This window comes from Sminthopsis crassicaudata, chromosome 1 (assembly GCF_048593235.1).
Source record: "Sminthopsis crassicaudata isolate SCR6 chromosome 1, ASM4859323v1, whole genome shotgun sequence".
Taxonomy (NCBI): Eukaryota; Metazoa; Chordata; class Mammalia; order Dasyuromorphia; family Dasyuridae; genus Sminthopsis; species Sminthopsis crassicaudata.
The window spans coordinates 109,656,816-109,800,994 of NC_133617.1; the positions used below are offsets into that span (position 1 = coordinate 109,656,816).

General features: G+C 36.3%; 2 protein-coding genes across 3 annotated transcripts; both read left to right on the plus strand.

Moving 5' to 3' along the window:
- The first annotated feature begins 4,187 nt into the window (after positions 1 to 4,187).
- ANXA13 (annexin A13) lies at positions 4,188 to 78,187 on the plus strand. Of its 2 annotated transcripts, XM_074266033.1 has the most exons (12): positions 4,194 to 4,275; positions 5,748 to 5,882; positions 35,653 to 35,728; positions 47,440 to 47,534; positions 49,255 to 49,425; positions 56,026 to 56,059; positions 56,164 to 56,243; positions 58,601 to 58,669; positions 59,055 to 59,156; positions 66,731 to 66,806; positions 71,702 to 71,814; positions 77,712 to 78,187. In XM_074266033.1, the coding sequence occupies exons 1-12, from the start codon at positions 4,261 to 4,263 to the stop codon at positions 77,829 to 77,831; spliced, it is 1,086 nt and encodes a 361-aa protein (XP_074122134.1). In that variant the 5' UTR covers positions 4,194 to 4,260; the 3' UTR covers positions 77,832 to 78,187. The 2 variants fall into 2 exon arrangements, with proteins under 2 accessions (XP_074122142.1, XP_074122134.1); XM_074266041.1 differs by lacking the exon at positions 5,748 to 5,882 and having other exon boundaries at positions 4,188 to 4,275.
- Positions 78,188 to 103,731: 25,544 nt separating this feature from the next.
- KLHL38 (kelch like family member 38) lies at positions 103,732 to 123,883 on the plus strand. The gene is made up of 4 exons (XM_074266055.1): positions 103,732 to 103,962; positions 104,604 to 106,234; positions 120,150 to 120,255; positions 122,253 to 123,883. The coding sequence occupies exons 2-4, from the start codon at positions 104,885 to 104,887 to the stop codon at positions 122,540 to 122,542; spliced, it is 1,746 nt and encodes a 581-aa protein (XP_074122156.1). The 5' UTR covers positions 103,732 to 103,962; positions 104,604 to 104,884; the 3' UTR covers positions 122,543 to 123,883.
- Positions 123,884 to 144,179: the final 20,296 nt, after the last annotated feature.

Here is a 144,179-nt window from a genome sequence, read left to right on the forward strand (position 1 = left end):
AAGAATTAAGAGAGCTGATTTTACCAGAATGATCATAGGCAAATAACAACCTTTGTAGGTATACATTTTCCTTTTCTGTAAATTAAAAGGGATTAAGAATGTCCTGGAGAAATTATATGAAGCATACTTCACAGGAACTTTAAGGGAAAATGTTGCATACATTAACTGATAACATCACTTTAGCCTCCTTTGACTTTAGTTTCCTGATCTGTAAAATGGATTCAATAATAGCACTTATCTTTCAGGATTGTTGTAAGGATCAAATTAGATAATATTTATAAAGTGCTTGACACAGCAAACACTATAAAAATGTTTTCTTATTGTTGTTAAGTCATGTATGACTCCTTGTGACATTTTTCTTAGAAAAACGTTTGAGGTTTTCTTGGAAAAATACTAGAATGGTTTGCTATTTCCTTCTCAAACCCATTTTACAGATGAGGAAATTGAGGCAAACAAAGATAAGTGATTTGTCCAGGGTCACACAGATAGAAAAATTTCTGAGGTTGGTTTTGAATTCAAGTCTTCCTGACTCCAGACATTGTATCATCTAGTTGCCCCTATATAATAACATAAAATATTATTTACTATTATTATCATTATTATTAGTACCACCACACTGATTCTTTTTGCTTATTTGGCTTTTCTTTGTTATGCAAGGTTCATTATATGCAGGGAAAAGAGAAGAGTAAGACTTTACAGAAAGAACTGGGATGTCAAAAATAAAAGACATTAATAAAACTTATTTTAAAAATAAAATATTATGATAAATTTTATAAATTGTGAATACTATTAATACTTTTCCAGTCTTTTTAATAATACATTTTAAAATAAAAAATAAAAAGTCCCAGATGCTTTCTAAAGTCTCTTCCAGTTCTAAATCTAAATTCCCATAAGCCTCTGACACTATAGTGATCTTATTCATGATGATAAATGGGTAACTGAATCACAGAATTTTGGAACTGGAGATGTCAGAGAACATTTAGCTCTACTAGAAAAGAATCTTCACTGGCACTTTTTTGACACATACAGATACTCTCATTTTTTCCATTTCCTTTCCTTTCATTGGTTCTTAAACCATGTGAAATCTGGCTTCTGTTTCTATGGTTCAGTTTGTTCTTTCTAAATTCATCAGTGATCTCTTACTGGCCACATTTAAAGACTCCCCCCCCCCAATGGCATTGAACAGTGGCATTCAACATTGTAGATCCCCTTTTTCTCTAGTATATTTTCTCATGTCATGATGACTACTCTTTTCCAGTTCTCTTATCTAAGCAATCCTTTTTTCTGTCTTTTTAAAAAATGCTTTTTCATCCATGTCTCACCTGTTTATTGGAGGTGTCTTCTAAGGTTCTGTCCCATACTCTCTTCTCTTTCTGTTTTACACTATCTCACTCTGTGCTCTTACTGGCTCCCATCTCTGTGCAAATGAGTCCCAAATCTCTTCTTCTAGTCTAGATCTCTCTCCTGAGTTCCAATTCTACATCATCAAGTGACTTTTGGAAATCCCAAGTGTCCCATAGCATCCAATATATCTGTGAAGAGAGACGAGAGAGAGAGAGAGAAATGCACACATATGTATGTGTGTATATGTATTCATCTACAGCTACTAATACACACATGCATAAATATATATATACATAAACATATATATATACACATATACATATACACATATACATATACATATATATACATATATATATATATATATATATATATATATATATATACATATGAAAAATGTTTTCCAAAAACCAAAAATGCTTCATTTATCCATTTTTAGCTTGGAACTAAAATTCAATTGATTGATTCCCAAAGAAGTTTTTGTGAATCTAGAACTGTGTATTAGTATGTATAGTATGGAGAAAGTTCTCCACAAGTTTGCATTGGGTATTTTATTTTTCTCTTAAATTTTTTGTGAAATCATTTGTGATTGGCTCCAACTCATTCCCAGAAATAAATTACAACTATGGCAACTGAAATCCAATTTCCATTCTTTTATGAGCAAATTTGCAAATTGATTAGTTTGTTTATTTGTTTTTTGATCTAAGAATAAAGTACCCAGTGGAGATAATCACTTTATTCATCAGATAAATTCAAAGCCCATCCATACCTCAAATTCAATACCAACAAAAAAATCCTCATTATCTCTCTTCCTCCTGTCTTCCAAACTTCTCCATTATGATCAAAGACACTATTTTAAGCTTCCCAAGCTCACCACCTCATCTTTCACCCTACCTCCCAAATTCATTGTGAAGTCTTGTGGTTTCAACTTTTAAAATATCCTTTAAAATATCCTTCTCTCTGAGGAAAACACCTTCCATCTACACATTATCTTGCATGTTCATAGTTATTGGCATATTATTCTCCCCAAAATATGAATCTTTTGAAGAGAGAGTATTCTAAAACCCATTAATTGCCATCTTTTGCTTTTTGTGTCTCCCCCAACCTCTAGATATTTCTTGGAGTAGGGAAGATTTGAGTTCAAATTCTGTCTCTGACAACTTAATACCTTTATGAGGCTAGACAAATCACTTAACTTGTCTGACTCAGTTTATTCATATGTGAAATAAAGATAATAACAGCCCTTAGCTCTCAAGGTAGCTGTGAGATTAAAATGAGATCTTTATAAGGAGCTTTATAAACCTTAAAACACTTTATGAATGCTAGCTATTATTGTTACATAATAAATGCTATTTTGGAAAGAAAAAGAAAAAAAGATCAACCTAACTGATCAGTACATCAAAAAAGGCTAAAAATAAGTGCACTGTATGTAGCACTTTGTACTGTGATAATAGTTGGAGATGCAAAGAAAGACAATCCCTCTCCTCAAGGGACCTACATTCTAATGAGTGACACCACATGTGAACAAGATATAGACAACATAAATTTAAGATAATTGTAAAGTAATGTCCTACCCTAAGAATTAGAAAATTATTTCTCAAAGAAGCAGAACAAGTAGGTAGCATAGTTAATAGAGCATTGGGCTTGGAATGAAAAAAATCTCAGTTTTGTGAATTCAATTCTGGCCTCAGGCAATCATTTTTTGCCTCAATTTCTTCATCTGCAAAATGAGCCGCATCTTTGCCAAGAAAACCCTAAATGAGGTTATGAAGAGTCACATGTGATTGAAAAAACTCAACAACAACAGAGGAGAGTATTTTAGCTAAAAAAACTGAAACTGAACCTGAAGGAAGCCAGGGAAGACAGGAAGCAGATGAGGAAGGGGATTCCAGGCATGGAAGATGGCCAAAGAAAATGTCATGGGATTTGGAAGACTAGTATCTCATGTAAGGATCAGCAAGGAAGCCATTGGGACTGGATCACAGAGTAGGCAAACTCTTAATAAATGCATTTGATTAACTGTAAATAAACCAGAAATTCAAGTGCATAAAAAGGAACACTACAATGTCAGGAAAAACAACATGGGGACAGATTGTAAGAGGCTTTCATTGCCAAAGAAGTTTTGTTGTTTTGTGGTTTAGTGGGCACATAAGGGGTGCAATGGATAGAGCATGGTGCCTGGAGTCAGAAAGTCCTGAGTTCAAATCCAGCCACAGACACACAGTATCACTGTGTGATACTGGGCAAGTCACTTAACCCTGTTTGCCTCAATTTTCTCTTCTGTAAAATGAGCTAGAAAAGGCAATGGCAAATCACTCCAGAATCTTTGCTGAGAAGACCCCAATAAGAGTCAGACATGACCAAAAATTACTAAACAACAACAAAACCTTTCTACTTGACAGGCTAATGCTGATCCTTGCTTAATATCATAGATTTAGAGTTCAGAGAGACCTTAGAAGTCACCTGATCTAACTCCTTTCTTTATAAATGAAAAAAACTGAGACCCTACTAGACCAAATGAAAAAAAGAAAAAAAAAACATTTCAGTAAGTCGGAGGAGGATTTCATTTGATTCACCAAAGCCTAATAATTAATTAGTTATTCACCTTCATAAACCTTTATATTTTATCAATTAATACAATGTTTAATTTGAATGAGATCACTTGACCATTCTAAGTTCTCAAATAATTATTATTGAAATGCCATTGCTATGCATCAGAATAAAAAACAGTATATTCTGAAAGAAAAAAAAAACCTCCAACAATTTATTCAAATTAAATTCCATAAGTTACTTATTAACCTGAGAGAAACTGCTCCAAGCCCTTAGAGAAGTGTTATAAACCTTTAGCACTCCTAGCACTATTATCTTAGCAACCTACTCGCCACTTCTGTCTTGGTCATCCAAGAAATTTACAAAATGGGCAACCGCCATGTAAGTAGTCTTTTTACTGGGGTAGCTAGCCAATATAGAAATCAAGCCTTAATTTTATCGTGTGTAGAATGAGAAGTCATGAATTTAGTAAATGAATGTGATGATACAAATTTATAATATGAAATCTGGATTGATTTATACAAAGTTTTTTCTCCTGGGGCAATGCAATTTCTTATTCACTTCAACTATGCAGCACCAAAATTCTAATATATTTTGGGCATCAATTTGTGTAGAATCCAGTTAATTAGCTCAGAAGTAATGTGTTCTAAGCAAGCAAAAAGATAGAAATGTGTTTTAAGAAAGCAACAAAATAAACCACTGTGCCTTACCTATAATAGGTATGCAATCAATATTTGATAAATGAATAAATGAAAGCTTTTTTGCTACATCTCAGAGAATTGCACAAATCATTAATTTCACAATTGTCTTGGTTGAGGAGAAGTTCAGCTCCTTTTACAAATGTGCCAATCAGATAGCAGAAGAGATGTGTTGGCTATGGTTCTGTCTAAACAAAGCATCATGCAATGTGGATGTAAAGGGAAAAATTCAGTCATCCAGGGATTTCATCCAGCTAGCATCAAATATATATGAAAATACTGAGGTAATAGACTAAATGTTTTACTTTGGGCTTAGATGTCCATTAATAACATTAACATTTGGCATTCCTTGATATCATATGGATATTATAAAAAGTTGCTGATGAATACAGGATCTCCTTATTTTGATGAATTGTACATTTAAGGACAAAAAATTCCCTGAGGTCAATTGTGTTTGCCTATCATTACAAGTGATGTTTAAGAGGGTTTATAAAATGTAGTAAGATTTGTGTGTATAAATGTGTATATGTATGTAGATACGTATGTATATCTGTGCTAAGTAGAGCATTGCTTACAAGGTTTTTCTGTTTTTGCCTAGTTAATAAGTAAGAAATAGGGAAAGAAAGTGAATAAGCATTTATATAGCACTACTATGCTCCAAGCACTTTACAAATATATCTTTTGATCCTTTCAAAAACTCTATAAGGTAGGCACTGTTACCATCCCTAGAAAACTAAGACAGACAGGGATTAAGTAATTTATCAGTCACACAGCTAGTAATTGTCTGAGGCTGGATTTAAAGTAAGATCTTGCTGACTTCAAGCCTGGCACTCTGTCCACTATATATCCTAGTTGTCCCGTATTTGCTCAGACATTTTCAATATTCTATCCCTAAAGACATTATCTTCAAAGAGGCTTTATTTGATAAGATAAAAGAAGTCACATATTTTCCCTCGAAGATCATGAACAATAGTTTTGTAGGTTATCTTTGAGAAATACTAAGACACACTAATACTCTTCAAAGTTATGAGGCCTTGGGGAAAATTTCATTTATTTATTAGCATAGTCAGCCTTATTGTGAGTTGTTTTCAATTTTTCAAAAGTCACAGTTTGGCTAGTCTTTGAACAATTTTTTCCCTTTATTTGGATCTTCAGAGTCAGTCTTACCAACTTTCAAAGGACAGTCAGCAGATAACCAAAGGGAAAACCCCACCTTCACCAGTTCGGCCCCTGAACCAGCAGCCAGGGAGCCAACAACCAGGGAGCCAACAACCAGGGAACCAACAACCAGTAAGCATTCTTCCCATTTATTCCCCAACGGAAGAGCCTCACTGGCTTTTATAGCTCAGCATCTTCATGTGATATAATCTGGGCTATTGAGTAAGAGTTTCCAACCTCTTTCAGTCTCAACTGATTCCTTGGCCTTTCAGTAAACTTTCATCTGTCCTTTATTTCTTATAAATGGAAATAAATTTTACAATTTATTATATATATATTCATATAAGAAAAACCTTCCCATATCTCTCTATTTGATATGAAAGGAAATAAATATGTACATAAGAAATAAAATAGATTGATTTCAATCAGATAATATTGTAATTGACTAAATATTCATTCTATCCCTTTGGGATAGATATGCACCAGTTTGGAAACCATATCCCCAGAGACTATCTTTGCTTGCACATATTGCAGTACCATTAACTATCTTACTTCAATAATTTTAATTATGTTACATCATTAACAGATCCTTTCCTCCAGGAGTTGGGATTGTTTGTTTTTTAATGGATACTGGACTATGATTTTCTAAGAACAAATGCTTTCCAATTCTGATATCTATGATGCTAAGATCTCTATAATAATTAATATCAAACAAATCAAGTTCTATTGAGTTACTGGAGTGTATTATAAAAAATAATCAAGGAAGTGAGAAATGGATAAAAAGTCAATTGGTGGGAACATGAAGGAAGCAAACTTTAAAGGCAATGGAATATTGCCAACTTTTTTAAAGATCTGTGGTCCCAGAAGTGTGTGATCTCCCATCACCTGAAGCATCACTAGCCTTCTATAACCAAGTAGATAAGTCATCTCAGACAAGCCAAGTGACTTACTCATGGTCACACTAATTATGAAGAGACAAGATGTCATTCACTTGAATATCATATTTTATAAAGTCCTATATTCTTTAAATAGGTTAATTTCAATCAGATAACATGGCTATTTATCAAATAATCACTCTATTTCCTTGGGATGGATGTAACACTAGTTTGGGAACCATAGCCCCAGAGAATAGCCCTGCTTGCATGTATTGTGATACCATAAATTATCTTTTATAGAACAACAGCTGAGGCAATAAACAAACTTTAAAATTACTTCCAAGTCTTAAATATTTTAGTTTTAATGTTTTTCCATCACTAATAATTTCTAAAGATATAATTTGATGATATATACATATATATTTCTATATATGTATAGGTATACATACACATGTTTATATATAATTACATATTTATTATATATGACAGCATATATGACAAAAAGCAAAATATGTAATAATGCGTTATGCGATGTTTAATATATTCTATTATAATTTTATTATATAATTTGTGTAGTCATATGCTTTGTAGATTTCAATTTTTCACTCATTATCTTTTCTTATTCTCAAGAAAACCCTAAAGTTGATAGTAGGACTTAGCACAGTGCCTGCAACATAGTAGGTGCTTAATAAATGCTTGTTGACTAACTAAGCTCAGGGATCATTTGGTTCAGTTCTCTCCTTTTATAGAGGGTGCTTTGCACAAAAATACTCATAAATCCAACTGAATTGTCCTTGGGAATTTTATTTAATAATAATTCGGTAGCCTTGACATCCATGGTGTTCTTGTGTTTGCTTTATCTATTTATCACCTAGATATTTCCCTGGGGAATAATAGTGAATCAGTCTCTACTGTATGAAGGACTGACCTCTTAACTTACACAGAAAGCTCTTGTTCCAGTCTTGCTAAAACCTGGATTTTGTTTGTCTATTTGGTTTCATTTCAGTAATGATTGAGAGTGCTGGACTTTGAGTTAGAAGTTTCCCTTCCCATTTCAGACACTTTCTAGCCATGGGCAAACCCTTGATTTCTCCATCTGTAAAATGATTATAATCACAACTAGTGCTGAGACTTTAAAGGACATCTAGTCAAATTCCCTCATTTTACAGATGAGGAAGCTAATAAATAGATATGTTGGTCTCCAGGTGGAGATCACTGCTAATTCACCATTAACAAATGGATAAAGTACTGGGGAAAGTCAGGAAGATCTGAATTCACATCTGGCCTCTTACATTTACTAGCTATGTGATCCTGAGCAAACCACTTAACTTTTTGCCTCAGTTTCCTTAATTGAAATAGTAATAATAACCATACTTATCTCTCAGAGTTACTTTGAGAATCAAATATAATAATATTTGTAAAATACCTATCTTGGTGCCTGGCCCATAGTAAGTGCTATATGAATGGTAGTTATTATTATCATTATCCTTGTTATTAATCAGATATGTAGAGAATATATGAAGGTCATCTGAAAGGGGAAGGCATTCAGAACTAGAGGGGAATAAGGGAAGGAAAAGAGAGAAACAGAAAAGGCCTCCTTAAGAAAGTGAGATTTAAGCTAAGTATTGAAGGACACCAGGGAAATTCTTTGTATTACATCCATTGTATAAATTCATACATTTATAGGACATCAGAGCTGGAAGAAATTCTTTCCCTGTATAGGTTATTTACTACCTTCTCCACTTCCTTCTTGAGAGGAGGGGCTATTTTTTGCCATTTATATACTCATTAGGTCTATGATCACGAACAAGTTGCTTGACCTCTATACACTTTATCTTTTTCCTCCATAAAATGGAGATAAAAATTTGCCTGTTCTACCTCATGGGATCAAGAGGAAGAGTCAAAGAGCTTTTGTTTGTAAAACTTTGGCACTACAGAATGATGGATTACTATTAATCTAGATTTGCTCTGGAAATACGCTTGCGTAGTTACCTTGACCAAATAACTTCTGTCTCCAGGCCTTGGTGTTCTTAATTATTTTTTAAAATGGGGGAGGTGGGGAGGATAGCCTAGATCATCTCTAAGAATCCTTCTTTATCATTTTTTGATTCACTGTACAGTGTATGCAAATTCTGTGGTTAGGTGTAGGACATGTGAATTGACAGATGTCAGAGTGATAGGTGGAGGTGATAGAGGAAACTGATATAGTCCAAAAAAAGTCCATGGGCTAAAAAAAGCAGAGGGAAGAGGAGAGAAGCATTAATGGGTTGTCATGTTTCCTTCTACAGAACAGAGGTGTCAAATATATAATCTGAACACAGTACTCCCCAGTGCTGCCCCATCCAAATTAAAACGTAACTGGGAAATACTTAACAAGATAAATAAAAATACAATTGGATACTGATAATATATTAAGGTGTACAATTTTCTAAGTCAATATGCAGCAGGCAGAGATCCTTATGTATAATTTAGTGGCCCCATCTCTATTTGAGCACTGGTATAGAGCATAGTTCTATATTACTTCTTGTAATCATGTTAATCTGGTGGTAAACACCAGATACAGGAAGTTCTCTCTCATACCACTACAGTATAGTGAGCTATTTTCCAAACTTTTCATTTAATTCTTTCTTCTCTTAGGTTGTCTGTAATAGCCCTCCACAATAATTCTCTTTTTCCATTTTTTTTATTGATCTCACTCAAGTATATTCTGCTATGCTTCCCCTCTCAAATCCTGGATTTCCCCATGAATGTATTTTCTTAATGTACAGGTTAGTTAACCACTCCTTTTGAAGTTATAATCTTCCAGAGTCTTATTTGAATTTTGGGTCCCATCTCATCACATTTTCATCAAAGCTAGGTGAGTTGTTGCTGTTGTTAAGTGATTTCAGTCATGTCTGACTCTTTGTTGACTCCATCTAGGGTTTTCTTGGCAAAGATACTAAAGTGATTTGCCATTTTCTTCTCCAGATCATTTTAAAGATGGGCAAACTAAGTAAATAGGGATAAGTTACTTGAACAGGGTCATATATATGGACCAGGGTTACATATAGTCATATATAGTCATATAACTAATACACAGATTAGTAAGTGTTTTGGATTTAAATTCATGAAAATGAGTCTACCTGACTCCAGGTCCACATCCTATATACTTCACCACCTAGCTGCCTAGTGCAGTGGGTCAGAAGATCTAATTTGAAATCCTATCTCACATATATATTACCTATATAAGCCTTAACCTCTTTCAATTTTCTCATCTATAAAATTAGAATAATAGTAGCACTTGCATCACAAGGTAATTGTTAGGTTCAAATAATGTAATATATACAAAAGGTTTAAACAAGTGCTTACTATTATTATTTCACCAAGTCTCAGGGATGCCTATTAAGATTAAATATGCTTCCTTGCTTCAGGATAGCTGCTTGATCCTATTTATTACTCATACTTTGTGTCCTTGTATATAGCTATCTGAGGGCATTCATTTTATTGCTGGGTCTTTTCTTGGATTTGCCTGCCATCAAATTTTGGTCTTCCTTTTTGTTATTTGGCCTTTGTTATTCTTGCTACTGTCCACAGTGTTGAATCCATGGGAACTATATGGGCAGTTTACTCCTCTTTCTTTCTTTTTTATAGGCCTCTTGGTTAGATTCACAAGACTTCTAACAAATACCTCTGTTCTCTAACAAAATGACAGTAGAATATCAATTCTTTCAGGTGGTTGAATTATAAAAAATAACCAATGTACAAACTAAAGATAAGCCATTTGTAACATTTCTTTTAAGTGGTGTGGGATAATTACTTAAGTAGAGTAGCTGGCACTCAGGTATTATAGGTAGTAGGAGTCTCACATCAAGTCAAGTTCAGGTCTAGGCAGCCAGATGGCCCAGTGGGTAGACTACTAAACTTGAATTTAGGAAGATCTAGCTTCAGATCTAACCTCAGATACTTACTAGTAATGGGACACTGGGTCACTTAACCACTTTTTGCTTCTGTTTCCTCATCTGTAAAATAAGTCTACCTTGATAGAATTATTATGAAGACCAAATGAGATAATATTTGTAAAGGAATAGAAAACTTTAAGGCACTATATATCATATAAATACTATGTATTTATAGTAGTATTGCAGTACTAATAGTAGTGCCTAGATCATTATCATTCAGTCCTATCTCACATATAGTCAAGCTAGTCACTAAGGTAAATTCTGGGATAGGTACAAATAAAATTAAGATACAATAAGTTCATAGGATTTGAAGCTGGAAGGGACCTTGGAAATCAACTAGTACAAATCCCTCACTTTTCAGACGAAATGGCAAAGACTCAGGAATGAATTGTTATCGGAGACCAGACTCTAAGTGATTCTGTGAGTTGTGTTAACTCTTTGAGTGTACTAAACCATTATTCATTATGTTTTCCAATGAACCAAATAGTGCCTTAATGGTCTAGAAGAGTTATAATTCTCTTTTAAATGTGGCAATCAAATCTCAGGATACTGCTTACATATTGATTATCTAGCTGACCAAGAAATATAATTATATTCAACCTAGAAAAACTACAAGCACTCAGTTTGTAATGAGCAGGGGATGTAATGAAAATAATTGACATTTAGTGGATTTTCAAAACCTGTAATGAAGGAAGCTCATTCCCTAGTGAGCGGCACACCTCTCTTAGCTAAAAATGCTATTTAGTCATTAGAATCCCATTAAAACATACTGCAAAATATACAAGTCAATAGAAGCCAACAAGAATCATAGGAAGATCAATCCTCCTAAGGATTATAAAGAAAATGTCCTTAGTAGAAAATATGATTATAATTTATGCTTTTTCAAGATGGTATAATCTAGTGTCCTTAAAATTCAAGATGCCTATTAAGATTAAATATGCTTCCTTGCTTCAGGATAGCTACTTGATCCTATTTGTTACTCATACTTCATGTCCTTGTTTCTAGATATCTGAGGGCATTCATTTTATTGCTGGCTCCATATCATCTTGTATTCCTCAAGAATGAAGGATGAATAAGAACAAAGAAGCACCAGATATTGGGCCAGACACTGTGCTAAATGCTGAGATTAAGAATGAAAAGACAGGGGCAGCTAAGTGGAACTGTGAGTATAGTACAGGGCCTGGAATCAGAAGGACTTAAAATTTAAATCCAGCCTCAAACACTTACTACTTATGTGATCCTGAACATCTGAGCATGTCACTTAACCTTGATTGTCTTCAGAAAGAGAGAGAGAGAGAGAGAGAGAGAGAGAGAGAGAGAGAGAGAGAGAGAGAGAGAGAGAGAGAGAGAGAGAGAGAGAGAAAGAGAGAGAGAAAAAGAGAGAGAGAGAAGGAGAGAGAGAAAAGAGAGAGAGAAAAAGAGAGAGAGAGAAGGAGAGAGAGAGAGAAGGAGAAAGAGAGAAGGAGAGAGAGAGGGAGAGAGAGAGAGAAGGGGGGAGAGAGAGAGAGAGAGAGAGAGAGAGAGAGAGAGAGAGAGAGAGAGAGAGAGAGAGAGAGAAGGAAGGAGGGAAGGAGGGAGGGAGGGAGGGAGGAAGGAAGGAAGGAAGGAAGGAAGGAAGGAAGGAAGGAAGGAAGAAAGAAAGAAAGAAAGAAAGAAAGAAAGAAAGAAAGAAAGAAAGAAAGAAAGAAAGAAAGAAAGAAAGAAAGAAAGAAAGAAAGAAAGAAAGAAAGAAAGAAAGAAAGAAAGAAAGAAAGAAAGGGAGGAGAGATGAAAAACAAGACAGTTCAGATAGTCCAGACAGTTTCTACTTTCAAGGATCTTGCAGTCTAATTAGAGATTAGAATTAACTCCAGATAACCAATAAAAATTAAGAGGGGCCTGGAAGATTTCTTACAGAACATGGAATTTTAGACTTAGAGGAAGCCAAGGAAACTAAAAGGCAAAGATGAGGATAAGCCAATGAAAATGCCCAGAGTTGAGAAATGAAATATCTTGTTCAAGGAACAGCAAGGAAGTTAGTATCACTTAATCACAGAATACGTGGGATAGAATTAGGTGTAAGAAGTTTAGAAAGGAAGGCAGTAGTCAAGTTAGGAAGGACTCTTGAATGCCAAGCATAAGGTGTTATATTTGTTTAGGGTTGGAGGGAAACGTTGGAGTTTAAGGTGACATGGTCAGATACAAACTCTAGGAAGATTAATTTGACAAACAGATGGAGGACAGAGTAGAGTGAGGAGTTGGAAGTGATACCTATGTTTCAAGCTCTTTGACAGTAATACCAAGGAGAAAGTTTGGAGTGAAATATAATGAGTTCAATTTTATATGTTGAACTTAAGATGTTTTTGGGATTACTTGTTCAAGATATCCAATATTCAGATGGAAATTTGATAATGGAGAGCAGGATAATGCTTGGGGATGAATAGATGTGAGAATCATCTGCAAAGAAATGACTGTTGACTCTATGGGAGCTAAGGAGAACATAAAGTGAAATAGCATAAAAGGAAAAGAGAAGAGGATTTTATGACAATCTTGTGAAATACCCAGTTGGCAGGTGTGGGGATTAATTGTCTCACCTACACCTGAGTCAGAGCTCTGAGTCAATAGCAATTATTAAAGGGTCCATGGCTCCCTCTAATGAAGTGGACCTCAGATCTTCTTCATGATCTTTCAGGACTCTATTTTTATAGAGCTAGATAGCCAGATTTTTAAAAACAACCATACCAAATACAAAATAATTCCACTGGTTGATATGTGATACCTATGTTAAAAATAAGCAAAATACTATGTCAGCAGAGGCATGAATTGGATGAAACAAGGGTTATCTCCGCTAACTAAATTAACATAAAATGAGGGAGTTTCTCCTTAGGATAGGCAGGAGGAGATGATACCGACTATCATTTGTTGAGTAAAGAATGGGGCATAAGATTGTCAAAAAATGACAATTTTCTCCTGTTGAATGAGAGAGAATGGTCCAGAGGTACAAAATATATTGGGAAACTTTTCATACAGTTCAGCCACTTCTATCATACAGAATTTGACTTCTAGTTAACTTCCTATAATTAAGCAAATGAACTTAGAATCTGCATCTCACAATTCTGGGACCTAATATACAAAACTTTGTCATGATTCTATCAAATTGATTATTATTTATTGAATATATTTAGAATAGAACTATTTCTCACACAAATGAGATCTGAATGAAGATCCAATGAATAAGACTGACAAGAAGAGATCAGAAAAGTAGGAGGAGAACCAGGAGAGACTGGAGTCATGAAAACCTAAAGGGAAACAAGTGTCAAGGAGAAGACGATGATTGACAATGTCAAAATTATGGAGTTAGAAATTATAGAATTTGACAACTGATTGGATACAGGGATGAAGGAGAGGCAGCAGTTAAAAATTATATCAAGGTGACAAATCTGGAAGAACCATAATCAGATATAGAGAAGTTAAAGAAAGGGAGTCAGGTTACATGGAAAAGATTCAATTCTGCACATAATAATTTTGAGATACCAACAGGAAATCTGAATATAGATGTCTAGCAGACATTAAGAAATGTTGGTCTGGAGTTCAGGGGAAAGGATAAGAATGAAGGAGTAATTTTACTAGTCTTCTATATAGTTTTTAATCAGAAGGCTTATAAGTGTGAAGAGAGTATAAGAAGATAAGATTTGAGAATCTTGTACATATATATGCATATAAATCTTACATGTATATATATATACACACATATATGGTATATATATCCATATGTAGTATTATATGTGTACATATATACACACACATGTATATGTTATTCAGTCATTTCAGTCATGTCTGACTTTCCCTGACTCTATTTTGGGATTTTCTTGGCAAAGATACTGTAGTGGTTTTTCATTTCCTTCTCCAGCTCATTTTACAGATGTGGAACTGAGGCAAAAAGGAATAAGTGACTTATTGTTATACAGTAAGTATCTGAGGCTGGATTTTAACTCAGGAAGATTATTGCAGGTCCAACTCTCTCTCTACTATGACACCTAGCTACTTCAATAAAGCTTAGCAGTATAGTTAACATACTGAATGACAGCATCCCTCTACTCCTAAAAAACAAAGCCAAAAAAACTTCACAAGTACAAAATAGTAGAAGTATAGATAATACTTATAATTAGCTTTTCTGTAAATCTATAAAGTTTGCAAAATATTTCACATACATTATTTCATTTGATCAACACAATAATCTTGTGAAATTGGTTTCCCAATAGGAAGTTTCCTATACTGACAAAATCACTAGATTTTTTTTTTAAGTGGAATAGATTGGGTGTGGTTAGATTATGGAAGTCTTCAACATCAGGTTAAGGAGTTTGGACTTTATCTTGTTTGCTAATGCAAAACATGAGAGGCTTTTGATAAGGAAGTAACAGAATAAAAGTGCCCTTTTAGAAAGGCAGATTTCTGATGGCAACATGGTACAGTAAAAATAATGAGGGACTTGGAAAACCTGGATTAAATCCTTCCCTTAAAACTTTCTAGGTATGCAACCTAGGGCAAATGTCTTAATTTCTCTGCTCTCAATTTCTTGATCTGTAAAAATGGGAAGAAATAATACATCACAGGATTGTTGTGCAATTCCATGAGATGAATTATGTAAAATGTTTTGCAAAACTTTAAAGCTCTATATAAAAGTCAGCAATTTTACCTAGAACTGGAAAGGATTTCCAAAAGATAAACTAGAATAGAATAGAAAAGAATCTTGTTCAATCCTTATTTTATAAATAAGAAAACTAAGTCAAAGAGAAGTAAATTGGCTTGTCTAATTTGTATGGGTGGTAAATGAGAAGTTGGAATTTAGGATCAAGTTATCTATGACTTTGAACCTGATATTCTACTTCTAGAAGACCATCAGAATAATGTAATTCTAAGATGTTTGTGATCTTAATTAAGGTTATAAGAAGGGAAAGGAGAAAAATGATGTGAGAGAAAAGACTTGGAAAGAACCCTTAGCACTCTAGATGCAGTACAAGTTAATACAGGTCTAAGCTATCCTAACAAAGGGGAGAAATGAAGCTCATTGTTTTTTATCCTGATTGAGTCATTAATTGGCCCACAGTAAATTAAGCACTGTTATTTCTCTTCAGTAAATTGATACCTGCTCCTCTGCTCTCATCAGCTCTCTTTGACCACATAGCACTATTTAATGCTATTTATCAGTCCACCTCCATCTCCCAGGCTTCCTCTGTTCAATACCCTCTGCCCACTCACCCTCAACTCTTGGGAATACTAGAGCACATTAGCCACTTCCTTTCACTTGTAATTAGTCCCATGTTTATACTCATGCTAAGTTGCCAAAAGACTTACTTTGGCAACATCAGAAAGAAATGGATCATTATTTTCTAAGCTAAGTAATACTTCCTTCTTCATAACACTAATGGATACAGCTACTTTCACTGCTAAAGGGAAAAAAAAAAAGAACTCCTTTCTCATTCTCTACCTCCATCCAAAATCCAATTTTGCTGATGAGAAGAAGCAGTGATTGGTTACTTGAGTATAAAACACTCTTCTGGGGTCTTTAAACTCCCAATTCAATCTGAGGTACCTAGTGAAGCAGACATTCATTTGTCATGGGCTGTGGAATCTTGTTTCTTGGCAATTAATGTTTCTTTTTTGCAATTAAGCACTCAAAAAAAAAAAAAACCCAACTCTCTCAGAACACAATATTTAAATACCTCTAGGAATGAGGAAATTGAGAAATAGTATAGAAATTGATTTGGGTCATACCGGATACCCTTCATGAGCCATATTCCAAACAAAGAAGAAGGTGATTATATTTCTTACTGCCTTGTACTGATCTCATGTCATTCTCTTTCTCCTACTTGCTTTCTTCCTTTTACATTTCAAACCTGAATTCCAACCGTTTTGTTAAATTAATTAGGGGGAAACTGTATGGTCTCCCAATGGTCTTCTCATGGGTAATGATAGCAATTCATACATTCTAGGTTCTGATGAGTTTGTCTTGTAGCTCTTACTCATGGACTATATATTGCAAGGTGACTTACTTTCTTCACTATTGTCAGGAAGAAAGAATGAAGGGAAGCTGAGGCTATTTCCTTTTCATATTACCTGCTTGACATAAATCTGACGGTATAAAGTGGCATAATTAGAGGGATAGCTAGAAATATTAACTTAACTATAATTTGAAGAAAATATTGTTTTAGCCTTAAAATCTTGATCTACTAGATTCTACTAGAATACAACTTCTGTATCCCATCTTGGTGTTGAGATGGCTCTGGGTATTTGAAGATTGCCAATAAGTGCACAACCTAGCAGGTTCAACCACATTAGAAATGCTTGGAAGTACCTATCCAGTGATGGATTCCATCTCTCCTATCCAAGGATCTATCTTGCTACATTCGGAGAATTGTCATATTACCACAAGTTTGGGCAGTGATAATTTTTATTTTTGGTCACAAAGAACCTTAAAGAATATCTAATAAAATGTAGATGCATCATAGTCTTCATCAGTGGAGGCAGCAGCATCCTCAAAGAATGCTTGACACACTTATATATAAAATGTTAGCATGTATTTGACCGTGCATAATAAAATGAATAAGTTCCAATTTAGTCATTGGGTCACAATGACTTTTGACTTTGATCCATTATTTATTATTATTTATTGAATTATTTATTTTATTGAATGACTAAAATAAAGCCATAATTTTGGAATAGATGAACAAAATAAAATTCTATTGGAAACAAAGCAAACTTAAAATTTAATCTCAGTAATGATGAGATTAAGACCCCTTATTCTATGGGAGAAATGAAATGTATCAGTAATTGCAGGATAATAAACAGGTGCTAATAAGGAAGGTAGTAGGGCAGCTATGGTTCAACTTGAGATTCCAAAGAAATTCTGCTTATAAAGGTCAGTTTGGGATTTTTTTTAGTAGTCTTAATTTTTGAGGCAACATGGTAAAGAAAGAGGATTGGGTTGCTGAACTTGGGAGCTACAGATTCATAGCTAGCCTTGTTACTTACTACCTGAACAAGTCACTTAACCTCTCTTTGGGCCTCATTTTTTTTATCTGTTAAGTACTCAATTTGCCGTTGAAGGTTAGAATTGATGACCAAACCATGTCAAAATGTAATGATGAAATATTGAACAAAACAGAACATAGACCATGTTAATATGTGGTTTTCTAAATCACTATTTAGTCAGTAGAGGATTGTTATTTTAATGATCCCTATTTCTATGTGTTTGACACAACTTCATTAAGATTGTCATTAGCTCTTATTTAGTTACTGTATAATCCAATGATACAAATATAGTGTAAGCCCCCACCCAGCTCATTCTCTACCAAAAGACCAGCCTGGAAATATAAATCAAATAGCAAATCATTTAAATGGAATAAAATTAAAAGGTAAATAACACATGTAAAATGTATGGGATTACCTGCCATCAGGGGGAGGGAGTGGAGGGAGGGAGGGGATAATTTGGAAAAATGAATAAAAAAAAAATAAAAAAATAAAAAAAATAAAAAAGGTAAATAACAGAGATGAGTCATTCTCAGCTTCCTTACATCAAAGTGTATAATATTCTATAAACTTCCCTAAGAGGTGGTTCTAAAGGACACTCCCTAAAAGAGGAAAAAGGGTACATTATAATTGTGGAGAGAGAGAGAGAGGCCTCTCATAGTTCTGGCTTCAAGAAAAAGGCTGTGTTACTGCTTTAGGAATCCATCTTTCTCAAATATCTTGTCATGGTCTGAAATTCAACTTTCTGCAGCTACTCTCATTCCACTCTGTTTTCACACTATTGTCTCATGGTAACTCTCCTCTTTACCATTACTCTGCCTCTGGAGCCATTTGCTGATTCTTTGATGAGTTGTTGCTGCCATGTGCAAGAACAGTAACCCACTCATGCAATTTGTTATAGCTTTTTTTTTTTTTTAATGAGATTGCTCCGGTACAACATGTATCAGAATCAATCAGCATTTATCCATTTCATTAGAAAGGTCCACTTCATGTTCAACAGACACATAAGCATCATCCCACTGATTATACAGATATTGCATTTCCCAGCTCTCATTCCTACTTAGCGTCAGGGCAAGTAAATTCTTTTACCTCTTTTCCATATAGAGCCAATGTGTACCCTAAAAGATGACTTCTTCTTCCTCCTTTTCCTCTTCTTCCTCCTCCTCCTCATATTTCTTCTTTTTCTGTTATGTCATCATGAACTCCATAGATCACAGCACTCCAGGTCCTTCTTCCCTTTACTACCTTGTGATATCTGTTCAAGTTGATGTTTGTTTTTCTACAACATTGGCTATCCATCTCATTCACTACCATATCCTAATCCTTTTGCCTTCAATATTTTCTAATATTAGAGGCATTTCCAATGACTCCCATCTTCACAAAGAGTGGCCAAATTATTTAAGTTTCAGTATTTGACCTTTCAATGAATAGCCAGAATTAATTTTTAAAATATTGCTTAACTTGATTTCTTTACTGTCCAAGGGACTCTCAAAAGCTTTCTTTAGTATCACAATTCATAACTGTTGTTCTGCAGGGCTCAGCTTCCCTTAGAGTTCAGCTTTCACAGCTATACATTGCTCCTGGAAATACCATAGGTTTGACTATATGAATCTTTGTTAGCAAGGTTATGTCTCTAATTATTAGTATGCTATCTAGATTTGCCATAGCTTTCCATCTAATTTCATGGCTGCAGTCACCATCTGCACTGATTTTTGAGTCCAAGAATATAAAATCTCTCTATTTACTAGATAGTGATGGGAGCAATTGAGAAGATTTGTAAATCTTAATTATTTCTATCAGAAGCTGGAGATAAGTACATGAGTTGATCTTTATTTACCCATTCAGCAATCATTTTGCTCATCCTCAACTGTCCCCAGCAGCTAGCTTAGAAACAGGCAAATTGCTTCTAAAATTCAAAAAGCCTCAAAAAATTTCTATTCCCTTTTATGGTTTTCCAGATTCACCTTCCAGGAATATGTAAAGTCAAAAACTTCCCAATACAGTAACTAATCACTCTACCTATCTATTTCAAGTGCCACTTAAATAAATGAATAAATGAACAATCTTTGAAAATTCACCCCTCTTTCTGTCTAAGGTACCATTGTGCTTCTAGGCATTCACATTTTCAATCTTGAAATTATCCTGTGTTCCTCAATGCCCTTACCCCACATATTCAATCTGTTAACAATCCTTTTCAATTCTATCTCTCTCCACATCATCTCTCCTATCTGTCTACTGCCCTAGCTTAGGTACTCATCACTTCTCTCTTAGATTATTGTTATAACTGGTTCGGGTATTTCCACTTTCTAGTAGGCAGTTCACAGAGCTACCGGAGTGATATTCTTAAAGCCCTAGTCTGACCTTGCTCAATAAACTTCAATGCTTCTCTAGTGCCTCTAAGATCAAATGTAAATTCCTTGAATTTAGCATTGAAAGTCTTTTATAATTTAACTCCAACCTATCTTTCCAGCCTTATGTTATATTCAGCATTCCCATTCATGGACTCCTAGGTTCAACCAATTGACCTTTTTGGTTATTCTACACCCAACATCCTATTTCTTAGATCTATCTTTTGAAAACTGTCCTTCATGCCTACAAAGTACCTTCTCCTCCTTTCTGCCATTTAGAACTATTTCTCTTAAAAATCCAATTAAAATCCTTCCTGCTACATAATGTCTTTCATGATTTTGCTTCTTTGGGCATAATTATAGATTACTCTCCAAAAGATCTCATCACAGTTCCAACAAATGCATGTAAGTGTCCCAATTTTTCTACATTTCCTTCAATATTTATTATTTTCCCCTTCTATTATTTTAACCAAGCTGATAGGTTTTATGAATTTATTGCATTTATTAAGTTCATTCTATGTACCAGGCATTGTGCTAAGTGCTAAGGATAGGAAGACACAAATCCCTGCCTTTAGGAAAATTGCATTCTAATGAGAAGGATAACATGTTCATATATAAATAAATTCAGAACATATATTCTTCTCTAGTCATTTTTACAAATGAGGAAACTGAGACAAACAAAATTAAGGGACTTTCCTAGGCTTATCCTGTTGAGAAGTGTCTGAGGCTGGATTTGAACTTTCAAAGATAAGATTTCTTGAATCTAGGTTTGGTACTCTATCCATTGTGTCATCCAGCACTACATTTATACTATAGAACAGAAACAGTGACTTATGGGATGTTACAGGGTCCCAGAGAGCATCTTCTCAAAGGATAGGCCAGGCAAAGTCTCAAGATACTAGATCAATAGAGAGACTTTTCAGACAGACAACTAGGTTATACACTCTAGCCCTGTATCACCTCTCCTGTAAAAAATACAGAAAGTATACAAAAGGCTGGTTTGTAATCTTTTGGTTTTCTAGGGAGGTTCAACTCAAACAAAACCCATGAAGATACTCAGCTCTCAGAACAGAGTCAGTATGGTGCAGAAGGAAGTCAGAAGACTTGAGATAGAATTGTACTGATTTTTTTAAACTTCAATTTATTTTATTTTTATATTTATTGATAGCCTTTGGTTTTAAATGAATATATCGTTTCTTTAAAACCTCTCTAGCAAGCCTTTCTATTAAAAAAACTTTTAAAAGGGAAAAATCACCAAAAATGAATCAATACATTAAATAGTTTGGAGTTGTATATTCAGAGTCCTTCCAACAAGCATTTATTATGCACATATTATGTGCCAGGTACTATGCTAAGAGCTGGGGTTACAAATAAAGGTAAAAATCAGTTGCTAAGTTCAAAGAGCTCACAGTCTAGTGGAGGAGACCATGAGTACATCAGGGATTTTTAAACGTTTTTCACTTGCAACCCCTTTTTGCTTGAGAAATTTTTACATGATTGTGGGTATATGAGGTTTATAAAATAGGTATACAAATGAAACATTTACTGATAATAAATAATAAAGAAATTTATTTTAAAATAATTCTTTGGTATATATATAATTTTATTCTTTATTAAAGTTGAAAGCAAATTTGCATATTAATGAGATTTATGTATTTGTTTATTTTTACATAAAAAAACTTAATGAAATATTTGATACCTTTTACTATTGCCAAGCTTTTTGTGACCCTCACCTTCAGTTATGTGACCCACAGTATAAGAAGCTTTGGTGAAAATACCATGTACAAACGAGATTATCTTGGAAAACAGTAGTATTCCACAGCTACCATGTCCCATTTTTATAAGGAAAATTAATTTTCATATCTCCTTTTCAGGGTTTAGGAATGACCATTATAATTATACAGTTGTTCAGTCATTTTTCAGACATATCCTACCTTTTGTGACACCACTGGGGATTTCTCAGCAAAGATTCTGGAATGGTTGGTGATTTCCTTTTCCAGCTCATTTTACACATGAGGAAACAGACAAACAAGGTGATGTTACTTCCCCAGGATCACAAGGTGGTCAATGACTATGGACAGATTTGAACTCAGTCTTGATGACTCTAAAACCAGTGTTCTACCTAATGAACCACCTAGCTGCCCTATAATTACACAATGGGTTGTTTGGTTGTTTTGTGGGTATGTTTTGTTTTGCTCCTATTCTTTCTACTTGGTTAATTGGTTAATGTTTAGCTGGTGCCACTTGACTCTGCAACAATTTATGTGATTTCCCACACTTTTTACAATGCTTCATATTCATTGTTGCACATTCATGCACCATAATATGTTAATCGCTGCCTGAAACACAGGATCTACTTTGTTTCTGATTCTTTTGTTTAAAAAAACAAAACAAAACAAAACAAAAAAAATTTACTTTCCAAGGTGGTTGAGGATCAAAGGAGATAATCATTGTAAAGTGTTTAATACTTTGTAGATAACATTTATAATGTTAGCCATTAGTTATTTTAAAATCAGATCCATGATTTATCTATGTAGGGAGCTTCTGGGTGAGGAGCTTCCGCCAACAAAACAATCAGCAACTTCTCTGGACTCAAGTCTTATAGAAGTTGTCTGGGGCATGGAGAGGCTGTGACTTGCCCAGGATGTTTCAGAAGCAGAATTGCCCTCAGTCTTCTGGACTCCAAGGCCAGCCCTCTATCCTCTGTGCCACGATGTATCTTTCCTATCAAAAAAAAAGGTTGTACTTATGATTATTTTGGTGTGAATAGGACCTTTCTATCTTTGACTTCTTTTGGAGTTATTCCAGCTCTGATATTTACTATTTGTGTGATCATGGGGAAGATAATGAATCTCAGAATCTTATTCTAGAAAAGGATGTTTTGGGCAAACTGGATTCTGAGGTTTCCATCAGGCTGTGATCTAGCACCTTCCACACTTAGTTCAAGGCATCCAAAATAACTGTGGAACAGTTTAATTTGCACATTGGATTTCCCAATTTTCATTTGCTCAGAAATGATTCATGAATTAGCATTGTCTTACTGTCTAGCCCTGCCACATCTTTCACCTGACTTTCATGCAACTCTATTCCCCAGACAAGTTTATAGTATTAGACAGAAGGGATCTTCCTGTAACCCTCTGAGAGATTTCCCAGAACCTTCCTGGGACTGATTGATTTGGCTAATACCTCTGCTACATAATGAGCCAACCATTGGAAATAGGACATGGGTGTTCATTACATTGATGCTGAGTTTTTCCTCCACTGCTGATATGGTAGATTACATGATAGTTCCAGAGGCAGTCCTTTCATTTAAATGATGCCTTCCCTGCTTCACAGAAATCCACTTCAATCTCATTCTCTTCCAGTCCACAAACTCAATTCAACAAATATCCATAAAGTCTTTCCAATGCTAGGAATTAAAAAAAAAAAAACAAGATTGGAAATCTCTGCCCTCCAGAATTCAACTGAAGAAGATTCAACCTGTATACCAATGAGCAGTACAGATGACGTACAAAATGAATCAAAGTAATTTTTAAAAAGAAAAAAAAAGCAGTGATTCAGTGAAGTGAATCATGAAGGACTTGTGGAGGAGTGGTATGCAAACTGTGCTTGGAAGGAAACTAGAAATTCTATGAGGCAGAGGGGCACGTTCATTCCAAACATGGGGGACCATATGTGCAAAGACCTGGAGACATAAAATAAAACTGATTTAACTGGAATAGAGATAAACAAGATTACTTGGAAAAAAGATTGTAAAGGTAATTCAGACCCCTACCTCGAGAGTTAATTAAGTGGCACAGAGGATGAAGCATTAGACCTGGAGTCAGAGAGATCTGAATTCAAATCTAGGATCAGAAACTACAAGTTACATATCAATGGGCAAGTCAGATTCTGTTTCCTCAATTTCTCCATTGATAAAATGGGGGTAATAATAGCACCTATCTCCCAAGGTTGCTGTGATGACTAAATGAGATAAAATTTGTAAAGTGCTTTGTAAATCTTAAAACTAAATGCTAGTTTTCATTGTTAATTATTATTCATTGCTAACTAATTATTATTGCTAATAAAATACCAATAAAATTTCTAATGGAATTATTGCTAATAAATGGCAGGCAAATGATTTTATCTTTTATTATAGAAGAAATTGGAAGCCACTGATTATTTCTGAGTGAAATGACATGGTCAAATTCATATTTTAGACATATCAAATTTGACAGCAAAGCCAACAACAATTTTATTATTCATATGACATGAGAAATAATGGAATCTGGTAAAGTGACCTGTTGCAAGAAATGAAAATCATGATTTGAAATTGCCCATAGTAATTCCATCCAGAATGAACTGGAAAAAAGGCATAATGAAGCAGGAGCTGATCTTGAAATTAGGAAAACTCACGTTTAAGATCTACCACTGACACGTGTTGATACTATGACCCTGAACAGATTATAATTACAGATTTAGATCTGAGAGGGGCCTTAGAGCTCATCAAATCCAGCCACCTTATTTTATAGATGAGACAACTGAGGCCATAAGGGTTTAATGACTTTTTCAGGTCCCATAGCAAATAAGTATCTAAGACAGGATTTAAACCCAAGTGTTCTTGCTTCTAAGTCCAGCACTCTATTCACTATTTTTCATAGGTACCTCAATATCCCCTAAGGCACATTTCTAAACTATGGAAGTATTTCTAAGCATATAAAGTGCCTCCTCAAAAAAAATTCCAGAAGTACATATTGTCTATTTTAATTTATACCTTGTAAAATATTGCTTATAATAAAATTTTGCTTGTCTCTAAAGAGGAATTGCAAGAAATTTTACTGTCAATATGTACTATCAGTGTACACACACACACACACACACACACACACACACACACATATATATATATATACAGATACACACACATATATATAATATGTATATATGTATGTATCTATACAAAACATTTATTGCAGTATATTTGCAAATATAGAAAAATTCAAAACTGAATTTGTATATACATACTTCTCTGGTGCTATAATTAATACTAGATGCTTGCTCATATTGTACCTGGCTCTATAAAGCCATATTGCTTGACATTTCAGCTCAGAGATTTTGTGGGGCAAAGGGACTGAGTATTGATTGGCAAACAGAAGGGCTGAAGTCCCAAAGTCAGCTGCCTGTCCTTTCTACACAATGAACAATGAGTATGGAATGTTGATTCTGTATAAATTCCAAAGAAGTTCGTTACAAAGCTCATCAGAACAAGCTATTAGACCCTCCTTGCACAAACACGATGTATCATTAGTGAATACATCCATTGTAGATACAATGCTAGTCATACAAAGAGGAAAATTCCAAATGAATTTCTTCTCTTCTTTTTCTTGCCCTTTTGTCAAATCGACCTGAAAGCCAACATCTTGTTGTTATAAAAGAGAATAAATTATGTTCTGGAAATATTATAATTCTTTTACAAGAGAAAAAATCAATATGGCATTACCTAGTTTTTGTTAAACAAAAAAAGGGAGGGGGGGAAGGATATGATTCCAAACTTCTCTGATAATTGATGGTAAAGCTTCTAATAAGTATTCTAATTAAAGAGGATAAAAGGAATGCAAATTATCAGTATCATACCTAAGAAATTATCATCTTTTAAGACTAACCTATTCTCTCAATCTAAATAAAGAGTTCTTACCTTGGTACTTGTGGATATTTTTGTATTTTTAAACATATTTTGATAATTATATTTCAATATCATTAGTTTTCTTTGTAATCCCATATATATTATTTTGTATATTTAAAATATTATTCTGAGAAGTCATTGCCAGATTGTCAGAGGGGTTCAAAAAATTAAGAATACTAAGTAAACTATTGATATACTGGTCACTTGAGAGACAACATGGTTTAAAGGAAAGAGGACTGGGTTTAAAACCCAAAGTCTTGGATTTGAATCCTGAATTCTTCACTTTGGCCATGTCATAAAGACCAATCTCGGTTTCCTCATTTGTAAAATGGTAATAAGAATATTTGTCGGTAATAAGAACATTTGTTTTACTTACTTCACAGAAATTTTGTGAGGAAAATGTTTATATACATTGATCCAAGATAATTCTAAAGAACTTGGGTTTTTTTTTTGTTTTTGTTTTTGTTTTCTTTTCTTTTTTTTCTGAGACAATTGGGATTAAGTGACTTGTCCAGGGTCACACAGCTAGAAAGTATTAAGAAGGACTTGTAATGAGAAATGCTATTCACTTTAGAGAGTGAATAGAGTTGAAGTATTTTTTAAACTTTTCTTTATTTTTCTTGGATTATTTGGGGGGATATATTTTCTTTTGCAACAGGGTGAATTTGAAAATATATTTTGCATGACTTCACATCTATATCACATTGCTTGCCTTCTAAGGGGGGAAGAGGATGAAAGAAGGGAAAGAATTTGAAACTTTTTTTTCTCTGCTGAGGCAATTAAGTCTTGCCCTGGGTCACACAGTTGGGAAGTAGTAAGTGTCTAATGCTAAATTAGAACTCAGGTCCACCTAAATCCAGGGCCAGTGCTCTATCCACTGCACCATCTAGCTGCCCCTTAGAACTCAAAAAAAGTTTTTTTTAATATTAAAAAAAATCTTAAAATAAATTAAATGCCTATGAACAGATTTTTAAAAATTATTATGAATAGGAGAATGTTGAATAAACATAAATTAATTTAAATAGAATTACCAGTGAAAAATTTGACCTTAGGAAGATAAACTGGATATATTCAATGATTTTATCTCAAACATACTTAGGTGAAATAAGAGAATTGTTTCAAATATTTGAAAGGCTATCAGATGGAAGAAAGATTAAACTGAGTATTGTCCCAAAACAGAAAACAAGGGCCAATGGGTAGAAGTCACAGTAGGATAGATTATGACTCAATATTAGGAAGAACTTCATGATATTTAATTATTCAAAAATGGAAGAAGCTGCATAGGTAATGAGTTCCTCATATATTTTTTAAAATTCCCTGGCTGTTCTATCTGCTCTCTCCTGTTTGTACTCTTGTCAATGTCTCTCTTAAAAGTGTAGAATCCTGAACTGAACATAGTACAGAGATGGCATGACCACAGCAGAATCAAGCTCCTTTTTTCTGGATATTATATCAGTAAACTTTTTTGGTGACTGCTTTATCATCACTGAAATATCACTTCTCATATAGTCTTCTATGATTCTAGCTTCTATTTTTCTCTCCATCAATAACAAATCTTCTCTGCCCTGAAATTCACCCAGAACTTTGATTTGCCCATAACAATATAATAGGTCTGACCTCTATAGGTAGCTTTCAAGCTTCCAGTCTCAAGGGTTGGCTTGGTCCAGGAACTACCGTTCTAAAGCTAGTGCCAGTTATAGATTGGGAGGAACTAATTATCCAAAGACTCTCAGGCTAAAATAGCAGCTTTCCCCCCCTCTATTCTATCATAGTAGGTTTAGAGGTTCCGGATATACATATTGGTGTTAGGTATCTCTGAATTCACATGTACCCCACAAGGTTTATGGTGAAATACACAGTTTCTCTTTTGCTCTTTCTGTATCTCTCCCTCTCCTTCCTTTCCTCCCTCCCTCATTGTCTCTCTCTCTTGTCTCTGTCTCTCTATCTCTGTCTCTCTGTCTCTGTTTCTGTCTCTCTCTGTCTCTCTCTCCCCCTTCTCTCTTTCTCTCTGTCTCCTCCCACCCAACTTCTAGTTTGCATTAAAAGAATAATAGTTTCTTACCTCTTTAAGAAAAAAATTTGCCTTCTCTTTCTCAAATTGAACATACAATAACCAGGTTGAGCTAGAGTTAATGATCATAAATATTAAGGCTTATGTAAGCATTTTAGATGACATAGACAGGAAAATGAAATATTTAGAGAAATCAAAGTATCTTCTTATCCCTTACCTCATTCCCCATCTGTTTTACACTGTAGCAGCCAAAGAAGATAAGGGGAAAAAACAGAAAGTTAAGGGTGTTGAGTGACTATAGGCAAAAACTATTTTACCATGGCTGGACAAAGAAGGGGTAGAAAGGAGTTTGGTTGTCAAATTTATATTACTTAATACTCCAGAGGCCATAGATCACCATTTCCTCTCCTATCAAACTGAATAAGGTGAACAATGAAGGTCTACCTCTATCCTGAACTTATGATATGCACACTTCCACAATCTCTTATTCCTAGTCATCATTCCATTCCACATCAAACCTGGGCCTCTGAAAGTATTACATGTTGCCTTCCATGATCTGTTCATTATGGCCTCTTCCTCCTCTTCAGAACATCATTTGAGATCTGGCACAAAGTCACAAAAACCTTAGATACTCTAGGTAGTCTATATTGCTATGAAAGCTCATTTACTACATTGAGTTTTCATAAAAATTCCAGGGGCATAGTAAAGGCAAATTATATGGGCATTATAGTTATCTGTGTTTGTGTCCTCTCACTATAAGCACTATGAGAGCAGAAATTAATTCAGGTCTAAAGAATAAATAGGATTTCATGTGGTGAAGAGAAAGTGAAATCATTTCACAAACAGAAAGAGCATGAACTAAAGCATAAATGAGGAAAAGCATAGAATGCGTTCAAGACTTTACTTGCCTTTTTAATTCTGAAGTTAACAAACATTAATAAAATAACAATCCCATATACAAAGTAGAGGAGAAAAAAAAGATAGTACATGGAACTATAAATTTCTACTATATGTGGCTTTCTTTTCAAGTAAATAATGAATGTGCTATGTAACTTTCTTTTCTTTTCTTTTCTTTTCTTTTCTTTTTTTTTTTTTTTTTTTTTTTTGAGGCTGGGATTAAGTGACTTGCGCAGGGTCACACAGCTGGGAAGTGTTAAGTGTCTGAGATCAGATGCTAGGTAACTTTCAAAGTTGCCCTGCTTGAAACTAAATTTTGAGATTACTCCACTTAGAAACCAAGGTAACATAGGGATAAGTATGCCCCTGACTGGTTGTGATGAAATGTCTGTTCCTTGTTAAAGTAAATTTCCCTTTGTAAAAGCTTACATAAATAAAATAAATTTTTTTAAAAAGTTGCCCTGATAGTTTATATTTCTCCCTGTTCTTCTTTCTATTCACTTTTATGCATATTTTAATGCAACATTGATTTTTTTCCTTTTTTTTTTCATGAGCTTCCTTTTCTCTCCTAACTCCAGATTCTAAATTGACAAAAAGCAAAACAAAATCTTCATAAAAATTATACACAATACTGGGGCTATCAAGATGGATTTGTCCCTTTTGAAATAAATTTAACTTTTTTGATAAATTTAAATTTACTACTAAAAATAGGCTTTCTAACAATTAGAACTGGGTAGAATGGTCATCTTTAAGAGATCATGAGTTTCCTTCCATTGAGAAGAAGAAAAGATTGCATAATCATTATTTAGATACATTAAGGAGAGGATTCTTTTGGGGGTATGTAGTCCCCTTCAAGTCTGACATTCTGTAATTTTTAAGAACTCAAACTTTCATGTAGATCATTTTAACAATGAGCTTTCAAGTATCAGAAAGATGGAATGAAGCATATGGATGTGGTCATAGCAACTCACATTTCTGTAGTACCTTGGAATTTATTATCTTTTTTTTTCTTTTCAATGATAATAACCTTGCAAGGAAGAGATTCAGTGACTTGTTCATAATCATAATTTTAATCACAGAAGGTGGTTAAGTACTGAGGACTACTTGACTGACATATTTAACAATCAGGACCAAGCAATGGCAATTCTACCCTCACTGCAGCATCATGAGGGCCATCCAATACCAGAAAGTGCTCAAAGAACAGTCAGGATCTTTGTAATTCTCAGAAAAATGACTCCCTGTATAACTTAACTCCTTACTTTTTGTATGCATTACTCATTTTGTGTGTAGATTTGCTCATCTTGTTAGTCTAAGGGTCCAATCTGAATTAATTTATTCAGTTAAATTTTTCTTCCTTATCTCCTTCCCCAATAAAAATCTTCTATTTCTGTTGAATTTCTATTTAGTCAGTAGCATAGCTTAATGGTATCAATTACTAAACCCTGACTGAGTGTTGAATTCTTTACTCATACTCAGAGAAACATATGGAATAAAAGCAAATATATTAAAATAGCTAACTGCCTCCAGAATGTAATTATAGTACATAAATAATACATGAATTTTTGTATTCTAAACCTAAGCAGCCCAACATTAATCTGTAGGAACACCATAAGCCAGGGGGTTGTGCTAGAGTCATCTCAAATTGATCCTGGAGAGATGCTTGTTAAATTTTTAGTATGAGCATTGGATGTTTAATCCTTTCCAAACCTTGGTGATCCCATTTGGGATTTCCTTTTTCCTGTAGTGGTTTGCCATTTCCTTTTCAAGGCAATCCATCTTCTTGGAGGTTAAGTGACTTGCCCAGGATCACAGATAGGAAATATCTGAGATTGGATTTGAACTCAGGTCTTCCTGACTCCAGAACTTGGTGCTCTATCCACTAAGCTACTGGCTGCTTCTACTGTGAGCATTTATACCCCTGAAGGTACAAAGATTACAAATCAAGGGATATTTTATTGTATCATTGATATTTATAGCTTAGAAAGTTATGGACAAAATGTTAATAATGCATATTAAACTTACAAATTTGTCCTGTGAACATTTTCCCCCCAGAAAGTTGATAGTTGAATATTTATCAACACAACTCTATCCTAAATCCCCCAGTAAACAAACATAGATCAGAAACCAAGACTGAGACTTTCCCCATTGATCTAATAAGCACTCTCAATGGCTTAGTTTTACTTCCTGCTCTATCTCCAAAGAGTTAATATACAATCAGTTAATGAACTCATCATTTGATATACAGGTTCTTCCTTAAGTTTCTTTCCCAATATCCCCACTGCTGGCTATACTGCTGTATCTGGATCTGATCTCTCAAGCTGCTCCCTGACTCAGCAGCCTCATTGGCTGAACTGTATAGGATCTAGCTTTTTGCAGCTGGAGAGACTTTACTTATGCCCACCATTCTTCCCTCTTGTCTTTGTTTTCATTATGTCTGGATGCAAATCTAATTTTACTTCTAACCCTCTGGGCACAATCCTTCCATTCTCCCCTATCCCAAATATCTTCTTATATTCAGGGCTCAGACTTCAAGTCTAGTTTTAGCCCCCAAACAAGAAAGGGCATCAGTATTGTCAGAGGAAAGAGTTCCATTACACTAGTGAGTATTGCAATATAGACTTAACTCTAAGTGTCCTGATTCTAAGTCTACTGATTGTTTTAAACTAAATAAACCCTGCTATTTCCTCTTACTGGGGCCATCCAAAGAAGTTCATAAAGCACAACCCACAAGCACTTGCTTTTTTTACCTCTACATTAAGGCAAGCCCACTGTAGTCCAGAATCCACGTGTAATCTGATTTTTCTGACTCTTCATTTTCTTATCTGCAAAATGAAGATAGCAACAATAATCATAAAGATCTCTTTCCAAAATAGCTAATAATAATCACTGATTTTTTTATTTTTCATTATTATTTTCCCTAGTTACATGTAAAAACTTTTTTTGTTATACACATATTTACTTTTTTACATAATTCCATATGAATCATGTTGGGAGAAAAAAATCAGAACAAAATCGAAACCATGAGGAAGAAAAAAAGGTAAAAATAGTATGTAGTGATCTACATTCAGTCTCCATAGTTCTCTTTCTGAATGCAGATGGCATTTTTCCATCCAAAGTTTTTATTCTCAGCGGGAACTAAACCTGCTGAAATGAATTTTGTTATTATTTTTTCTAGTTCTATAAAATAATTTTTGACAGTTTAATTGGTATGGCATTGAGAAAAAAATCAAGTTTATTATAGTTGATCGTTGCACTGTTGCTAAGTACAGTTATTTTCCTCGGCATCAGTTCATGTAAATCTAGGCTTTTCTAAAATCAAACTGTTCATTTTTTTATAGAACAATAATATTCCATTGCTTTCATATACTATAACTTATTCAGCTATTCTCCAACTGATGGACATTTATTCATTTTCCAATTCCTTGACACCACGAAAAAGAGTTATTACAAACATTTTTAACATGGTCCTTTTTCCTCTTTTATCATTTCTTTGGGCTACAGACCCAGCAATGCCACTGCCAGATCAAATAATATACTCAGTTTGATCGCCCTTTGGGCATAGTTTCAAATTGCTCTACAGGATGGTTGGATCATTTCACAATTCCACCAACAATGCATTAGTGTCCCAGTTTTCTCACATTCCCTGCAACATTTATCTTTTTTTTTTTTTTCTGTCACTTTAGCCAATGTGATAGGTGAAGAGTGGGTAACTCAAAGTTGTTTTAATTTGCATTTCTCTAACAAGTAGTGATCTGGAGCATTTTTTTATGATTATATATGGTTTAATTTCTTCATCTGTCTGTTCATATCCTCTGACCATTTATCAGTTGGGGAATGGCTTGTATTTATATAATTTGAGTCAATTCTCTATATATTTTAGAAATGAAGCCTTTGTCAGAAACACTGGCTGTAACTCCCCCCATCTCCCACCCCCGCTTTCTGTTTTCCTTCTAATCTTAACTGCATTGGCTTTATTTGTGCAAAACTTTTTAAATTTAATGTAATCAAAACTATCCATTTTGCATTTCATTATGTTCTCTAGTTCTTCTTTGGCCATAAATTCCTCCTTTCTCCAAAAATCTGATAGATAAACTATCCCTTGGTCTCCTAACTTGCTAATGGTATCATCTTTTATGCCTAAATCAGGTACCCATTTTGACCATATTTTGGTATGGAGTGTGAAATGTAGGTCTATGCTGAGTTTCTAACATATTATTTTCCAGTGTTCCTAGCAATTTTTGTCAAATACTGAATTCTTATTCCAAGAGTCTTTGGGCTTATCAAACAGAAGATTAATATAGTCTTTGATTATTATGTCATTTGTATCTAATCTATTTCACTGATCCACCATTCTATTTCTTAGTAGTATTAGATGGGTTTGATGACTGCTGCTTTATAATAGAGTTTGGGTCTGATACTGCTAGACCACTATTATTTACATTTTTTCATTAATTACTTTTATATTCTTGACCTTTTCTTTTTCCAGATGAATTTTGTTATTATTTTTTCAAGCTCTATAAAATAATTTTTGGCAATTTAATTGGTATGGCACTGAATAAGTAGACTAATTTAGGTAGAATTTCCATTTTTATTATATTAGCTTGTCCTAATATTTTTCCAATTGTTTAGATCTGCTTTATTTGAGTGAAAAGCATTTTGTGATTGTGTTCATATATTTGCTGTATTTATCTTGGCAGATAGAAACCCAAATATTTTATTTTATCTACAGTTATTTAAAATAGAATTTCTCTTTCTATCTTTTGCCACTGAGCTTTGTTGATAACATATAGAAATGCTAATGATTTGTGTGGGTTTATTTTATATTCTGAAGTTTTGCTAAAGTTGCTAATTGTTTCAAATAGATTTTTGTTTGATCTGCTAGCATTCTCTAAGTATACCACCATATCATCTGCAAAGAGTGATAGTCTTATTTACTCATTGCCTACTCTTATTCCTTTTTTCTTATTGCTAGAACCACCATATCTAATATTTTGAATAAAATGTTGGTCATACTGGGCATCCTTAATAGCTGACATTTGCATAGGACTTCCGTGGTGCCAGATAATATATGTACTTTCTCTACAAAATGCTATGTGTTAGGAAGAGCTGGTATTATTTTACAGATGAGGAGACTGAGGCTTTAATACCTTGAAAAATACAAATAGTGAAAGATATTATATAAATAGTTCTTCCCTCCTATTAGTGTGGGGGCACTTGAAAAACAAGTAACAGTCTTGATTTTTAATGGCAAAATTCAGGTTCTAGGTCAGCAAATAACTGATCTAATAAGAAGATTGTCCCCCTTTTTTCATCCTGCCCCTTTGCTCCTTTCATCCTCTGAACAATGCTGTTTCTTATGACCAAGACTAAAGCATGTATTAGCCAAACAACGATTCAGAACTCCAGGACACTGATCCATTGTCCCCTCTGACTGATGAAGAGAAAATGCCTATTGGTAGTGGTGGTGATGCAGCAGTCATTCACCTCCCTCCCTCTCCCCGCTACTTCCCAATGGCCAGACTGAAATAAAAGAACATCGAGTCTCCATTCTGTGACAACAACTGACCTGAAGGAATAGGGATGAACCTGAAATAAAGTTTATTCCACTAAGGTCTCAGTGTTACCAACATTTTACCTGAATCTTCTCTATAGCCACTTTTAGTCAGTCAGTCACTAAGTATTTGTTATGCATCTACTATGTTCCAACATTGTCCTAATATCTAGAGATTCAAAGAAAGGCAAAAAAATCCCTGTCCTTAAGAAGCTTAAAGGGGACACAACACTACATGCAAACAACTATGTACATGTTACCAGAGGGAAAACATGGGCATTAGGAGGAATCAGGAAAGGATTTTTGAAGAGGGTGCAATGTTAGCTGGGATTTGGAGGAAACAAGAGAAGTCAGAAGATGGATATGAAGAGGATGAGCATTTCAGACATTGTGAGGATAGCAGTGAAAATGTCCAGAGATGGGAGATGGACTATCTTATTGGAGGAATATTAAGGAAGTCAATGTCACCAGATTACTGAGTTCAAGGCACAGGAGACAAAGATGATAAGTTTTTGGACACTTTCCAAAGTCCATTATGATTGAGAGACTTCAGATATGAAGCAGTGGACCAAGATGGAAAACAATCTGAAGTCTTAGTATACTGTAAGCTCAATCAGTATTAATCAACTGAGACAAAACAGGCAACAAACAAAAAACACATATAGTGCTTGGCTTTGCTAAGAGAGGTACAACTTCCAGGAAGAAGGAAATGATGGTCCCATTATACTCTGTCCTGATCAGAGCACACCCAGAGAATCATGTTCAATTCTGGGCACCACAGTTTAATTGATTAGTATTCAGGGAAGAGCAAGCAAAATAGTGAAAGGTCTTGAGTTTTTGTCATATGTGGCCCAGCTGAAAGAAGTAAAGATGTTTACCATGGAGAAGAAAAGAGAATGGAGAATGGGGAGGGAGACATGGTAGCTCTCTTTGAGTATATAAAGGATTCTCTTATGGAAGACTTGTTCTTTGGAGCCTTAAAAGAAGACCCAGGGTGGAAGATGCAAAAAAGAAAATTGAGTTAGTAATTTCTAATAAATAGAGCTAGGTCAGTGTGTCAAAGGCTAATATGAGAAGCTCTGTTTTCCTGTCACTGGTTGTCTTCAAGTAAAGGTTGCATAATCACCCTTTGGATGTGTTGTAGAGAGAATTCGGAGGAGAGGAAGGCACATATAGTCCCCTATAACTCTGAAATTCTATTATTCTAAGCGCTTAACTTAAAGTCAGGAAACCTGGGTTCAAGTATGGACTTTGCCACTTAAGCTCTTTGTGTTTTTGCACAATTTATCTAATCTCTCCAACCCTAATTTCTTTGCTTGTACAATAAGAATAATTACATTTGCATGTCAAGAATTAAAGTACTGTATAAATAAAATCATGAATTTAGAACTAGTAGAGACCTTTGAAGTCATCTAGTGCAATCCTTTTACTTTACAGATGAAGAAACTAAGACCCAGAGAGGTTCAGACTTGCAATCATTATTTAGTGGATTCCTGACTTTAAAGGCAATAGCTAGCTTCCTGATCTAGTCAGTGCCCAGTTTTAGCAGGAATCATACAAAGTTAAGAAAGACTATCATTTATAAAATTACTCTTTCTCCTTATTTTCTCAGACCACTTCTTCAAGTCACCAAGGCTTTGATGCTGCTCGAGATGCCAAAAAGCTGTACAAGGCCTGCAAGGGAATGGGTATGAAAGCCATTTTGTTTGTTCATTTCACTTTTGAAAGAATTCCCAATGATCTAGTCTCTATTTCCTTCTTACTAATGAAGCTAAAATTCTTCGGTTGGAGGTCATTCCTTTCTAGCTGAGATTAGTGTCTTCCCTAGAGTTCACACATCAAAAATAGATCATGTATATTCAGGGCTCCACAAATTCACAAAGCTCTTCCCTCCTTGCAATGTGCTACAGCCCCCAGATAGGCAGTGCAAGTGTTAGTTACTAGACTCCCTTTAGAGATAAGAAAACTAAGAATCAGAGATTAAGGAATGCACCCAAGAATGCACATCTGGAAAGTGTGGAGGAATTTGTCACACAGTGAAAGCTAACTCACATATTTAATTCATTTCAACTCAACAAATATTCATTAAGCAACTACTATGCATCAAGCTCTGTGCTAAATGCTAGGCATGCAAAAAAAAAAACCAAAAGCAAAAGACAATCTCTGCCTTCAAGGAGTTTAAAATCTAATGGAGGAGGTAGGAGAGTGGGAAACAACATATACATATGTACACACATATATGTAAATATATGTATATATACATATAAACTATATATAGGATAAATAGGAAATAATTAATAAGAAGAAAGCACTGGAATTTAGAAGAATAGGGGAAGGCTTCCCATAGAAGGTGAGATTTTAGTTGAGACTTAAAAGCGGTCAGTATGAAGTTGCATTTCATCTTGGGATATACTAAAGTAACGAAATCTCTCCTTGGACAAGATTTTCTTTTTATATGTAGGCAGAGCTGTTCCTAAGAGGTTGAGAAGCCCCAGGGTCATTACTAGAAGGGTCAAGTGCTAAAACAAACCTCATCATGTAAGTCCCCATGAGAAGAAAATGGGGGATGGAGCCAAAACTACATTAGTGTTTATCAGAGAACTTGGGTTCAGATCTCTGCTCTGATTCTTGCTATATGAGTGATTTTGGACAAATCTTCCTTCTCTGGATTTTAGTTTCCTTCTCTGAAAATTATCATACGTGTTTTCTAAAGTTCCCTCAACTCTAAAGTTCTTTAATGTGCTTGTCCTGATCATTTCACTTTGCATCAGTTCATACACGTCTTTCCAAGTTTTTTTTTTCTGAAATCTGCCTATGTATCATTTCTTATTGCACAGCAGTATTCCATTACATTCATATGCCACAGCTTGTTCAGCCATTCTTCAAGTGATGGGCATCCATTCAATTTCCATTATTTTGCTGCCACAAAAAGGGCTGCTATAAATTTCTGCACATATAAGTCCTTTTTCCTTGTTTATGATGTCTTTGGAATATAGACACAATAGTGGTATTGCTGGATCAAAGGATATGCACAGTTTGATTGTTCTTTAGGCTTAGTTCCAAATTGCTCTCCAGAATGGTTGAATTAGTTCATAATTCCACTAACAATGCATTAGTGTCACAATTTTTCCACATCCCCTCCAACATTTATCATTCAACATTTATATATATATATATATATATATATATATATATATATATATATATATATGTGTGTGTGTGTGTGTGTGTGTGTGTATGTACATATATATATATACATATATGTGTGTGCATATATATATTTGTATATGTTTTAATTTGCATTCCTCTACTCAAAAATGATTTAGAGCACTTATTCATATGCTAAAATTGGCAGTTCATATCCTTTAACCATTTATCAACTGGGTAATGGCGACTATTGACTCATTTCTCTATATATTTGAGAAATGAGGCCTTTATCAGAAACATTGGTCATAAAGATTTTTTCCCACCATTTGGCTTTCCCTCTAATCTTGGCTATATATTTCTTTTCTTCTAAATCCTATGATACTAAACTAAAATGTGTGACAAGAGAAAACTTTAAAGGGAAACAAAAACACAGAAAAGCAATATTCATGCTAATTATTTGCATGTGCCCACAGCCTAGTATAATAAACTCATATGGCTCAAGAAGTCAGGATTAATTTCTGAGTTTTGGCACTTATCAGTTAGATCACTATGGGCACTTTACCATTCTGAAGCTCAATTAGGTATCACTGAATACATATAATATGTAAGTATATATGATATATACTCTAAAATACATTATGTATACTACATATTAATATACTACAGCATTGTTATATATGTTACATATTAATGTGTTAGATATGGATAAAAATATGTTACAAATGTGATATCATATATTACATCTCTTATACATATGTGACACTATACTACATACCTGTATTACAAATAATATATATTATCTACTAGACCACGTGAACATGAGAATAATATTCCATTCTTAAAATGAGTATAATAATATTCAGATTACTTACCTCATTGAGTTGTTATATAGAGTTTAAGGTAGGGATCCTTAATTCTGTTGTGTCAGGGGCTCTTTTGGCAGTCTGGGTACACCTATGGCTCCTTGGTTTTTAAATTTGTAAAATAAAATTCAAAGGATTACAAAGAATTCCAGTTATATAGAAATACAATTGTCAAAATGTTTTTTAAAATAACTTAAGAACCCTTGGCTTAAAGTATTATGGGAATGTGAGCTACCTATACACTGCTTATTTGTTTTTTGTTTGTTTGTTTATTTGTTTTGTTTTGTTTCAGTATAATTAATTCCTTCTCTCTTACTGCAATTAATTATGCTACCACTAACTATAGAGGATTCCTTCCTCAGTCCCTTATTCTTGGGATTGCCCTGATGTCATACAAAGGTATCTTTGAGCCTAATAGAATAAAATGTTTTTAACCTGATACTATGACTAGATTCCAAGGAAAATACAAGAAAATGGAAAACTCAAATATCTATGATCATATTCCTATCAGTGCCTGGCACAAAATCTGTTTATTTCAGGGCAAAGAGTTAATGGAAATATATAAATATGATAGAAATTCCCAACAATTCAGGATTTGTCATCTATGGTGGCTAAAGCATTCCCACACCCACACTTCCACCATTGTTCCATGCAACATCCAGGAGTCTAGACATCATGTGATAGGTTTCCTCTGCAGGAACCCCAGGGGCAGCTGTGAGCAGCCTGCCAGGGCTGATGGGAGGGACCACCTGTTTAGCTAGGCTGCTTTCTAAGTGAAATCTCAGAGCCACAAACATCCTGTTGCTTAGAGGCCTAGGCTTCCAGACAAACCACTTCCTTCCTCAGACTACTCGCTGAATGGGAGCTTTGGTCAAGTCCAGAATGTGAAATCCAGCTACTAACAGCTGTGGTGGCTCCTAAGCACATTCAACCCACTTCTACCTCTCATCAGGTCACTCCTTCCATGTTTTTGCACTTTTAAGTAGATGTAAAAGCCAGTCTGTGAGCCAGAGTCCTTCCAGGATGTTGAGAATAATTAGATCTGTCCTAGCATATAGTTGTTGGAACTGTAGGGCCCCTGTGTTCAGATTTTATCTATGGGAAAAAGCTATGTCACCAGACTGGTAAATCACAATTTTAAAATAGACAAAATGTACCTCCCAGTGGACGATTTGATCACCCTCCTCCCCTCAAACATTGAGCTTCCCCTAGTCTCAAGCTTCAGTATTGACCTAAAACTCTCCCCCACAACAATTGATCTTCAGACTCTTGATCTCTTCCTGTTTTCTTCTGTTCTGTGCCCCATTCCTTCAATCTTACTTATTTCTAGGTCATGGAAAATAATAATAATGATCAATATTAACATAACAATAATTAGCATCATCATAATAATAATGAACGTTTTATACCACTTTAAAATTTGCACAGCATTTTACAAATGTAATCTCCTCATAACACTCCTAGAGATTGTTGTTGCTATTGTTCAGTTGTTATTCATCTGACTCTTTAAGACCTTACTTGGGATTTCACAGCAAAGATACAGGAGTGTTTTACCATTTACTTTTACAGCTCATTTTATAGACAGGGAAACTGAGGCAAGTATCTGAATACAGATTTAAATTCAGGAAGATGAGTTTTCCTGGCTCCAGATCTGACACTTTCTTCACTATACCACTTAGCTGCCCCACCTGAGAGGTGGAAAGAGACTAAATGACTCTCCCAGGTTCACACCCAAAATAAATGTTTGAAATTGGATTTTTAATTAAATCTTCCTGACTGCAACTCCTTCTCTTTATCCAGTAAGTCAGAGATGTTAAACACAGCCCAGCATACTCCCAAGTGAGATTGGAACAAGATTAAAATGTAAATGGGAAATGTTTAATAAAATAAATGAAATACAATAAAAATATAAGCAATATTATATTTTAAACCTAAGTCAATATGAAATCCTCAGGGATCCTTATGTACAGTTTAGTGGCCCCCATTTGTGTTTGAGTTCAAGGCTGCTGTACTTGATCACTTAACTGCCTCTAGGTGGCAAACTAATATAAAGCATTAGCAGTTTTTGTCTTTCTTTATTCTCAGAGTTTAGCACCTAAGTTTTTAATAAATGTTTTTTGAGTGACTAATGTGCTCATAGTATTAGCCCATTAAAAGATAGCATGATAGTGAAAATCCACAGACCTTGAAGACAACCTGGGTTCAAAATCCTGAGTTTTTATTTTTCCTATAAGCCCTCTATGATTTGGGGCAAGTCATCCTCATATAAAATGACAGGTTATTTCCAAGTCCCTTTTAGCATTAAATCATGTGACATATGATATAACAATAACAAAGGTGACGAAAACAGATTATTAAATTTTTATCTCATTATAATTTTGATTAATAAGCATTACTTTTCTCCACTTTCTCTCTTCCATCATTGAATCAAAAAGAAAAAGAAAACCCTTGTAATATATATATATATGTATATATATACATATATATATATATACATGTATATAGTCAAACAAAGAAAAATTTTCTCATTGGCCAAGTCCAAAAAAATATGTCTTATTCTCTACCCTGAGTCAATCCTCTCTCTTTCAGGAGATATAGTATGTTTCATCTTCAGTCTTCTGGAATTATGGCTTGTCAATGCTTTGATTAAAGCTCTAAAGTTTTTCACAGTTAATAGAGGCTTTCTATATAGTAATATCTGTCAGCTCATAGGTCCTTTATGTGATAGAAAGAGAAAGCAAGGAAGGAACAAAGGGGCAAAAGGAAGGAAGGAAGGAAGGAAGGAAGGAAGGAAGGAAGGAAGGAAGGAAGGAAGGAAGGAAGGAAGGAAGGAAGGAAGGAAGGAAGGAAGGTATTTTGGGCTTACATATCTATTCACAAATGTGATTGTATAAAGTTAATATTATAAAGAGCCCCAGATATTTTTCATATCTACCTCATGAGAAATCCCTGGTATTTCCTTATGGCAAGAGCAAGAGAGAGAGAGAGAGAGAGAGAGAGAGAGAGAGAGAGAGAGAGAGAGAGAGAGAGAGAGAGAGAGAGAGAGAGACTGACAGAGAGACACACAGAGTGATTTTAAAGCTATAAATCTGTATATATGCATGTACAAGATTAGTATTATAAAAAGTTCAAATATTTTCCATATATTTCAATCACTTTTCTAATGTCCCCATCTAAGAGAAGGAAAAGCTAAAAAGTTTAAGGTAGTCAGTGGTAGTTTGAGAATAGAAACAGGATGTGCTATTTTGTCATATGTCCAGGGTTGAGGCTAGAAGTGTAAGATGAGCTGAACATAAGGTAATTGTTTGCGGCTAACCACAATTTTTAGTACTTGAAACAAAGACCAAACAACCAGAGCTGATTTCAGTGGTCTCAAGGACACACTGATCCCTTTCGGTTCCTTCAAACTCAATGACCTCCATCCATTGAAGAGTTGGCCAATTTCTTTCCTGTCCCTTCTCATTTTTCCCCCTAGCAAATTTCTCAGGGATACAAAGTGAGCAGAGACTTCTGGCAGTTCAAGGGGTTAATCATCACTTCAATTTTGAACCACAGTATGTCATTATTCCTCAATGTCCAGTCAAGATTTGGGTTTTTTCCTTTTATTAATTTCCAAGAACTACTGGCTAGTGACTGGTCATAGAACCTCAAACCATTGTAAATGTTTATAGGAAACTGTTCCAAGGCAAGGACTGCTTATGCATGACACATACATCGTGAAATGTAAAATGAAGTCACTGTTTAAGAAATCATTCTCTTGCCTGGGAAGTAGAAATGTCTCTGTTGGGAAAATCAGAAGCACCATATCATAGAGTTTCAGAGGTCATCTAATCCAGCTTCCAAACTCCCTATAGGCAATTTCTAAGCCATTTCCAGACAGATTTGCTATTTTTAAAAATTGTTATTGGCCTTTAAGAAAGAAATTGTGGAATATGTGTTGTTTTTTAATGTATATTCAATGTACATTCTTTCCTCCTCAATTTGGCTGATTGGAACAACAGCATCATTTCCCCAAGCTCCTGGGACTATAGGATCAGGAATTCCTAATAAGACTGTGGTAACATGGCATGAGGAGACCACTGACTTTGACTGGGTCAGAGGACCCAGGTTGGAATCCCTAGTCTCCTTGAACAGATTATTTTCTGTCTCTATAATAAAGACTTGATCTATAAACTTTTAAGGTCAATAATTCATTAAGTGTGCCCAGAAATTCAATCACTGTCATACTTCAGAGATCTACAAAAATACCTATAAAAAAGCATCTAATCAAAAAGGGAACAGAATTCCCAGTTAAATTCAGATTGTGCACTTTCAGGGTTCTTTATTGGTTCATCTCAGAGTTGCTGGGATAGCCATCCCCACTGGTTTTGTTCCCACCTATTCCAGCCTGGCCCCTAGTTCTTCCAAATTTTACCAGCCTTCTTATCCCAGGAATGAACAAAATTCTCTTCTTAATTATATAGGGCCAAAATGTAGCAAATATATGTATGTTTATGTATTACATTTATACATGTATATATACATATATACATATTTGTATAAACATACATACATATAAATACATATATATGTACACACACACGTATTTCCAAAACATTGACTATCTTGAGCTTTATACTTTCCTGTGATAGATTCTCCTTCCTCATAATTTCCTAACAAAGTTTTCTTTCTTACTCTATTGTATCTATCAGGTTGAAGAAGGATTTTCATCCTTTGTCTAGACCAAGAAGGCTGGAGATTCTGTGTTCCCCACAGAGGACTGATAAGGACTAGTCACAGAGAGACAGTTTCCCAAAAGCACTGGGGTGTGGGATATTTAAAGAGTAGGAAAACCCTCATATGGACAGGACCTGAGCTGTGACAGCGGCTCCTTTCTCCATCCAAGAGCTTTCATTACAGGCATTTTTAGAACCCCATTCATGTGAGGGCAACATGGAACTTCCATCCCTCCCCCTCCTCCTAGACTCTTTATCTAGTACAAAGCTTGGTGAGCCTTATAATTCCTACCTAAATAAGTCTTTTCTGAAATAAAATTCAGATGCTAGGTAGATGTATATGAGAGTAGTTATAGATAGTAATCTCAGATAATTAGTTAATGGACACTTTTTCTTATATATCAGGCTAGGAGTTGGGGATACAAAGAAGGCAAAAACAACATTTCTGTCTTCAAGGGGCTCACATTCTAATGAAATAAACAAAATACAAATAAAATAAAACACAAATTCACGCAAGATTTATACAGTAAATGAAAGTTAATCTCAGAGGGAAATGATGCAGTAGAAGGGAAAGGATCTGAAGTGGGACAAGGAAAGTTCTACTGTAAAAGATGAGTTGTAAGCAGTGTTTTGAAGAAAGCCAAGGAGGATAGGAAGCAGAGATGAGAAAGAAACACATTCCAGACATGTGAATTAGCCATTACTAATACCAGAGTTAGGTAATGGAATATTGTAGCTAATGAACATTATGTAGGAGGCCAGGTTAGTTGGGGGATATAGTAGGTAGAGTGCTGAACCTGGAATCAGGAAGACTCATCTTTTCAAGTTCAAAAATGGCCTCAGATATTTACTATCTACAGGACTTTGGCTAAGTCCTTCTTCACTCTGTTTGCCTCAATATCCTCATCTGTAAGAAAAAAAAAAGAACAGGAGAAGGAAATGACAAACTACTTCAGTATCTTTGCCAAGAATATTCCAAATGGAGTCACAAAGAGTTAAATGCAACTGAAAAATGACTAAACAACAACAAATTAATAGAAGACGAGAAAGAAGGAACTACATTTAAAGGGCATTAAAAACCAAGCAAATGATTTTATATTTTACTCTAGAGATAAGGAGCTAGTGGAATTTATTGAGTAGGGGAATAATACAATCAGGTCAGCACTTTAGGAATATCACTTTGGTAGATGTGCACATGGTGGATTATAGCAGGGATAGACTGGAGGCAGGGTAGAAGAATATTGCAATCACCAAATGACAGATGAACTGGGATGGTTGGCTAGGGGAAAGGAGACACCTATGGGTGATAATGCAAAGGTAGAAATGACAAGATATAGCTACAGATTGGATATATGAGGTGAGTGGGAGTGAGAAGGCTGATACCAAGGTTGCAAGCCTGGGTGATTGGGAGGATGGTTGAGATCTCTTTGCAAATAACTTGCACTTGATTATTTTTATCAGAAACTAGAATCCAGGATCTTGGTTCCTAATTCATGGTTCTTTCCTCTATATTCTATCAAAAGAATGCTGTATCCCTCAATAAATGGATCTTCTTTCTTCCTCATTTCCTCTTCCCTAGGCAGGTAACAAGAGGAATTCATTTATTTTCTATAATGCCAAATTGAACCATTCCCTAACTCACCAGAGCTTCCCAATAATACGCCCCAGACTTTTATTGCTCTTATCTCCAATGTCTGATTCCCTTAAATGGTTGGTTTCTTTGGCCAGATGAGTTCTATCTAATAGTAAGTATCTCACAATGATGGTAGCTAATGGGTCCATGCAGAAGTAATACAACCTTTTTGTCCTAAAGAGTTATTTTGATTCTTATGAAGGTTTGCCAGCAAATTTCAGTAAGGAAAGGCAAAGGGTCCATAGATCAGTCATACCAGAGTGCTTCTTTCAACAGAAATTACCCACAGACCACAGAGGGGCTGGAACATAGCTACTGATATGATCCTACAATTGAAAATGATTCAGTCTGTGATCAACTGAATATTGCAGTTAATAGATTGGAAACTTCTAGATTAACATGTTAATCCTCTGAATAATGTATTCATATTTTATAAAGCATTAAACCCATCTGAAGATGAACCTGTAAGGAATCTACACATTGCAAGGAATGTTTAATTACTCAATATTTAAGTCCTGATCTTGCCATATCCAGTTGTGTGATAATGAGAAAATCAATTAACCTCTCTTGACCTCAATATATTCATCTGGATAGTAAAAGCATTGACTCTGATGACTTCCATGGTCCCTTTTAGCTCTGAAGACATGACCCTAAAAATATAAATTCCAGTGACTGTAACAGAGTTGACAAGTGATACATTATGGGGGCAGGAGACATTTTAGTACCTTTCAAACCATGCTACATAGATATCTATCAATTCTGTATTGTAGGTACTGGCACAGGACTGCCCAGCATGGCATGCCCTCATCAGAGAAGGTGCTATGCTCTATGAGCAGAGCAGAATTGAATTAGTTCAGAAGAAATGCAAGATGTTCAAATTTAGAGAAGCCACTCTAAATGTTCTTATGGACTATTTTTGTCCTACCTGTGGCAGAGCATTCAGAGCCTGAACTGTCTGATCAGCCACAGTCGGACACACTATAACTCAACTCTAACGTGGTGGTGTCATTTTGATCCTTTTTGAGTATGAAGAACTACCAACCAACCAGGACTGGCTTTGGTCATTTCTCTATACTTGGGCTAGTCCTTAACTATTCTCATTCTTTTAGCCCTCAAGTAGGAAATTTTAGTTTGAATTATAATCCTTTTTCTTAAATTAAAATTCTTCCTTATTTACCCCATTTCTTGTACCTGCCTTTTAGCAGCTAAGTGGTATGGTTGAAAGAATGCTGGGTCTGGAGACAAGGAGACTCCTCTTCCTGAGTTCAAATCTGGCCTCAAACACTTACTAGTTGTTTGACCCTGAGCAAGTCACTTAACCCTATTTACCTCAATTTCCTCATTTGTAAAATGTGTGGAGAAGGAAATAGTAAACCACTCCAGTATCTTTGTCAAAAATCCCCAAAGGAGTTACAAAGAGATGCAATTAAACAACAATAGGCTCTGGTAATGTCTAATATGTACACATACATATACATACACACATAACTTAAAAGTTGCAGAATATTTTACAAAGATGGATTTGTTTTATCTTCACAATAACCTTGTGAGACAGATGCTTTTAGCATCTGAGCTCAGGCCAAGCATATTGCCCTTCTACTCAATGAACTCCATTGGCTCCCAATAGCCTCCAGGATCCTATATAAAATCTTTATTCAAAGCTCTTATAACATCCCTTCTCTACACTTCTCCACACCACCAGTCTTTTTAGACCTTACTTCCCTCATTATATTATGTTATACAATGATATTGGTCTTCTGGCTATTCTATGAACAAAACACTCAGCCTCTTAGCCCTTGGCATTTTCTCTGGCTGGCTGTCCCCCATACTTAAAATGTTCTTTCCTCTGCCCTATCCTTGCTTATTGACCTCCATGGCTTCCTTCAAGCCCCAACTAAAATTCCATCTTTTACACTAGACCTTTCCAAATCCCTCAATTATAGTATCTTTCTTCTTTTAGGTATTTCCTATTTATCTTCTCTATGATCTTTTCGTAGATATTTATCTGCTTATTATCTCTCCCATAAGTTAATTAGCTCCTTGAGGGAAGGGACTATCTTTTGCAGCTGCTGCTGCTTCTTTTTGATGACTGGTACAGAGTAGGTGGTTAGTAAAAGTTTGTCATTCCTATTTTAAAGATGAAGAAACTGAGGCTGAGAGGTTATGCAAATTGCCCAGAGTTACATAGCTAACTAAATCTGGATCTGAACTTAGGTCTTTCTGACTCCAAGTCCAAAATTCTGTCTTTTAGATTCTGATCCTTTCCTTGCATGTGCAAATGCACAGTATTTGGGAATAAGCAGGAATGGTCCACTTTATCTGGAAAGCAGTGATAACATTAATGTATTAAGGAAAGAAAGTAATACAAAGAAGGGGAGAGATAAAAAATATGGTGGAGGCACAATAGATAATTTGGCTCCTAGTTGGTTGGTGTCTAGCATAGCATAGCTGAGAGAAACGTGATGGAGTTGAAAGAATTCTTGACTTAGCAATAAGAAATCTGGTTTCAAGTCCTGACTCTGACACTTTTGATTGGACCCTATTTCACCTCAGTTTATTCATTAACAAAATAATGACAACAATACTCATTCTTAAAAGTGAGTTTTTAAAGATGAAGTGGTCTTTAGGTGCAAGTCCCTCATATCAAAGACAAGGAAAATGAGGTTCAGAAATTTGAAGAGACCAAGGGTTAGTTGGATAAGAAAGGATTTCTGTCCAGGATTCCTGATATCTAGTCTAGAGTATTCTATTATTGCTTTTTTTATTCATCTCATATCCTTCATAGTATCTGTCCAGCAGAGGATTCCACACAGAAAAGATGTACAATAAGTATTTGTTGAAGGAAAAGAGATGGAAATGCAATCTTTTATCAGTGCATGAAAACTACAGGAAAGCAAAGTTTTGAGTTCAATCTGCTCTACTGCACATTTGACTTAAAGGGTGTAACTGGCCAAGAGGCAGCAGTTAATTTTCCCCTGCTTAGACAATATAAAGCCCCTTTCTTGTCCAATTAGGCTTCCTTTTTCTTCTTTGTATCTTAGGAACTGATGAAAGTGCCATCATTGAAGTCTTATCAAACAGAACTGTAGACCAGAGACAAAAAATAAAGGAGAAATACAAGACCACATATGGCAAGGTAAGTTTAAGATATATGGCACTATATGTATGGCATTCACACAAACTGTCATACTTATACCCTTCACATTAGACTCATCTCCAACAAAGCATGAGCTGTTTTATCTAATTTTTTATCTTTCTTAACATATAGTATCAGCTTAACAAATATTTGTTATTATTCTTTGGCATCCCTTTGGTCTTTAAGTTTTCCCACTCTTCCTAATTCAAAATATTGAAAAATAACAAAATTATTTTTAACACTCCTTTTGTTGATTTCTCAAAACTAATGGGTTATTTTTAGTAATAGTTGTAATAGTTGCTATTGTTTTAGACTTGACTATTCTTAAATTCCTTTAAAATTTTAAAAAAATATTGGCTTTATTTTATTTTTATAAAGCCTGGAATAGAGAGGTTTTTTTTCTTTAAAAGCTGGCAAGTTCCATCTGCAAATTTGCAGCTGGATCAGTAATTTACAAATTTCTGTTGCTTAATTTTATGGATTTACTTATTCTCATCTGATTTTAGATTTAGTATTCTTTCCACTATATGCCTCATAGTAAGTATTTGAGTTGAATTTTTAAGTTGGTAATTCAACAGATTAAAAAATGGAGAGGGCTTTATAAATATGAACTATTACTATGGTGTGGAATGGGATAGTATCATAATAAAGTGACATTCTTAGGAGCTATGGAAGATTTTTTGTTTTTGTTTTTGGTTTGGTTTTTGGGTTTTTTTGCTACTACACTAAAGGGTCCTAGATTGCTGTGGGTTGGTTAGTTCTTATGTTTGCTCTGTCATTTTTCTGCTTTCTCCTTTACTTACTTTCTCTTTTACTTTCTCCTTTATTTTCTGCTTTCTCCTTTACTTTTTCTTCAGTAGTTACTTTTCATGATGTTCAAGATTCTCTGTGATTTGACCCCAACCTGTACATTCTTTATTTTGGCAATTCCTATATTCCAGCCAAACTAAATGACTGATCTTTACCAGAACAAGCCTTGTGCTTTTCTACTTTGGTGTCTTGGCTTCAACTTGTTCCTTTGCCTGCAATATGTTTCCTCCCTCAAAGCCTAACTTCAGGTAATTGATTTATACTCATACTTCAAGGTCCAACTCAAACTCTATCTCTTCACAAAGTCTTCTCTAAACACTGACCCTTCTCCTTCACCTCCCCACTCCTGCCACTTGCCAATTTAATCTTGGAGTACTTTTTTTTCATTTCTCATTTCATTTTCCTGCTTTTTTTAACTTTGTATTAAAAGGGTAAATGTGGTGAAGTTAAAAGAGCTTTGAACTTGGAGTCAGAAGTTATAAGTTCTAACTCTGGTTCCTCTTTAATTAACTGGAAGACATGGGAAAAATTCACTTAGCTTTCTTCTTACAACATCTGTGGGAGATACTGTCCTATTGTAGAAAAACCACTGCCTCTGGGATCAAAGGACTTGAATTCAAATACTACATCAGATGCTTACTGCCTGTGTGGCTTTAGACAAAATCACTTAAACTTTCAATATCAGAAGAGTATAAAAGGAGGATATTGGACAATATGGTCCATCCTGGCTTTAAGAAGATCAGTAGTTTCATGCTTCTGCTACCCTTCTTTGGATTTTGGTCCATGTATCCATGAGAGATTACCTGTAGACTGTGAGGTTACCTGACCTTCTTGCAAGTTGGTATTTAAAGGAGAACACTAAAAGAGTTTGGGTATCCCCTTCTTATATTGATTTTGTGTATTCTTGTAGGACCTGGAAGATGTACTGAAGAGTGAGCTCAGTGGGAATTTTGAGAAGACAGCCTTAGCCCTTCTGGATCTCCCAAGTGAATATAGTGCCCGAGAACTACATAAGGCCATGAAAGGAATTGGGACAGATGAATCTGTGCTGATCGAGATTCTCTGCACCAGAACTAATAAGGTTAGAATCACAGTCACATGAGCTTTTCCAATGACACCACTAAGGAGAAAGATGAACATGTTTCTCTTTTAGGGGTATAGAATCTGCCTTAAAATACTACGGTATGAGAGGGGACTCCCACAATGAAAAGAATCCTGGACAAAGTATGGAAAGCAGCTAATCTTTTTAATGGATTGGCTCCAGTGTTAAAATATCCCACTCTATAAGATAAATGACATAATAACAATAACAAAGAATTCCCTTGAACATCAGAGGAAAGAACTTCAAGAGTATATCAGTGTTTAGCCATCAGAGAGAAAGAGGGAGGAGGGGAGTGTGGGAAGATATGTGCACAAGATACATAGCATTTGCCAGTTTCTGGGGTGTAAATAATAATACTGAAAATTTAACAATTAGATCTACCCACTGTACTTCTGCTGAGGCTACTAGTCCATCCTATGTGGGAAAAGAAGTCCCACCATAATATACTATATAAGTGGCCATCTAGTCTCTGCTTGGAGACTTCCAAGAAAGGGAAATTCCCTAATTCTGCATGCAGATTATCGCTGTTTTGTAAGAGCAAGAATTCTAGAAAGGTTTTTCTGATATCACACTAAATTGACTCCTTGGAAACTTCTACCTATTTTGCCTAATTTTGTCCTCTGGAACCAAACAGAATAAATCTAATCCCTTTTCCATGTAACAGATCTTCAAATACTATGGATACTGATTATGCCATAGTGACATGATAGCACAGTTCCCAGCACATAATAGAGACTTAATACATGCTTTTTGACTGCCTGATTGGATTATGTCATCACCCAGTCATTTTCTTCAAGCTAAACATGCCCAGTTCCTTTAAATGATCCTCATATGACATGCATATCATACTTTCCAGCATCCTTGAGACAGTCTCAGACTTATCAAGGTTCTTCGTAAACATAGCTCCCAGGACTGAATATAGAATTCCAGATGAGGTTTAAAGAAGACGGAGTATGGTGATAATAGCACTGTTCTATTCCTAGACGTTATGCCCCTCTTAATGTAGCCCAAGTTTGAATTACTTCTTTTGGCTGCTACATTATACTTTTTACTTATATTGGATTTGTAGCCCACTAACACTGCTATCTATCCATCTATCTTCTTAATTTCATCTTTGTAAAGATAATTTTCTTGTATCCAAGTACAAGACTTTTACATTTAGTTCTATGGAGATTCATCTAATTATATTCATCCCCTTACTCCAACCATCAAAGATCCCTTTGTATCCCAAACCTATCATCCTAAGTATCAGTGATTCCTCCCAGTTTTGAGTCCTCTGCACATTGCTGAGTATGTCACCTATGTCTTTATGCAAGATATTGATAAAAATGTAAAATAGTATGGGGTCACATATTGCTGGGGAATCACAAATATACAAAATCATTGTAGATTTATTCACGTTTTTAATGCATTAAAAAAAGGATGAGTTCAAGATATCAGATCCAAATGAACTACATTCTTACATACTAAAATAAAACTGGTATATGTTATTAATGAGTCTATATAACTTTTGAAAGAGCATTGAGAATGACAAAAGTGCCATAGGACTGGAAAAAGGCAAATGTCATTTTTTTAAAATGAGAGAAAACGGTGGAGTAACTAATTTACAGGCTAATGAATATGATGTTGATTCCTAGCAAAATTCTAGAATGCAATATTATAAAATGCTTAGTAAACATCTAGAAAGGGAAGTGGTAATCACAAAGAGAATTAATTCTTCGAGAACAAGGCATGCCATATTAACCTTTTTTTCTATTGACAGGATTATTATATTGGTAAATCAGGAGAATTCTAGAAACATAGTACACATAGCTTTCAGCTTAGCATTTAGCAATTTTTCTCTTGCTATGCTTACAGATAAAGACATAGTTTAGAAGATGATAAGGTCAAGTGGTTTGGAAATTAGTTGAATGGACAGATCCTAAGAGTAGTCATAAAGGAGTCTATCTTGAAAGGGAGATAAGAGGAAAGACAAGGATCTGTCCTTGGTCCTGTAGTGTTCAAGATTTTTAGCAATTACTTTTATGCTGGAATAAAAAATTCATTATTGTTGTTTTATTATGTAGATAGTACAATGCTTTGTAAATATACTGGATGAGAGAATTTGGATCTAAAAAGATTTCAGCTACCTAGGATGACAAATCAAACATAAAATATGAAAATTAGTGGGGATAAATGCGAAAAAATATTTGGGGTTTAGTGGAATTCAAGCTCAACAGGAATTAATAGTGTGGTACAACTACCCAAAAAGCTATCACAGCTACATTGAACTATGATGTCCTGAATCATTGTGGTAAAATGGTTCAGAATAATTGTTATAATCTCTTTGAATAATCTTCAAAAATAGGACTGCTTGTCTCCAGTGGGTAGAGCTAGGAACAATGAATAGAAGTTACACAGCGGCAAATTTTGACTTGATGTCAGAAAACATTTCCTAACAGTTAGAGTCATCCAAAAGTCGCATAAGCTTTCTCTGAAGGTAGTTGGGTTACTAATTAGAAATATTTAAGGGAATTATGAGGGAACACTTGCTATAGAAAATACTCCTAGTTAGAAAGAGTTGGACTTAGTGACCTCTGAAGCCCCTTCCAACTTTGAGAATCTGTAAAGCACAGCAAAAAAAAAAAGTCAAGAAATTTCTCTTTACAAAAAACTCTCCTGAGTTGTAAATCTTTTTGTTCAAATGCTTTTTTTACTGTTTCAAATACAGTTTCACTTGAAGTTTCACTGGAAGTAACAGTAACAACTAAGCTGGGTGACCATTTTAGTTTGAGGAGAGTAGGATTCATTTATGGAATAAGGAAATGAACAAAATGGGTTCTGGTATTGCTTCCAACTCTAAGATTCTGCGGTTGTATATAACCTTACAATTTGAAAACCTAAATGCTTCATTTGCTGATTTCTTGTTATTAATGAGGCATGGGTATAGTAGAAATAATATATGGATATGGATGGATCCTAGAAACATAGATATAAAAGACTATTTAGTTCAACCCCTTCACTTTACAGATGGGGAAACTGAGTCCCAGAGAGAAGTGACTTGCCTAAAGGTCATATCGGTAACTTAAGAATGAGTTTGAGTTGTGACCCAAAAATTAATCAGGGATTTGATTATAGGCAAGTCACTTAACCTCTTGGAACTTCTGTTTCTTCATCTATGATATGAGGCTAACAATATTTATGCTTTCCCTCGCTGACATTTTGGTGAGGTAAGTTCCAATATATTATTACTACACAAATATTTCCTTCTCCTTCCTAATTATCCACTAAGGAAAAACTTAATGTGACTGACAAGATCTCAAACTTCTCCACATACACACATAAAAGGAAGGTAAATAGTTGGATGGGACAGAAACCCCTACTAAAGAGGATTTATGTGAGAGCAGACACTCCCTCTAGTGGCTAGCACTTCTTTGGAGATTATTATACCAATCAATGAAGTCTTCTGAATTCCTAAACTAATTCCATTATTGTCCCACTCCATTGAGATCTAAGAGTAAATTGTAGTATCTTGTCTTAATTTTTTTTCCTACGTATAATATGTTCTTATAAAGAAAGTGCGTGTTATCTGACAATACTAGTCATGTGGAAGAAATAAGAGAAAAGAGAAGCACTCCTAAGTGTACATTGTTATGTCCCCAAGATAATAACAGAAGGCAAGTCAGTCATTTAACCTCTCAAGACTCCCAGACAACAACACAATGTAAGTTGCAAAGCAGGTATCAGCTTTCATTAATAGAAATAATTTCCTCATCAGGAGTTCCCTACGCAAATAAAATCATGTGTGGTTTTAAAAGGAAGAAAAAAAGGAAGGAGGGAAGGAGGGAGGGAAGAAGGAAAAGAGGAAAGAAGGGAAGAATTTGTATAAGAATATGTATAAGATATACAATGTGCATAAGTAAACAAAATGATCAGCTGAAGAGGGTTCTTGATCTGTGGAGGCATCTTACCATGTTCACACAGATGAAATCACAAGTCTATCAGAATATCAAGAATGAGACAAGATATAGCAAGAAGAGCCCTCTTCTTGTAATCAAACCATCCTCACCCTTCACTAATTGACATGTGATCATGTAATTCCAATAAGGTACATAAGAGCTAAGAAGGAAGACAGATATTCTATCTTTGACCAGCTTTGTGGTAGCTCTCTTGACTTTGCCTCCTGCACTAAGGGGGAGACTAGTTGAGACTGGCAGACTGTCACACTGCTGAAAGAGACTGGGTCAGACTGAGACTGGGTCAGACTATGACAGACACAGACTGTGAAGGAGACAATGAAGACTTTGGACTCTATTCTTGTCCATTCTCATGGTGTCTATCCTGCTGAGACCAAGATCTTGATTTAGGACTAGAAGTTTTGTTCTAAGTTTTAACTTTAGAACTTTAGAAATCAGCTAGCCTAACCCTCTCATTTTATAGAAGGGGAAATGAGGCTAATAGTTATTAAATGACTTGTGCCATACGATCCACATAGTAAGGAATAGAGCCCAGCTTTGACCTCCAGTTCTGTTTCCAACTGCCATGCTCTTTGAATTATAATAACCACAGGTTTCTTTAGTTACAAAATAGAAGTAATAATCCTTGTGCTATCTACCTCTACACAGTAGCTGTGAGGATAAAACACCATAAAGATGAAAGTTATTATTATTATAAAATGGCCACTAGAGATGCATAGCTACAAAAGCACTTGCCCAAGACAGGTGATTATAAATAAAGTTTCACCAAACATATTTTATCATTGCAAATGCTTTTCCAACTTAAAAAGTAAATTTTTCTCTCTGAATTTTTGTTTCATTTCTCTTTTTTTCTTTGGAGGTAATTGGGGTTGAAAGACTTGCCCAGGGTCTTATAACTAATAAATATCTGAGGCTATATTTGAACTTCATGCTTCCTAACTCTAGGGCTAGCGTTTTAAGTGCCATGTAGGTGTCCCTCTTTCATCTTTCAAGATTTTGTTGATGCCTTATGTTTCACACCAATCATTTCCTAAAACCCAGTACTTCTTTTCTTCCACAAAATGATCACTTTGCCCAGAGTGTGACTCAAGATCCAGTATATCATAGATTATCAAGAAGTCCACACAGATTTTTTGTGGCTCTTTCAGGTTTTCAGGTGTCACAGACAAGTGGCAACTGGGAAGAATAGAAATTAGAGATAATGTCTGATCTGATTATTAATTGATAACTAACAATTAATAATCATTAATATTTAGAATAGGGACTAACCTATGATTCTAGTAAGATAGGGAACCCTCCTAGATGGGAAAATAGTCTCTATAAACACAATTTGGCACCATATCTGCAATTTATAACCTTAGAGAAATGCCTGGAACAATGTCAAACATTGCAAACCAGATTAAAAGATAATGGAGAAATGTTTAACAAAATAAAATAAAAATGCAACAAAACTTAAATTATGTTAATTTGTGGTTTTCTAAGTCATCATGCTTCCTGTAGGGATCTGATTCTATTTGAATTCGAAAACCCTGGCCTAGAACACTTAAACTATTTATCTATTTTCATACAGCCAGTATGTCAGAGGCATGACTTAAACCCAAATTTACTGGTTTTCTATCCACCAAAAGTTTTGTTTAGTCATAGTTTCTCTGATATATTTTAGGTCTGGTGCAGTTTAGTTTATCTAATTTAATTCTAGTTTAATTATAATTTCTAATTAATTCTAAATTCTAGTTAAATTTTAATTTAAACTAGTTTAACTCTAGGCTTATGGCCACTCTTACATTTTTGGCTGATTAGATCTGATGAAAACAAAGTGACTAAAGCAGAGTCATTCTTGGGGTTCCCAAGTCTGGGAAGTCAAAGAGGAAAAGGTAAAGGTCACTGAGGAGGAGGCAACTGAAGTGGAAAGTAGAAGAGAAGGACGATGAGAGGGAAGAACAAACATCATGAATAAAACAGAACAGAATAAGTAAATATAACTTGTAAGCAAGTAAATCTCTCACTCCTTCCCCTGACCTAGACAAAGCAACCAGTTTCCATTGGTCTTACTTGCACACTCTAAATCCCAACCTCTCTGCCTTTGTCCTGCACTGCCGTCTTGGTGTTGATTTTAACCAGATATTACCTGCTTTAAAACTTTGGGGTTGAAGTCGAACCCTGCCTTTGATGGCATTTAGAAAATAATTTGCCTAGAAATCTGTATCCCTAATGATAGCATAGCACAGGAAAAAAAGGCTCTGGATTTGGATTCAGGGGATTCAAATTGAAATGTCAGTTTTCTGCTATTTAAAAATAATAAGAAGAAGAATAGTTAATGTATATGTAGCACTTTAAGATTTATAAATGAAATCTCAATTGATGATCCACTTATAACCTGTTTGATTTTAGACAAGTCATTTAACTCTTTTGGACTTTAATTTTCTCATCTGTAAAATGAGTGGATTAGATAAATCCATTCAGATTACAAATTTATGAACTTCTGGTTTTTAAACAGTAGTAATGGCATCAAGCAGCCTGGAAAATAAGGGCATGGCTCCTTTCTCTGTGTATCCGTCTCCTTTTAGAGTCCATTGCACACTAATCTGATGTTGGTATATTTATTTTTATTCCCTCTCTCTAGGAAATCAAAGCCATAAAAGAAGCATACCAAAGGTGTAAGTAAAATTTTGTTTCAATCCCACCTTGTTTGGAGAAAGTATGGTGCTTTCACAATATGCATGGGAGAATAAATCTTCTCTTTCTTTTTCTTTTCTAATAGTATTTAACAGTAACCTTGAATCTGATATCAAAGGTGATACAAGTGGACAATTTAAAAAGATTCTCGTGTCTTTGTTACAGGTAAGAGAACAGGGACTTTGTTCTCTTGTTTTATATTGGAGCTACTATAGACAGCTGGGTGGCTCAGTAGATAGAGTACTAGGGGGTGGACTCATAAAGACTTGAATTCAAATTTGATCTCAGACACTTACTGGATGAACAAATCACTCAGCCTCTATTTGCCTTAATCCCCTAAAGAGGGCAATGGCAAATCCCTTCATTATCTTTGCCAAGAATATCCCATAGACAATATTGATGTGTTATGGTTTACCAGGTCACAAAGAGTTAGACACAACTGAATAACAATAACATGCACCAAAGTTCTGTCCTGAAAATTGCAAAACAAAGTGTTTGGAGGATGATACATTTTATTAAAAGATTCAGCTGGTTAATTCCTGGGGTAAAACTGTTTTTTCTTAAATTACATTTGGGGATCTTAAAGCTAAAGGAATCTCTGTGATTCCTTAATCCTAATGTTTTCTAAGACTTTGCTTTCTTTTTTAAAAATAATATTTTATTTTTCTAAATAAATGTAAAGATAGCTTTAAACATTAAAATTTTGCGTTTTATATTTTTCTCCCTTCTTTCCCTCCTTCCTCCCTCCCTTCCTCACTTCCCCCCTTCCCAAGACAACAAGCAATCTAATATGTTAAATATATGCAATTCTTTTAAACATATTTACATGTTTGTCATGTTGTACAAGAAAATCAGATCAAAAGGGGGAAAAAACATAAGAAAGTTTAAAAAAAAAGGAGAAAAGGTCATGCTTTGATCCACATTCAGTCTCCATAGTTCTTTCTCTGGATGTGATTGGCATTTTCCATTCCAAGTCTATTGGAATTGCATTGAATCATTGCATTGCTGAGAAGAACTAAGTCCATCACAGTTGATCCATAATCTTCTTGTTACTATGAACAATGTTCTCCTGGTTCTGCTTACCTCACTCAACATCAGATATTCATGTAGAATAAGACTGGAATTTACAATATTAAGTGTGAGAATACACCTGACAATTTAATAGGCATGTCATAAACCTAAAGGTCAGAAAAGTTAAATGATTTGCCCATAATCATAAGATTATTAAGTGTCTGAGATAGAAATGCTGAGCCAATCACAGAGTAAGAGGAATGGATAACAAGTGGACATCTCACATAGCTCATTGCTGTCCATAAGAAACTATACAGATGGCCCCCAAAAGTTAGGTGGACTCCCTTAGGTCATTTTATAGATGGAAAAGAGAGAGAACTGGACAGAATGAGCAGCCACGAAAAGGTTATATACTATATCTTTGGAGGGAATAGTCACAATGAGGACATGATAGATCTAATGAACTATTAAGATTTAGAAGAAATTATTGGTGGCCCTACAACTTACTATCTCTAATTCCAAATAAAAACTTTCATTTGATGACCTCCTTGAATTAGGGAAACATTCTGGGGAATGGAGTTAATAAGAAACATTCAGCACTGATAAAAGGTTAAATAATCACAATCAGCTCAGAGAAGATGCCAGGAGATAACAAAATTGGGGGAATAAGAAAGTTATATGAGACTGAACTCTCTTAACCAGAATTTAATTAAGGAAAAGAACCATATTTACCTTTTGACTGTTTCCAATCAACTGAAGCAAAAAATCTCTGACAACAAAAGCCAGCTGTTCAATGTCCAGAACAGGACATTCAGAATGGGTACTATGGGAACACATTGTCCTGCTCTCTGAACATCCAACTAAATAGACAATTCATTGATTTACATCACATCCAATACACCATGTCTTTGCAAGCTTTATTTATCCCTTTTGTTGTATGATTGACACCCCTGCCAAGTCCTCATCCCTCTGTGGTGACATACTGGCAGGAGAGGACAAGAAAAGACACAAGCTGATGAGAGAAGATTTCATGTCAGCCCTTCAGAAGGCTTTCCTTCCTTCTTCTCTGCACTCTCTATCCAGAGATCTTTTAAAGAGAGGTGACATCCTTCAAAAAAAATTAATAATTTCTGGCAAAGAATGGACAAATTAGTCTCCTCAGGGCCCTTCCAGCCCTGGAATTAGTCAGATTAAGGAACTAGTTGAGAGAAAGAGAAAAAGAGAGAGACAGAGACACAGAGACAGACAGAGAGACTGAGACAGAGAAAGAGAGAGAGAAATTCTACTCCTTATTTCAAGTGACATCGCTCTAATCACAGGGTCCAAAAGATGGCAGCAAAGAGCAATAATTGTGGGAATTCCCACATAGGATTTTAAGATTCCAAGTTAAAAGGAACCTTGGGTCAGACCTTCCTTCACCAAATCAGAGAGAACCCCCCAATCCTTTACTTTTTTCTCTATTTTCCACGGTCACTTAGCAATTGTAGCTGACAATGTTTCTCTTCTTGTAGGCTGACCGAGATGAAGGAGAGAACGTTGATAAAGACCTAGCTGGTCAAGATGCAAAAGATTTCTATGATGTAAGTGGGAGGATGTACCAGTCTCAGACTTCTTGTTTTCTTTTAGATTTATCACTTAATATTATTCTCACTGTATGGGAGAGGTGACTTTAATTACTCGGGAAGTAATTACATTATCTGAGAAATGAAAATGTGCTCTTATCTTTAAATTAAAATGTGCTCACTTGTATATAGGTCTTTCATTCTAATACAATAAATGATTATTATTCTCTATTTATATGATGCCCTTATTCACCTCTGTTAGAAGCTGAAAGGGCATAAGTGAAACATCTCTAATCTATGCATAGAATTTCTTTTAAGTGACATTTAGTGCTAAAAAAAAATAGCACTTTCAGACTTTTAAAAGACGATTTTGTAATAAAATATTGCTCTTTGAACTTTGAAGGCAGGGGAAAATCGCTGGGGCACAGATGAACTGACTTTCAATGAGATCCTGACAAAGAGGAACTACAAGCAATTGAGGGCTACCTTCCTAGCCTATCAAACTGTAAGTGATTTAGTACTTGGTACAGTTACTTTAGCATTAGTGGTGTTAGAGAATAGGACAAAACCAGAGATCTAGAACTGGGAAAGTTTACTTGCCTAACACTTTACAATACTATCCTTGGGACCTTAGGGCAAAGGTCAACATAATAATTAAGGAGTAGAACTCCTTGAAACCTGAGTATGAGTCCTAGCATTGGCTAAGTGTGTGAGCCTGGCCACACTGCACATCACTCAGGTTCGGATCCTCATCTCTAAAATGGGGATAATGATTTTCATCTTGTCAGCCTTACAGTGTTGTTGTGAGGGAGGCTTTGTAAAACCCATGGGAAAATGAACTATCATTACTAAGATGATCTCAACTCAAAAGGGCATAGAATAACACAAAGAAGACTGTGCCCCTTTGGTATCCTGAGAAGTGTACCTGAAAGGTTGTGATTTAATGAAATTATTATAGATCTGGAATTTTTCTATGCATAGAGGGAGATACTTCATAGTTCTTTCATTTTAAAGGACTGGCTTTGAAAGTGAGTTTGAATCCTGCCTAGGATGGACTAGTCCCTAGCTTCTCAGGGCACCCCCCGCCCCAGGCAACTCTCACAGACTATAAATTACAATTGAGTCATCTATCTTCTTTAGCAGAATGTTCTCACTTTCAAAGCAGGCTCTACTTAAGTTAGAATCCAAGAACTCTGTATAAAATCTTAGAGGTGATCTAGTCCGGCAGATTCATTTCACAAATAGGGAAACAAACAGAGGAATTCAGGAACTAGTCCAGACTTACAACAACCGTGAGTAAACTAGGTTTAAAATCTGAAAATTCAGAGCTGGAAGGGACAGTTACAAAGGATTTAGTCCAACTACTTCATTTTCCAAATGAGAGTACTTTGGTCTAGAAGGGAAAGGTGAGCCCTGCAGATCTTCCAGGCAGAATCAAAATTAGGGAACTAATTTCCAGATACCTGGACCACTCATGGCTCTTTCCACACTCTCCCTTCCCCTTTGGCCCCTACTGTTGCAGATCTGGATTTTCAAGTACTGTGCCATAGGACACTAGAATCACAAACAGACTTAGAATGGACCTCCGAGATCATTTAGTCCAAGTACCTCGTTTTATGATGAGGAGCTACAGTCCACAAAGGGGAAATGATTTGAACAAGATCACACAAGGAATAAACTACAGAGCTGGAATGTGAACCCAAGCTCTGACTCTAAATCTAGTGCTTTTTCCATCCCGTATTGAATTTGTTTTCAATGGTGTTTTTAACTTTTTAAAGTCCCTTCATTTTTTCTATCTCCTTGAATTCTTTTAACAAGTCTGTGAGATAGATGGGAAAGGTGAAATTGTTCTCATTTGAACGATTAGGAAACTATCCTTAAAACTTAGACCATCTGTAATTTATCAGGACCACACAGCAAGTAAGTGCCAGAAAATGGATGAAAACTTCAAGATTCTCCAGCCTGAACTCTCTCTGTGATTCCTGCTAGTTCTTTCATAATATCAGGCAATTTATAGGAAAAGGAAGGAGGGGGGAGGAGGAAGAAAGGAAAGAAAGAAGGAAGGAAGGAAGGAAGGAAGGAAGGAAGGAAGGAAGGAAGGAAGGAAGGAAGGAAGGAAGGAAGGAAGGGAAGGAGGGAGGGAGGGAGGGAGGGAGGGAGGGAGGGAGGGAGGAAGGGAGGAAGGGAGGAAGGAAGGAAATGAAAATTCATACAGTTCTGGAAAGAGACAAAGGAAAAAAGCAATTTTAGGTTTTATTGGTTAATTCATTTGTTCTACCCTGTTTGAATGCTTAGGGTTTTAGATAAGCTTTTGTTCTTTATTTGGCTTATTTATTTATTTGCTTTGTTCATTATTATTAAGTTTACAACAAAAATATTTTTAAAAAAAAACTCATACTTTGGATACTACAATTAAAACAATATAGTGATATCTGCTAATTTTTTTTGATGAATCATCTTTAAAATATCACATATTCTTAAACCCAAAAAATCCTTCAACTGGGTTTTGTTTTCATCTTTATTATTTTTTTAAAGTATCAGTGCAGCTCTATAAAGCTGCAATGATTTTTGGCCCAAAGTGCTATAATCCTGATCTGACATCTTGTATATATCCTTACTGTATATATCCTGCTATGAAAATCATATCAATGTAGACAGTGTAATAGAAAGAATGCAGGGCTTGGAATCAGAAGACCTGGGTGCAAAAATGCTATTCTCAGGAGTTTTCTGACAATGGGCAAGTCATTTAATGTCTCTGAACCTCAGTTTCCTCATCTGTAAAAAATGAAGATGGCATTGATATCTAATACTTTCTTGATATTTCTGCACCTTTAACCAGTATTTCTCCTGTAAACTCTCTATGGGTTTTCCTCACATTGCTCCCATCCTGGTTCTCCTACTATTTTGACCTCTCCTGTCTACTTTGCTGGATTATCACATCCCATCCTATAACTGCAAATATTATTGAAATCTCTGTCCTGAATCCTATAGCTTTCTCTATATACATTTTCTCTTGCCTAACTCATTAGGTCCAATGGGTTCAACAATCATTTTTCCAAAAATGATTCCTAGATCAATTTCCAATATATTAGTAATCACTTCATGTAGATCTTCTGCTGCCCCACATCACCAACTGCCTACTGATAATTTCAAAGCTTCTTTTCAAACTTATCATGTCCAACAGAAAACTTATTTTCTTCCCACTCCTTTTGAATTTCCCTCTTTCAGTCAAGCACACAATCATCCTTCCAGTTAATCATGTTCACACCAGAATATCATCCCTGACTTTCTTCAATCTTAAACTCTCTCAAAATCCTTCTTCAAAGGTCACTTCAAGTGCTGTCCTACATGAGGCCTTCCTTGGTCCCTCCAGTTGCCACTGCTGCCTTCCTAAAGTTCTTCCCTAATTGTGTTCAATGTCCTTCCTGTGTTATTGGGATGTATTCATGAAGGAGGGATAACAAAAAAAGCTCTTTTAGGGGGTGAAGCTTGAACTGAACTTTTAAGAAGGGGAGAACTTCTAAGAAGCAACTAGCTGGTGACTTAGTGGATAGAGTACTGAGGCTGAAGTCAGGAACCCTTGATTTCAAATCCATTCTCATACATTTACTAGCTGTGTGATATTGAGCAAGTCACTTAAACTCAGTTTGCTTCAGTTTTCTCAACTATAAAATAAAGGTCATAACAGCACTTAGCTCCCAGGACTATTATGAGGATCAAATGAGATTTTTTTTTCTTTAAAGTGCTTAACTCAGTCTCTGGCACATAGTAGGTGCTATATTATTTCTGAGTTGTTTCAGTTGTGTCCAATTCTCTGTGATTCTATCTGTCATTTTCTTGACAAGGATACTAGAATGGTTTGCCATCTGCTTCTTCAGATCATTTTACTAATGAGGAAAACAGGGTTAAGTTACTTGTCCAAGATCACACAGCTAATAAGTATCTGAGGTCACATTTGAACTCAGGTCTTCCTGACTTCAGGCCCAGAACTCTTTTGTATATGTTTGAATTCACTTATCTGTATGCATATTGTTTCCACTGATAAAATGTAAGCTTGCTGAAGACAGGAAGAGTTTCATTTTTGTCTTTGTATTCCCAGCACAATGGTTAGCACTGGTGCTTAATAAATGTTGATGATGGACAATAGACAGACAGACAGACAGAAACAGAGAGAGAAACAGGCAGGCAGAAAGACAGAGAGAAAGACAGAGAGGAGGGAGAGAAGGGGAGGTAGATAAATGGATAGAGAGATACATAGTTATATACATAGATAGATAGCCTCATTCACAAAATGGTTGGGAGGAAACTTTTAAAAATCTTAAAGAGATACAGAAATATGAATTTGTATTCTTCTCACTTTCTAAATCACATATTTGGGGGTAGATAAGTCAACTTTGAGAAGCAGAATGGTGTCATGGAGAGCAGCCTGCCTTGGAGTCAGGAAAAAATTACAGGTCTGGGTCAAAAAAGAAAAATGAACCTCATGGTTAAAATATTTCCCCCCAGCTGGGGTCAGTAATCTAATTTAAGGGATTTTTAGCAGAGTGGTTTTCTGCATGGGTGGGAAACCCCAATTAGCCAGGTTTAAAAAGAAAATAAAAGCCTACTAGCAATCTATGTTTTGGCAAAAAACATCCATTATTCAAATAGGGGAAAGGAGATTAGAGTAAGAAATGTGTCAAACTAAATGCTAAAACACAGGCACCTAAATATTGGGCCCACCTCATAGCTCTCCAGAGCTGGACAAAGATGGTTAGTGGATTCAGGGAGTTCTGGGGAGAAAGTATCTTCCATAATTATTTTCTGACCAGATTGCCAATACCACACAACGGGGGTCACTGGGGATATGGGAAAGAGAAGAAGTATTGATATACCATCTCCTACACCCTAGGCACTGAGCTTTTTACAAATAGTATCTTAATTCGATTCTCACAACAACCTCGGGAAGTTGAAGCTATTTTATTATCCTTATTTTTACAGTTGAGGAAATTTACTAATTCAAGGTCACCCAGCAGTAAGTGTTTGAGACTAGATTTGAACTTTTTGGTTCCCCTACCATTATACCAACACTTATCATCTGACTAACAATTTTATTATGTAGTCTCAGAACCTCACAAAGTCTTTACATGCACTTTATTTTAAGGGGGAAGGGATTCTGAACTAGGTTTCATGATGTGGAGAACTCCTAGTGTAAAACTCCCTTCACCCCATCTATAATTTATAGGTTTAGAGACTCACGTGGGACAAGGAGATAAGGTGCTTTCTCATGGTCACAGAATTAAGAATGTTGTCAGAGGTACAACTTGAACCCAGTCTTTGGGATCATAGAGCACAGGATTATAGATTTAAATCTAGATGGTGGCTTAGAGAAAAATGGTGACTCAGTGAAAAGAATACTGGTTCTGCAATTAGGAAAATCTGAGTTAAAATCCAACTTCAGATACTTACCAGCTATGTGAGCTTGGGCAAATCACTTGAAATCTGCCTCAACTGTTGCCTTAACTTAGTGTTTGGCATATAGTATGCATTATATAAATACGTATTCCTTTCCATTTCCTTAAAGGTCATCAAGTCCCACAATCTCATTTTACAGATGAGGAAATTAGTAAACTAAAAAGTTAAGTCAGTTGCCCAAGATGACACAGCCAGTAAGTCTCCAAATTCAAATTAGAACTTTAGAAAAATCACTCCCTCAACTCAGTAGTTGACCCTAGAATCAAATACTTTCTGCTTGAAGGCTAGGCTTCCATGTACTACAAACCGTTCCCCCCTCCCCTCATCATGTCATCATTGTTTCCTGTAGGGTATTTTATATTTGTATATGAATGTTCAAAACATACTACATAAAATCCAGTGGTGTTTATGCAAGACCCCAATTATTTATAAAGCCGAGTACAGTTCTTCATCAAATTCAGTGTTATATATTTTCTTCCCAAGGAATGGCTTTCAATATTTCTGATTTCCAAACATGTTCCCCCAAACTCAGAACAAGACTTGCCTTTCTCTTTATTTGCCTGCCCTGAGGTTGGCCCAGGCAGTATTTGTGTTAAGCTAATCACAATTTACACTAAACTTCAGAGTCTATAAATATTTGAATAGAAGCCTAATGTGCAGTGTGGTGCTTCAGGGAGATATACTGGCCTATGAGGATTGTAGGATGGTTTGGACATTCACCAGACTCAAGAGAGAGAGGCGGCCTTGGCACTGTGGATGAAAGGCTGCCCTGAAAATAGCAAGATCTGTTTTCAAATCTTGCCTTAGAGGTATGCTGGCTGTATGATCCTGGGCAAATAATGTAACCTCTCTGTGGCCCTCAAATTCTCTATGACTCTACATTGTTGGACTGCATCTATTTCTACATTCTAATTCCATCCACAGAGGAAATACCAAATCTGGATAGTGAAAAAGAATGAGAAAGGGGTCATGTTAGCTGTGATCTCTTTTCTCAGTGATCTGTTCCAACCCCACCTCACCCTAATCCCTCCTAGAGAAGAAAGTTTATTTTGTAGACCTTAAAGTACTCAAGTTTACTTCAGCTTGCTGTCTACTTACTAGCCCACATTTATAGAGCTCTTTAAGGTTTGCAAAATGCAAATACTGTATCTTCTATGAACCTCACCCATTCTAGAAGATGGGTTCTTGGAGTATTGTTCTGCTCATTTTGTAATTGGGGAGATTGAGGCAAGATTAATTGCAAGAGTATGTTAATAAATTTTTAACTGATGTCAGAAAAAAAGTAGACACTTAAAAATAATGATACATCTCCTACTAAATCATCTTTTATTCTTATATCACAGTCATCTGGACACATTCTTCAACATTCTCTTCCCTTCCATTCCTGGAATTGAGTCCTCTCTTGTAACAAAGAAAAGAGGTTGAACAAAAATAAGCAAGACATGACTGAGTATAATAATGCATACAATATAGTCCCCCAGATCTCTAATGATAAATATTCCATTCTTTTCCAGGGTCATTGCTTTTTTGTCATTTGCTCAGACATCAGCTATTTTTAGGGATCTTTTAATTTACATTATTGTAGTCACTTTGTATGTTATTGTTTGGATTCTGCTGATTTCACTCTGCATCCATTCATACCAGTCTTCTGAAGTTTTTTTCTGAATTCCTCACATTTGCCATTTCTTACTGCACCATAATCATTTTCATAAACCATAGTGGGTTTTTTTTTTCAGACATCCCTCCAGTTCCTTAATCCCACAAAATCCCATAAAAAGGTACTGTTTTGATACACATTGCAATTTTTTTCTCTCTTTAAATTCCTTTGGGTACGTACTCAGTAGTCAGATTGCTAAGACAACAGGTATGACCAACTTAGTCACTTTGGTTAAATAATTCCAAATTATCATCCAGAGGGTTTGGAGCAATTTGTAGCTCTGCCAACAATGAATTAGCACATCTATTTTCATACAGTCCCTCCTAAATTGACTCCATTTTGTGTCTCTTTGCCAATTTGCAAAGTGCAAGGTCCTCCAATGGATGCATGATTTGATCCTTCTTCACCAGACTGATCAGCATTTTAGTATAACATCATACTTTCTAAAAAGTCATACCACTGCATCTACATAATGGTACACATGTGTTCTAACTATAATAGAATACAATCCCTTGTTTCAGTCAATTTTATTTAAGTGACCTAAATTTTAAATTATCTTTAAAGTTAAATACTCCTTGATCTTAATACTTAGATGGCTTCACATGTTGTATGATTCCCCCATTCCTCTATTTGTATACTTCCATTTTTGAACCCAAGATCAGATCTTGATATATATCTTGATAAAAATTCATCTTTGTGCCTTATGGATAAAGAAACAGGCACAAGGAATTGAAGTTACTTTCTCAGGGCAAAATCTATTAGATCTCATATTTTTGAACTAGACAGCAATAAGAGACTTGGCATTGACCAGTATGGCCCGGTTCAAGTTAAACTGCTGGACTTCAATCTGCCATGGCTCAGTAGCTTCTGTTAACCAGGAAGTTAACACCCTCCTTGAAAAAACAAACAAACAAACAAAAAAACCACCAAAATTTCTAATAACAACGGCATTTTGATTTTATCTTTAGTTAATCGGCAAGGATATTGAAGAGGCCATTGAAGAAGAAACATCTGGCGATTTGAAGAAGGCCTATTTAACTCTAGGTAACATCAGGTTGGGAGAATCCCCTCATCAATATAATCAATTCTTAACAGCCCATGTCTGAAACCTACTAATATAATTAATGGTAATGATAAATAGAATCCAAGCAATAAGCCACATAAGAGTCAAGGATGCCTTCTTCTATTTTGTTTCCCTTAACATTTTGAAAGAAAAAGACCTCTTTTTGGGAAAAAAACAAGGAAAGAAAAAGAAATCTACTGTGAGAAGGGGGAGGGGAGTCCTGATTTTAAAAACTTGCCAGGAAAACACCAGGATACTCACTCTCCAGTCTTTGCCGATAGGCAGGAAATAGCAGAGATGGGACAAGAGGAGCATGCCTTGGCAGAAGCCTTTTTTTTTTTTTTTTCGAGACCTAGAGTGAAAGCATTGTCCATTGTCCACCATCCAACAGTAAAGAGTCCAGGGCACCATACCAAAGGGAACTAAAAGGAGTATTCCCAGAAGAAGGAGGACAATGTGAAAAAAATTAAAAAACAATCCTGGAAGTTAAAAATGTTCTCAAATTGCCAAACATTTCTTTTCTCCCTCCAAAAAATAATGGCAGTAATTGATTGTTTCATCCACACTAGTTTTGCATTCAGATTAGTGGAACCTCTGCCATGATCTATGTAGGCATGAATGTCCCTAGTGTTGCTCACGACTCATTCTGAATAAACACATAAGATCTCGCACAAAGACTGTGCTTTGGGCTTAAAGAAGGATTCTTTAAACAAGATCTTGGATTCTTCAGACTTAACAAACCCTTCCCCCCCCACCAGACAGAAGTCTTCACTTCTTAAACATCATTGTCCCAGATTCCTTTTTGAGAAGAGACAAATGAAAAATTGGGATCTCAAATGGCCACAAAATTCATAATTCATAATAATAACTAATACTTGAATAGCATTTTAGGGTTTACAAAACACTTTATTATGAAACTACTAAGCAGCACAGCACTGGATCTGGAATCAGAAAGACTTGAATTCAAATCCAGCCTAAGACAATGACTAGCTGTGTGACCCTGGACAAATCAATTAATCTCTATCTGTCTTAGTTTCCCGATCTTTAAATGAGGAATAGTGCCTAACTCCCAGGATGGTTGTGAGGATCAAACAAAATAATATTTGTTAAGCACTTTGAGAATCTTAAAGTTCAATATAAATATTAGCTTCTAATATTATTATTGTATCACCTGATCTTCATAAAACTCTGTGTGGCAGATGATTGGATATTTTACTGCCACTTTAATGATTATGAAACTGAGACTCCTTAGAATCAAATGATTTTGCCCTAATCACACAGCTTAGTAGCAGTCTAGGCATCTAAGTGGCACCGTAGATAGAGCAGTGGACTTAGAGTCAGGAAGGCTCATTTTTCTGAATTTAAATCCAGCCTCAGACACTTACTAGCTATATAACCATAGACAAGTACCCTGTTTGCCTCAATTCTTATCTGTAAGATGAAGTGGAGAAGGAAATGATGAACCACTTTTGTATTTCAGCCAAGAAAACTCCAAATGGGGTCATCAAGAATCAGACATGACTAAACAATAGTTCAGTCCGAGGGAAGACTTGAATCTAGAGTTCCCCTAAGTTCAAGTCCAACCTTTGTTCCACTTAAAACATACTTCCTCCAAATTAAAATGTAATTTAAAAAATATTTCTTCAAAAAGGAATGATACAAATCTTTGTAACTATGGGTAACTATATTTAATCATCATTCATTCTTAGTAGACATTTGACTGGAGAAGGAGTTACAGTGAAATATTCTTGCTTACCCCTGTGTGATACCACAGTGACTCCCAGACTCACAATCAATGACAGCCTATCTGATTGATTCCTTTCCTCCTTCCTATCCTTCACCTTCTGAGAGTGTAGGAGGAGCTATCATAGAGATGTGCCCATTGTCCAACCACTCTTCCTTTCTACAAAACTGAGTTATTTATAGCTCTTGGAACATCCTTCTTAGCAATTCTAATAAATTCCTGCTATCATTGACCACAAGGAGAGTCCACTTGAAGAAAATTCTTTTAAAAATAGCATATTTTTCCAAGTAATTGAAGGGAGAGGAAATGCATGAAGAAATAAGTAAGTAAATATGGAATATACAGATATCATTGTGTGAAAACTATAGGAGGGTAAGGCTTGCTTTAAAAATTGTTTTGCCCCCTCAGAATCTCAGATATTAACAACCCCCAAATCAGTCACCCTCAATTCTGATTCCTTATTTTCCCTCAGTATCAGTATCTTTTTCAAGAAAGGATTAAGAAGTTATCTTTAATTAGTTGGAAAGGATGGGTTTGAACTATGTGTTTTTCTTTCACCATGGAAACTACAGGTGCCTATAGGAGACACTTGTCCACAAGCTAAAAACAAATGTTTCAGGGGAGACAGTTTTTTAATCTTTATTCTGCCCTGTTTAGAGTCATGGGAAAACCTAACTGCCTATCTTTCTCTCATATTGCTAATGAGTACAGATAATCTATGAGGCTAATTTTGGAAACAAGATTGATCACCTGCTGAGGTGTGACAGACACACATGCCCTATTGCTAACTTCATTATTTATAATAATTATAAATAATGACTAGTGTTTTTTTTTAAAACTTCTCTCACTTTATTCACATATTTGTTTTAATAGTCGAATCATCACTGTACTGTGAATATGGGTTAAAACTGCTAATGTTATTAATAAAGATAGATAACCGCTAATCTCAGGAGATGGAATACTAATCAATGACATGTCCAGGAGTTGAATCCACTGTAATTTCTTTAGTAATCATCCAGGATTTGAAAAGAGAGCATGTTTAACAAATCTGAACATTCCATCAAGCTAGGTATGGTTAAGAATGGGGCAAATATGTTCAATAATAAAAGGATAGGTTGAAAAATTTAAATGCTTTCAGTCATTTGAGATGACAGAATCAAGATCCCAAAAATTTTTGACAGATTAGAATGTAGGATTGTAATTTAATACAGATAAAGGTAAAAATCTGTATTTGGGATCAAATAATCAATTTCACAAATGAAGATGAAGAAGGCATGATAACAGTTTCCATGAAAAAGATTGGAGGATTTTAGTAGACTAAACTGTTGATATGAATCATTGTGATATGACAGCAAGACTCTCTAAAAAAGAGAAATAAACTAACTAAGCTCTGAGTGAAGAATAATAAAATTTGCCTGAATGCCAAAGAATAAATTCTGGGGCTAATAGAAAATCATGAGGTGAACTCAAATTAATAAAGTAAGGCTGTGTTATTCTAGAGAAAGTACTTGTTGGAAAAAGATTGTAGAAAGAATGATGTCTACTAAGCATTGGACAAATTTGTTTACAAAAGTCCATTTCTGTGTCCCACAAATTAAAAGGAACTTGGAGAAGATTCAGAGAAGAACCATAAAGATGATCTGAGGATTACAAAATAAGACCTAAAAGGAAAAAAAAAGTAAGGGCATTGAAATTATCCAGCTTATGAAACAAAAATTGTAGGCAATTTATTTGTATTCGGGGATATGAAATTTTATTGTACTGAGAAGTTGCTGACGAGTTCATCATGATTCCATCTGGAACTCAACTGCAATCTAAGAGTTGTGGCTTATGTGTACTGCTGTACTCCAAATATCTGTGATTTCATCAGAGAAGATGGTCCTTTCACTGAAACATACCACAACCCCTCTATGCCTTAGTAAGTAATCTTTATAAATTCATGCAAAGAGCATTTATTAAGCCCCTACTATGTGATGGGCAATAGAATTAAAATACAAAAAAATGAAAACAACCCCTGACCTACAGGAAAAGAAATGACTACATACAAATACAAAAGGCAGTTAGGTTGTGCAGGATAGAGCACTGGGCTTGAAATAAGGCATTTAGCTTACTTCATCCTGTTTACCTCAGTTCCTCATCTGTAAAATGAGCCAGAGAAGAAAATGGCAAATCACTCTAGTATCCTTGCCAAGAAAATTCCAAATGGGGTCACAGCTCATTTTACAAACACAGTTAAGTGACTTGACCAGCTACTAAGTGTCTGAGACCAGATTTGAATTCAAGAAGATGAATCTTCTGTCCTGGTTTCAAGCCCAGTGCTCTATCCACTGTTCCACACTAGTTGCATGGAATAAGGCTGAGTAAGAGTGAAGAGGCAATGATGACTTTGAGATTGTGGATCTATGTGCCTGGAAGGATGACGGTGCCCTTAATAGAACTAGGGAAAGTTCATAAGAAAGGAAGATTTGGAAATAAAGAACATGAGTGTTGTTGAATTAAGATGCTGACAGGACACTAGTAATTTTCTGTGACTAAAAAAAAATCATCAATTAGTACCTAATTCTCTATTAATGAACTTATCTAACATGGTCTTTGGACAATAGGTATGCAATTAATTGAAGAGGCTTTCCAAGTTAGTAGGATCTGCCATAGTGTATGCTTATGAGAGTTTAGGAGTATCTCCATGCCAGGAAGAGTTAGCATTCCTCAGTAGAGAGGTTTTAGTGGAGAATTTAGACTATGAAGAACTATATTCTAACCATAAAGCCTTTTCCACCCTCATCTGGGAAAATGATATGAAATCTCCTTTCCCATAAGGTTCTTCAAAATAGGAGAAAATCTCCTTTGTTCAGAATTATTGTCCAAGTGTGACTTTGGCTGAATGAGATGCTTTTGCACAAAAGACCTACTTCAAATCCCATCTTATGACAAGTTAGAATTAACCCTTCCTCTCCACAAGTGCTACCTCCACCCAAGTATTGCCTTAACATCATCAGTGGATTCAAAAGCAGCTGTTGCCTGGTGATCTCCTTTGATAACCTAATTTGTCCAGCTACCTCAGTTTTCCTTTCATATGAGTAAGTATGGAGCATAAAAATGACTCATTTTCTCCTTTCCCTTGGTCCTGACCAGTGAAATGTGCCCGAGACTGTCAAGGTTACTTTGCTGAGCTCCTGTACAAGTCCATGAAAGGAATTGGGACTGATGAAGAGACTTTGATCCGAATCATTGTTACCAGGGCTGAGGTGAGTAAGAGAACAGAAATGGTACTTTGAGGAGACTCTTAGCATTAATATCAAGAAGTCTTTATGAAGCAACAGTTTGATGATTTTGTTTACTTATTTGTCTGTTTCTATGTAAAATGGCAATGTGTGAGGGATTTTACAGAAAAAGTAAAACAAATAGAAGTCCCTGTTTGAGGCAGTGCAGTGGATAGAGTATTGAAGTTGAAAATCTAGAAATCCAGATTTCAGATCCTGCCACCGACCCTCACTAGCCATATGTCCCTGGGCAAGCCACTTAACCTTGATTTCTTTATCTATAAAATGGAGTAATAATCATCTCTCATGATTGTTGTGAGAATGAAAATGAATGAATATTTGTAAATCACTCTTCAAACTTTAAAGAGCTGTAAAAACTAGTTATTACTATTATTATCATCATCATATATCATCATCACACATATTGCCCAAGATCATCATTTCCATGCTTTACTTTATATTTTATATTTTAAAAATAGGAAATATATTTGTGATTTCAATGGTATAGAATTTCCTGCATAAGAAAATTCTTTCTAACAAGGAAAATTGGTGCTTTCTCTGAAATTAATAGTTTTTGAGAGTTTTTTTTTACAGATATAAAATGATCTGTCCAGGGTCACACAGCCAATATGTGTAAGAGGGAATATTTGAACTGCTGTAAGCCAATTTTCTCCCCACTACAACTATTACTCTTACTCCTACTACTATCACTTCTCTTCCTCCTATCTCTTCCCTTCTTCCCCTACTTCCTCTCCTCTTCCTTCTTTTTCCTCCTGCTCCTTCTTTCTCCTCCTTCTTCTTCCTCTTCCTTCTTTTTTCACTTCCTCCTCCTTATCCTCATCCTCATCCTCCTTCTACTCTTATTCCTCCTCCTCCTCTTCTTTGTTCTTCCTCCTTCTCCTCCTCCTCCTCCTCCTATTTCTTCCTCTTCTCTTTTTCTTTCTCTCTCATTCTCACTCTGTGTGTCTCTTTCTTTTATATAAAAAGACAAAAACCTAATCATTACTTCTATTTATTTCTGTGGCATATAGCTAAAAAGAACTCAAGTCACAATATAGCATAGGTGTCTGTTGCTTCTGTGGGTGGTAATAAAAGTATAAGTGTCTTTGTTCCCATTATAAGGAAAGTCAAATAGAAATCCAAATGTCACAGAATTGTAGCAGTTCTATATTACCTGCCTCCTAGCCTTAGTCTCTGCAGTAATCTGTAGAAACGTTAGCAGGCAGAAGACAGTAAATATGGACAGCACAGTCCGCCTTAGAAGCTTAGGACTAAGAGTCAAGCTTCACAATCCAAGCTCTAAGACAATGCTTCCCAAATGGTGGTTTTCAGCTCTGCAAAGCAGTGCAAATGGGTGGAATGAAAAGAAAACAATTGTTATGATAGAGAAGTCCATGACTGTCAGCCTATCTCCATCCAAACAACTGGGACTGTTCCAATTGGAATGGGTAGATTAGAAGGGAGTAGTTTCCCATTTTTTAGGGTCTTCAAACAAAGCATGGTCATTTGGAGGGGACAGATATGGGTTGGACCAGATGGCTACTGAGATATCTTCCAACCCTAAAATTATATCATTCTGTGACAATTTGCTATCTGCAATTTACTGGAGGTTGATAAATACATTCATATGGCTGAAAATTGGTTTATTACTTTAAATAATGAATCTAACAATATGTATAAGTATTTGTCATTCTTCCTTGACAGAGTGCATATAAAATAACAGCTGTCCATTTACATCAGTTTATTTTTACCACAAATATTTCTGTATTAGTTCCCATTAGTATGTGCCAATTGTCAAAAACCTATAATTTCCCCATCTTTAGGAATTCCAGGTGTGAATTTTCATTCCATATATACAGAGTCACACCAGCTAGGCTTTAAACATAAATTCTAAGGAACTGCCTAAGGCACACAGGTCAAATGACTTATGTAGAGTCATATAGCCAGTAAGCTTATAAGACTTCATTTGAATTCAGGTCTTCCATATTCCAAGCCTTGTATTCTATCCACTACACCAAGGGATCTTTACAATCCATCATGCAAGACTGGGTAAAATAGGAAAGTTTGAAAAAGAATAGAAAGCAAAATTTTAATATCCAAGACTAATAATGAAAAATATTTTTATACCTCCCCTAAATACCAGATCCCCAATACAGAAGAAACACAATGGTGATGATAAGTAAACATCAATTTGTATTTATTTCTATTAGTCCTGAGTATGACAGAACTGAGTATGAGTACCAGTATGACATGGCACTTAATTCTTAAATCATTCCAGCAAAATTACCAAAAAGTAAATTTTATTTGGTTTGGGGATTTTTTGTGGCAATGAATTAAGTGACTTGCCAAGGGTCACTGAGCTAGTAAGTGTTATGTGCCAGAGGCTGGATTAGAATTCAGGTTCTTCTGACTTTAGGGTCAGTGTTTTAACTGCTGTGTCATATAGCTACCTCCACAACTAAATTTTAAAATAAAATTTGATTTTTTTAAAAAATTGGAAATGGAGGGGCAGCTAGGTGGCACAATGGATAGAACATCAGCCCTGAATTCAAATCTGGCCTCAGACACTTAACAGTTCCTAGCTGTGTGACCCTGGGCAAGTCACTTAACCCCAATTGCCTCAGCAAAAAAAAAAAAAAATAGAAATGGAATCAGTCCTCTATAAAAGAGAAAATAAATATTGGAGTAGCACATCTTACAAGATAAGACTCTTGCCTCAAATGCTGAGTAATAGTATGAGAAGCAAAATAAGTTAGATCTGAGAACACAAGATTATCTTCTCAATGAGCTCTGTATTACTTTGTATTTTTGATCATAAGTAGTGGAAGATGGAAGCATCTGATGTGCTATGGTTCAAGGAAACTGGAAGAGTTGGACACAACCAAGCGACTGAACAGCCACAACAACAAAATGTAAAGAAATCATTTTAAAAGATTTAGTTACAAGGTCAAATGCCAGAGTTTTGTTCAAAACAAAGTTTTCCTCAAAAATCTGAAGAGCCCTTTTATAGGACACATTGCTAAATCACTTTGGAATAGTTCGTGGGATCTTTCCCATTATGAAACAGGGCAGGAGTAACTTTGCTAGGACAGGTGAATTAGTTACCTGCTGTTCGGGAAAGTTCTTTAAAGTGTACAACCAGAAAATTCTTATTAAAAGCAGCATTCCATTCTTATCTCCAATGGAAGAAATACTGTAGAGAATGAAAAAGGGAGATTTAAAAAAGGAATACTTAGGACCTACATAAATTGTCTCTCAAAAAAACTGTCAAAAGAAGGGAGTAATTTTGATCCACAGCCTTTTCACAAATAATATAAAACATCTGGTACCAGATTTAAATAGAAATTAGCAACTAGAAAGCTATTTCTTCTTTATTTTTATTCTTGGAATGGTTCTTCACTTTCCTTCTTTATCATTTCCCCTTCTCATTCCCAGTCTCTTTCTATTTATTTTTTTCCTGTTATCTCCTTTCTTCTCTTTTATATCCTTTTTCTTTCTATCCCCTCTTCCTTTTCTCCTCTTCTTTCTCCCTGCATCTCTCCCTTTTTCTCCTCTCAAGGACTAAATTTCCCATGGACAAATAACCATTCATTCAACTCCTTTCCTAAATATCACTAACATTCAATGAGATGCAACTTGAAAGTAGTAATGGAAGGTTACTCTTAATTCCAGTGATTGGAGTAGCAGAGTACAGTGAAAGACATTATTAACTATACTGTCTAATACATGTTTAATATTGGAACAACATTCTACCTGTCTGGGCTTCAAATAATAAATAAAATAAAATGATGGAGATCTTTAAGATACCTCTCAACCAAATTGAAAGAAAAGCACAGGAACATAGTTAATCAACAAATTGGAGTGATGAATCATGATTAGGCCATTCCCATGGGGATCACAGGATGGAAAAACAGAGAAAATATGGTGGTAGGAGTATACCATTGTCCAGTAGTTTTCAAAGTGTGTTCCAAAGGCTTCTCTAGATTCCCCCAAACTATCTTGAGGAGTCTATGAGATCAAAACTATTTTCATAATAACACTAAGACTTTTTTAATTCAGTAAACATAAATAGATAAAATCCATATAAATAAAAACTCTTTGTGGGTTTCTCAATAGTTTTTAGGAATGTCAAGGAGTTCTAACACAAAAAAGTTTGAGAAACACTGTTCTTTACAAAGGCTCTTAAACTGTGAGTTTCAACTCTATATTGGGATCATATAACTGAAGTGGGGATCATGAAGTTAGGATTTATTATCATTAAGTATTTTATTTGTATACCTATTTTATATCTATATATCTAGGATCATGTAAAAATTTCTCGGGTTTAAAGGGATCATGAATGGAAAAAGTTTATAAAGCCTTGCTATAGGCTACCAGATCAGCTAGAAATCTGGGATGATGAGAACACAAAGCTGCCAAAAGCAAGATCTGGTTATGGATCCACTCAACTCTTTAAGATTTCATTCTTCCAAAGCACAGCACATATTTCTTTACTTACCTTGATGATGATTTTTAAATTTAGAGAGGTTAACATGAACTTCTATAATTCCAAGGCCAATGCTGACCAATAAGGAGGAATCCTTATTGAGGACTAAGTTAAGATGAAAGGAAATTTAAGAGGCAATCATCATGTCATTAAGAAGTTGTTTAGAAAAGAAGGATGGTATCTTAAACTTTAAAATAACTTATTTTGAAAAGGTTATAAAAGTGATGAATAGTATTTCATGAATTAAGACCCTAGAAAGGAAATGAGTTGAAGAAGGGTTTCTCAAGAATAAAATTCTTGTGATAGTACTAATTCTGATGAAAAAGAAAAAAAAAAGATATCTAAAGACAATTCATTAACCAATTCTAGCTTTTAAATAACATGTAAATAAAGGCAGGCTTTTGTAGAATTTAGGGTCATCTCCAAAGTCAGGAAGACCTGGAGTCAACTCTTATTTTTTGACTCATCTTGGATCTATGATTCTGGGCACGTCTTTTAGCCTTTTAAAGGTCTAAGAAATTCTCTAAGACTCTAAGTGGCAAAGCAGTTCCAGGCATCACTTTCTCACTTGGAATTCCCTATACCAATGATATTTTTCACCAAACGTAAAAAAAAAAAAAAAAAATGCAAGAGATTAAAGACACAGTAAGTCAATGGAGATGAGTACAAAAGTGTGGCAAAACCCTGAGATGACAGGAAGGTTAAAATCTAATTGAGGCTCAAAATAATTTCTAACAATTTAAAGGACTTCTTTAAGTAATATTAGGATCAAGAGGAAAATTCAAGCAATAGTCAAGAACTCGAATGGAAAACATATTCAACTATTTCATTACAATTTTTACTACCAAGAATGAGCTCTTAGGCTGGAAAACAATTGTTCATAGGGAAGTTAATTTTCCTTAAGAAGCTGATATGATGACAGTTTCATACTGTTGGCCCTGGGAACCAAACTCTGGCTCTCTGTCTCTGTCTCTGTCTCTGTCTGTCTGTCTCTCATTCTCTCTCTGTCTCTGTCTCTGTCTCTCTCTGTCTCTCTCTCTCTTTGTCTCTATCTATCCCTCTCTGTCTCTGTCTCTCTCTTTCCTCTGCCTTTCTCTGTTTTTCTGTGACTCTCACTCTCTCCCTCCCTCTCACCCTTTCTCTATATCTGTCTCTTTGTCTCTGTCTGTGTGTAAGAGTGTGTGTGTGTGTGTGTTTCCCACCTTCCCTCCTCAAAACCTAGTCATGAAGTGAAGACCACAACTAGAGCCCCCAATTTCTGAGTCTCAAGGCAGGAGCTTATGTTTAAACTGAAAAAGTTCCTGATTAAAGGATGCTTCTGGGATCCAAGGGGAGCTGATTCCTTCCAGCCCTGTTAAGCGGCAGCAAGCCATTCACCTGTCTTGTCTCCTAACAGATTGATCTCCAAACAGTGAAAGAAAAGTTCCAAGAGAAGTACCAAAAATCCCTTGAAGACACCATTAAGTCTGACACATCTGGGGACTTCAGGAAGTTGCTGCTGAGTCTCCTACACTGAATCTAGCCTGAAATAGGAAGAATATGGGGGAAAACTACCTTCATCATGGGCACTTGCCAAATTAAGATGAAAAGTATGAGACAGGAGAGACCATTGTGCACATGTTTATTTTCCAAGCCCAGTTTGCCACAGCCAGGCCAGCATGCTTAGTTGAGGGTATCATGTTTTGTGGGCTTGTGTAATTAATCCACTGAATTGTACTAGAGTAAAATGGTTTCTATACTTTTTTCTTTTATTTCTTTTTTTTTCCTCTTTAATATGTCACAGAATGTTTACAGAATACAACAGCAGAGTACAAAACCAGAAGCTAATGAAAAGGTAGATGTTTATAATAAAAATGTATATACATTCAAAAAGGCTGGATTGAATGGTTAATGTCTGCATCAGGATTTAACAATAAGCAGATTCATTTATTTCCTTTCTGTTTATACTGTTCTTTTTTGGTAGGGGGAAGGAGTAGGGTTTTGGAACTGTAATTCCACTGACACAAGAACAAAATTTCCCAACTGACACAATTCCCTTCTAACTTAACTATGTTAAGGCACTATGGAGTGACTTGGCCATGGTTGTATAATTAGTGTATATCAAAGTCAAGACTTGAACTCACATCCTTTCTATCCAAAATAAGCCATCTTATCTATTGTACTAGTCCTCATATATACTCATATGGACTAATTCAATCAACTGCACATAAAGTCTGGGCAATGTGTTCAGCCTTTTGGGCATGAACTCTATAACCTCAAGCAAATAATCTCTGTGATACAAAGTGAAGTAATAATAATGGTATCAGAAGTGGTGATATAAAATAGTTTTGGGAGAGCATAATTGTAAAAGAATATGAAAATAGAGATTCAGTTCATGGAGCAGCCATGACTTAGAGACCCATTACAGATAACAGAGATTTTGCTATTTATTATTGAATAGTACGGGCTCAAACAAATACAGCTAAGTTAGACAAAATCATAAATGAATGAATAATTTGCTGTTGGGACTCACAACTTTTAAGGTCTCAAGAGAGGAGGGGAAAATAAAGGCAGGATCTAGGGAGTAACAAGGATAAGTTCTGAGATGATGAGATGTCTTAAAGTCAGCCTAGGAAAACTGAGTTTCCATTAAGATTATCTCAAATATGCTAATCAAGACAGTCTGGGGAAATTTCGGTTCCCATCATGGTTGACAAATAGGAATTGGATGGTCTGTTTTCAGAAACTCATAACTCACGAGTTGATTCAGAGTTCCCATCAAAGGATTTGGCCTTATGACCCTTAAGGTCCTACAATATATATATGTATGTGTGTGTATATTTGTACACATATATACACATGAATGTAAATCCCCATATAGCCATTTGTATGTGTGTGTGTGTATTTGGACCACACCTAAATTTTTATTAGTGGGCATAGACAGCTTCCAGTGAGGAATTCCCTCTACTAATACAGACTGCTTTTTTTTTAATTTTAATCTTGGAGAGTTACCTGGGCAAATGAATGATTCTGAAACTTGTTCAGTCACACAGCCAGAATGAGGCAAATCTACTTTAACCCAAATGCTCCTGACATAACGGTCAATTTTCTATTGCTTTGTCATGCTGCTTCTCATCTACATGATTCTGTTGTTTTTGTTGTTATTGTCCTTGGTTCTTGGAGACAACATTGACTTCAGGGAAAGTGATTTCATGACAGAGAGGGAGAGAAAGTCATGCGAAGTCACCAGCCTCACTTTCTCCTTCAGAGCCATCTAGGTTCAGTATCAAAATGTAGTTTAGCACAATTGGAGTTGGCCCTGGATTCAGTGAGAGGCCTTGGCCTTTTTAAGTTGTTTTCATTGTAACAATGCCCAATCATTGATTAAGGCTAGGTAAGAAACAAACAAAGAATGGTCCCTTTTAGATAGTTAAAAAATGAGTCTGAAAGGAGAAGACCCTCAGGGTTTCTGACCAAAGCAGAAACAAATGCTTACATTTACTATGGACCCAAATAATGACCAAGTGGGACTTGGTCTGGAACCTATTGTTGGCTGATCAATGGTCCTAGGCATGGTCCTAGCTCATAAACTCCAAGATATTTTGCAAGATTTCAGGATAAAAATTTACATTCCTTTGGGCAGAGCACCCACAGGTAAGGGTTTGTATGATATGATATGTTATGTGAACAGAAGGAAGGGAAGGGTGAGGAAAGGGGAGGGGAGAAGAGAGAAAAGAGAAGAGACAAAGGGAAGGGAGAGGAGGGGAGAGAAGAGAAAGGATGGAGATGGGAAGGGAAGTCAGAGGAGAAGGGATTGGAGGGGAAGTCAGGGGAGAGGAGGGGAAGGGAGGGGATGGAGGGGGGAGAAGAGGAGAGGAAAAAGAAAAGAAAAGACTAAGTTGTCCTACTGGCCAGTTCCAGTTGAGCCCCCAGTGGAACAGCTCCCACTTCTAGTCACATAGGTTGGTGTTTGTCCTACATTCTGGAAGAAGACTGAGATAATATCACGTCATGCAAGTCCAAATATGGAGCTGATGCAGATCACCATATTCTCTGCAACTGTGAGTTACCTGGAGCACTATGCAGTTAAGTGATTTGTTCAAGTCACACAGCAAGTTTCTGTTAGGCTCAAAACTCAAATCTAGGTCTTCCCGACACTATACAGTGGTAGGAGTGTTAACATTCTCATTTTACAAATGAGGTTCAGAGTAATGACTTGTCCACAGTCATACAACCAATACATGGAAAAGCCAGATTTTTCCTGGCTCCAAGACCAGTGAAATCTTTCCATTATGACACAACTGTCCTAATCTTCAATTTCTCCAAAATTCCCTCTCAAAGACTATTCGTGTTAGTTTCCTTAAGTCAAGTATTAATCTTTCCTATTCCAGAGATTTGCAAAGCTCTCTTGACTCATCTTAGAGGCAACATGGAAGACTCATAAAACTCAGACATGCTTTTGAAATGCAACAAGATTATCTAACAATGGTCAATAATAGCTTTATTATTGCTACAGGTACACCTGCTAATGTACCCTCCTAATTGGGCTCTCTGATTGCTCTTTCTTCTCTCATTAATCTTTTCCACAGCTGTCAAAATATTCTACCTACATAGTTCTGTAAGGTTTATTTCTCTCTTTCTACTTGTATTTCCAGTGACTGTCTAACATATACTAAGCATTTAATATGTGCTTGATAACAGACTGACAATTGTCACTCCCTTGCTTAAAAATTTTCCATGGCTCCCTATTGTCTCTAAGTTAAAATATATATTCATCAATTTAATGTTCTACATGATCTATCTCAAAATTCCCTTTCCAGTGTTAATTTACATTATTCCCTTTCCCAAATACTTTGTTCCAACCAGCCTAAATTATTGATTTTTCTCTAAGTGAATTTTCCATTCACTGCCTCTCTGTGTTGATACAGCTTATTCCCCATGCCTGGAATAAATGTATCCCTCAGTCCTGTCTGACAGCATAGTTATCATCCTCATCATTCATATACACATGAATGAGACTGGATGAAGTTTTCTCAAAAAGTCTGACAATAAATGCATATTTCATGCCATGGACCCCTACTTTAGTAAGGGCAAGTCTCTTCCCATATCTCTCTTTGTGGCCAAACTTAGTCACATTACTTTATAATTACAGTTTATATATCCATCTCCAGAAAAAAATTGAAAGTGTTTTGGAAAATACAAGTTATAAAAAAGAGATAACAGAGAAAGGAAAATATATCATATAATCTATAAATTAGTCTTCCTAATAGAAGAGAGACTGTTCCTGATCAAATGAGAAGAATGATGGGGATAAAAGCAATGAAACAAACTAGGGAAAGAAATGCTAGTTGTCTTCCCTCTAGGAACCAAATGTCAAAGCCCCAGGAACATGATAGTCCCAGGGAAAATTCAACCTTCTATGTTCCAAAGAGAATTTTTTTAAAGGCAGTTGTCTGGTGCTGAAGTACAGAGCTTGAGTTAAAGATCTCATGGACTCTTTAGAGGAGAGTCTAATATAAAACACTCCTACATACAACAGAACAAACTATGTCCCGAACCAGTTTATAGCCAATAAAAATTTCTCAAGTGAACCCCCGGCCAACCTCCTGCTTTGAACCAGATAAGGCACATTAACAAGGGCGTTTGAAAACCAGAAATGTATTCATCCTCCAGAGCCAACAGGAAAGATGTTTCCATATCTGCATGGCTCCTCAGTTCAAGATGAGATCTCTAGTTGGAGCCCTCATGTCCCTGACTCTTCTTGGAGGATCAGAGCTGGGGAGGTCAGAAGAATAAGCTGGTAGTCATTGAGTCAAAGGGAGAGGAAGAGGCCAGCCTGGAGACTTGTCAGCATGTCAAAAACAGGACTCCTGGATAGCTTCCAATGAGAAGGAAGCTTACAGGAGGGGCGCTGGCAGGGGAAAGTAGGCGATCCAAAGTGGCAAAGCCGGTTCTGCCCCACTGTGCCCTTGCTTCCATTTCTGTGCCAGGCTGAGGCACAGAGCAGGGGACTGGCCTCTCCCCGGCTGGACACCTGGCAGGTTCACGCTGGTTCTCGTGTACCTGCCAGTCTCCATGTGGACGGTATTGTGATGATGATTCTTCTAGTTGGTGACAGTCATCTGTGCCAATAGGTGTGGCTCAACCAGTTCTATCATCCCTTTTGTTCTAAGGATATCTGACTTTCAAGGATCTCAAAGGGCTTTCAGCGAATCCTGAGATCAGCTGGAAAGGGAGAAAAAGAATCACATAAAGCTTAACATGAGGCTGGGAAAATTGAGGCAATGAACATATTATGGTTTATCTATCTCATCAGTAGATTTCAAACTAGAAAACAAGGCCCTGAGTGAAGTGTTTTTCTTATTCTACCTGGTTTGAGGATCCAAGCTAGAAGGAGAGGCTTATTTTATTTTATTTTTTCAGTTTAGGAATAAGAAAGAATTGTTTGTTTATACACAGGTGTCATCCCAGAAGGGTGCCTAAATCAGATGCTGGCAGAGGGACAACAAGGTCATTGTGTCGTCCCTCACAAAGTGGTTCCAAAGGCTTATTATACGCTATATTCCTCTTGATGCACTCAGCCATGCTGGATATTAAAGAGATAGTTCTCCTTATCTCTCCTTCTCTCTTCCCAGAAGAGGGAAGGGAAGGGAATAGGGCTGAGTTCAAATCTGGCCTCAGACACTACTTACTATGTGACCCTGGGCAAGCCACTTAACTCTACCTGCCTCACTTTCCTCATCTATAAAATGAGCTGGAGAAGGAAATGGCGAACCACTCCAGTATCTTTGATAAGAAAATTCCAAATGGAGTCACAGAGAGTCACACACAATTAGAACAATTCATCAATAACATAGCACCTACTACATGCCAGGAACTGTGCTAACAACTTTTTTATTATTATTAAAACATTTTATTTACAAAACATATGCATGGGTAATTTTTCAACATTGACCCTTAAAAAACCTTCTGTTCTCCCTTTTCCCCCCATTCCTCCCCTAGATGGCAGGTAGTCCAATATATGTTCAATATGTTAAAATATATGTTAAATCCAACATATGTATACATATTTATATAGTTATCTTGCTGCACAAGAAAAAAATGGATCAAGAAGGGAAAAAAACTGGGAAAGAAAATAAAATGCAAGCAAACTACAACAGAAAGAATAAGAATGCTATGTTGTGGGTCATACTCAGCTCCCACCATCTTTTCTTTGGGTGTAGATGGCTTTCTTCATCACTGAACAATGGGGATTGGTTTGAATCTCATTGACTAACAACTTTTTTAAAAATACAATATTTTGTTTGATCCTTACAACAACCCTTAGAGGTAGATGCTATTAATTATTTTATAGCAGAAGAAACTGAGTTTAAGTGACTTGCCCAAGATCAAATAGCTAGGAAGTATCTGAGGCTGGGTTTGAACTCAGGCCCAGTAGTCTATCCACTACACCACCAACTGTCCTCTTGGAAGGTCTCCCTTCCTTCTAAGTTCAGTTCAAGCTTTACTCCCCACAAGAACTTTTTTATTATTTTTCCTCCATGAATATCTTTCTACCAAATTACTTTGTATTTACTTTGCATGTATTTTGTATGTATACATATTTATTATATGAATATATAATATTTGTAGACATTTAAATATATTCATGCATATTGTGTATTTTAGGTGTTTAAATATAAATGTGTGTTTATGTGTAAATATATATATATATATATAGTATGTGTGTGAGCAAATGAAATCATCTGTTCAATTCTTATTCCTATATACTTCTTCCAACTGAAAGTAGGCTCCCTGAGAACCAAGTCCCTTTCATTTTTGTCTTTTTATTTCCAGTGCCTAGCATACAGTGAGAGCCATAAATGCTTGTTGGTTGATTATCAGTATTTGATTCTCCCAGAAATTCTCCCTTGGAAATTATTCAAAAAAGCAGTGTATTCCAGAACTTTTGTTCTCAGAGGTGGGAATAGTACAGGAACTTCAGCTCATAGATTTAAAGAAAGGTCTCTCACAGGTCATTTGTGAAGTCATTACGCCTAGTAGAAACCATACTGGACTCATTCAGCCCTATGAAATCTGGGTTCAAATCTAATAATAACTATTATCAATGCTATTATTAATATTACATAGGGTGTTTTTTAAGATTTATAAGGCACTTTATAAATATTTTTCTAATTTTATCTTCATAATAACCCTGAAAAGTAGGTGCTATTATTATCCCTATTTTCATGTAAGAAAACTGAAATAGGGTTTAAGTTTCTTCCCAAGGATCACACTGCTAATTAGAGGCAGAAGCTGAATTTGAACTCAGGGCTTCCTGACTCCAGGTCCAGTGCTCTACCCAATCTGTCATCTACTTGTCTCTAGTGTAGATAAGGACATTAAGTAATCACTTTCTGTGTTTTATTTTCCTAATCTGAAAAACGGAGATAGATAGCAATATTTATAATATTGATATGATAAAATGATATGAGAAAAATACTTGTAATGTGTTGTAAGAAAGCACTACACAGATGTGTACTTTTGTTCCATTCTCTCCTTAGCTATATTTTGCCATTATAAAACCATTAAGCAAAATAATAATAGTTACCATATAACTCTTACTATATGGTAGGTACTGTGTGAAGTACTTTATGATTGTTATTTCATTTCAACTTCACAAGAACTTCAGGAGATAAAGGCTATTATTATCCCCATTTTATAGATGTGGAAATTGAGGCAAACAGAGGTTAAATGATTGCATAGGGTCATATAACTAGTATGTGTCTGGGAATGGATTTGAACGCAGATGTTCCTGACTCTAGACCCAGCTCTCTATCCACTGTGCTCCCTAGCTGTCCTTCTCAAAAGATAAAACAACAGTAATCAACTAAGTTCTGAATAAAAAGTGAATCTTTGTAAAAAAAAATTTAATGAGTGTTTTGGTTTTTTTACTGAACTGAGAATGGAGACAAAAGGTATTTTTTTCCTAAACATATGAATAATAGTCTATATTTATGAAGCCATGTACCAATAAAGGGGAATAATTCCTGATTCCATTCATTTAATACTTTAAGCTCAAAAAGAACTTTAATATCCTTCTGGCTAGAGGTATGGAGCACAAGTATTATTACCCCACTTAAGAGATGGGAAAACTGAGAATTTGAAAGGTTAACCAGAGCTTTTGACTCTATAATCAGCGCTTTATCCACAACATCATGTTGCCTGTCCAAATATTTCAAACCAGACCTGGGTCTTTAAAGTGTCTTAAATGATATACCAGATCAAAATCAGAAAATCGAAAGTTTTCCAATCAATATTTCAAAATCAATAAGTAGTTATTAACATCATAAGCTATACTGACAATAGAAATACAAGCTTTTAGTATATACATCCATAATTCTTTCCCTCAAATCCTTTTTATCTATAAATAATACAGAGGATTATTACTGGACAAGAGACTTTTTCCTAGTTGATTAATTTGGCAGCTAATTTCATCTTACCTTGTTTTTTCTGTGCTAAGGGCTTATCTATGAAATGGGAGATAACCAAGTTGATCTCCCTTTTGGCGGTTACTATGAGTTAAGCAGATGGATCATCTATAAAGAGATCTATAAACATTTCTTACAAAAAGGAGGATTTATTCCTTCTGCCATAGCAACAGTGGGCCAGCTAAGTGGTATAGCAACCAGAACTCTGGGCTTGGAATCAAAATATTCATCTTTCTGAGTTCAAATCTGACCTCAGACATTTACTAGCTGTAAGACTCTGAGTAAGTCACTTAACCCTGTTTTATTTCAATTTCCTCATTTGTTGAATAAGCTAGAGAAGGAAAGGGCAAACTATTCCAGTATCTTTGCCAAGAAAACCCCAAATGGACACAAAGAATCAAACTAAACAACACAAAAGCAATAATTCATGTGCAAAGTAGCATGGTGAATAGAGTTCTCAGCTTAAGGTCAAGAAGATTTGTGTTCAAATCCCACCTCTGATATTTAATAGCCATGATTCAGGACAAGCTAACTTGACTTCTGCATGTTTATAGTAAATAAATTTTGTGGAGTTCCAGATTGCCAATTCCACTTCCAGACAGAGTGGATACAGTATTGGACCTGAAGCAGAAAGACCAAAATTCCAATCCTAACTTAGATACTTTGTGACTGTGACATTGGGCAAATCACTTAACCTCTGCCTCGGTTTTCTCAAATATGCAATAAGGTTAATAATAGCATTTGTGAGTAAAAGCACAAATGAGTATCTGGAACATAGGAAGTGTGTAATAAATGCTTGTTCCCTTACTCTTTTTTTTATCAAGTCATAGGTAGGTTTCAGTCTGAATTAATGGAGGGAATCCTCCAAATTGACAAAAGCAAGGATTCTGCATACATTTGAGTCTAGCAGCAAGTCACTAAGTAGAAATATTCATGGTTTCCAGAACCCAAGGCAGTCATATTTCTTGCAGAAATCATGCTTAACACAAAGGATCAAATTTGATAATGTTTGTAAAAAAAAGCCTATGAGGATCAAATGAGGTATTTGTAAAGTACTTAGCATGGTAATTGCCATTTTGATGTTATTCAGTCATATCCCATTTTTCATGATCCCAAGGATTATAGGACACCAGTACTGTAAATGAGATTTTCTTATTAAGACTTTGAAGGATTTTGCCATTTTCTTATCCAGTGTTTAAGAAACAAAATATCTTATCAAAAATTCAACTAACTCATTGATGAATGCAGGAAAAATTTTATTTTATATTCTTGCAAGATTGAATATCTAGGTTAGTATACACACCTTTGAAACTCCAAAGGTCTAATATTATTTCCTATCTTGAATCACAAGTTCCTCCCCTGACTCCTCATTAATTGGATGTTACAGAAGTTATATGACATGAATCTCCATCCCTCAATACATAGCCAGTCCCTGCCCCAAAGAAACTTACTTTTAAAAGGGGGAAGATAACAGAGAAAGGCTATGGGGAAAGAACTAAAGATTTTTTTTTAATCTCAGATCACTATCCCCAATTACAAAAGTCAGGTCCTGCCCCCAAGGAGCTTACATTCTTTTGTGGGAAGATAACCTCTATGCTTGATTATTCTTTGATGACCTTGTGGGTTTCAATTTTCTAATTTAGGTTTCTATTTTCAATTTAATTTAATTATATACCCATCTATTTCTCACAAGTGAGTTAAGGCAAATAGAGGTTAAATGACTTATCCAGGATCATACAACTCAGAGTTGGATTTAAACTCAGGTCTTGCTGGCTCCAGGCACAGCATTTTACCCATGAGCTCCCTAGTTGCCTCTAACTAACACATTTTTGTTGTTGTTGAGTCGGAGTAAGTGCTTAATAAATGCTTCTTTCCTTTCCCCCACAAAAGTTTGGAGGAAGAAGAAGGGATGGGTTGGGGTTGCTGGAGCAAAAAGCAATGAAGGAATATGCTTTGAACTCTTCTCAGAAAGAAATCAGCTGCTTAGAGAGCATGGCGGCTGCTTTGAGTGCCCTCATTTAGCTCTAGGAAACCAGGTTGGATGGAACAGGTCAGGTCAGGTATCCTGACTTGTGGTTCTCCTAATTCTTTTATAATTAGACTACCCAGAAAGAGGGGCATAAATAATTGAGCAGATGTTCAATTTCATCAGTGGTCACGTTGCATATACAGCCCAAGACAACCTGAGTGGATGCCAATCTGGGAAGGCGAGGGCATTGGAATGATGCACGAGACATTTCAGATAAATATGAGTTCCAAGAAGGAATCAAAGGGGATGAAGAAGGAACAAGTGGGGGGAGGGAGGGGGAAAAGGGTGAAGAATTCTAAACACTGAAGATTCTATTTCAGTTAAGATTGACCAACCCCTCATTTCAGAAAAGCAGAGGGTAAAAAGGAGCCAGGTCAGCTGGGGGGAGAGTAGCTGGGGAGACACCAGGCTACCACTCCACAGGCGATGTAAATAATATCAGCCAGGTTCAGTTACTGTGGAGAAACCATATTGCGGAAGAAATAACCAAGAGACTGGATGATGTGGCAACCACAGAGAAAGTTAGAGTGAAGGCTCAAGCAGGGCCAAGTCACTCAGTAAAAAGATAGTAAATAAGGACATTAAGTACTATGGGAGGAGCTGTTGTCATCCAACCCAAAGGAACTAGGATAGATAGATGGGTATCTGAAGGCTAGTGACATAAATATTTTAGGTGCAAGGAATGTTTGTTTCATCCCAATTCACTTTATTAGAGAATCCTCCACCTACCAAATACAATTGACTTTGTTTTATAGATATCATACTTGGGGATTAGAACCCTGGAAGGAAAAGTACATTTGACTTTTTAATAATAATAATAATAATAATAATAATAATAATAATAATAATAATAGCTAGTATTTATATAGTGCCTTTAAAATTTTTATGTAGTCCTTTTTTATTTAGTATTTGCATATTCATATAATATTTATGTTTATATAGATTTATAAACTATTTTATATATATCATTTCATTTGATCACTACAACAACCCTGAGGGGAAGGTGGGATTAGTATTACTAAGAAATTGAGATAGAGGTTATGACTTGCCTATTGTGTCACAGTATGTATCTGAAGTTGGATTTGAATTTCAGATCCCAAATAGAGTGCCCTATCTACTGTACCACTTATAAGTACTATGTTCTAGATCACAATCATAAACCAAGAGGGTTACTTTTCACCACACATGGGCATTATTTATATTTCTTATAATTATCAACAGTTTATAATTTACATAATTTGTCATTTTATTTATAATTGAAGAGCAATTCCAGTTGGTCTAATGAGATGATGTATGTACTCTGCAAAATTTAAAATGCCATTGAAAGACCAGCTTTTGGTACTTACTAGAAGCAGTATCTGGGCTGAGAGCAATGTAGCCTTCTATCAGTACTGAGACGCTATTTCAGCTTTTCAGGTGAGGAAACTAAATTGAGGGAGCAGGCAGAGTGATGTTATAAAAAAAAAAAAAAATCCTGGATTTGAAGTCAAAGAAGCTCCTTTTGAACTTTGCCTCTGCTACCTTTGTAATATGAAGCAATTTATGTAAACCTCTCTGGGCCTCAATTTCTTGTGAAATTGTAGATTAGAGTAGCTGTAAAAGTAAAAGTAAATTGTACTTAAAAGTAAAAGAGTAGATGATCTCCAAAGTCCTCTTCAAGTCCCAAATCTGTGACTTCCCTGAGACCACATGGTTATTTTAGGGTCAGGAGGTCTTCTGACTCACTCCCAGACTAGACTGGAAATTTGGTCAGTAAGTAGATCATTATTTCTGAATTCTTTTGTGTCCTCCTTATCAATCAGTACAGAGATGGGGCATGTATTAACTAGTCTTCAAAGGTTTCTTTGAAGGAATGAATCAATGAGCAGATGAAAAACAGAGACAGATACAAAATTCAAAGCCCCTTATTGCCAATCTATTCCTTAAAGCTTCCACGCTGATGTAGCAAGGTTGGGTGAGAGAGATCAGCTTTCTCATCATTTGATTGGCAAAGAAAGTGAATTACAAATGAATTAACTAGCGGACCCCAGATCATAGGCAGTGAATCAGATCCAGAACCTGGGAGAGAATTCTTAACTCTAATACTTCATCTGTATTAACCACTTTGCCACATTCTTCTAAGAAAGATCAGAGTTCTAGCCATAGTATTTCAGCTCAAGTATCAAAAATTCATCATGTTGTTCACAGAATTCAAAAGCTACCCAGATCGTAAACACAGAAAAGATTCAACAGTGCATCTCTATGCATTCTCAGCCCCAGATGACGCTGGCTTCCTATTTTACTATTGCCATATTGGCAGAGAGAAGGTCTGAACAGGAATGGGAGAACTCTCCAAATACCACAATGACATTTTCTTTCAAGATTTTATAAACAAGTTTGCATGGAGAAAATAGCAAGTGACCACTGCTCCTCCATCATGGATTTCCTTTCTGTCTCTTCATAGTTCAAACTCCTTGTCTCTTTGAAGCTATTTCCTTTCTCTGCATCCAGATCTTAGGCTTTAACCACCCCTAAACTTGGTCATCTGCTTTGAGAGTCTTCCCTGAAGGTGAAGGTACGAGTGGTATAAGAGAGATCAATGTGACCTGAGAGGAGGAGGATGTGAATTAATGGCCCCACCCACCAAGAGCACTTCACTGGGGAAAGAAAAAATGAGAAATATAAGGGCAGCAGCAATTAAGACTTCAGATGATCAAGAAAAAAAAAAAGAAAAAAGAAAAAGAAGGAAGAGATCAGGTATGAAAGGGCAAAGGTGTCAAGAAGGGACATTTGGGAAGAAAAGTTAGGAAGAAGAACCTTGATAAATTCTGGTTGTGGCAAAAATATTTGATCACTTTGTATTTTATATACAGTAAGGACAATGATTATCAAATGAGTAATAATAAGATAACTTTAATGTCATTAATCTTAATATTGTTATTGTTCAGTTATTTTTCAGTCTTGCCTGACTCTTCATGACTCCATTTGGGGTTTTCTTGACAAAGATATAGGAGTAGTTTTCCATTTTCTTCTCCAGCTCATTTTACATATGAGAAAACTGAGGCAATAGGGTTAGATGACTTGCACACAGCCAGTACCTAACTGCCCATAATAGATCAATCTTAATAATCTTAATAATTAGATTATCTAAATAATAATGAGATATCTCTGAGGCCTGCTCTTATATTGATTTATTAAGTAGCTTAGTTTGTCTTATTTCCTTTCTTTTCTTCTTTTTCACTTTCTTTCTCAAACACAAATCACCCAAGGAGCTGCCCTATCATAAAACTGATTTTCAAGCTTCCCCCTTTGATCCTTACAGAGAGGGAGCTGCCATTATTCATTTCACTTTACAATTGAGGAAATTGAGGCAGATTACAGTTAAGTGGCTTGCCCAAGGTCACAGAGCTAGTAAGTGTCTAAGGCTAGATATGAGCTTTCTTGTCTCCAAACCCGGTGCTCTGATCATGTTTTCTCTAGCCATCAGTGCAGTGTAGCATCTTAAGTGGTCTGCTCAGGGTCATTAAGCCAGTGTATGTCAGAGGCAGTGTGATATTATGATACTATGATAATTATGATGATGATCCTAATTTCTCAGCCATTTCTATCTCCTTACTATTACATTATGGAGCACAATCCGGTCATGCTTGGGAACTCCAATAGCAATCCAACAGCTGCCCTAAATACGGTCCCTTTTGTGATTCTGCCTATAGCTGGAATGACTCACTTTTCCACCCATAGTGAACTAGAGAAAGACAAAGGTTTCCTTCAGGCCCTTGGGGTTAAGAGTAAATGGCTGAGAAGACAGTGAGAATAATGGATCTATCTACCAGGTGGGTTGCCAAGCTCTTGCTTCTAATTATGACTATTCCTATTACTTAATACCTTTGGAAGACTGACAATGCACTAGGTGTTGTGTAGAATGTTTAAACAGACCTGCTTCCTGACTATTGGGATCATTGTTTAAATACCATAGCCTGTGCTTGCTTGTTTTTTGGAAGGGAAAGCAAACCCAGGGGACTCCCCACTTCCTTACGAGAGGGCCCACGGGCTTTGGCAGAATAGCCTAGGAATGGGGATTACCAAATCCACTACCTTCTCTTTCCTCTGATTTCCTGTTCTTCTTGTGGGAGGAATGGTCAGAGAGAGAAAAAAACCTGACAACAGTTGAGTGGAGATAAAATGGGGAGGAGGATATGTCTGCTTGGTTCATGAGCATCCCCACCCCGGGAGTTTTTTCGCCTGTAATCTTATGTCCTTCTGGTTGCTCAAGAAGGCAGGGCACATGGGCTATTGGAAAGAAGGAAGCTTGCATTTAAGGCTAAGAGTGTCTCATTCCAACCCTGGCATTGTTATGTAATCCCCTACTGACTTTATACTGGGGCATTCCGCTTCTCTGGTCCTTGGTTTTCCCAGAAGGCACTTGGAGAAGGCAGAAAGGGGCTTCAAATTCTGCCATTCCTACTTACTGGATATCTAACTCTAGGCAAGTCACCTCACCTCTAAAAACTTGTTTTTCTACAAGATGAGAACATTAATAATGCCTATAGCATTTATTAATCTGTGTTTAAATGAGCATCAAATGAGATGGTTTGTCAAGTGCTTTGCAAACTTTAAGGTACTTTTTAAATGCCAGTAATCATTATTACTATCATGTGTAAAATGAGGGACCTAGATTAAAGATCTGACCTATCCTTGAGCTCCTGCTGTACTCTCTACAATAATCAGTGGAACTCAAACTTTTTAAATAGGGGGCCAGTTCACTGTCCCTCAGACTGTGGGAGGGCTGGATTATAATTAAAAACAAAAACTCACACTCTGTCTCTGCCCCTCGGCCCATTTGCCATAACCCAGTAGGCTGCATAAACATCCTCAGCGGGCCTCATATGGCCCACAGTCCATAGTTTGAGAACCCTTGCATCTACATCTTCAACAAGTGGCATCTATCTTCTGCTCAAAGATTTCTAGGATCTTAGTCAATGCCTATTCATTATTAAAATGAGTCAGCAAGGTATAGATTAATTCATTTATTTTGGTTCAAAAAGCCTCATATGGCATACTGGAAAAAGCGCAGGAATACCTGAATTCAAATCCAGCCTCAGACTTTACTAGCTGCATGACTCTGAGCAAGTCACTTAATCCTGTTTGCCTCAGTTTCCTCAACTGTAAAATGAGCTGGAGAAGGTAATGAATGGCAAACTACTCTAGTATCTTTATCAAGAAAACCCCCAAAAGGCATCCCAAAGAGTTGGACATAACTGAAATGATTGAACAACAAGAGCTAAATGCAAAAGTCATTGATCAAATTAGAGGAAATACTTATTTTTCATATAAGCTCTATTCATCTGGAATATTCTATTGCAAAAAGCCACATTTATAACTTAATGAATTATAGGTTTACAAAATATTTTTCAGAAAATTATAGTTGTTTAAAGTATTTCCCTAATGTTGAGAGAAGAGGTCATGGAGGGAACTATTAAGATCTCTCCCTAAACTCATTTGGCACTACTACTTAAAAAAAAGACAGTGGAATAAAAGGCACAGAAAAAGTTTTGACTTTTGACATTTCTTATTAATTTTAAAAAGCATTTTAAGTACCTACTTTGGGCCAAGAACTATGCTAGTTACTGAGAAGAATAAAAGAAAGTCTCTACTTGCCAAGAGTTTACTAACTAAATAGACAAGTTTCACACATATGCAACAATCAACATACTATAAGAGAGAATATAATAAGGTGTTAAATCACATGTTTTAAGGGGCTCTGACTTTAGGGGAATGTGAACAGTCAAGAGAATACCTTTGAAGCCTGACTAAAACCCCAGGAAAAGGATAGACAAGTTCAGGCCATGGTGGGATAGTATGGCCAATTCATACTGTGTATATAATGAGCCATCATTAAAGCCAATGCTTCAGTAACATTAGACAGTGTTAAAATCTCAATGGATTTATTTCATTTTATTTTAATTTGGATCAATAAATATCTAAGAACTTAACATGTGCAAGGTGCTATGCTAACAAAGAGAGAGATACAAAATATAAACTGATCCAGCTTTCATAGAATTTATAATCTAACATATAGTTGTTGTTCAATCTTTTTCAGTTGTGTCTGAATTTTTGCAATTCCATTTGAAATTTTCTTAGTAAAGATACCGTGTGGTTTGCCATTTGCTTCTTTATTTTACATATGAAGAAACTGAGACAAACCAGACCACACAGCTACTAAGTGTGTCTGAGACTGGATTTGAACTCAGATCTTTCTGTGTGCTCTAGGGCTCTATTCCCTGTTCCACTCAGAGCTACAGACAATTATAATACAAAACAGAGCCTGAGCATTTCTGAAAGTGTTCAGACTAACACAGCATCAAATATAGATTTGATTTAACTATGCTCTAAGGCATTCTAGCTCATTAACATCCTACTATACTGGCATACTTGCTTTCTCTTAGTTTAAGCTCACAAAGCACAACTCCCCTCCCCCCCAAAAAAGAGCTTCCTAGTATGGTGCTTCCCAAATGCTTATTAGGCCAATTTTTACCAATCCACATTAGAAAAGTATATGAAAATAAGGTACTATGTGAAGTCTGATAGAAAAGTCATTATCAACAAGAAATCAAAGAAAGCTTCATAGAAAAGATGGGTTTGGCAATGAACTTTAAAAATGGGTAGAAATTCAATAGGTGAAAAGGGGAGAAAAGCAAAAGCATGTGAATGAAAAAAATATAGTTTATTTAGGAGGAAATAGTCAATATTCCAGTTTGGCTGGAGCATAGAGTGAGTAGAAAGGATTGAGATGATATAAGGCTGGAAGGATAAGATGACACCCCATTTGAGATAGTCAAAGGAGGTTGAATTTTATTCAGTAACTGATTTATTGAAGACTTTCATGCAGAGGAGATGAAACGAGTATAAATTTAACCAATTAACTGGAATGTTCAGGTAATGAAAATTTTCAGTCTTCCACGTCTAGATTTGACAACTGAAAGGGTGATGTGCTACTAAGTTGGTCAGAGTGGAGTAGGATAAATGATTGTTCAACTCAATGACCTCCATCCTTACACAACAAAATAAGTTAATTCACTAATGTAGTCTAAAATCAAACTTATATGAATAACAGACATGTGCCAAGAGGTGTCAATTAAACTCTCTCATTTATAGAAAAAATACCAGAATGAATAGCCAAAAAAAATCACAATAATCACATAGATAAGGCAGGAAAATAAAGATTGACAGTAATAGGATCTAAACCTCGGGGCTATCTGGACATCCACAAGAGTATATAATAGATAGAAATAAGGATGCTGAGCCACTGTAAGGATCTGGACTGAGGCCTGTGCTGAAGGATGCTATATCTATATGGTCCATTAAGAGACAGAACCTTGATTCAAGAATGAGGTAAGGGAATTAAGGCTCAATGACAACAAATTAGCGAGTCAAGGCAAAAAGTAAGAAGGATTTGTACACCAGGTAACTGTGTAGCCCCCAAAAAAGCACAAAACACAGAGCCATTCTGAGAAGGCCTAAACCTTTTAGATTTTGTTCTTTGTTGGAACCATGAGTAATGTGGGTTGTAGAGATCTTTATGGCAGAATCTATGAGAGAACAGAGTTGCTTGATTGATGCCTTCTCAAATGGGGGAAAAGTTTTCCAGAGTATTAAAAGATCAGAAGATCATAGATGTAGGGGTAGAGAGGAGCTTTCTAGTCCAACCCTCTATTTTTATGGGTAAGAAAACAAGAGTTTAAACAAATGACTTGCCCAAAGTCAAGAAGGCAGAAAGCATGAGAAATGCAATTGGATTCTAAGTCTTTATGATAAAACCAATATTCACTCTTTCCAAAGCATGTTTATAAGGATAAATAAAACAATTCTTTATCTGATGCCTTGTTGTTCTGAACTCTTACTAAAAAACTGAGGACTTTTAGGTGGGAGGAAAGAATAAGGTATCCACTGAGAGTACCAGAGTTTCCCTGTATGGGCACAAATTTAGAGAGATTTATAGAGGCACTGTGAAAAATTGTACCTGTGTCCTTATGCCAGAGATACTTTTTTGAAATATGAGTTACAATCTGAGGTTGATTCTCAAAAAATCTGACTTGTGTCCTCTCAGGAAAACCTGAAATAATAGATTTGTGTGTGTGTGTCCCATCTTATCCCATCAACACCACATCTCAGAATAACATAGCATCAGATATAGATTTGATTTAACTGTTCATGCTCTAAGGCATTCCACCTCATTAACGTCCTACTATATACTGGCACACTTGCTCTCTCTTAGTTTGAGCTCACAAAGAACAACCTAGTGTAGTGTTTTCCAAATGCTGATTCAAGGCAAATTTTTACCAATCCACAAAACTTTTATTACTTTAAGGACTGCTCTTCTTAAAACATAAAAAACAACCCAACCCAATATGATTTGCTTTTCTGTTCATTTCCATGTCTTTACCACCCCTTGCCCCATCCCAGCCACTGAAGGGCTGATGCTACCCAAAATTCCTCAGTGGAAAATTTTTATGTTTTACCAATCAACAATGTAGTTTAACTTGGAAAACACTTCTAGTGGTCTGAGGGAGTTAATTTTCCTCCCCATTGCTTATCTTACTATCAGGGAATGATAGTAAGCCAGATTCCCAAGGCCCTGAGGAAGAAAATAGAGTTCAAGGCTTAGTATTATTATCAGTGACCAACTGGGCTGAAAGAGGGGTAAGCAAGTATCCTTGACCATATTATTTAATTCTTCCCCTCCCTATTTTACCCCTAAGCTTGATCTAAGACAGAGAAAACTGATTTTTGGCATAAATGATATATGAGATCAGGACACAACTGGAAGAGAGGAGAGGGAAACTGGAAGAGGGGCCAGACTGTTCAGTTAAACTAATCAACTATGCCCCCATCCTCTCTGCCATCCTTGTTTCCCTGTGCTCTTCAGAAACAGATGAAGAGTTTTTAAGGCAATGATTGGGGGGGGAACTGTGTGATCACTGGGACTATCGTAATCTGTACTACTAGCCTAGTAAGAGACATCTTGTATGTTGTTGTATCCCTGTGGAGGGTAGCCAGGGCAACTCTTAAGATGCAAGTACCATGGACCCTATCTGTTATTGTTGAGAGGACAAAATCCTTGTTCAACTTATTATAGTACAAATATATAGACTACAAAGATAACATACCCACAGAAACAAATTCACTTTATAAGAGCTGAAGTTCTCTTTCCCCAACTGTCCAGGATCTGGCTGACTAAAATGTCCTATGACAGCCCCTGTGTTTTGTTTTTCTCATGCAGCTCACTGGGCAGAGCCAAATTTCTGCTGGGAGCAGAGAAAGACCCTCCAGTCATGAGAAGGCCTTCACAAGTGCCTCTGGAATGCTTTTGTGTAACTTCATGAAGGAAATCTCTTCAGTGAATCTCCATAGCCGTGTTTCACCCTGAGAACAGCTAAGAGAGCCGCAGATACTAAGCCAGAGTGGAGGAAGGGGAAAAGAAGAAAAAAAGGAGGAATACGCCCAGAGGACAAGGGATACAAGTTTGGTTTTTTTTCCCTTTTCTTCTTTGTTGTAGTCAAACCTCCTGCTGACCTGGACAGTAGAGTATCCCTCCTTCAGAACTTCTTGGCTCAAGAACATGAATAGAGAGAAAAAATGCTCTATAATACAATCATGCTCATGAATGTCAATCAGCTCATCCTCAAAAACTCTGTGAAGGGGGGGAAGTCTCTCTGAATTTACTTAAAAGGGCAAAACAATAAAAAGGAGCAGCTGCCAACTTGGCTAGCTGGTTTTTCTCTGCATCATGTTTCAGGGCTCAAACAGCTCTGAGGAGACCATAATCACTTAGTCCCAGCTTCTGGCAGCATTCCTTCTCAAACGCCAAGCCTGAGGAAGTATACTGCTGAATTATTGAGCCAGAAAATATTAGTGCTGGAGGGGTCCATCCAGCCCTACACCCTCATTTTATAGAAGCAAGCCCTGAGATCCAAAGAAATTGAGACTTTGCCCACGATCCTCAAGCTAGTCAGTGGTGGGACTGGCTTAATACTGAGGGATGCAAAAAGGGTAGCATTTGCTGTGGGCATAGGAAAAAAGGCTTCATTCCACCAGTTAGCCAGCCAAAGTAAGCAGAAGGCCAAATTAGACCCTGTACACCAGGCACGATGAGGAACCGATAATTTAAAGCAAGGCATGGAGATGGAGTGATGTGAACTCCCAAGTTATTGATGGTCAAAGTGAAGAGTGAGAAGAGTGAGTTGCTCTCTCCTCCGCCCAAAGGAAGAGGGAAAGAGCCGAGACTCGGCCATCAATTCTGTTAGGGATGTAAAATAATACCAAGACTGGAGACTGGTTAGCCAGAAATATTCCCGCTGTCCTTTCAGGCTCCCACACACTCAGACCCAACACTAAAAAGTCTTCATGACAGAAACTAAAACAGACATTACAAAGTCTTCTGGGAGAGCTATTTTCTTTGAACAAATGTGGGCTGCTTGAGATTACATCTAGGTGGCAGTGAGAAGCCTTAGGGGTTTGTGGGGGTCTGTATATAGGGAGCATGTGCATATGTACATAGGCACACATGCATGAATGTATTGGTAAGGGCAGGGAGAGAGTGTTATAAAAGGGATGCCACAAAGTAAACACTAAGTTTTCTTTGTATCTCTTCTTGACATCTAAGTGTTGAACAGGAAAGCTCCACATGGGCTAGCCAACAGCATGAAGCCTTCGTTTCCAAAGGATTTGTTACAGCTGGTCAGTGACTAGCCTCTCTTCCAGGACTGGTTGGAAGCAAGAGGAGGATTTCAAAAGGCCCAGTGAAAAGAATTCAAAGGACATGCCATTATTAATGTTCCTGGTTAGGGTTGCTTGATGCAAATTTATTCCCAAAAGAATATTCTACCTATTCCACTCAAGGCCAAGTTCAAAATGATATGTTCTCTTTACTATGAGCTGAAGGTGAAAGGATGAATTTTTGAACAGAAGGGAAACTGCTTTTTCTGATACCAAGCCCTAGAGTGATGATATAAGAGGTGGAAGACCTTATTCAATTTTTTCTCTCTGATGTCTGGGTTAAGCATTTAACCTCCCACTGTCTCATTTGTGTTCTTGATAAAAATAAAAGTCTTAGATCTGGAGGTTGATCTGCATAGCAGGCAAAGGGGGATTAAAGTCATCTAATATAGTCTCATTCTACCTCCATGCCCCAGGAGAGTTTCCACTGCTGTGCATATCAATCAAACTATCTCACTGCAGTAACTATTAACAGTATTCCCCAGACACAATAGGAGCTGAGGAAACTGTCCACTCATGTTGCAAATCCTAGGCCAAAGTAAAGGTCTTTTGGCAGGACAGCACTATATGACAGGGCTTGAAGATTCCCTTCTCGGCCCATGATTTTAAATAGACATAAAAAGTCTGTATTAAGTAGCCTAGATCATATAACACTTTAGCTGAATCCCTCTATAAAGTAGCTAAACCTAATTGTCACATTAGTCAGTCAACTGACTCTAATAAACATATTGTTTTGCTAAATCATGTCCTTACAGAACCGATTAAGGTGGTAGGTTATATATACATATATATATGGTTTTAGACAATTTTTTGCATATGCATGTGTGTGCCAAGAATAAGCTTCACAAAACACCACCAGAGTGAGTAACATAAAAACTGCCTTCATTCAAATTTCTAGGGCAAATTAAATTGGGTGGAGAGCAGGAAACCAATAACCTAGGATATTGATCCCCATGGTGAAGCCATTGAGGGAGGGGAAACTCACTTGTATCTCAATAGGGAATGGTATGGGAAAAAGTTGTATCTGGTTCCTATTTTAACTTTTTACATTTTCTTTTTCATTATGAATTTAATATGAGCAAATAAATGCAAAAGGATCATGTATAAAAACCACTTACTAATTATTCTTGCTAAAAAAAAAAAAAAAAGTGCTAGGTTCGTCAGTTTCTATACTAAAGTGCTGTCAATACTGCCTAAACTTGAGCTCCATGGGAACAGCTCCAGTTGCCCTTCCCTAGTTATGGTTCTGTGTCTATAATCCATGATGACAAAAATAATAGTAATAATAATGATGAGGTCCTGGATGGCTGGGTGTAGTTGGCAGAGAAAGACTGAAGTATTGCCCTGAGGCAAACAGGGAAGGCAAACTGATGGGGATTATTGCCTTATTGCCTCACCTTGCTAAGTCCAGCCAAGAAATCCCAGTCATGCCCCTGATGTTAAATTTCTCCTATAAAATCTGTTCATGGCTTATGCCAGCCTTGCTGAACCCCTTGGGTCAATCCACCATGGCATTATGCCTTGTAATGTCTTTCCCTTCATCCCTGCCCTTTTCACAAGCTGTCTCTCCTATATGCTCTTCTCTCAATCTACACCATGTTTTTAATGGTCTCTTTTTCCTTCTTATAGCTAATTCTTTAAAGATCTAATCTCACTTAGGATTTAGCCTTCCAGCTAAGAGCATGCCCCAATTTCATGGCGCATTTCCTTTTTCCTAGCTAATAGTGGGTTCCACTAGGGAATTTTCACTTTCCATCATTAATTGTTAAAACTCCTTTCTTGCTAACTATAGGCTTTCCTACTCAACCAATCTGATGTCTATTGTATCCCTTCAATTTGTCTGTAACCTCTTCTCCTAAATAAAGCTACCTTTTGTCTAAGAGAATGGCCTTTATGAATTCTTCACATACCCACACCTTAACATTCGGTGCTTCTCCTAAAGTACATCATCTGGTGACACATCATTTGCTACATCAGTCACATCAATAACATTTATAACACTGTGTGTTACTTCTATAGCTACCTGAAACTCCCTCCACCCAAATGCCACATATTTTATCAGCATTTTCTTTTCCCCACTATCTCCATCTTCAGTCTAACAAAAGCAGAAATATAAGAAGCAATTTCATAAAAAATAAAGTAAGTTTGTCAAAGGAGAGTATAGAATAAAAATTATGAAGTCAAGAGTAGCAATTGTTAGTTCAAAATAAAAGAAGATATGATAAATTCACAAGGGTGTTTTCTTTGCCAGAAGATACCTTTATTTAAGAAAAGAAATTATAGATAAAATGAAAAGATACAACAGTCACCAGGAGTGGTAAACATGAAATAGATTCAGGAGAACAACAGAATTAGCAAGGAAAGGGATTTGAAAGAAATCATTAAAGGAATATGCTATGAGGTATGAGTATGCCATTGACTGGCAGAATAAATCCATAGAGGAGTTCAGTAGAATAACCAGTTAGCCATAATAAGGAGAAAGACTCCATTAAAGGGAAGACAATATGCAGAGGAAGAATGTATCTCATAGCAGACTTAGTTCTAAAAATCTTCATCACAAGCACATCTTTTATAAAGGAAATAAAACCTTGAGGGTTCCTGAGGGGGAATAGGAGAAATAAAGGCAGGAATAAGGTTATATATTGAGATGTTGAGATTGCCTTGAAGATATTAACAAAGATAGTCTGGAAAAACCTGGGTTTTCATCATAGGTATCTTAAAGATGCTGATCAAAGATGCTAATCAAGGCAGTCTGGGGAAATCAAGGTTGCTTAAGGTTATAAGACAGTCTAGGAACTAAGGTCTTAGAATAAGCAGCTTAGTATTTCCTGAGAAAGGGGAGACAATAAGCTTACTTTGACTCACATGAAAACCTCAACATCCTCTTCTATAAAATAGGGATAATCATGAGTTCCTCCTTCTTGGATTACTGTGAAGAAAGCACTTTGTAAACTACAAAGTACTATAGTAAAATCTACATTACCATCAACCTCTAAAGGTATAAATGAGGAAAGCATCCTGTGAACCATAGCATGCTATATGAAAGTATTGCATGTGTTGTGGCTCAGTTGTTTGACATGTCTGACTCTTCATTATCCCATTTTAAGTTTCCTTGGCAAAGATACTGGAGTGGTTTATCATTTCCCTCTCCAGTTCATTTTACAGATGAGGAAACTGAGGCAATCAGGGTTAAGTGACTAGTCTAGGTTCACAAAGCTCAAATTTGTAAGCAACCTATAGAGTTATAGTTCCATATAAGGACAAAGACTTAGAGAAAGGTCATATTAGCTGACTGTAGTAATTGTACATAACAAAATACTGAGTTGCTGTACTGATAAATATTACATTTGGCTTTTACTAAGCATTCTTTAATACAATTAAGAATGCTTAATAAAAACCAAATGAAATATCTTCATTCATTATGCCTAAACTTTCCAAAAGGACATAAGGGATCTCAAAGACATTGCCACCAGGACCATTGGGAAACACTCAGCTCGTTGGTTCCTCAAAACATCAGTTGCCCAGTTTCCTTCAGCTCTATCTTTTCTTAGATTCACTCTCCACATCAAATGTTCAGTGCAAAGACTCTTAGAATATTAGATGCTGAATTCAGTTTAACAATTGAACACTTATCAAGTATACTATGAATAAAGCACTGTCAAGTCCTGAAATAAATAAAAAACCTGAGTTGAAGACTACAACATCCTTAGTTGAGATAACAGGGTATCAAATCTACCACCCTGGAAGGTATTCAATAGATTTTCCAACCAAAGAGACCCATGAAAAAGTTTTTATAATTTTAGAAAGAACAAGGGGAGAAGGTATGAGGTAGCAAGACTTGGTCATGAGACCCTAGCAGCCCTTGGCAATCCAGAAAAGGAAAGCCATTTCATTCTGGTTATTTTGCACTTCATGCCATGAATCCCAATGGAAAAGGGAAAGAATAAGAAAGATCTAGATCCAGTCTGAGCCAAGTTCACCCATAAGATCTCAAAATGTGGGGACCAAAGGTGCGGTTCAGCTCAACCAAATCAAGAATAAATATCTTAAGAGTAGGAAGTCAAGGACATTGCTAAAATTTTGACATTTTAGGGAGTGAAAGTGTATAATACATTTGGCATTAAAAATTTCTATCATTGCTGAGTGAAATAAGCAGAACCAGGAATACATTGTATACAGTAACAGCAAAATTGTGCAATGATCAACTATAAAAAACTTGGTTCTTAGTGGTTCAGTGATCCAAGGCCATCCCAGTAACTAACTCTAGCTAAAAAAAACCATCAGCATCCAGAAAAAGAACTATAGATATTGAATGTAAATCAACACATGCTATGTTCACTTCTTTTTTCTTTTTCTCTCCCGTGGTTTTTCCCTTTTGTTCTGATTTTTCTATTCCAAAATGATTCATAAGGAAATGTGTATTTTAAAAGTTAATATACATGTATGACTAGAACACATTGATTTTTTAAAATTTCTATTGTTAATAATCATATTATTAATTTGGGGGACCCCAAGTTACACAGTGGATAAGAACACCAGCTCTGGAGTCAGGAGGACCTGATATTTATCATTTCCTAGCTGTGTGATCCTGAGCAAGTCAACTTCAATTACCTCACACACACACACACACACACACACACACACACACACATAAATGAATAAACAAAAAGGAAAGAAAAGAACAATTTTCTCAACACTATGCTAGACAGGGATACAAAAGTGGAAGCAAACTGGTTTCTCCCCTCAAAGAGTTTACATTCTGCTGGGACAAGGAGGGTACAACCTGTTCAACAAGCAAGAATGTGCAAAGTATACACAAAGTAATTTCCAATGAGAAAACAGGCTAATTAATCACTGAGAGAATGAAAAAGGCCTCCCAACCTGGGTGCACCTGAGCTGGGCTTAGAAGGAAGCTGGTGATTGGAAGCCCTGAAGCCTATTTACAGACTTCTCAAATTCCCAGGCACTTTCAGAATAAGGGCCTCAGGATATTCCAAGGGGGCAGCAAGGTCTTTTATAAAAGAGAAGCTTCATCTCAGGCTCTATTTTTATTGATGTAAACACTAGCCAGCAAAACATCCCCTGGGCATGCGTGCCTCATGCCAGCCCAGCTCAACTTGTTGCAAAAGGCAACTGGAAAGTCACATGTGAGAACAGTGGAAAGTACATATGCAACTATTCTTAGTCATGGAATGTATACAATGTCTCTCTGCCCAGTAGTTCTTTCACAAAGCTCCTGAAGGCAGAGAAAATAACGTCAGAATAAACAAATCCTGAAATCGCCCTGTATAAATCACTTGCCAGCTGAAGGAAAGTCCTCGGTTTACAATTTCACTTGTGTCCTAATGATGGAAAATCTCAAGGGAGCATAAACCGCTCAGGAGTCAGTGGATGTCGGGGGCAAAAAGCAGAAGGTAAATATCTCTATCATTCAATTACCCTGCAGGTAGAAGCTGTCAGTTGTCACCAAAAACCATCAAATCCAGGCCAGAAATTTGCTCAGTCTTTGTTATTTATTTATCACATTAGCCAAAAAGGGAGTTTGGGGGTGGGGAGGCAACAAGAAGCCATGGTTTAAAAAAAAAAAAAAAAAAAAAAAAAAACAAGGTTCTCACTTATTTTCTTCACTGAATCTATCTGTTACTGGAGAGCAGAGTTGCCAGCATTACATGTTTGGGGAATGATTAAGACCCAGGAAGAGATGCATGCATTTGCTGGATGACAAATCTGTTGAAAACCGTGAAAAAAAAATACTTCTAGTGTGCAAGATGAAATTAACTGTTACCTCACTGTAGGGCAATGAAAAGAGCCTTAGGGTCTGGAGTGGAGATATGTATTCAAGTCATGGCTCTACTACTTATTGTCTGTGTGACTTTGGACAAATCACTTTCTCTCCCAAAGCCTCAGTTTCATCCTCTGTTAAATGAGGAAGTTGTGATAGATGATCTGTAAATTCTCTTCCAACTTTAATGTTCTGTAATTCTGAGATGATTTGGGTTAACATTTCAGCCCCAGGCAGTTAAATAATAGGCAACTTGTACATTTTTTTTGCCAGATAAGCAGAAGACCCCAGCTTCCAAGTTTTGATTTGTTCACTTTGGCTACAACAATAACAAGCAAATGACAAGAGAAATAAAAAAAATAAACCAGTAAATTTCAGGGATTTAGACACAGTGTGATTTTTATTTCCCCATCTTTGCTAATCAATATTTATACTGAAAACTGTAAGACTCAAGAGATTGAGACAGGCATAGATGGTCTGCCTTGATTCACCTGTAGCTGAATATCCAAGGCAAGGTACCAAGATTTGACTTTGTAACAATCCATTGCTTTAAGATGGATGGGGAGTCACCTGAGGGTCTACTTTTCAAAGATGAGGATTACTCCTCTGATCTCTTGAGACAGCTGAATGTTTTAAGACAAAAAAGGGTCCTGATTGATGTGATTATATGCATTGGAAACTGTGAAGTCCCCTGCCACAGAAATGTCTTGGCATCCAGCAGCCCTTACTTCCAGGCAATGTTCTGCAGCAACTTCAGAGAGAGCACTCAGGCCAAAATTGATTTAAAGGGCATTGATGCTAATACTTTGCACCAGATCATCCTGTATGTGTACACTGGGGAGATTCACATCACTGTAGAGAATGTCCTACATTTGATGGAGACTGCATCCATGTTGCAGTATCTCAGACTTTTTGAAGCCTGTTCATTATATCTTCAGAAGCAGTTAACCCCTAGCAACTGCCTTAGTATGATCAGACTCTCTGACAATTTGAGTTGTGAGAGCCTCAAACAGAAAGCCAGATCCATGGCCCTAAGGTGTTTCCCAGAAGTATCCTTATCAGAAGACTTAAAGGAGCTATGTCCCTTGGAACTGAGTGACTACTTGGGAGATGATAAACTCTGTGGTGAGGAAGAAGAAGTATTCGAAACATTAATGGTCTGGATCAGACATGACCTCCAGGCCCGGAAAGAATATATCCAAGAACTATTCAAAAAAGTCAGGCTCCAATATGTCCACCCAACCTTCTTCTTCCACTTCATTGTCAACGACTCTCTCCTTCAGTCTTCACCAGCATGTCAAGCCATCCTGGAGATGGTGAGGAGACAAGTGTTTTCTTTGTATGGCACTGGCAGCCCAGACCTCAAGCCACTATGGCATGTCCCCCGGAGAGATTCTCACCGGGATTTCCTCATCCTCTTGGGAGGCAGAAAGGACAATCAGCAAACCACCAGGGAAGTCCTGCTATACCATGAGAAGACTGGCCAGTGGCAATGCCTTGCCAAGCTCCCAGCTCGCCTTTACAAAGCCTCTGCAGTCACCTTGCATAGCAGTGCCTACATACTGGGGGGCATGTCTGTTGGGGTTGGGAAGCAACAAGTCAGTCACAATGTTTACATCTTCTCCCTGAAACTCAATCAGTGGAGGCTGGGGGAACCCATGCTGGTGGCACGATACTCCCACAGAAGTACAGCCTATAAAAATTACATCTTCTCCATTGGAGGAATTGGAGAAAACCAGGAGACAATGAGTTCCATGGAGAGGTACAACAGTATCTACAATGTCTGGGAGACTATGGCCAGCATGCCTGTAGCTGTCCTTCACCCTGCAGTAGCTGTGAAAGACCAAAGACTTTATCTTTTTGGAGGAGAAGACATTATGCAAAATCCTGTACGACTCATACAGGTAAACTTATTCTTAGCAACTTTTATAAATATATGAGACATTTATATAGCACTTTAAGGCTATATATTACTTTATACTGAACCTTACAAACTTACATATATTACTTCAATTGATCCTTATAAGCTGTCCTATGAGAGACTGTAAGTACTGAGTCATATCATCCCCATTTTACAGATAAAAATAATTGAGGCTTAAAATGACTAAGTGACTCACCCACACTCACACAACCAACCAATAAGTGTCAGAGACAGGATCTGAACCCAAGTCCCAGTCCAGAATTCTGTCTACTCTATATTTATTTTTCTAAGTATCATTAGATGTCACTAAAAGAAAGACTTTTGCCTTTCAGTGAGTTTCCAATTTTACACACATTAGGCTCCTGTCCCATACAAAGCGCTAGTGGCTATTAGGGATGAAAAGTAACATAACATATGATGCTTACTTTCAAGGAACTCACATTCTAATTGGAAAGACATCAAATATGTTTAAAGTATATATGATATATTCACCTCACTATGCCCTGTATTATATGTGTGTATACATTTTCACACACACACACACACATACATATGTACATGCAATCTTCCCAATTAGATTATAAGTTTTTGAAGGCAGATACTGATTCCAAGTCTCCACTGAGTTTCAAAGTGAAGATTATATATGTCTTAAGTTCATAGGCTTGAGCTACAAGGAATCTTAGCACTCACTGAATCCAACCCCCTAATTTTATAAATGAGGAATTGAAAATATTAAGTGTGTTGCCCAAACTTGTAAGTGTCAGACATGAGATCTGAACTCAGATATTATCTCCAAGTCCAGTACTCGATGTACTACACCATGAAATCTCTGTCAGTGCATTTAAAAAATCTTCCAAGGAAATCATAAATTCCTTGAGAAAAGCCATTGTATCATATGCTACTTTGTATCTGCAACTCTATTAGCACTTTGTATTTAATGGTAGTCCAACACATAAATATATGTTAGTGTGTATATAAAGTGATACATTCTCAAGTTCTCTCTGAAGAACTTTGGAACTAATTCCACGACATGGGAAAAACTGACACAGGAGAGTCCACTTTAGTGTCCCCCCATCAGAGAAGGAGCTGCGCTCTATGAGTAAAACAGAATTGAAGTAGCTCTAAGGAAATGTGAGATACACAGATTTAGAGAATCCACCCAATTGTTCACACAGACTATTTGTGCCCAACCTGTGGTAAAGTCTTCTGGGCTCATATTGGTCTGATCAGCCACGATCAGACACACTGTACCTTGACTAAGAATGAAAGAAAACAAGCAATCAGATATACCTGCATATATAGCAAAAACAATCAGCAATACAAGACAACCATAAATGCCAAATAATAGGGATACTTAGTATTTATAGGGTTCTTTAAGGTGGGTGATATGCTTTTCATATTTTATCTTGTTTTATCTTCACAACAACACTGGAAGGTAAGTACTCTCACCCCCATTTTGCAGAAGGAGAAACTGAGGTTGAGAAAGGTTAAATGACTTACCATTGTAGAGTTTTAAATTGTCCAACCTATAATAAAAGAAATTGATCCATTGGCACTTTATTAAAGGATCCATTTTCCCTTCTACTGAAGAGGACCCTACATTTTCCTCATGATCTGATATGACCCCTTCCTCAAGGCTTGATAGTATACTTGAGAAGGGCTTCACAAAATACAGAATCCCATTGGTTGATAGACATTGCTCTGAGGGCCAAAAAAAAATTGATATATCAGTAGGGAAGTCTTGGGTTGGATGGAACATCTCCACTGACTAAGTGATCATAAGATGGTCTCCTGCTCATGTTGGTCAACAGAGAGTGACCCAGAGATACAAAAATAAGTTGGGGGACTTTCCATGTTATTTAGTCACCTTTGCCATACTGGGCTTGGTCACTATAACAAGGAAGAAAAAGGGTAGAAGACCTCTAGTTAGCAAGTAAACTCACAATCTACAATTCAGGCTCTGGGGCCTAATTATAACTTATAATCACTACCCCTATGGAATTATATCAAACTGGCTGATACTAATTGGAATAGAGAAAGGGTTCAAATGAATCATTTCTCACACTCAAGGTCAAAATTAGGAACTTTCTGAAACTGGATTTGAACTTGAGTTTTCCTGACCTTAACCCCAACACTCTATCCATTGTGTCACCTAATTGCTTCTGAAATCTACTGATAATAAATGAGGAAAAAGAAATAAATTATGCATGAATTGAGAATTAGATCATCTGATTCAATCCCTTTATCTTTCAAGTGTAGAAACAGACCGAGAAATTTTAAGGGACTTGTTCAAAATCATACAGGAAATAACTAACTAAAAGCCAGATCCATTACTTTCAAATTCAATTCTCTTTCCAGCATAGAACATTCAGTTCTAGGCATGGTAGTCAGATAATACCCCCAAGACTGGGATTTGAAATGGGTGATAAAAGATTGTTCTTACATTAATTGCCATCAAAGAAGCTTAGTTAATACATCTAAAACATTTAGAATGTTAAAAAGGTTTTCCTCTCCCTATTTTCTATTAGCATCTTTAACCATTCTTTTTACTCAATAGAAACCTACGCTAATCAGATACAAACTCAAAAACTAACATTTACATGATACTTTATACTTATAAAATGCTTTCCATACAATATATCTCATTTTATCCTCACAGTAGCCCATTAAAGTAGGAGATATGATTAGCCCATTTTACAGGTGAGGATCACACATCTAGTAAATGACAAAGCCTGAACTTGAACCCAAATCCATAATTCTTTTCATTCTACTGGCTGTAATGGCTTAGTTGACTGAAATAATAATTGACGTTTTCTCACAGTTCATGTTGAATTTCCTCTCTAACTTCTATACTCTAGTGAAATGTCAGGAACACCTTAAGCTGGAAGCAGTATTCATTTCTGTTATGGTCACTTCTCCTAACACCAAAGAGGGGAGATGGGACTATTTTGGGGGCTTTCAAGGACTGAGGGTATCAGCTATTGTTGATGATTTGAGGATGACAGTGTTGCAAGAAACAGCTAAGTGTATGGAAACCCACCTACTTCCTTTGAATAATATGTTTCCTTGTTAAAACTTTCCTAAATTGACTACTTTCATAGCCTTGGATAGACAAAATCCATTATACATCATGTTGTGCCACAGTCTCCTTGAGCTGTTCTACCTCAGTTTCCCTGCAGTAGTTTCCCTCATTGTCTTGACTGAGTTTCCATGAATTGTTCTATCTCAGTTTCCTTAACTGTCCTGCCTCAGTCCCCTAAGTCATAAAACCCCCCTGGTTCCTTAAGACTGAGGACCATTTGCTCTAAGGTTATAAATTGTCAATGGGAGAAGAGGAGCAGATCAGACTTCCTGACTCCTAGCTCCTTCTGCCCCCAAGAATTTATGACACTGCCCCTCTAAGATATTCCAAAAGATAAGACTATCAGGGATACTTCACTGACATCTTGACTTCTGTTATTCAAACATCCTGACTCTGGCTTTTAGTAAAAATTTATAACTTCCCCCATCCTGATTTTCCCGCTTTTTCCTTCCCTTTGTCTGAAGAGCTATAAAAGTGTTTAGCGTTCCCCCATTCATTACTGGATACTTTGAGACGAGAGTCCTATCCAGTCAATTAAACTCTCCAATTAATAAAATATTAAAAAAAAAACTCTCTAATCTCTATCTTGCCTCAGTTTCTCTGGCATTACAATCATAGCTGCCTGACATATCTCCTGGGAGCCCAATCAAGTCAAGCAAAATGAGCACCTCAAAAGGATATTGGATGATATTCATACACCAAAAAACTGAACAGATAGACATTATCACTCTAGGGTCAGGACCCTATAACTAAATCACTAAAAAAGCAGAAGCTTTGGGGCTACAGGTTTAATCAAACAAAGTTACCTTCCTTAGAATCTTGCTTGAATTTTCGCTTCAATAACCACTTTCCTGCTTTGGTTTTTACTCCTTTGGATTGGGACATTTCAAAGGAGCACCAGCATCAACCTTGCCTGGTCTCATGACTTTTCTCAATGGGTATCCTTGGCCCACCTTCACTAGGGAGGGATTATGCCTCTCCAGCCCTGGTACTCTTCCTAACTACCAGCACTGGCAGCAGGGATATTGCAGCATGGTTGAGATCCAAAGGCAGAGAACCTATGACTGACAACATTAGAGCCATAATGAAAATTCTCTAGTAGGGGCTTCCAGAGACTCTGGAACTTTGGTGACAGTACAGTTTTCTGATAAAATTGCTACTCTGCAAGATGCATCTGCCACTTTAAGAAATTGGCTTGAGCTACACTGGTACCAGTTTCCCTAATGGTTCCTAGAATGCCCCAGGTTCTTTCAGGAGATGGGATGAGAATATTCCAGGGTTCCTTGCTTATTTGGACCTCCTCCCCTGGGTATTTCCCAAAGTCCAGGCCAATGGAGTTTTCCTGGTAGCATGCCAACAAGGCAGAATGCCTGCTGGGTCACTGAAAATAGACCTCTAATGGACAATTTTGAGGGTTTCCTTTAGGAATTCAGAAACACTCCCCATTCCATATCTGTTTAGAGCCAAGATTGCTAACCAAGGACTTGACTCCAGCAGAGGAAGGAATGCTGATAGAATATGCAACTCTTTCTTGACTCTAAGTCAGTCTTCAGCAGTAATCCTCTTGCCTGGGTGGGTCAGTTTTTAGAAGATTTTCCCTCCCCATCTGAAACGAATCAATAGGAAAAAATATTGCTACCAACTTAGCCCCGGTTTATATGGTAGTGTGTATGTTTCGATATCTGCATTTATAGGTAGCTGAAGACCTTTCTGCTGTCTATTACAGTCTATCTTTGAGAGTCCATTTAACAGTGGAAGAGAGCTGGGATAAATCAATGTGTACCATATCCAGTGCATTCCTGCCACTAGAAGAAGGGATAATAAGATCTCTCATGGATAAAGAGTTATAATACTGTAACCTTAATGGCCATCCAGTATACCACCTTCTTTTACAGATGAGGAAAAAAAATTCCAAAAAGGTTAAGTAATTTGCCCAAGATCACACAAGTAATAAATGGCAGAGCAGGCTACTCCTTCAAGCTGTACCATCCCTCATCCTAATATCCTTCCCAACACTTACCTATTTCTTACATTTGAGATCAAACTGCCAGAATCCTGGAGTATTTAGGGCCCAGCTCTTCCATCAGTTATGGTGGACTTAAGGGTCTTTTTGAATTTTATGAACTTTATTGTGGACCAGAGAAGATAATCCCAAATATGATATCTCTTCCCAATAATATTGAGAACCTGTTGGCTGCCATTAAACAATCTAGATATTCCCCTGCTCTTTAAGACTCCTAATTCAGGTTCCCTCCCTTGTGGCAGAACCAATAAGATATATTTAGTTTGGTGGCAAAAGAGAAGTTATTTTTACAGATTCCATTCAACAGAATGATCAAGTTTACTTCTTAGGAATTTTGAAAACTAGAATAAGACAGCTAGCAGGTGAATCTGTGGCATTCTATCCTAGGACTTTCTGACTCTTAAGTCCACAACACAGTAATAATTCTAAAGGTTTTCTTGGCAGAGAGACTGGAATAGTTTGCCATTTCCTAAACCACATAATAACATGTATATATACAATATATATATATATATATATATATATATATATATAGTATATATATATATACATATATATATTGTGTGTATATATATATATATAAAATAAAAAATACTTTGCCTATATTGTCTCATAAGAGCTATCTATTTCATCAGTAGCCAGAAATATAAAATAGCAGAAGTGATGATACATATAAAAAAAATTGTACTTCCACAAATACAAGCTGATCTGGATACATAGGGAAAATGAACAAAAGCCAGATTGTCACTGATATGGATGCTTCTTGGTTTGTGCATTGCCACTTCTTATTAGTGTAAGTTCATGAAATTGGTATTTTAAGATTTCCTTAACCGGGAGTGGCAGCATGTGCTCATGCATATACTCCTGGGTTCCTGCCTAGCACTCAGAATTGATCTAAGCTATTCTCTTGCACCTAACACCACAAGCAACTGCTTGCCAAATTGAAGAAATGCTGATTTCAGAAGGAGGTAGGGTTCCTAAAACATGTGATAGTTGCCAGAGAACACAAACAGATTCTTGCAAAGCAGATTCATTCTGCAGTAAGGGAGAGACTCCTGTCTCCTCAGAAGTTCTTCTGTAACTCTTCATATTCATGAAGCTCCATCCTATCTTTATTTCCAGGCTTTCTGACCTAACAGAACCTCTATTTCCGGTATAATATAAAAGTTCTCCAATAAATTTCAGAAGCAAAGGAAGGTACATTTAATCCAAGGAACTAGTTTCTCTCTGTTCCTACCTATATGATATACTGAGAACCATAGAAACTTTTCCTAGTGGAGGCTACTCCACTGTATCTGATGTTATCATATGGGTCTTACAGTCCATACCACCTTCCTCTGTTTTCTCAACCCTGCATAGACATTAACCAACTTATAGTGAACTATAGAAGAAAACTATACTCACTATATTTCTCTGTGCTCTGTATATTATACTATGCTATACTCTTTTATTACTATATTGTACTATGCTATACTATTACAATCTAGCCTTTCAGATGGGTATATATGTACCAACTCTTCCACAGATGAGGAAGTCATTAATTATTATTGATTGAGAGAAAGGTTGGCTCAGAGTTAAGAATGCCTTTGAAGTCTGGAGACACTTTCTCAAGAGAGAATGAGATCTCATTATTGTCCACATTGAGTACAACAATCTTGATAATTTTCAGAATCTCCTTCTGCCCATCAATGCCTGCATAAGTTTGTGCATTCTTTGCATCAGGTCATTGTCATTCTTGGTCTGTGGGCAAGACATACTATTACTGAATCCTAAATGTATATAAAAATGACTCCTTCATCTTAACAAGCCCTTTTTTAAAAGACTAAAACTTCACATCCTGAAATCTCAGACCTCCTGAAACTGATCCTCCAGCAATAGGCCTCCAACAAGTCTATTGAGTTTCCTGTCCTATATGAAGGCAGGTTGACCTAAACTGGGGAAGAGTCGGTGCATGGATATCCTTCTGGGAGGCTAGATAGACGATGGACACAGATCTGAGAATAAAAGATGGAAGTCAGACCATAATTATATACTGGATTTGACAGGAACTTTCCACTCATGTCATATCATAGCCTGAAGGTCTGGTGAGAAATTCTGAGGAGTGGGATGATGTCCAAGACCGCAATCTGACAGTCTTAGCTAAATCAGAAGGAGATATGGAAGAGCCAGTTCACGCACCTCCAACCTATCACCATGAGTTGGGAATTGGAACGTAGGCAGCTCCTATGAAAGGTTTAGAAAAATAGGTCAGATCCCTCTTCTCCCCTTGTATCTTACCTCCTGACCCGGTGATAGCCTCCAGCTCTATTCTTTACCCCTTTAGATGAAGTTTTGCTTCGGACTCTTTCAACTCTTTGGATTTTGATGTTCCAAAGAAACTCAGTTCTGACTTAGCCTGATCTTTGGATTTAGCATTTGCTTGAATGCCAGTTCAGTCCCCATTTATCTGAGGAGAGATTACCTTTTCCTAGTGGGGTGTTTGACCTAATCACTGACATGTTTGAACCCTGCCTGAGTAGCTCATCACATAACAAGTTGAATCCTCTACCAAATACTCTACAGGTAGACCCTGTCCTAAAAAGCAGAATTGCCTGTAAGTACATTGCCCTGAGCTACTTAAGTCTTCCCATTTTATCACCTGCAAAACCAGTCAAAGCTCTTGATAATGGCCTTGGGACCCCGCTCCTTTATTTTCCCCTATTTCCCCACATCACTAGTAAGTCACCAGTAACATCATTCAAGACCAAGGAAATACTTTACTATATCTATGAATCATTAGGGAGCATTTACTATATGCATATAGGCAAATAAGTCCTTCCCCAGCCAAGGTCTTTCTCCCTCTGGCTCCTCAGATTCAATTAATAACCAGCATTTATTAAATGCCTAATATGTATTGGGCACTATGCTAGCTTCTTAGATGACAAAAACAAAAGAAACATGAATTCTCTAACTCTAGCTTACATTCTACTATTAGGATATGGCATTTACTAGGGAATGATGGCTAAGGAAGAGAACTTTGTCCTAAACAGCCACAGAAATGATGAGTGAAACTGGAAAATGGCAAATGGTCGTTCCTTTTCCAGTTGTAGTTGTATGGATTTGATTTCTATTCCCCGGATAATAAATAGAAAGATGGGTAAGAGATAAAACTGGTTTCTTTTCCTAATTCTTCCCTATTTCTACCTTCATTTTTTTGTGAAATCATACAGATCATTCAGTTCTGTTGTTTTTATTCTTGTCTCTGTGACCCCATCTTGGTTCTTTGTGGCAAAGATAATGTTTGTCACAACAGTCTATTTTACTGATAAAGAAACTGAAGCAAACCGGGTGAAGTGACTTGCTTAGGCCACACAGCTAGTAAGATCTAACATGAACTCAGGAAAACTAGTCTTCCCTCCTCCAAGCCTGTCACTCTATGCACTATGCTACCTGGCTGCCCTCCATAGATCATAGAATCATAGATTTAAAGCTGGAAAAGACATTAAATGGCATTTAATTCAAATCCTTCATTTTACAGATAATTTTTACAGACTTGGCAGTTGAAAGGACTTGCCCAAAGTCACACAGCTAGTAAGTATCCAAGCCATGATTTGAATCCAGATTAGCTGACTCAAAATCTGGCACCCTTTCTATTACATTTCCTCTTAAGCTTACCAAGAGCTATTTCGTTAGAATTATCTCTAAATTTTGACTTTTGAGAAAACAGGTATTTTTAAAGCTTCTTTTCCATCTCTCTCTTTCCTTTGAATTCACACAACTGAAATCCCCATCAGTTCCCTAACAATCTGAAATGATTGTTCTTTCTCCCTGGTTCTCACATAAGGAAGTCTGTCTAAATGGGTTCTTCGTAGGTGCCTATTCTAAGTTCACCTCCCCCGAAATGCTCCCCTCCTACTCTTGATCTTAACTAACTTAAGCTTTGTTTTTCTTATTACTCATACTTTACTGACTCATCCTTTGTCTAGCCTGTTCTTAGCTAATCCTCAGGCTGATTACTTCCCCATTACCAACAGACTTTTACAAACTCTGTTTCATTTAGATGAACAGATGGAATCACCTCTGGTTTTCTCCAACCTGTAACTATAGAAGGCAGGTGTAATGAGGAATTTTTATCCCCTATTCATGGCATCCCATGCCTACGTGATGCCATGTGAGTTTGAAGGGCACCTCCTCTCATAGCCAACCCATTCCCTTTGATCATCCTTCTTCCCCTATTCTGTTACTTTCCCACAGGGAGAGAAAGAGATTTGGGATTTGGTCTTCTCTTTGCTCAGCAAAGAAGAAAAGAGCACAATATCACCCTGAAGACCTCTGAATCATCCATGCTACCCTTTCAAAAATTAAATGATACAATCAAACAAACCACAGGGCCAAGAAGTATAATGCATGTGGCTGTTTTCAGTTGGAGTAATGGAAAAAAAATTTAAAGTAGTAGGTTCAGATGCTTTTGTTGGCTTCTTAGCCCTGGCTCTGAAATGGGAATTTCAAGTCATTCAAACATATTGAAGATGAATGTTTAGAGTTACTTGATGAAGCAGGTTGGGATTTTTAAGCACAACTGTGGGGTTTGGTTTGGGAAACAGGGTATTGGGCTTCAAAACTTACATTGAGTGGGGTTTGCTATTCATATTCCTATCATGTCAACCCAAGCTTTGCTCCTGACTCTACCACTAGATACTCTTTCTAAGTTCCACATGGGAAAATGGCTGACACTCTAGGGCTACAGGATCTCAGAATTGGAAAGGACCTCAGAGGCCAATTCTACTTAAATTCTTACCTGAATAAGAGACGACTCAATTATGACAGACAAGATCAATGTATGTCTCTTCTGCTTAAAGTCCTCCAGTGCTAAGGAACCCCCCCCCAAACAAACAAATAAACACACAAATAAATAAATGAAATTCCTCTTCCCACCTAATAACTCTTCAAATATTATAAGACTTATAATTTTCAAGTAAGTCTTCTGTTCTTCAAGTTAAACATAGTTGACTCCTTCAATCAGTTTTTATATGACATGATTTAATATGCCTCAGTCCCTTCATCTGTAAAATGGAAGATAGAGTAAGGTAATATTTGTAAAGCATTTTGTAAACATTACTGAAGATGATGAGAGTGAGGATCTCAAGATTATCTACCACCCTAATGTCCTCTTCTAGACATTCTCAAACTCACTGACATCCTTCTTAAAATATGGCACTCAGAATGGAAGCACATTACCAGAGTATAGCATGATTGCTATCCTCTTAGTCTAGACACTAGACCTGATATTACACTAGCTTTTGTGGTAGCCACATGGTCATAGTGACTCCTTTTGTACTCATAATCTACTCTAATCCCCTCTACAACTTCCCTAATAGCTTCTACTTGATGACTCCCAATAATAGGTAACTCATCCCCTTCTGACAAAGTTCATCTATATTTGGATAGTTCTAATTGTAAGGAATTTGTCTTTCTATTGAACCCAAATTTGCATCTCCATCTTCTAGTCTCTTGGCTTTGCCCTCTCAGCACAAATGGAAATTGTACCATCCCTTTCCCACTTACCTGTCCTTGACTACTTAAATATAGCTATCCTACTTCCTTCAGAACCCATGACAAGTCTTCTCTTCTTCAGGGTAACTTGTCACCCACTTTCCAAGAAATGGTTAAAATTGTCCAGAAAAAAAAAATATTAATTCAAATGAGGATCAAATGAGTTAGCATATATATATTCCACTTTGAAACCTTAAAAAGTTATATATATATATATATATATATATATATATATATATATATATATATATATATATATATATATATATATATATTTATTATTACTATGTTCATGAAACTGTACCCAATACAGTCTCAGAAAAAAAATGACAGGGACTATAATGTTTACTCGCCTGGGTAAAATACAATCTAGATTAACTTTTCCTAAGAGTATTTTCAAGTCTTTTCCAAAAATGATTATTAACATTGTGGTTTGTCTTACTACTTTTACAACCCTTCTAAAACATTATTACTTCCTCAATTCATTGAATCAAAAGGCCAAGATAAAATTTCTAGAGTTCCATCCAGTGCATCTTCCTACCTTCAGATGAGGTCTTTTCTATATAATCTTCGACTAACAAGAAATTATTCTATCAAGTCTTCCAAAGAAAGAGATTCTACTTGTAATATATTTCCATAATTCAGTGTATTCATATGAAAATTATAACATATCGATAATCCCCAAGTTGCCATTGAAACTATTGATGGATTCTCTTCAATTTAGATTTCTTTCTATGGGGCATCTGAGTGCCTCAATGGATAGAGTACAGGACTTGGAATCAGTAAGATGTGAGTTCAAATTCGACTTCAACACTTACTGGCTATGAAACCCTAGACAAGTCAGTTAACCTCCATCTTGCCTCAGTTTCCTCAGCCGCAAAAGTGGGGCCACCTTCCTGCGTTGTTATAAAGATCAAGTGACTTAGTAATTATAAAGTGTTTAGCACAGTATGTAGTACAAATTAAACACTATATAAATGTTACTTTCCTTTGTTATTTTAAAAAATTCACACCATAAAATTTATATAGAGAATAATTAGCTAATATAGTATTTCCCAACTGCTGTGTTGGGACACTATAAGCATTATATCTCACAGGTGTGTCTAATAACATTGTAGAGGAGGAGGAGAATTGACATGTATATGGCATTTTAAGGCTTACAAAACCCTTTACACATATTATCACATCACTTTAAGGCAATTGATATTATTACTCCTACTTGTCATGTGAGGAGATGGAGACTGAGAAAGGCTCCAACTCTACCAGAGCTCTAGCTTTTATCTTACATGGAATCATTGCTGAAATATTACCCATCTTCTCTTTTTTTCTCTTGTATTCTTTCCTTTTCTCTTCTTCATTTAGTCAGAAAAAACCTTTTCTCAATAAAAGTAAAAACTCCTACCATCATTTGTAAGTGAAAATCTGGAGAGAGAAGTTTAGACTTGTAGTTCAAAGGGAAGACCCCTGATTCTTAAGGTAAAGGACCTTCTGCTTCTGAGATTATATGTGTGTCCTTGAATAAATCATGTAACCACCCTCTATCTCTATTTCCTAACCGGAAAATGAAAGGGCTGAGCTAAATGATCTCTGGAAACCCTTGAAGCTTCAGGCTGATAAACTATAAGAATAATTTCAGTTGTTTCCAACTCTTTATGATCCCATTTGGGGTTTTCTTGGCTGGTTTGTCATTTCTTTCTCCAGCTAATTTTGCAGATGAGGAAACTGAGGTAAACAGGATCATGCAACTGGTGTCTAAGGCCAGTTTTTAACTCAGGTCTTTCTGATTTCCTCCGGGTGCTCTAAGCACTGCACCCAGATGCCCCATATACCAATTAAAGCTACCCCAAAGTGGATTGGGCTACTCCAGGAAGTGGTGGGTTCCTATTCACAAAATGTCTCCAGAACAAGGCTGAACACTCACTTATGTTGTAATGAAGATTCTCATTCAAGTACAGGCTAGATTAGATGGTCCTTTTTAGGTGCCTTTTAACTTTCAGATTCTGATTCCAAACTAAATGGCTCAAAGGCCACCCCATCTGCTCCAAATAGAATAAATAAAACTCAGACTGTCTTTTTTTGCCTTCAGGGTATGTTGAAAAGTGAGAGGGACCCAGCATGAAGCTGGTAGAAAGACTGGCCTAGAAGGTATATATGTCTCTACATTTCCTATTAAAGAGGAATACATTCAAAGCTCTGTGGAGAGAATGTGGTATAAAAGGGAGTAGAAAACAATTTAATATTGGGCAGGAGAACAGGACAGGGAGTCAAGACCTCTTGTCCTATTCTAGCTCTAGCATTTGCCAAGTGTGTCAACCTGAGCCAGTCACTTTACATTCTGGGCATCACTTCCTCATGATAAAATGAGGGGACCTTCAAAGTTACTTCTAAAGAGAAAAGAAAAATATTGGGAGGGAGGAGATTGTTGGAAAGAAAAGGGGAGAAAGAGAGAGGGAGGAGAGAGGGAGAAAAGAAGAGAGATGGATTATAGGGAGATGGATAAATAAGTAGGTAGATTAGATATAGATAGGTGATGAATTAGATAGATAGATAGATAGATAGATAGATAGATAGATAGATAGATAGATAAGTGAACATTTACTGAGTACTTACTATGTTGTCTGTGCTAAGTGCTAAGAATATAAATAAGGACAAAACTAAAACCATTCTTTTTCTCATGGAGCTTATCTTCTAATGGGGAAAGACTACACGTGGAAGCTGAAAAGTTGGGCTGGGTGAGGAAGATTTAAAAGACCAACGAGGAAGAAGAGTCAAGAAGGAAATGAGTATGACTGTTTTGGATTATCTCTTCACCAATTAAAGGAGGAAACGACAGAGACAAAGGCATCTCTAGGGTGAGAGGGAAGCTGGGATGGAAGCAGAAAAGGGTAGAGAATCAAGAATGAAGCTAGCATCCAAATCTATAGTTGTACTTGATTTGGAAGATTAGGGTAGGATCCCTATTTCTGAAACTTGCCATTTATGTAAGACACAAGTTCCTGAGTTGTGACTGGCCAAATATTAAAAATGAAAGAGTTCAACTATACATGATCCAGGTCTCAATTCTATGAAATCTTGTTATGCAGAAATATTGGACCATTTTAAAAAACTCTTGGCCACATCAAGATTAAACTTTAAATATCATGGGATCATCCTGGAATCATATTACCTCTGTTCTTTTATTCTGGATAAAAAATATACTTCAATGACTTAAAAACAATGCTGTGTTCTGATTTCTATGACCCTGCCATATTTTTCTTACAGGTTTACCATATTTCCAGAAACACATGGTACAGGATGGAAACCAGAATGATCAAGAATGTCTGTGCTCCAGCAGTGGTGCTCAGGGGCCAAATTATCATTGTTGGAGGTAAGTTTGTGTGTACACCCATATATTCGTCCCCAAAAGCTTTAGAAATTAGAAAGAGCACTAGCCTTGAAATCCCTGCCTGACACATAGAGGATTTTGGACAAGTGCCTTCACCTTTCTCAGCCTCAGTTCCCTCATCTGTATTATGAAGATACTTGCAACATCTTTTTAGAGGGCTTTCCTGAAAATAAACTTTAAAGAACTATATCATGTTCATTAGTTTAGGTTTTAGTTTTAAAAGGGACTTCTCTATCATTACAATAACAAGCAATCAAGAAGATTATTAAATTGCATTAATGAGAGAACACCAGCTGCCTGTTCTTAAACAGATTTAAATGTGTCAGTTCTAGGTGGCACAGTGAATAGAACATCAGCCCTAGAATTAGGAGAGCCTGTGTTTAAGTCCAGACTTACACACTTAGTTGTGTGAGTCTGAGTGAGTCACTTAACCCTGCCTCCCAAAGCAAAAATAAATAAATAAATATGTAAGAGTTAAAAAGATATGTTGGACTCTAAATAACCAGGGCTAACTAACCATCAAGTACTATGTTTACTATATCCAATGGCCAGAAATAAAATCCTTTAATAATTTTCTCAATCCACTTGATTTTTTTTACCATTGACCTAATAATATACCTACAGCCTGCAAGGTTTTGGAGTTAGCTCTTGGTCCTTGGATCCATGTCATTTCCCTGACTGCTCCCTATGTTCCAGACAGACAGACCTAGATCTTTCCATCTCTGTCTCCTGGCCCCTTACTTTTTACAAACTATTTCCCAAAGCTGGAATGGATTAAGATTTCCAGAATTTCCAAATTAAGAGGATCCTCAAAAGAAATTTAGTACAATTCTTGCCTCCAGAAAAGGCAAAACTACAAAACACCCAACAAATGAGCATTCAGATTTTGCTCAAAGACTGCCAAGAATGGGGAACCCACCATCTCCCAAGGCAGGCTCTTCTAGGTTGGGCTAGCACTAATTGTCAGGAAGGGCCTTAAAGAGATCCCACATTAGCCTCTTTGTAGCTTCTGATCTTGGCTTCTAATTCTACTTTCTTGGGCCAAACAGAAAAAGCCTAATCTCTCTTCTGTATGCCAGCCTTTAGTATTTGAAGAGATCTGGTACATCCAAGTCTCTTTCTAAGAGAAGATTTTTTTTCTTCTTTTTCTCTTTTCTTTTTTTTTTAACCCATATTCCATTCATCCAATCCTCATATACCACAAATTCAAATCCCTTCACCATTCTAATTACCCTTGTATGAACAATCCGTAGCCTATCACTGTCCTTCATAAAAATGTGATAACTAAGACTGAACAACAGAAGAGGTAGGACTATTCCTCCTTACTCTGGAGAGATGTTATCTTAATACAGGCCAAATGTATTCTCCTGTTACATTAGCTTTTCTGGCTACAGAGAGAGAGCATGGAGTGGGAAATAGCTGTACTTAAAGTTGGGAAGACTTAAATTCAAGTCTCATCCCTGATCCATACTGGATTGGGGGCCCAAGCTTGGAGCCTAAGCTCTCTATATCTCAAACAATTCTCTAAGCCTTTAAGTTGAAGAGAGATTGTCATTCTACATTGGCAAAAGGAATTATTCCCTCACAGGGGAGCTCTGTATACAGCTAAAAACACAGATTTATACAAAAGAACCAAAATCACACTATTGACTCAGATTGCATTTATTGTCCACTGAAAACCCCTAGATCTTTTTCAAACTGCTGACTAACCATCTGATATTTTTAAGTCAATTTCTTAAACTCAAATATATGACTTCGTGTCTTTCCCGATTGAATTTCAGCTTAGTAGATCCAGCTCATTGTTCTAGTCTGTCAGGATTATTTGGGATCCTGTTTGTCCATCATGTTAGCCACCTCTCCCAGTTTTATGTCTTGTGCAAATTTGTTGAGCATGTCTGTCTTCATCAGAGTCGTTGACAAAAATGGTAACACAGGGCTGAGCCCAAAGCCAAGGTGACAGTGCATTATTCTATTCTCAGGTTATACAAGGAGGCTTCTTGCCTATGACCCTCAAGCCAACAAATTTGTGAAATGTGCTGACATGAAAGACAGGAGGATGCACCATGGGGCCACAGTGATTGGGGACAAGCTCTATGTGACTGGAGGTCGGAGGCTCACCATGGACAGCAACATTGAAGACTCAGACTCATTTGATTGCTATGACCCAGAGACAGATACTTGGACATCCCAGGGGAGATTACCCCATACACTCTTTGATCATGGATGTCTCACTCTCCAGTGCCTTCTTTATCCTTCTGAATCTCCCTAAAGAAAGCATTAGGCTTATGGGTGGAAAGAAAGAACAAGGAGGTTCAGAAGGGACAGTAGGACCCTTGTACCAATTATATCTAAGCTTACCACATGAAAAAGGGCTAATTTTGTGTTCTTCTGATCCTCTCACCTCTATGTAGGTGGTCTGGACCTGGAAAAGTCCAAGAATGACAAAAAAGATAGAATGATGAATTCGGGGGGCTAGAGGGCCTTACTGGTACTCAAATGCCATCTCTGGCATACACTATATATGTAGTCATGGGCAAATCAGTTAATTTCTCAGTGCTCCCAAGCAACTCTCTAAAATTAAGGTTCCAAGAGCAGCTAGATGGTTCAGTATAATAGAGCACTAATCCTAGAATCAGGAGGACCAGAGTTCAAAGCTAGCTTCAAACACTTAATACTTACTAGCTGTGTGATTCTGGGCAAGTCAATTAATCCCAATTGCTTCAACAATAACAAATAATAATTTAATTAAATTAAAGTTCCAGATGAGTTACTGCTCTGTGGCAGGAGCGGTAAAGACATTTCCCTACCAAAGGTTTCCTATTTAATCTTAATTACATCATTCTCTGTACATATTAGAACTCCAGAGGGCATGTGGAAGCATTGGGGTGCAGTGAAAAGGAAGCTGAGCTTAGAATCGGGTTTGAATCCCAATAACTGAAACTGACTAACTACAAGATTTGGGAGCAATTCTCTAACCTCACTATGGTCTTCTGTAAAATGGGAGGAGGAGTGCCTCCCTCACTGAGCTCTTGTGAGGATGAAATGAGATAATGTATGCAATGTGTTGTGCAAACCTTGAAGCATTATGTAAAAGTTAGCTATTATTATTAGATTAGAGAATATCTAAGGTCTGCTCCAGCTTGAAATTCTATGAACCTAGGAATAACATTTACTGGTACCAAGTGATGTTTTCTTCCAGCCTAGCATGAACTGTAACCTTGTGATTAAAATCAGTAATTTTTTTTTTGGAATCATGCTAAAAGAATTGTTCTTTGGGGGAACAAAGAGCCAGCAAGTTTTTAATGAAATTAACTAACACAGCTATCTTCCTTATGCTGAGAATGCTGGCTATTTCTAGAGTTCCTTTCATCTTCAACAGCTTTACAAATTGGCAACATGACTCAGGGTGTGAATGGGTTTGGAAATTATACCTCTCTGATACTCTCTTACACTTTACCTGCTGCATCCTCACTTCTTTGTATAGTGCTACAACATCCTGTCACATCACAAGAGCAGGAGAGAGCTTTGGGAGGAGAGATGTCCATTGCCCACTGTTTTGACTACATAATCATTTGATTAAAATTTTCACTTTTCAAAAAAAAGAAAAAAATTCACTTTTTTTTTGGTTGTGTTTTTCAAACTCTGCCTTTGGCTTGAATCTTCTTGTAGTACAGTACATGGAAGCCATACAGTAAAAGGGAAAGAATGTAAAATTGAGAATTAGAAGATCAGACTTAGAGCTCAAAGTCCAAAGACTCTTTCACAAATGAAGCCACTAAAGTCAGGGAAAGTTAAACGTTTTGTCCGGAATTATGCAAAAAGTGAATGTCTGAGATAGGATTTGAACTCAGGATTTCCTGATTCCAAGTATAATCTTGAAAACTGGGATTCCCATGTAGGCTATTTTATCTAGTAGCTTAAGTAACTTACCTCTGTAAGTCTCAGTTTCCCCATATATAAAAGGAAAGGGTTGAGCCAGAGCAGGGCTTCTTAAATTTTTTTCTAATCACATGCCTATCAATTGGGTAATGGCTGAATAAGTTATGGTATATGAAGGTAATGAAATATTATTGCTCTATTTTTTAAAAAAATGAAGAAGCCGGTTTTAGAAAGGTGTGGAAAGATTTCATGAACTGATGCTGAGTAAAACAAGCAAAACCAGGAATCCATAGTACACAATAACAAGAAGATTGTGCAACGATCAACTATGACAGAATTGGTTCTCAGCAGTTCAGTGAACCAAGGCAATCCCAATAAACTTTAGCTGGAAAAATGCCATCCATATCCAGAGAGAGAACTATGGAGACTGAATGTAAATCAACACATGTTATATTAACTTTTTTTCTTTTTCTTATGTTTTTTTCTTGGGGTTTTTTCCCTTTTGCTCCAATTTTTCTCTCCCAACATGATAAGGAAATATGTAAAAAAAAAAAAAAATGAATGTACATATATAACCAAAATTGTTGTTTTTTACGTGAAACTTGGGAAAATAAAAAAAATTAATAAAGTTTTTTTTAAAAAGTTTTCTACTTGTGACCTCTTTTCACTTGAGAAAATTTTACATGAGCCCAAGTATATAGGTACATAAAATAGGTAGAAAAATCAAAGATTTACTGATAATAAGTTATAAATTTTGCAATCCCTATGTTCAGTTATAGTACCTCATATGGAATTTTAAAATTAATTGATGAATCTTTTAGGTGCCTCTAGGTCTAAATAGAGATAAAATTAGTGCCTGGGCCTTATTCCCTGACCTGTAAAATTGACTGTCCAAATTAAATAATCTCTACATTTCTTTTATTTCTAATTCTATGACCCTAAAACAAATAAGAATTGATTTATGCTCCTACTAATAATGACCATAAAACCCATCTAGAACATGTAACAGCATTCCTATAAAGGAGGAAGTGAAAGTTTATTATCCCCATTTTACAAATGAAGAAACTGAGTCTCTGAGTAATTGCCTATTGTCACAAAGCTAATCTGAATGGTCAGTGGTATAGTGGAGAAAATGCTGATTTGGATTCATAGGATTTGAATTCAAATCCTGATGCCTGAAGCAGGTCCTATTTATGCTGTAACAAAAAGAGGTATGGATTTGGAGATAGAAGTCCAAGCCCTACTGCCATGTAGTAGTTCTGTGACAGTGGGCAAGTCCCAACTTCTCCAAGTTTTGGTTTCTATATCAGTAAAATGGAAATTTTAAGTTCAAAAGGGCAGCTAGGTGACATACTAGATAGAATGCCAGGTCTGGAGTCAAGAAGGCTTATTTTCCTGAGTTCAAGTCTGGCTTCAGACTCTTACTAGCTGTGTGATTCTGGGCAAGTCACTTAAATGTGTTTGTCTCTGTTTTCTCTTCTGTAAAATGAGCTGGAGAGGGAAATGGTGGACCAAGTCCAGTATTTTTTGCTAAGAAAACTCCAAACAGGGTTTGACTTGGACATGGCTGAAAACTATTGAGCCACAACAACAAATGAAAATGATAATATTATACCTCCTACTTCGACTCATAAAACTCAAAAGTAGCATAGGAAAATAAGTTATAATATTGCTCCTCTACTTGGGAACAGGCAAATCACTGTCCCATTCTGCCAAAGAGTAAGCAGAAGGATATTAACTAACACTTGTTGAGAACCTTTTTTTTTTCGTAGAAAATGTAATGAGAGAGGAATCTCACTCAGAATCCTATTATAAAGACCCAATAAGATTTCACTCACCAAAAAAAAAAAAAAATGACTCATCTTGTAGGAAAAATAAAGTTGAGAGTGTTTACTGAATACTCATTACCCAGAACTATGAGTCATTCCATACTTAGTCTTTATTATCCACGCTTTTCTAACAGCAAGAGTTTGGGGTTTGGGGAAGGAGTTTAGGGAAAAGAGAAGGGAGGCCACATATAGTGGGGTAGAGCACCCACACTGTAGTAAGGAGGAATTGAGTTAAAATCTGACCTCTAATACTTACCAGCTATGTGACACTTGACAAGTCATGTAATTACAATTGTCTTGCCAAAAAAGAAAAAAAAAAGACTTAATTTTCTAACATTAAGTCATCCTTTAAACCAGAAATGAGTTCCTTAATATGAATTTCAAGTGTCCTCAACCCTCCGACTTTGCAGTTATTTTCTCTTCCATTCCCCTTTCCTATTATATCCAACCCTCAGTCTGCTCTGACAAGTCTGAGTAGACAAGGTGAAGACTAGAAACAAGGAGAGGTAGATGAGATGAGACTGAAGGTGATGGGGGTGGAGTAGAGGGGAACAATATTGGAGGAAAGAAGGTCTCTTTGTGAGAAAATAAACATAGTTTGATGTAGGAACTTAAATTCTTTGTTATGGGATATCTCTCTTAGAGGAAAAACAGGGAAAGATATAAGGGAAAATTTAGAAAATATAAATAAAGATATCAATAAATTTTTTTAAAGAAATGGAAACTTTTGTAGTCTGGAGACTTGGTGGCATCCAAGAGTCTTTCTGCTATTTTCATTCTAGGGCCCATAATTTTCCCCTCCTTTTCCCTCCAGCATCCATATAAAATAAGCTGTAAGAATTTGGTTCTACCCAAAGTCTCACTGGAGACCCAAATAATCTCTTTGAAGAAACCCCAAGATTATGAAGAAGAATGACCCAAGAACCAGACAGCAAAACTTAGAAATGGCCCATTTTGCAAGGTAACTTTAAATGGCAAAGCATCTATGCATTTGTGGCAGAAATTGACACACCTGAGCTTCCCACCTACCAACTAACTTCTCTATTTAGCACAGAACTGGGAGGCTGGGAAGACTGAGTAATCTTTGCCAATCTGCTTAGGTTCATCGCAGTCCAGAAAAAGGGGAGGTTTTGGCTCAGGGCAGCCTTTGGCAATACTAGCTGAGGAGGAGGAATGGCAGGTCACAAGTGAGGTCGAAATATATTTAGCCAGCACCAGTTAAGCCCAACGGTTTTAAGTAAAAATGTCAAACAGTCCAGCTAAGCATCTCCATAGACAACAAGGCAAAGGGTGGAAAATGAGCTTAAGGGAGAAAGGTTCGCATTGATATCAAGCATTTCATTCCAAATAAAAACCACACAAAAAGGGAAGGAATAAATGAAATTTCCTTTAAATCCCAGCCCCAGAGCAGCCAATATGAGCACAGGTGAGAGGTTGTACCTAGGATAGCTGGAGGTGAGAGTGGGTTAAGGGGAGGAAAGCTGGCAGCCCCCTGTCTGAACTCCCATAAAGCACCTTGGTACAGTGCCTGAAACCCATGTTTCTCTGGCCAGACAATACAGTGGTGGCTCTAGTGGAATCACCACAGTCCTAGCCCCTGACTCAGCATTAGAATGGTCAGGGGCAGAGACAACAGCATGGCATCGGAAAGGTTTTTACCACACGCACCAACCCCCTCCCTGCCAATGCCCTTTGGCCTACCCCACTTCTCAAGGCAGCTAATGTTTAAATACAGATTGTATGACTTAGTAGAGAGAACACTAGACTGACAGAAATATCTGAATTCAAGTCCCACTTTGGATATTTACTTCTTGTGTGAAAGGCTCTGAGCTTTCTTTCACCATCTGTCAAAAGAAGCCAAAAATAACACCTGCCTCTCAGGGTTGTTGGGGTCATGTGGATGATGGACTTTGTGAAGCTTAAAACAGCTACAGATTTGAATCAATCACAAATGTTCCAAAGCTCCCACTCTGTGCCAACATTTCAGCAAGGAGCCAGGAATGATCATGGAACGGACACCATGCAACATGATTTGGAGAAGAGACCTGGGTTCAAATACTGATTCTTCTGCTTATTTTTTATTCCTGGGAGATCTCAAGTTAGTCCTTTCACTTTGAGGGGCCTAAATGTTCTCACGGCTAAGATGACACAGTTGGATTCAGTGATCTCTGAAGACCAATTAAGTTCTGAGTCCTATAATCTTAAAAGTAAAACATGCTCCTACCCTCAAGAAGTTTGCATCCCAGGAGAGTTGGAGACAGAGAAGTGTTCAAATAGATGAGAAACTTCAGATGCCTCACAGCACAGTTCTCTGAGATTATTTTTTTACATCATGATACCTTTACATCATGATCACCCTTCTCATTATCATTATCATAATAGTACATGGCATTTATATGTTTTATAATTATATTACATATATATCACATATACAATATAATATAATTATATATATATGTTTTATAATTATATTATATATAATATATTATAGCATTTAAGAGTTTACAAAATCACCTTACAATATGTTATCTCATTTGATCCTTATGACCCTATGAGGTAGTTATTATTATTATCCTCATTTTATAAATGAGCAAACTGAAGCACAAAAAAAAAGATTAAATGACTTACCTATGATTACATAATTAGTTTATGTCTAAGATAGGATTTTTTTTAAGGTAATTGGAATTAAGTGACTTTCCCACAATTACACGGCAAGTAAGTATCTGAGACCAGATTTGAACTTCTGACTCCAGCGCTGGTGTTCTGCACACTGTGCCACCTAGTTCTCTGCCAAGATAAGTTTTTAACTTAATTTTTCATGACTTCTAGTCCAGCTTTGTCCCTTGAATAACTAGTAAGTTCAATATGGCTGGACTTAATACTCTGCCTAATCACACTATTACCTAATTCAATGAACCACAGAAACTAGTAGTACAGAAATAGTGGAATGCAGAAATTGTGCAAACAGTCTCATTCCTTGCACTGTGGTCCATATTTTAGTAGATTTTTAGGAGAGATTACATCTGGTCTTTCTCTGATGTGTAGTTGTCCCAATGCAGGGTTCTTGAAAAAGAGAAGGGTAGAGAATTAAGTAGAATTAAGTTCTAATCTTCTTTCCTCCGGTGAGTCTGTATTCCAGATTTTTTTTATTACTGCTATTGACATATACATATGGCAGGTAGAACACATGTCCAAGGAGCTTCCACTTTAATGCATAACAATGTTGGAACTGGAAAAGACCTTAGAGATTATCTAGCCCAACCGCCTCATTTTACATGTAATAGCATTCCAGGATTACATCCCCAACTCCTACTAGGACTAACAGGTTGAATTCTCAAAGGCCAGCTTAATTTATTTCTCCCTTCAGGATTCTAAAAAGGTAATCTGGAGCAGTTGGAATTTTTAGTATTAGTACTTACAATCTCCCATCAGTGTTTTCCCTATTAATTATCAGAGCTAATTCACTTTTTTAAAGTACTATTTTTGTTTTTATTCTTTTTTGTTTTTTTGCTGAGGCAACTGGGGTTAAGTAACTTGCCCAGGGTCACACAGCTGGGAAGTGTTAAGTGTCTGAGGTCAGATTTGAACTCAGGTCCTCCTGACTTCAGGGCTGGTGCTCTATCCACTACACCACCTAGCTACCCCTAAAGTATTATTTTTCTAAGAAAGTATGGCAAGAATTATTGTTACAAAAACATATCCCTTACATTCACAAAGTTCCTGAGGAGAGTTGGTCCAAACATAGAGATCCCTTATGTCCAAAGATAACTTTATAGCTCCCGACCATTGAAGTTTTTTCTCCCCTCATCAAAAAGTCCTCATGGATTTCTACTTAGGTGTATCTCTCCACTGGGCTCTGAAGTCCATTACCTTGTAGAATCCTGAAGCTGCTATTTCTCATTGTGTCTAATTTATTCTTATTTATGTCTCTCATGTTCTGATACAGATACTGCCATCAACCACTATGGACATTGCTACCTGTCAATGAAAACTCCAGATCTTTCAATTTTTTAAAGTTCACAAGCTTATTGTCACCTAGAAAATTTCCTTAATCACAACTCAATTAGCTAGCTGACAAAAAGGTGCCCTAGTGTTCCTACCCCCTAGATTTGCTTGCTCTTTTATCCAAAACCCCCATAGAGTGTAATGTACTCTCTCAACCAATTGCAAAATATTTCCCATAGTTTATCATATCTTTTTATCTGATGGTCAAAGAGCTTCACTCCTCTAAAATCAATTAATTTATACCTTTTATTAATTGGTTTCATTAAGAAATGTAGACCTCACATGTATTACCTGTATTGGGTTGTTTACTCTCTCAGGGAAGAGACAAAACAAGGAAAAGGGAATAGAAGCTGGAATTCAAAGCTTTAAAAAATATTTGATGTTAATATGTAGTTGGGGAAAAATAAAATATTATTTAAAAAATTTTAGAAAGAAGTCTAGATCTTCTGTTTTGTCATTAATTGGGTTGAACTTAAAACTCCTATGCTTATATGCAAATCAATTATCAATCAACAACATTTGTCTGTTAAGTACACAAACTATGTGCCAGACACTGTGCTAGTCACTGAGATTTGAAAAAAAAAAAATTCAATAGTTTCCTGTCCTCTGAGACTTTATAAGGGAAAACAATATATATATATATATATATATATATATATATATATATATATATATATATATATATATATATATATTAGGAATATATAAGGACAATATATACAAAAGGAGAACTTATGGGGAGGAGGGCAAAGAATTAGCTGCCTGTGATGAGGGGAATCAGAGAAGGTTTCATGTCAAACTAGCAGAATTTTAAAAGAAATAGAAATTGTAAGGGGCACAAATAAGGAAGAAATACATTCCAGATGGGAAGGGGACAATCAGTACAAAAAACATGGAGATAGGAGATAGAATCTAGGGGGAAACTGAGGCCCAAAGAGGTTAATTGACTTTCCTACAGACTATAGAGGCAAAGGAAAAAAAAGAATGTGTTATCTGGAGAGACTGGTATAGTTTTAGATAGTAGTCAATCAACTCAGATTTTAACAGAGCAAGTATGTTACAGAGCTGAAACTCAAACTGAGCTCTCCAGGACTCCAAGGCTTGGACTGACAAATATACAGCCCTCAGTGACCTAGACTGGTTGGCTCTTGATAAATGTTTATTGAATTGAACTGAATTGACATTTGCCAAATGCCCATCATAAAGAGAGCAGTTGTATGTTTTATCCATATGTAAAAACCCCAGGGAAATGCATGAGAAACTGTTTAAGAAAAACGATCTGTTATCTCGGGGTCACAAGTTATGCCCTGTTCTCAGTCCAGCCAACACAAATTCTTGGGGTGATGTAATCAAAAGCTACATGTTAAATAAAGCAAATCTTTTGTGGGGGAAGGGAAGCGTAAGAAAGGGAGGAAAGAAGGGAGGGAAGCTGTTCTCTCAAAAGCCTACAGTCTTATAGGAATTCTAGGCTTTCATTCAAATGTCTCTCCATCCTCTACACATGTGGCTTTTGTTTCCTTCCCTTAAATATATTCATGACCATTTCTTCCCCTTTGCATTTATTTTAAATGTCAGGAGTAGGATTCAAAACTCTCAAATAGTAGTTATCAGAAAGAAGATAGCCCTTTAAGAAGACAGAGAGGTGGGGGAAGAAGTCTCAGAGTCAGGAAGATTCTGCTTCAAACAGTTAGTAGATAGATGTGTGACTCTGAATAGGTCATTTAACTTGTGTCTGCCACAGGTTCTTCATCTGTAAAACAGAGAGGCACCTGCCTCCCAAAGTGAATAAAATGAGATAATATTCATAAAATACTTTGCACACTTTAAAGGGATATATCTATCTATTTCTCTATATAAAGCTTATAGCTATAAAAGAGGAAGATAGTTACAAAAGAAGATCCAAACACATAGTGTGATAATTCTGTTTAGGCACATAGCCCCAAAAGGAGACTTTCTTTGTAATCTCATCAACTGTCAGCACTATCCAATTCAGAAAGCCATTAATGGTCAAAGAAAGTCCAAAATGGGATGTAAAGAAGAAGATAGGAGTACTGATAAGTCCCTTTCCAAATGAAAACAATGAAACTCATTAGTAAATACTTCTGACTTTTAAGAACTTATCTATGATGAGACTGAAAGGCCTAGGAGTCCAGAAGAACTATTTCTCCAAGTGTTTGTTTACTGGTTTTCATCAGAGCCAAAAATACAAATGGTTTTGAAGGGTTCTGAATTTCTGTGATTTGGTGAGGTCGGTAACTACCATTTATCAAATGGTTCCTATGTGCCAGACATCATGGCTAAGTTCTGAGGATACAAATCCAAGCAATGTCATTTTTCAGGTCTCTTATTTTAGAGATAAGAAAATTAGAGACCCTGAGAGGCTTACCTAAAGACACAGAGGCAGTGGTCAGAGGAGGAAAAAAGTGAGTTGTAAAAAGAGGATGACATGAATAATAGAATGCACAGGGAATTCACCAACCAACTTACATTTTGAAAAAAGACACATAATGAAAGTGGAAACGAGGGTAGATCACAGAGTGTCAAAAGAGTTAAAGTCCAGAGTTAGGTGAGGCTAATGAAAAATATTGAGACCAAAAGTTTTGTTTAGGGATTGTTTGTTTATGTTTTCTTGAGATGTACTAGGGAAAAGAGGAAGATTAAAGAAGAGATGGAACCTTTACTGGGTTTGAATAGAATGATGGTAACAGAAACAGGAAAAGCATAGATTATCAACTTTGATTTTGCTACAAAATAGGAAGGAAAATAGCATTTATCTCCAGTTTGTTGTAGGATAAAGTGAGATATTTATAAAACACTCTAAAAAATTTCAAGCTCTCTTTAAGTGCTATATTATTATTACTATTTTTATTATTATTATTCTATATTAAGAATGCTATCACAAGTAGAAGCAACTGAAACTACTAAGAGGGGTTGATAGACAATATAACTAATAAAATAGTAGGAGAGCACCTGGCAGCTCTTAATGAGTTCAAATTCCTTAGTAGAGATATAATTTATCTGTATTGCAATAATTAAATGATAGTCACTATCCATGATCTTTTAAAGTTCATAGGAGAGAATGTGAAAGGTACTACAGATTTGGAGAAAAGCAAACATTCCAATTTTGAAAAAAAAAAGAGAGAGAGAGAGAGAATGTAGTCTGCAAACTATAGACCTTGAATTTGATTGCTGGCAAAATCCTGGAACCTATTATTTCAGGGACATCAAGAAAAGAAAGAAATGAACACAAAAAACCAAGTATGGCATCAATAAGATGAGACCATTTTAAACTAATCTCATTTCCTTTTTTATCCAAGGTTTCTAGGTTAGCAGGATCAGGGGAATGCTGTGGAAATATTTTAGCAAAGCATTACACCAAACCTATCACAGTATCCATGTGAATAAGATGAGAGATGTGAAGTAGATAATTAGGTGGACATGGAATGGGATGAATGGTTGAACCCAGAATGGTTGGCTCAGTATTAAATTAGAAGGAGTTTTCCAATGTACCCAACCCCACCTTCTATATATAAACACAGACGTGCATATGTAGAAACTGCAACCTTGGGCAAATCTCCATGAACATTTTCCCATGACTCTTTCCTAGCAAATAGTAGTCTCCCATCAGATCTCATCATATTTTTCTTGTATTTCTCTCATGTATTTATCTTTTTCTAGTTTCTAGTATTATATTTACTTGTGTATGACTAGTGTCTGACTAGCTCTACTGGACTATGAATGCCATGAAAACAGAAAGGCTTGTCTTTTTAATCTTCCTAAGTACTTAACAGTGTGAGTCAAACAAAGTCAGTGCTTTGGGGTGAATGAACGAATTCAGAATGCATATCTGAAGTCAAAAAACTGCAGCCAGTTGCCCAAATTCACTCTTATTTCCAAAGCAGATCATCCTTTCTCCAGTACACCCTCTCATCTCAAAAAAGCCATACTCTCCCCTTAACTCTTCCCTAGTTCCAACAGCCAATACACGTCAAGCTATTACTGAGTTTCTCTTTTTGGGAGCAGCTATAGGTTTCTTTTCATTTCCACTTCTATTCCTAGCACAGACTGAATTATACTCACACAAGAGATCTTTTCTCATGACTGGCTTCCTCTGAACTAAAAAAAATTTCTTCCCAGATTTTCTCTATCTTTGCTCTGTTCTTCAAGAGTACGCTAAATTGTTCTGTTCCCATTCCCACATAGAGAGCAACCTATATTATTTTCTGTGTCTCAATTAGCATTTAACTATATTTATAATCAGGTTTGTGTAGAACTTGAAGACCATGGCAATCCTTTTTCAATTATTCTTAAATTATCTTTTCTGGATCTTATTTTTCAGGTCTCTTGTTTTTCCTCTGAAATATTTCACACTTTTTTCTATTTTTCTCTAAGTCTTTTTACTTTGTTGTATTATTTCTGGATTTCTCATAAAATCATTAGCTTCCACTTGACAAAATCTGATTTTTTAAGGAGTTATTTTCTTCATTGCCTCTTTTCCCAAGATGTCAATTGTCTTTTCACAATTTTCTTTGATTGTTCTTATTTCTTTTTTATAATTACCCCTCTGTTGTTTTTATTTAATTATTTTTTGTTTTTTGGGATTTTTCGTGAGGCTATTGGGGTTAAGTGACTTGCCCAGGGTCACATACCTAGTAAGTATTAAGTATCTAAGGCTGGATTTTAACTCAAGTTCTCCTGACTTCAGGGCTAGTGCTCTATTCACTGCATCAATTAGCTGTCCCTCTTATTTAATTTTCAAAAATATTTTCCTCTCCCTTTTTAAAGATTGCATTCTTTAGCTCTTCTAGGAATTCTTGTGCCCATCTGCATTTTTCTTTAAGGCTTTGCTTATAGATATTTTCAAATCATTGCCTTCTTCTGAGTTTTTGTCTTGCACTTCCTATCACCATTATTTTTTTTTATTGTCAGGTTCCTTTTTTGTTGTTATTTGACCATTTTTCCAGCCTATTTCTTGACTTTGGATTTTATATTAGAATTGGACTCTATTCACTTCTGGGAGTTGGAAAAATGTCTGGTTTAAGCAGTTTTCTTTTATATTATTTTGCTGCTTTTACAATTTAGGGGCCTGTAAGTTTTTGGTTCTTCCAAAGTGGGCATTATCCAAAGAGAGATTGCCACTATTCTCCTGGTCTGCACTCTGCAGGTAGGACCCCTTCTCCCTTACAATAGGGACCACCCTTTTCCACTTTGGAACTCTAACACAGAACTGCCAAATGGCACCAAATTGTGCTTCTAGTGGGTTCTGACCAGGTTTTCAGCTCACTGCTGCTTCTACTTCTATAGCACAGAGCTGGTTCCACTTGGACCTTTCAATGATTCTAGCCAGCCTCCACCCCAATATCTAGAAACATTTCTTTCTGTCTTTCTATACTATCCTAGACCAGAAAATGTATTTACCATTACTTTCTATTGAGTTTTCATCTCAGAATTTAGTTTGGAATGGTGCTTAAATTATTGTAAAAATAGGTACATGTCACAAGAGCTCAGCAAAAAATGCTGGCTTCACTCTGACACCTTGCTTATGTGCCTTGAATCCTCTCCAATCATGAAATTCTGTGATTCTATAATGGATTAGTGATGAAAAAAAAAAAAAAAAAAAAAGCAATGGATTTCAAGTTAGATCTGACTTCAAATCCCAGATCTGGTCCTAAGAAAGTCTCTTCCCTGTTCTGGATTTGGTTTCCTTATATATAAATGAGAAGGAAATAGAACAAGATAAGCCGTAGGATTCATTTCAGTTCTAATCCTCCAATTATAATTCCAGGTTCACTAACTATTAGCTAAAGTTGCATAGTGGTTAGAGGATTGAACTTAGAGTCAGGAAAATCTGAGTTCAAATTCAGCCTTGGAGGCTTTCCAGCTGTGTGAACCTAGGCAAGTCATTTTACCTCGATCTGCCTCATTTTCCTTATCTGTAAAATGAGAGTAATAATAGCATCTACTTTACAGAGATCAACTAGTCAAACTATAGGAGGTATCTACTCTAGCTAAGGAGGACACGGAAATAGCACAGGACTATAGGAATAGTCAGGAAGACCAGAGTTCAAATTCATCTCAGATACTTAGTAATGAAAGGATCCTGGGCAAGTCATTTAACTTCTGTGTACCTTCAGTTCCTCAGCTGTAAATTAGAAATATTAATGGCATCTACTTCCCAATAACAAAAGATACAAGAGGGGGAAGAGACTTCAAAGGCCATCTAGCTCTAGCCTCTCACTTTGCAAATGACCCAACTGAAGCCTAAGGAGGCTGTGACTGTTTTACCTCCCTTACAGATTTGTATTGAGAATGAAGTGAAACAACTCATAAGGTTTTTTGTAATGCTACATTTAAATGTAGCATCTTGTTAAATCATACAGCTACAAACATGAGCCCATCAAACAGCAATTACATTGATAAAAGGCAGTGTGATTCATTCTCTTTCCTTAGAAGGAAATAGAGGATATTATAGGAAAAATCATGGAATGATGAATGTTCTTATGCTTTTATGACATGCAGCTACTCCCCCAACACTGGTATATTCATAAAATGTTTTGGTCTACTTTTCTCAATACCAAACTTATAGACTCTAGATTCTTTGGGCCACTCTGAACTGGTCTGTAGTTTGGATAGTTAATTTACTGGGTTATAGTTCCATTTGTGGCTTCTTTCCTCAGAATCAGATCAAGACTGGAACCCAAAAGTGACAGTAAACTAACACTTGCCTCCTCAAATCCATTTTTAATGTGAATGTTCCATGAATGATCCAACAGAGGTTTGTTATATATTAATAGGTTATATAGAGGTGGCTGTGACTGCTAGAGTCCTGCTCCTTGAGACCTGAGCTAATTCATGCCCAAACGCACACATACTCAGGCTTTTCATCCAATATTTTTATATTCCGTCCACCCTGTAACCCCAAAGGAAAATCAAAGATGTATATAAGGTGTTCACACAGGATTAGCACTTCTGCTATGAGGATTTACCAAACCTTTTTCAGGGATGCTCATCCACTTTTGGTGTCCACCAGTCACCCCACTCTCACCTGCAGCTCCAAGAAATTGTAGCATGCACACAGCTACACCTTGGAAATACTATCTCAACAAACTGGCCAAATCAGGTTAAGGATAACCCATAGACCTCCAATCCTTTGGTGGACCAGTAGGGTGTCTATTCTACAATGTGAAGACTTCCTGATTGAAACAGCAGATGAAAACAATTTGTTCGAAAATAGCCATAAAGGTGACTGAAGCAGCTGCTTTGGGGGGCTTAGAGCTTGGTCAGACATCAAAGACACCAAGATCATTCACTTCATCCTGAATCATCACCAGTCAACTTGACTTTTGCCTTGTCACTGGACTTGGATGATTCAGGAAAATGGAATGGAGCTGATGGCTTTGTGCAGCTCTGCTTCACTTAAATCCAATTTACACGCAAGTCAAGACATCAAAGGCGAAGGAAGAAAAATAATCCTAAGGGGAAAAAATTTCCCCTTAACATCCATTTCAGCTCCCTGAAAAATGTGAAGTAAAGTATGGTGAGATGGGACCAAGCTAAGGAGAAATAGTGGGCGACCAATATATATATATCCCTTCATCCCTTCCTCATAAGTGCCCATTGTGTACAGAGCTATCACTCTAGAGGGAGGAGAAACTTTAGATAAGAAAGACATCATACCTACCCTCATATTACTTGTCTAGGTAAGGGATAATACACCAGCCCAGATAATTTTAATACAGAATATTAGATGATGAGTACCTTATGGAGATGCAAAACAAATATTGATGCTTGATTTGGCAGTTCAACCAGCTGACACAGACTTTTCTGTTCAGGAACCTATCTCAGTCCTTTCTGCTGGATTGCTGATTTCTTACATTATTCAGTGTCTACAAATTCACACAATTCTGTGGTTTCATCAAACAGTCACCATACATAGTGCCATATGATCATTTTAGAATCTGGCATAGACTTTCCTTGCTCAGAGCTTCCTAAAGAGTCCTCCACCCTACCCCCACCAAAGTTTTAGAGGTCTGAAACATGATTCAAGTTTTAAAGCATAATTTTTGCCCTGTTAATGAAAACCATCACTTTTAAAATACTATAATTAGTAAAGACATCTTTTTGCAGCTAAATGATTGGTTGTACTTATGAAAATAACTATTTGAAAAGAAATTCTCACCCTCCTTATCACTAGCTAGTATAAGATGCACTCTTTGAATAGTTTAATTTTTTAAGCACAGACATTCCTTTCAGAGCAGAATTTCTGGCTTTTAAGTGTAAAGACTTTGTTCAAAGAAATTGTTCAAAATGAAATTGTTCAAATGAATCAGAGAACAGAGGAAGATGAGATCTGGATAAAATTAAGAACCTTAGAGTGAACCTAAGGAAAAGCTGATGAATAAATAAGTGAAAAGAATATGATCTTACCGTCTCCTGACCTGTTGAGTCCAAGGAGGCATGAAGCATGAGGCAGGGGATGTGCTTCTAATTAGTGCCAAGAGGGACATTAGATTTAATAGGGATAAATAACAACAATGATAATAACTCACATTTGTATGTTGACTTAAAACTTACAAAATATTTTCATCCCATCCACCTTATTTTACAATTGAGGAAATTGTTTTTCTTTGTATTCTTAGTGCTAAGCACAATGTCTGGAATAAATACTTAAATATTTGATAAATGACTGAGAGGTTGTTTAATTAAGAATGATCATTTTCACCATCATCATCATCATAGCTGCCATTTATACAGTGCTTTAAGATTTACAAAGCACTTTGCATATGCCATTTAACCTTCACAACTACTTGGTGAACTAAATGTTTCCGATATCATTTCCATTTTACAGATAAAGAAACAAAAAGATTGAGTGGCTGGCCCATAGCTACACAGTAAGTGTTGCATTCAGGATTAAAAATCAACTTCCCAGACTGTAAACCCAGAACTCTTTATTGACTTATCTTAATTCTTTCTTGTCTTAGCCTTCTGAAGACATAAAGAACATGCATCCCCAAGAAAATCCTTTATATTCCTGATAACAGCAATCAAGTTATCCATTAGAGTTCTCTTCCTTAAATTAAGCAGTCTAAACTCTTACTTTATCAGTGCACAAGCTGTGAAACCAGAGGATGGTATTTAGAACCAATCATGTTGAAATGTATTATAAATGGAAACTCTTTTCCCCTTATCTTGACCCAATTATAGCAGATTCCTACACTAGACAGTCAAGATTTTGTATCTCCAAAAAACTCTAAGAGTAAGTATTTTCTTGTGAGTTACACATTAAGAACAGAGATCCAAGTGGAAGAATGAAAAAAAAAAAGAGGAAACGAATGAATCCATTCTATATAACAAAACATGATTAATCCTTCCAAAGCATTGCTTTCATAATATCAGTACTCAATATTTACTTTGGCAACCCAATGCAAAATTACAGAATCTGAAAATTAAAAGCTATTGATGTGCTAGTAAATATTTAGCAACCAGCTCTCTATAGTTGTGCTGCAATTTCTCCCCCTTTCTCTCCTCCCCCAATCTCTTTTAATGCAGTAAATTCTTTTTTAGTTGAGTTGTCCAGTGACTAATGCCCTCAGGTTTTCACAAAGATCCACTCACAAATTGTGAGAACATATTTTTAAATGATCCTTGTGCCATATTTTTGAAAATGAATTAACTTTATCATACTAATATTGTCCTTAATATAAAGCAATAAAGTGCACATATGTATTCTTTTGAGGACTATTGCTTACAGAATCTAAACTCAATCTTGCCATAGATGTGAAGACCATAATAGAAAGGATACAAATTGAAGTGTAGATAATTTCTCTTTATTAAGGGTAACATTAAAATAGTGATTTTATATGAGAAAGTACCTACTCTCTGAAAAAGTAAATATACAATATTTTAAGCTTAATCTGCATTATTAACATTTTCTCCTTGACTTCCTTAAGTCTAGACAATCAACAAAACAATAAATTAAGCCCTGATTGGTAGCCTTTGCTGATTTCAGAGGTGTAAATGTTCATACCGAAAACTTAAGTATAGACTCTTATGAATCTGGCTCCAACACACCTTTGTTTGAAAGGAGCCTCTAAGACCATCTAGTCCATCCTAGTCCCAATCAAGAATCCCTTCTATCATTTCTTCAACAAGCAGTTGCATAACTTTTTCTTAAAGACACTCAGAAGGGGAAACCCACTATCTCCAAAGGCAATTCATTCCGTTTTGGAATAGTTCCAATTGTCAAGAAGCATTTTCTTATATCAAAACTAAATTTATCTCTTTACAACTTTAATCCATTATTTCACATTGAGCCATATCTCATGGGGAACTTATATTGAGCTTCTAGTCCCCTAAAAAGCTCCCATATCTTTTTCAAGAGAATTGGTATGCATCTAGGATCCCATGATCCTATGACCCTAGGTCTAGAATTCTTTCCTCTGGTCATTAAAGTTCATCTAAGTTTGGCATCCTTTAATGTTTTCATTTACATTGCTGTAGTCATTGTGTAGATTGTTCTCCTTACTTCATTAGGCATCCATTCCAAGTCTCCCCATGTGTCTTTAAATTCCTCATCCATCATTTCTTTCTGCACAGAAATATCATTACCTAATATCTCACAATATGCTTTATATCCTTGTGATCTTGGCTTTTTTTAAACTTCATTTTAAGACTTTATATTTATCTCTGTTCAAAGTCAGGTTAGCCCAATATTCTAATTTTTGATTGTTTTAAATTCTTAATTGTCATTTGGTATGCTAACTATCTCTCCTTTGGGTCATCATATAATCTGAAGAACATTCCGTCCATACCCTTACCTAAGGCATCAACAAAGATTCTAAATATCAAAGGACAAACATAAATCTTTGAGTCCCTTCACTGTAAAAGAAATGATTATTAATAACCAGTGATTTGAGGAGATCCAGAGTTTCCCTCTTTATCTAAAGTCTTGATTTTAAAAGTTTAGTCTCATAAATGACATTTCTGATAATAAAATATAACTAACTTTCTTGTTCAGGCTCCACATAGGTGAAGAAATCATTGTGTTCCACTCAGGCTTTGAGTGGGGCATAAATTCTTTGACTGGATTGCCCAAGGCTAAGGGTGTTCTGGGTATAGAGATAGTCTCTCTCTGTCCAAGGGTAATGTGATGTCACTCTCAGTCCCTCATTGTAATATCCATTCTCTCTTAATTATTGATTCTCATGCTGGGGAACAATTCCTCTTCAAAGGGTATCTAAACTGTGAGCCCAACTGCTATAATGGTCTGTGATTTAAGAGAGTCAGCCAAATGACCATCTTTTTTATTAATAAATATACTGACCTTGTTAATAAAATGATTAAATTACTCAGAAACTTTGTTTCTAGAATCTTTTTAATCACCACAATTTGAGGGGCCTTTTCCATGTTAACATTAAGCTATCAGTGACTACTCTTGGTGTATTGTTATAATAGTGGCAAAAGATAATGTATCAAGCATTTTTTGCAAATTCCAAAACTATTCAATGAACTTTAGCTGCTCACATTACCCTCATAATTAATTTGTGAAATAGAGTCAGTAAGTATTATCATTTACAAATGAAGAAAATGATGCAAAAAAGATATCAACTATCTTGTCCATGGTCATTTGGTTAAGACCTGGAGGAAAATAGAGGCTCAAACTTCAGTCTTCCCATTCTTAGTCCAGGCCTCCTTTTACTGTATGACACCTGTTTATTCAATTATCCAGTTTCAGGATTGCATCTTGTTCTTATTCCTTGGCCATTTCCCCAAGTGTACAGCACACTCCTTGAATAACAAAGAAAATCGTTTAACCAACTGACATCAAAGAGCTGATCTGACTGAGTGTATCAGATTCTATAACCGTAATACCCCACTTCTTTTCTACAGGGAGAGAGATGTGTGCTTCATCATCAATTTTCCAGAATTGACATCAATAGGATCATGGAAGCACAGATCTAGAGCTAAAAAGTTAAATAACCTCAAAGGTCAAAAAGTCCCACCCCCGCATTTTCCAGATGAACAAACTGAGACCCCTAAAAGTCAAATAATTTGTCCAAGACTCTTGAGAGAGAGAGAGAGAGAGAAGAGAGAGAGAGAGAGAGAGAGAGAGAGAGAGAGAGAGAGAGAGAGAGAGAGAGAGAACCAGTATCCCAACTCAGTTCAACTCCCTTCTCTGACATTCATTATCAGCATGACCTCCAGAGAGTCATTTAATCTTCCTTTTTTTTCCTCAAGTGATAAATGAAATAATTCAACTTGATGGCACCTGAAGTCCCTTTCAGAACTCATTTCTTTTCCCAATTTTTCTTCTGCCTCTTTTATTTGACCTTTAAAATCTTTTATGAGCATTTTCGAGAAACCTCTTTGTATTTGAGACTAATTCATATCACTCTTTGAGATTTCCCCTGTAAGCATTTTGTTTTCATCTGAGTTGGTGTTTTGTTCTTCTCTGTCACCATTGTAGCTTTCTATAGTTAAGGTTATTTTCTGTTTCTTGCTCATTTTCTTTTTTCTTTGTTTCCAATTTTGTGACTTTTATGGTCAATCTCTGCTCCTGGGGTGCAGAGGTTGTTGTCCCAAGCTTCTTGTTCAGCTGTGATTCTTGGACTTGAATAGAGGGACCTCTTCTTTTTGATGTCTTGCTTACATCAGGGGGTAACCTTACCTATCTGCTCTCTCCAAGCAACAGTCTGATTTCCTGGGCTGGCGATTTCTGTGCTGAGACTGGAGGCTGCCTCACACACCTGCTCTGCTACTGAGCCAGGACCAAGGATCTCAGTTATTGATCTTTTGTGATTAAGACCCTCTTACTGGCTTTCCCAGATTCCATCTGAACTGGGCTGAATATTCCTCAAAGCTCAGTGAGACTGACCTTTCTTGAAGTTCTTCTAATCTGTTTTGAGCTGGAGAGGGGTTTCTTCCCATCAAACTATTCAGACTACTTTGAGGGGTCAATTATTAATTACATAGACAAATTTTATATGATGACTTTATTTTGATAAAAAGGCAAATTCCCAAATAAGACAATCATTTGACTAATAAAGTCTATTTCTATTGTACCCAAAGGTGGACTCTTCCATGGAAGTGTCACAACAGGAAATGATATGTATACATGGACATACTACAGTCATACAAAAACTCAAAATGAATCTTAGAGATGGAAGCACTTTCTGAGGTCATCCCATCCAACCCATATCTGAACCATGGACAACATCTTTCATATCCATGCTAGGCAGTCACTGTGTTTTTACTTTAGGGCTTCCACTGATAAAGAATTAAGTATGTCCTAAAGTAGTCTTCTTCACTGCTGGACAGTTCTGATTGGCAAATAAGGAATTCTTTCCTTATATTGAACTGAAATATATCTTTCTGTAACCTTTACCTGTCTGTTCTAGATATGTTATGAGGTACCAAGGAGAACAGATCTATGTTTCTTCTACATAAAATTTCCCTGTAAATATTTGAAGACAGTGTTCATATATGTCCCTCACCCAAGTCTTCTTTTTTCTGGGGAATATATATGCTGATTACAGAGATCCCATTTTTAGTTTTTTATTTTTTCTTATTGTGAATTCATCAACCAAAACAAATATTTGAATATACACCAAAAAACTGCAAACTTGTTATGTACAACTTATTTTTTTCTTTTTTTTAATTAAAGCTTTTTATTTACAAAGTACATGCATGGGTTTCCAACATTGACCCTTGCAAAACCTTTTGTTTCAAATTGTCCCCTCCTTATCTCCATTCCCTTCCCTAGCTGGTGGGTAGTCCAATACATGTTAAATATGTTGAAATACATGTTAAATCCAATATATGTATACATATTTATATAGTTATGTTGCTGCACAAGAAAAATCAGATTAAGATGAAAGAAAAAGAAAAACTTGAGAAAGAAAACAAAATGCAAGGAAATAACAACAGAGAGGGTGAGAATTCTGTGTTGTATTCCACCCTCTGTTCCCACAGTTCTCTCCCTGGGTATAAATGGCTCTCTTCATCACTGAATAAGCGAATCCTCTTTGTTGAAGAGAGCCATATCTATCAGAACTAATCATCACATAGTCTTATTGTTGCCGTGTATAATGATCTTCTGGTTCTGCTCATTTCACTGAGCATCAGTTCATATAAGTCTCTCCAAGCCTTTCTGAAATCATCCTGCTGGTCATTTCTTACAGAATAATAATATTC

What these genes read in the sequence shown, in the direction of transcription:
- ANXA13 (XM_074266033.1), top strand. An exon ending in AAAAGAAGCATACCAAAGGT is followed by an intron (nt 56,060 to 56,163) that starts GTAAGTAAAATT and finishes CTTTTCTAATAG; the next exon opens with TATTTAACAGTAACCTTGAA. An exon ending in CCTTCCTAGCCTATCAAACT is followed by an intron (nt 59,157 to 66,730) that starts GTAAGTGATTTA and finishes TTTTATCTTTAG; the next exon opens with TTAATCGGCAAGGATATTGA.
- KLHL38 (XM_074266055.1), top strand. Translation starts at nt 104,885, where the DNA reads ATGGATGGGGAGTCACCTGAGGGTCTACTTTTCAAAGATGAGGATTAC. An exon ending in ATCCTGTACGACTCATACAG is followed by an intron (nt 106,235 to 120,149) that starts GTAAACTTATTC and finishes TTTTTCTTACAG; the next exon opens with GTTTACCATATTTCCAGAAA. An exon ending in CCAAATTATCATTGTTGGAG is followed by an intron (nt 120,256 to 122,252) that starts GTAAGTTTGTGT and finishes TTCTATTCTCAG; the next exon opens with GTTATACAAGGAGGCTTCTT.